The 132,088-nt window shown below is 52.4% G+C and overlaps 11 protein-coding genes and 5 non-coding genes across 35 annotated transcripts in view; 4 read left to right on the plus strand and 12 right to left on the minus strand.

The window, feature by feature from the left end:
- Positions 1-4,040: 4,040 nt before the first annotated feature.
- On the minus strand, positions 4,041-6,528 carry RPS11 (ribosomal protein S11). The gene is made up of 5 exons (XM_041736587.1): positions 6,377-6,528; positions 5,549-5,680; positions 5,270-5,345; positions 4,832-4,961; positions 4,041-4,217 (listed from the first exon to the last, which is right to left on the minus strand). Exons 1-5 carry the CDS (start codon positions 6,389-6,391, stop codon positions 4,094-4,096), a joined length of 477 nt encoding a protein of 158 aa, XP_041592521.1. The 5' UTR covers positions 6,392-6,528; the 3' UTR covers positions 4,041-4,093.
- On the minus strand, positions 5,067-5,152 carry LOC121486004. Its single transcript, XR_005986489.1, has one exon. It is a non-coding gene; the product is annotated as a small nucleolar RNA SNORD35 (small nucleolar RNA).
- An 8,537-nt stretch (positions 6,529-15,065) lies between the features above and the next one.
- Positions 15,066-18,640, minus strand: RPL13A (ribosomal protein L13a). 2 transcript variants are annotated; one of them, XM_041746501.1, is made up of 8 exons: positions 18,560-18,640; positions 17,039-17,111; positions 16,596-16,661; positions 16,298-16,399; positions 16,009-16,094; positions 15,773-15,832; positions 15,378-15,500; positions 15,066-15,178 (listed from the first exon to the last, which is right to left on the minus strand). In XM_041746501.1, exons 1-8 carry the CDS (start codon positions 18,572-18,574, stop codon positions 15,092-15,094), a joined length of 612 nt encoding a protein of 203 aa, XP_041602435.1. In that variant the 5' UTR covers positions 18,575-18,640; the 3' UTR covers positions 15,066-15,091. The 2 variants fall into 2 exon arrangements, with proteins under 2 accessions (XP_041602435.1, XP_041602436.1); XM_041746502.1 differs by lacking the exon at positions 18,560-18,640 and adding an exon at positions 17,575-17,599.
- On the minus strand, positions 15,626-15,712 carry LOC121486003. Its single transcript, XR_005986488.1, has one exon. It is a non-coding gene; the product is annotated as a small nucleolar RNA SNORD35 (small nucleolar RNA).
- Positions 15,901-15,973, minus strand: LOC121486001. Its single transcript, XR_005986486.1, has one exon. It is a non-coding gene; the product is annotated as a small nucleolar RNA SNORD34 (small nucleolar RNA).
- On the minus strand, positions 16,174-16,258 carry LOC121485996. Its single transcript, XR_005986482.1, has one exon. It is a non-coding gene; the product is annotated as a small nucleolar RNA Z195/SNORD33/SNORD32 family (small nucleolar RNA).
- Positions 16,909-16,992, minus strand: LOC121485997. Its single transcript, XR_005986483.1, has one exon. It is a non-coding gene; the product is annotated as a small nucleolar RNA Z195/SNORD33/SNORD32 family (small nucleolar RNA).
- Positions 18,641-19,645: 1,005 nt separating the features above from the next.
- FLT3LG (fms related receptor tyrosine kinase 3 ligand) lies at positions 19,646-29,770 on the minus strand. Of its 6 annotated transcripts, none has more exons than XM_041744636.1 (8): positions 29,645-29,770; positions 29,265-29,331; positions 28,338-28,448; positions 27,969-28,022; positions 27,609-27,752; positions 27,120-27,258; positions 23,371-23,555; positions 19,646-19,880 (listed from the first exon to the last, which is right to left on the minus strand). In XM_041744636.1, exons 2-8 carry the CDS (start codon positions 29,295-29,297, stop codon positions 19,662-19,664), a joined length of 885 nt encoding a protein of 294 aa, XP_041600570.1. In that variant the 5' UTR covers positions 29,298-29,331; positions 29,645-29,770; the 3' UTR covers positions 19,646-19,661. The 6 variants fall into 6 exon arrangements, with proteins under 6 accessions (XP_041600570.1, XP_041600572.1, XP_041600571.1 ...); XM_041744638.1 differs by lacking the exon at positions 29,645-29,770 and adding an exon at positions 29,565-29,583; XM_041744637.1 differs by lacking the exon at positions 29,645-29,770 and adding an exon at positions 29,451-29,501.
- A 6,924-nt stretch (positions 29,771-36,694) lies between these two features.
- Positions 36,695-51,149, minus strand: ALDH16A1 (aldehyde dehydrogenase 16 family member A1). The gene is made up of 17 exons (XM_041744632.1): positions 50,848-51,149; positions 45,734-45,836; positions 45,281-45,407; positions 44,556-44,734; positions 44,392-44,469; positions 44,055-44,236; positions 43,816-43,968; positions 43,164-43,349; positions 42,849-42,944; positions 42,512-42,648; positions 42,219-42,324; positions 42,000-42,130; positions 41,537-41,704; positions 41,060-41,261; positions 37,978-38,163; positions 37,541-37,663; positions 36,695-36,977 (listed from the first exon to the last, which is right to left on the minus strand). Exons 1-17 carry the CDS (start codon positions 50,935-50,937, stop codon positions 36,816-36,818), a joined length of 2,409 nt encoding a protein of 802 aa, XP_041600566.1. The 5' UTR covers positions 50,938-51,149; the 3' UTR covers positions 36,695-36,815.
- On the plus strand, positions 50,543-56,016 carry PIH1D1 (PIH1 domain containing 1). 3 transcript variants are annotated; one of them, XM_041744642.1, is made up of 10 exons: positions 50,543-50,700; positions 51,868-51,961; positions 52,360-52,426; positions 52,795-52,974; positions 54,037-54,098; positions 54,186-54,267; positions 54,673-54,802; positions 55,013-55,088; positions 55,651-55,794; positions 55,894-56,016. In XM_041744642.1, the coding sequence occupies exons 2-10, from the start codon at positions 51,872-51,874 to the stop codon at positions 55,933-55,935; spliced, it is 873 nt and encodes a 290-aa protein (XP_041600576.1). In that variant the 5' UTR covers positions 50,543-50,700; positions 51,868-51,871; the 3' UTR covers positions 55,936-56,016. The 3 variants fall into 3 exon arrangements, with proteins under 3 accessions (XP_041600576.1, XP_041600574.1, XP_041600573.1); XM_041744640.1 differs by lacking the exon at positions 50,543-50,700 and adding an exon at positions 50,763-50,876; XM_041744639.1 differs by lacking the exon at positions 50,543-50,700 and adding an exon at positions 51,054-51,221.
- Positions 56,017-59,018: 3,002 nt separating this feature from the next.
- Positions 59,019-69,160, plus strand: SLC17A7 (solute carrier family 17 member 7). Its single transcript, XM_041737765.1, has 12 exons — positions 59,019-59,195; positions 62,946-63,198; positions 64,251-64,369; positions 64,665-64,779; positions 64,858-64,945; positions 65,101-65,187; positions 65,280-65,422; positions 65,986-66,135; positions 66,305-66,437; positions 67,122-67,232; positions 67,428-67,555; positions 67,746-69,160. Exons 1-12 carry the CDS (start codon positions 59,134-59,136, stop codon positions 68,037-68,039), a joined length of 1,683 nt encoding a protein of 560 aa, XP_041593699.1. The 5' UTR covers positions 59,019-59,133; the 3' UTR covers positions 68,040-69,160.
- A 309-nt stretch (positions 69,161-69,469) lies between these two features.
- On the minus strand, positions 69,470-71,744 carry GFY (golgi associated olfactory signaling regulator). Its single transcript, XM_041741362.1, has 3 exons — positions 70,565-71,744; positions 70,121-70,294; positions 69,470-69,669 (listed from the first exon to the last, which is right to left on the minus strand). Exons 1-3 carry the CDS (start codon positions 71,742-71,744, stop codon positions 69,470-69,472), a joined length of 1,554 nt encoding a protein of 517 aa, XP_041597296.1.
- Positions 71,745-74,577: 2,833 nt separating this feature from the next.
- PTH2 (parathyroid hormone 2) lies at positions 74,578-75,402 on the plus strand. The gene is made up of 2 exons (XM_041740396.1): positions 74,578-74,702; positions 75,228-75,402. Exons 1-2 carry the CDS (start codon positions 74,578-74,580, stop codon positions 75,400-75,402), a joined length of 300 nt encoding a protein of 99 aa, XP_041596330.1.
- Positions 75,403-79,002: 3,600 nt separating this feature from the next.
- On the minus strand, positions 79,003-102,895 carry KASH5 (KASH domain containing 5). 3 transcript variants are annotated; one of them, XM_041738067.1, is made up of 21 exons: positions 102,675-102,895; positions 100,694-100,831; positions 96,737-96,841; positions 96,055-96,241; positions 95,493-95,557; positions 94,233-94,299; positions 93,824-93,985; positions 93,385-93,502; positions 93,002-93,052; positions 88,212-88,289; positions 87,901-87,957; positions 87,537-87,596; positions 86,655-86,719; positions 86,405-86,492; positions 85,972-86,094; positions 83,756-83,814; positions 81,864-81,909; positions 80,606-80,656; positions 80,332-80,396; positions 80,117-80,245; positions 79,003-80,011 (listed from the first exon to the last, which is right to left on the minus strand). In XM_041738067.1, exons 2-21 carry the CDS (start codon positions 100,734-100,736, stop codon positions 79,870-79,872), a joined length of 1,761 nt encoding a protein of 586 aa, XP_041594001.1. In that variant the 5' UTR covers positions 100,737-100,831; positions 102,675-102,895; the 3' UTR covers positions 79,003-79,869. The 3 variants fall into 3 exon arrangements, with proteins under 3 accessions (XP_041594001.1, XP_041593991.1, XP_041594010.1); XM_041738057.1 differs by having other exon boundaries at positions 80,117-80,248; XM_041738076.1 differs by lacking the exon at positions 93,002-93,052 and having other exon boundaries at positions 80,117-80,248.
- Positions 102,896-114,305: 11,410 nt separating this feature from the next.
- On the minus strand, positions 114,306-119,413 carry DKKL1 (dickkopf like acrosomal protein 1). Of its 7 annotated transcripts, none has more exons than XM_041744703.1 (5): positions 119,338-119,393; positions 117,732-117,906; positions 117,047-117,187; positions 116,832-116,924; positions 114,306-114,699 (listed from the first exon to the last, which is right to left on the minus strand). In XM_041744703.1, exons 2-5 carry the CDS (start codon positions 117,885-117,887, stop codon positions 114,388-114,390), a joined length of 702 nt encoding a protein of 233 aa, XP_041600637.1. In that variant the 5' UTR covers positions 117,888-117,906; positions 119,338-119,393; the 3' UTR covers positions 114,306-114,387. The 7 variants fall into 7 exon arrangements, with proteins under 7 accessions (XP_041600637.1, XP_041600640.1, XP_041600639.1 ...); XM_041744706.1 differs by lacking the exon at positions 119,338-119,393 and adding an exon at positions 118,381-118,402; XM_041744705.1 differs by lacking the exon at positions 119,338-119,393 and adding an exon at positions 118,310-118,350.
- A 54-nt stretch (positions 119,414-119,467) lies between these two features.
- TEAD2 (TEA domain transcription factor 2) overlaps positions 119,468-132,088 on the plus strand; it is a 15,376-nt gene continuing 2,755 nt past the window's right edge. For 2 of the 4 annotated variants that reach the window (XM_041745210.1, XM_041745214.1), the window contains exons 1-10: positions 119,468-119,521; positions 121,083-121,320; positions 121,627-121,691; positions 122,150-122,212; positions 123,443-123,454; positions 123,681-123,788; positions 123,889-123,947; positions 127,165-127,226; positions 128,215-128,363; positions 130,982-131,155. In XM_041745210.1, coding sequence (XP_041601144.1) covers positions 121,089-121,320; positions 121,627-121,691; positions 122,150-122,212; positions 123,443-123,454; positions 123,681-123,788; positions 123,889-123,947; positions 127,165-127,226; positions 128,215-128,363; positions 130,982-131,155 — 924 coding nt within the window. In that variant the 5' untranslated portion in view covers positions 119,468-119,521; positions 121,083-121,088. Of the gene's footprint in view, positions 119,562-121,082; positions 121,321-121,626; positions 121,692-122,149; positions 122,213-123,442; positions 123,455-123,680; positions 123,789-123,888; positions 123,948-127,164; positions 127,227-128,214; positions 128,364-130,981; positions 131,156-132,088 lie in introns of all 4 variants that reach the window. The other 2 variants (XM_041745211.1, XM_041745213.1) reach the window with 2 other exon arrangements.

A 132,088-nucleotide genomic window follows, 5' to 3' on the forward strand; every position in this document is an offset into this window, starting at 1 on the left:
ATGAACAACAGCAACAATGTATGATCCTGGGCTGGTTTGATGTGCTCCTAAAACTCTTCTAGAACGGCTCTGATGTCCTGTTAGAACGTTCTAGCAGAATCTATACTGTAGGCTTCTGTAATAATATGTAATAGAACTGGGACCTACTAGAATGTTAGATCCCAGGAATTTCCCATAATCGGCTCAGGGCTATGCCAAAATATGGCAGCAGGGCTGTTCAAACACACATGGAAGCTACTACAATGCAAGTTCCCTAGAATCAACTCACAGACCTCCAGACTGGACCAGTTAAATGAATTTAGGTGCTTGCTACTGGAGGTCCTGCTATAATAGAATACCTTGGGGGCTGCAACAATGACTGCCAGTGTAGCTATAGAATATTCCAGTGGCCTGCTATAATCGGTGCAGGGCCATGATACCTTGTGATACCACCAAGAGTTGCCCTCTTTTCATGTAATAGGCCTGACCCCTGCTGTTATCATAAATCAAGGACTCTGCTATGAAACTGTGCCTGCAGCTAATTTCCCTGAGAAAAATGCAATGCCACTGGGACCTCCTATTAGAGGCATGCAACAGAATATTCTAGAAGTATGCTAAAATAGATTCAAAGTCCCATGCCAGCCCACCAGGGCTTGCTGTAATAGATGCAAGTTCCACAACCATATATTGAATACCTCTAGGGGCCCTTGGCAAGACTCTTGTCCTTGGGACTTCCTGATGGGACCCAGGGCCTCCTACACTAAACTACCTCAAGGCTTCTCTAATAGGCTCAGGGCTCTGGAAAAATTAACTTCCATCAGGAATATTATTTACTAGAATTAGTAATTGAGTTACTACTCCATTAACACATGTAACCAGTGTTCATCCTCCCATGGGGAAATGAGGCAAAAACCCATTTTACAGATTATAAGGCTCTGTGGTTGGGGTGGGGCAGGTGGAGGGGTGGTCACCTGCCAATAAGCAGCAGAGCTAGAAATCAGAAGAGCCTGCGGTCATAATGCTTCCATTTGGGAGGTATCTGCTCATGGTCGCTGCTTCTGGTTATTCCAGAACTTGAGACCTGGGAGTCATTCCTGCCCTCTGAGAATGTGGGGATTTAGCTTAGATTCATTTACTGTGATAAACATATATGGAGAACTTACACCATATCCGCATGCTAGGGATGCAGAGCTCACATTCCAGTGGCCCCCAGGTTAGCAAACATGCAATGTCACACAGGTTTCTACAATAAACTTACAAATATGCAAGAAATGGGCTTCGTCTGTCTCTGTAGGGCAATAAAGCTGGGAAGGGCAGTTGGGAGGACAGGTTTTGCCAGATGGAAAGAGGCTGGTGGGGACGCCTGGGCGGCCTGGCAGTTGAGTGTCTGCCTTTGGCTCAAGGTGTGATCCTGGGGTCCTGGGATCAAGTCCCGCATCGGGCTCCCCAAAGGGAGCCTGCTTCTCCCTGTGCCTATGTCTCTGTCTCTGCCTTCTCTCTGTATGTCTCTAATGAATAAATAAAATATTTAAAAAATAAAAACAACAAGGCCGCCCCGGTTTCCCAGCAGTTTGGCGTCTGCCTTCAGCCCAGGGCATGACCCTGGAGACCCGGATCGAGTCCCATGTCGGGCTCCCTGCATGGAGCTTGCTTCTCCCTTTGCTTGTGTCTCTGCCTCTCTCTCTCTGTGCCTCTCATGAATAAATAAATAAAATCTTAAAAAAAAAAAAAACAAAAACAGAAAAACAGGAACAAGAGGCTGGTGAGCATTATAACCTAAGGAAAAGAAGGAGGGAGCCAGGTGGACACCTGAGCTGAGAGCTGCCAGGCAGTGGGCAGGGCTAGTGCGAAGGCTCAGAGGAGGAAGCAGGTCTGGTGGGCGCTGGCAGGTTGCGGAAGGGGGAGTGGTGGGCAGAGGGCAGAAGACAAGCACTGAGCTTGTGATGGACGTAGGAATGGTCTCTGGCTGTCACCGGACTATAAAAGGTGACAGTGGTCACCTCCCTCCAGGCACAAGTGGTGTGGACCCAGGGTATTTCTCCTTGATCTTTGCCACTTGACCCACCAGGTCCAGCAGAGGTGTACCCCAACACACACCAGGCAGGTGCCCCACCCATGACTAGGTAACTTAACAGTGGGGTGCCAAGGAGACACCCCAACAACTGCTGGGAGCGAACAGGGGAGCTGGGCTGCTGTTGTCAACATGGCAGCCCCACCCCAAACGGAAACACCTGTGGTGGGGGGCCTCCGGGATCAGCTTCAGAACCCTTTCTGGGTCCCAGTCCCCTCCCTCAGGCTCTCTGCCCTCCAGCACCGGGTGGGGCGGGCTCACAGGTTGAAACTCCGGGGCGGTGCCCCTTCAGACCCGTCCCTGCCCCTTCCTGGCCTCTTTGATGCGGCCCCACTTCCTCCGACAGGAACCCCCGCCCTCCCCAGGTCTGGGTCAAAAGGAGTCGCTGAGTCGGTCCAGAGTCGGCACGTCCCCTGGAGGCAGCAGCTCCTCTCTCTCCTCTCGGCCCTGTCTCCCAACCCTTGTACCAGTGCTGTGCCTCAGTCCCTGGTACAGGCATGGGGGGCAGGGACCTGGGGACCCCCAGCAGCACCGACCCCGAAGGGTGAGGTGAAGCCAGCAAGTACCTCCGTCTCTGCCTGCTCTGACTCGGGTGAGGGTCTCTCTCCAGATTCTAAAAGCCATTGCCCTCCCCCCACCCCACCCCACCCCCGCTGGCCCGTCTATCATCTCGGAACTTGATTTCATTCTCAAGGTCCATTGTTCTCAGAAATCTGCCAGTCTGTCACTAACTGTGGTCTGGACCTTTTCCAGAGTCCAGCTGAGCCCTCTGTTCTTATCTCTGAAAGGGATGCTCAAGGTCCTGCCCCCCTCCTTCCCAGGTTTTCTCCAACAGAAAGCCTTCCACTTTTAGGGTCAATCTCTTGCCCTTCCTCACATTTTCCTCTGACATTCAGGGTCACTGGCCCGGTCACTAAGCTTTTCCCCAGAATTTCTTTGCCCGACCATGTCGCCACTCCTCTTCTCTTCCAAGGCTGGTAAGTCTCACTTCCAGGGTCTTCCTCAACTACTTCTGAGCAGCCTGCAATCAGGTGCTAGAGGTGGGTCCCAGGCTGGCTCCAGCTTGGCTTCACTATGTGACGTGCCTTCAAGGCCAATTTCCTTGGCAAAGGAAATTTTTCCTTTCAGGCAAAGGAAACCTCTAGAGCTCAGCTCCTCATAGACGGGAGAACCTGTCCCCTCAGATGGGTTTGCCAAGGAGCCTGGTGCTTGCTCAGGAAGGGGAAGGGGTGGGGGTGTGTGCTGGGGCTGCAGAGGCTGGCTGTCTGGCTTCCCTGGTGCACTCCTCCACTGTCAGGGGAGACAGGAAAGCCCAGGTTGAAGATTAAGACCCCACCAGACAGCACAGAACTCCGCAAGCCCATTCAGTGCCCCTAGCTGGGCTGAGATGGCTGCTTCTCCTTCACCCTCCCAAGGAGGCAAGAAGGCTTACACCAGAGTTGAGAGAGAACGCAGGAGCCTACGCCCTCACTCACTTCCTCCCCAGAGACTGGGGGAGTTGGGGGCATGCCCCAACACCAGGTAGAAGGGCTTACTTATTCTGACACCAAGATGTGACGTGGATCAAAAGGAGACCCAAAGAAGGAACAGTGTCTTAATACAGGTTCCTATCTTCAGAGATGAAAAGACAGAAAGGAGGCAGCACCCAGCCAGCCCCACCCTTACATGGGGGTCCAGAGGATGAAAGAGAACCACATCTTTTGCATCAACCCCATTCAACTCCCAGAAATAATCCCTCTAGCAAAGGGATGCCTGGGTGGCTCAGCGATTGAACATCTGCCTTCAGCTCAAGGAGTGATCCCTGGTTCAGGGTGGAGTCCTGATCCCACATCAGGCTTCCCCTGAGGAGCCTGCTTCTCCTTCGGCCTCTGTCTCTCATGAATAAATAAACGAGATCTTAAAAAAAAAAAAAAAAAAAATCCCTCTCGCAAAAGTACAGATACACTGGGCCAAGCCCATAACTGGGAAAATAGTTTTTGAGACCTGGGAGTCAGGGGTGTAGACAGTTTTATTTTCTTCAGGGGTGTAGACAGAAGTCTTGCCTCAAAACTTCTGGAACTGCTTCTTCGTGCCAGCAGCTTTTGTGACTTTGAGCACGTTGAAACGCACAGTCTTGCTCAAGGGGCGGCACTCACCCACTGTGACAATGTCGCCGATCTGGACATCCCTGTGGAGGTGGGCAGAGGCTGTCACAGGCTGGACTGTCCCACGCAGGCCACTAAGGGCTGAGGCCTCTGCTTTGGCTCCTCTAAACGCTACCCACGCTCCACTTTCCACTTCCACCTGCCCTCCCCTCCCTGGGTCGTTATTTATTGGACACAAACTCTGTGCAAGATATCAAACTCAAAGCTCTACAGAGGATACTCCAGCCCCTTTGGCGACTTCTCAGGGTAGAAGCCCTCCCTCAGGGATCCCTGGTGGCTTAGAGGTTTAGCATCTGCCTTTGGCCCAGGGTGTGATCCTGGAGTCTCGGGATTGAGTCCTGCATCGGGCTCCCTGCATGGAGCCAGCTTCTCCCTCTGCTTCTCTCATGTATAAATAAATAAAAAATCTTAATAAAAGAAACCCTCTCTCAATCCCCTCCACTTTACACGGACTGGAGGCTCCTGAGAATTATCTGCTTGGTCACACCGGTCTCCTCACACTGTCTCCCAATAGTTTACTACCCACACAGCAGCCAGAGAGCCCTGTCAACCCAAGCCAGGTTCCATGTCCCTCAGACCCCGGGACAGACCACGTCTTTCCCCTCGGCCTGGGAACCTGAGGGCCCACCATATTTACCTGAAGCAAGGAGACAAGTGCACCGACATGTTCTTGTGGCGTTTCTCAAAGCGGTTGTACTTTCGGATATAGTGGAGGTAGTCTCGGCGGATGACAATAGTCCTCTGCATCTTCATTTTGGTCACCACACCTGGGGAGAGGGCATGGATTGCAGGTCAGCCCCTGGGGAAGGGGAGCTTTGGGCACTGCCAGAGCATGCTGGGAATTGGGAGCTGCCAAGGAGGGATCCCAAGCCCCGCTGACATCAGCTGTGCCAAGTGGTTTTTTCAGCAGTGCCCGCGGTGGGCATCTGAAGACCATCGTGAAAAGACATCATCTGCCAGTGCCCTCTAGACCCAGAAAGCTGCCAACCCCCCTCACCCAGGAATCTGAGCATCCCCAGTCCATCCTCCCTCAGACCCAAAAATCTGAACCCAAGCTCCCAGAGCCCTCACTCACCAGACAAAATCCGTCCTCGGATGGAGACATTGCCAGTAAAGGGGCATTTCTTGTCAATATAGGTGCCCTCAATGGCCTGAGTAAGGGAGAAAAAGGAGTGAGCCCTGAATAAGCTGTTCCTGAAACCACCGCAGGGGTGGTGGCGCTCAGGGACAGGAACTACAACTCCCATCAGCCCCAGGATCAGTCACTCAGATGCCAGCAGGGTAACCCGGTCTGGGCACACGTGTGCTGGGGCACAGGGGTCTCCTTCCTTCCCAGAATACCGTCCCCCCATACCTCCTTGGGCGTCTTGAAGCCCAGACCGATGTTTTTGTAGTACCGCGGGAGCTTCTCCTTGCCAGTTTCTCCAAGTAGGACCCTCTTCTTATTTTGAAAGATGGTTGGCTGCTTTTGGTAGGCACGCTCGGTCTAGGTGGACGAGGAGGAAGCTGGTGAGCTTGGGGCGGGCAACCTGGCCTGGAAACCTTCCCAGAAACCCCGACCCCATCTTCTCTAACATTTGGTCCCCAAACGGCAGCCTCCCGAGCCTGGATAATTACCATCTAAAACACTCCCTGAAATTGAGCGGAGTCCGAATTATGAGCCAGAATTACTTCAGCATTTGTGCACCCAAATACGTCCCATCACCTGCAGAAGTCATTCCTTAAAACCCAGGCACAATCCCTCCTCTAACCTGGACACCTTACAGCAATGCTTCTTCTCCAAGCCATAAGGACCCCCCCCGCCCCAGAATTCTCTCCTTATGTAACGTAGGCGACTTCAGAAATAAATACTAAAGCCGGGGCTCCCTGGATTAGCCCTTAGGGCTCCGTTCTAACAGGATTAACTCGAAGGCCCAAAGCCTCCAGAAAAACCACCCCGTAAACCTTGAGTTTTAAGAAAATAACTCCTAAGAGGTTTGAGCCTCCACTAAGGGGAGCCCCCGGGATTTAGGAGGCGCTAACCTAGTTTAATTCAAACACACGCGCTCCCGCATTAAGGCCTGGGGTGTCTAGGCTGCCTGGGATTAACCCCACACTGGGGCTCGGGCGTCCTTCTCTCCCGGACGCGCCCCTGAGGCCGGGGGTGGGTCCTGAAGCATCCGCGCCAGCCCCGAGCACGAACCTGAATGTCTGCCATCTTCCCGGCCGCCTGGAAAAAGGAAAGCCGGAAGGGCGTCCGGGTTTCCTTATCGACTGCACAGGGGCAAGGGAGGAAGTGACGAAAGGGGGCGGGAGCACGGTTTGGAGCCTCGGGCGCGACTGTGATTAACGGGCGGCCCAAACTCCGCACTAGATTCGGAGGCTAAGCGGACGCCGCACAGGATGAAGGGTCGCGGGCTCGCGACCCGCCGACGCCCCCTGGAGAAAGTCAAGCCGTGAACGCGCTGGGTCCGTTAGTTCACGTTGGGAAGGCGAGGCCAGCGTTATCGCGAGAGTTATAGGAAGGCGGGCATCTTTGGGTGAAGATCACGTGGGGGTAGGGGGACCGCGTGGCTGTGTTTCTGCAGAATCCAAAAGGGTTGCGGTGGCGGCCATCTTTTTGCGGGGCGGCCTTTCGGAAGGTCTTAGGAGCATGAGCAATGGCGCCGCCATATTTGTGAGGGGCCGGCATTGACCATGAGTTTTTTTCAAGTTTAATGAAGTTTGTTGTCCTTTATGCCCTATTTCAGCCCCAATGGTTGAGTCAAAAAACAAAAACATAACCCTTTTGCTGGTTTTCTGTCTGTAACAGCACCGTCCAGTAGAACTTCCCGCAATGATGGAATGTTCTATATCTGAGCCATCAGACACGGATGCAGCTGGCACTGGAAATGCGCATGAGACAGGACCTGAATTTTTTTTTTTTTTTTTTTTTTTAATGATAGTCACAGAGAGAGAGAGAGGCAGAGACACAGGCAGAGGGAGAAGCAGGCTCCATGCACCAGAAGCCCGACGTGGGACTCGATCCCGGGTCTCCAGGATCGCGCCCTGGGCCAAAGGCAGGCGCCAAACCGCTGCGCCACCCAGGGATCCCAGGACCTGAATTTTTAACTTTGTTTAGTGTTTTTTTGTTTGTTTGTTTTAAGATTTTATTTATTCATGAGACACGGAGAGAAAGAGGCAGACACACAGGCAGAGGGAGAAGCAGGCTCCAGGCAGGGAGCCTGACGTGGGACTCGATCCTGGGTCTCCAGGATCAGGCCCTGAACTGAAGGCGGCGCTAAACCGCTGAGGCCCCCGGGCTGCCCTCTGTTTAACGTTATTAGATTTAACTGGGACGCCTGGGTGGAGGTTGAGCGTCAGCCTTGACCTTAGGTCATGATCCCAGGGTCTTGGGATGGAGTCCCACATAGAGCTCCCCGCAGGGAGCCTGCTTCTCCCTCTACTCGTGTCTTTGTCTCTCTGTGTCTCTCATGAATAAATAAATAAAATCTCTACCCTCCCCCCAAAAAAGTTTGTTTGTTTGTTTGTTTGTTTGTTTATAGATTCAACTGACAAATAATTGCTATCAAAGTGTCCAAATGCTCTCTCTCAATTTGTGTACTTATCCTGTAGCATGGGGCCCTAGTGCACAGACCACATTTAAAGGGCCTCCCTCAGGGGCACCTGGGTAGCTCAGTGGTTGAGCGTCCACCTTGGGCTCAGGGCATCATCTCGGGGTCCTGGGATCGAGTTCCGCAGCCTACTTCTTCCCCTGCTTATGTGTCTGCCTCTCTCTGTGTGTCTCTCATGAATAAGTAAATAAAAAAAAATTTTTTAAAAGGGGCCTTACTTGGGATCCCTGGGTGGCGCAGCGGTTTGGCGCCTGCCTTTGGCCCAGGGCGCGATCCTGGAGACCCGGGATCGAATCCCACATCAGGCTCCCGGTGCATGGAGCCTGCTTCTCCCTCCGCCTGTGTCTCTGCCTCTCTCTCCCTCTCTCTGTGACTATCATAAATAAATAAAAAATTTAAAAAAAAAAAAAAAAAAAAAAGGGGCCTTACTTGCTCCCAGCATGGAGCCTGCTTCTCCCTCTGCCTGTGTCTCTGCCTCTCTCTTTCTCTCTCCTTTTGTCTCAATAAATAAAATCTTAAAAAAAAAAAGATTAAAAAGGGGCCTTACTCTCTTGTGATGCAGCTCTTGTCTCTGTGTTACATTTTTTAAAAGATTTTATTTAAAGATTAAAATTAAAGATTTAAAGAGAGAGTTCACAGAAGGAGTGAGAGGGAGACTGACACACTGCTAAGCAGGGAGCCTGATGTGGGGCTGGATCCAAGGACCCTGAGGTCATGACCCCAGCAGGAAGGCAGATGCTTAACTCACTGAGCCTCCCTTGTGCCCCTATTTTACATTCTTACATCTGAATCATCTCCTCTCCTCCTTCTTTGCGGCTTCTAAAACATGTAGATTTTTCTGGCCTTGGGACCTTTCAACTTGTGGTTCCCTCAATTATTTATTCAGAGCCTACTCTCAGGCTCCCATGGAAACTGCCCCCCAGGATCCACACTGTGACCCACTATTAAGAGCCTGAGGTTTCCTTCATAGCTCTGCTAGCTGGCTGGATTTAACATGCCGGTGTATTCTTACTTACCCTGTTTCCGTTTCTCCACTAGAGTGAAGGCAGGATTTTTTTTTTAAGATTTAATTAATTAATTAATTATTCATTCATTTATGAGAGACACAGAGAATAGAGGCAGAGACACAGGCAGAGGGAGAAGTAGGCTCCACACAGGGAGCACGATGTGGGACTCGATCTGGGACTCCAGGACCATGCCCCGAGCCAAAGGCAGGCGCTCAACCACTGAGCCACCCAGGCATCCCTTATAAGGCAGGAATTTGTATCTGCTTTCTCTCCAGGGCTTCTGGCAGCTGTCATGTAAGTGCCCAATTTCTTCTAACTGACTAAATAACCAAATAAATGAACAGAGGATTAGGATATACCAAAATGTCTATCCTTACAGGCAGCTCTATAAATCAAGCCATAGCCCCACCATGGAATACTATGCAAGTGGTTAATGGACGTTAGGTAGATCCTTTTTTTTTTTTTTTTTAGGTAGATCAATTGATCAATGAAAAGATTGCAGGCCATATTTCATTTTTAAATTTGCAATTGGTGGGGCGCCTGGGTGACTCAGTCGGTGAAACACCTGTCTTCATCTCTGGTCATGATCCCGGGATCCTAGGATCCAGCCCCACATTGGGATCCCTGCTTGGGGCGGGAACCTGCTTCTCCCTCTCCCTCTGCCTGCCTCTCCCCTGCTTGTGTTCTCTCTCTGTCAAATAAATAAATTCTTTAAAAATATATGTTTTTTTGTAGTTAGTTCTGAATAGGTATTTCATGCCCAAGGTGCAAAATTCAAAAAGTACTAAAGTGAATAGACCTCCCTCCTGCTCTTCTCTCCAGACACCCACACCCAATATTCCCTCTCCAGAAGCCACTGCTGTCATCCTGTTAGTTTCCAATGTGTCCTTCACACTATATTACCTTTGGTAGAATTTGTACGTGGACAAAGCAAATTGTGGAACAGAAGGCATAATACGACCCATTTATTAAAAAAATATTGATTGATTGGTACGCCTGGGTGGCTCAGCCGTTGAGCACCTGCCTTGGGCTCAGGGCGTGATCCCAGAGTCCTGGGATTGAGTCCCGCATTGGGCTCCCTGCATGAAACTGCTTCTCCCTCTCTGTATCTCTGCCTCTCTATCTCTCTGTGTCTCTCATGAATGAGTGAATGAATGAATGAATAAATAAATAAATAAATAAAATCTTTAAATATATTTATTGACAATCTGTAGGATGACTGCCTTTTTAAAAATTTTCCTTACATGATGTAATTATGGACTGTATCCTTGTAGGTATCACAGACTTTATTATTCAGTAATGTTGCCAATAGTTACACGTGGTTATTTAAATTCAAATTGTGTGACAGAGTATATAGTTCAGTGAGACAGTCCATGTTTGGCTTTTAGGAATCCCTGAGTTTAAGCCCTGGCGTTTCCAACCACTGGCTCTTTCTTTTCTTAAGATCTTTTATTTATTCATTCATAAGAGACACAGAGAGGCAGAGACCTAGGTAGAGGGAGAAGCAGGCTCCCTGCGGGGAGCCCTATGCAGGACTCTATCCCAAGACTTTGGGATCATGACCTGAGGCAAAGGCAGCCGCTCAACCACGGAGACACCCAGGTGCCCCCTTAAATGCCTTTTACATTTAATAGCTTTGTGAATTCTGAATGAAACATTTTATTGTTGTGTGGGGCTGGAACTCACAAGCCTGAGATCAAGAGTCTCTTGCTCTGCTGAGCCAGCTGGGTGCCCCGGAATGAAACTTTTTTTTTAAACAATTGATTTTCTTTTCTTTTCTTTTCTTTTCTTTTCTTTTCTTTTCTTTTCTTTTCTTTTCTTTTCTTTTCTTTTTTTTTTTTAAGATTTTACTTATTTATTCATGAGAGAAACACACACACACACACACACGCACACACACAGAGAGAGAGAGAGAGAGAGGCAGAGACACAGGCAGAGGGAGAAGCAGGCTCCATGCAGGGAGCCCGATGTGGGACTCTATACCGGGACTCCAGGATCGCGCCCTGGGCCAAAGTCAGGCGGGAAACCGCTGAGCCACCCAGGGATCCCCGGAATGAAACATTTTTAATTGTAGTTGCATCAGTCCCTTTGGGGGTAGTGTTAAGAGGGAAGGAGTTTTCATTTTTCTGTTTTAAAACCTATGTCTCCCCCGACCCCACTGATCTTATAGTAGCTTTATTTTGAAGAAAAAAGTAATTTCTGGAGTTTTTGAACGACTTGATAAGGATTTATGGTATTTAGTTTAAAAAAAAAAAAAGAAAAAGAAAACAACAGCAGGCCCCACATTTGTTATTTGGAATGTGTGTTATGTACAAAGATGACTTAGAAAAAACCCTGGAAGGAAATGTATGACACTCCCCTAGTGGTTTGCATCTCCAGGTGGTGAGATTAGGTGTTATTTCCTCTCTGGTTTTTAAAATGCTCAGTATTTTGCAAATTGCTCAGAATAGCTGGTGAGATTTTGATGATAAGGGAAAAGCAAAACAAAACAAAACAAAATACATGCTGCTTCACCGTGAAGGGTGGGGGCAGTTTGGAGATACTTAGGTCCACAGCTTTTTTTTTTTTTATTTATTCGTTCATTCACTCATAAGAGACACAGCAGAGATATAGGCAGAGAGAGAAGTGGGGCTTGATCCCAGGACCCCAGGATCACGACCTGAGCTGAAGGCAGACACTCAACCACTGAGCCACCCAGGTGTCGCTAGATCCACAACTTTTAATGACCACAACCCACAGTCCAGATCAAGAGCCATATGCTCTTCTGACTGAATCCAGACACCCTCTTCCTCTTGCTTTCTAATTCAACTTTCTCCTTTCTTTCCTGCAATACACTGATTTTTTTCTTTTCATTTCTACTCAATTTCGTTATAATTTTAAGGCTGGGGGCAGCCCCGGTGGCACAGCGGTTTGGCACCGCCTGCAGCCTGGGGTGTGATCTGGGGACCGGGGATCGAGTCCCACATCGGGCTCCCTGCATGGAGCCTACTTCTCCCTCTGCCTGTGTCTCTGCCTCTTTCTCTCTGTGTCTATGAATAAATAAATAAAATCTTTAAAATAATAATAATAATAATAAAATCTTAAAAAAAAATTTTTAAGGCTGGTTACAACCCACCACATTGATTTTCTGCAGTGTCAGAAAACGCAAGCCCTGGTTGACCTGGAGAAGCTCATGCTCCCATATGCACTCTGATGCCTAGCAAAGAAAGACCCTCCCTTGTGCCCCGCCCATGGACCAGGGTGGGAAGAGGTGCTAAAATCCCTGGAGGATGAGGCAGAGATGGGCCAGGCATACCGGGTCACTGGGAGGGTGCTTCGGTTGGTCGGCAGTTGGGTAAGGCGCAAGGTGGAGCTTTGAAAATGTTCCTGCTAATGATCCAGAGGCTCTATGAGTCTCCATATTTGTCCTCCAGGAAGGGTTAAGGGGGTGCCCAGAGATTTTATTTGCATCGTCTAATTAATGGTGAACAATGTTGAACACCTTCTCACGTGCTGATTGGCCATTTGTGGATCTTCTTTGGTGAACTATTTCTTCAAATTCTTTTTTTTTTTTTTTTAATTTATTCATGATAGACACAGAGAGAGAGAGAAAGGTAGAGACACAGGAGGAGGGAGAAGCAGGCTCCATGCACCGGGAGCCCGACGTGGGATTCGATCCCGGGTCTCCAGGATCGCGCCCTGGGCCAAAGGCAGGCGCTAAACCGCTGCGCCACCCAGGGATCCCTATTTCTTCAAATTCTTACCCAGTCTTTACTTGGTTTTCCTTATTGTGGAGTTTTTTTTTTTTTTTAAGATTTTATTTATTTATTCATGAAAGACAGAAAGAGGCAGACATAAGGCAGAGGGAGAAGCAGGCTCCATGCAGGGAGCCCGATGTGGGACTCAATCCCCGTACTACAGGATCACGCCCTAGCTGAAGGTAGATGCGCCCAACCACTAAGCCACCCAGGCATCCATCCCTATTGTGGAGTTTTGAGAATATTTTGTTTTTTGTTTTTAATATACCCAGGATACAAATTCTTCAAAAGAGGTAGTCCTTGCAAATATTTCCTCAGTCTGTGGTTTGTTTTTGAAGTGGGAAGTTTTTACGTGTTTGTAAAGCTGAATTTATCTTTTTGAGGGATTGTGCTTTGTGTGGGACTATATTGTGCTGCTTTAACAGGCAGTTTTGTTAGATTTTAAGTGTTTAATTTTAGCTGCTTCTGGAGGCAGCTCCTGTGGTAGAGGGGGAGCCCCAGGAGGGGTTAAGATAGCACCCATTTATGAATGGATTCTCAGAGAAAACATGTCACCATGGTATCTTGGACACTTTGGGGAGATGAATGACAGAACATGTGAATTGTAATTTGCCCCCAGATGAAAGTGGAGGGTATACCCTGGGTGGCTCAGTGGTTTAGTGCCTGCCTTTGGCCCCGGGCGTGACCCTGGAGTCCCGGGATCAAGTCCCACGTCGGCATGGAGCCTGCTTCTCCCTCTGCCTGTGTCTCTGCCTCTCTATGTCTATCATAAGTAAATAAATCTTAAAAAAAAAAAAAAAAGGTGGAATGCCCTGTGAATTAGTCAAATATGTATCACATTCAACTAGGGTTTTTTTTTTTGCATCGTTAGACATTTGAATACTTAACTCCTAAATTAGAAATTTCCAAGTATTGAGACCCCTGTGTTGCTCAGTGGTTGAGTGCCTTCAGCTCAGGGTCCTGGGTTGGGAGTCCCACATCAGGCCCCCTGCATGGAGCCTGCTTCTCCATGTCTCTCATGAAGAAGTAAAATCTTAAAATTTCCAAGTATTATTACCCACTAATCCCAAGGGCAGCACAGAACAGGTGACTAGGAAAGCTTGGTATCTGCTCAAAGCTCTTCAGCCTTCTAGATCTAATTAGTGTAATTTTAGGGGCACCTGGGTGGCCCAGTAGGTAAGCATGACTTGGATTTGGCTCAGGCCATGTCAGGTTGTGAGATGGAGCCCCACCTTGTATTCCATGCTGGGTGTGGAGGCAGCTTAAGACTCTCCATCTCCCGGGATCCCTGGGTGGCGCAGCGGTTTGGCGCCTGCCTTTGGCCCCGGGTGTGATCCTGGAGATCCGGGATCGAATCCCATGTCAGGCTCCCGGTGCATGGAGCCTGCTTCTCCCTCTCTGCCTGTGTCTCTGCCTCTCTCTCACTGTGTTCCTATCATAAATAAATAAAAAATAAAAAAAACCAAGACTCTCCATCTCCCTCCACCCCCTCCCAAATCTAGCTTTATAAAAGCTTTAGATCTCATATTCCTAGTTCCGTGGCTAATGCTAATTTCAATGTTTCCTGTCTCATGAACCTCCCTCCTGCTGTGGCCCAAGACCAACCGCCAGTGATGAGACTGTTTTTTTTTGTTTTTTGTTTTTTTTTTGAGACTGGTTTTAAGAGGACTATTTAGGGACGCCTGGGTAGCTCGGGGCGGGGGCAGGGGGTGGAATTCCAATCCCAGGGAAGAGTCCCACATTGGCCCCTTGTAGAGAAACCCGCCTCTCAGGAATAAAATATTTTTTAAAAAGTGACAATTTCATACTTTGCAGCTGAATTAGACAATCTGCTGGGCAACCATGATGGTTTTGAGAAATTCAACTACATAGGACTCAAAATCCCTTGGTAGGCAGAAGCTCTTCCATGAAGAATAATAGGTCATTATGCAACTGTTGTGGGAAGGACTCCAGCATGGCCAGTCTTATCCTCCCAGCCCCTTTTCTTGCTGAGGGCCTCACTCCCCTGGGCCTGCCGCCACAGCAGACACACACTGCAAGACGCCAAGTTTCTTTAAAAATAATTTATTAGGTTTGGATCACAGAATTACAGGGATAGCACAAGGGTAGAGCCTGTGACCCCTTGGCTGTTCCCCGTCTATGCATCTGGAACTACCTCTGTACACCAGGCTTGGCCCCCAGCATCCTCACACCCTAACAGCTGCAGAGTATAGGGCCTGACTGCATGGCAAGTTTAAATACACCCCATTCTCAACGAAGGGCTCCCCTCCATTTTCCAGATCTTTCTTGCGAACAGTGAAATGGCACTAATAACTCTCAGAAATGAGTCACAGGCACTTATGCCTCAGAACTCTTATTAGAGTTTTTTTGTTGTTGTTTTAAACTTTTTAGAAGACCTTTCTTAACAGTAGTGACTAAAGCCTTGTGTTCCCAGTACTGTAAGCCCCAGGCTGCCTGAGGGATGAGGGCAGCAGCCCCTGGGAGTCCCCCATATCCTACGGCGGCGATGGAGGAAGGGCAGGCCAGGCCAAGCATGATGAATATGTCAATTTTATTGGGCTCAGACCAGGAGTCCATGGGTCTTGAGGACCTCTGTGTATTTGTCAATTTTCTTCTCCACATTCTTTTCGGCCTGTTTCCGTAGCCTCTGTGGGGTAAGAGAACAGACAATGGTCAATGGGTGTTGCCCAAGACCTTCCTCATCCTAGGTGCCCAATTCCACTCCCTGCCAAGTCGGGCCTCAAGCAGAGGCTTCTGGGGCTGAACAAAGACCACTCTGCCCAGAGAGATCATCCTCAAGGCCCTGCCCAAGAACACGGTACCCTTTGGTTCCAGCCCATCCTCACCATGAGCTGTTTCTTCTTCCGATAATGGATCTTGGCCTTCTCCTTCCTCTTCTCCTCCAGGGTGGCTGTTACTGCCTGGTACTTCCAGCCAACCTCGTGAGCCAGGCGCCCCAGGTAAGCAAACTGTGGGAGGGGGAGAATAAAGTTCTAAGCCAAGTGGAGCCAGGGTGGCAAGCTGTCCTGGAGGACCCAAATTTTCTCAGCAGGTCTAAGCTAAAGATACAGCCACCCCAAGGGGCTCCCTGCTCCTGCTGGCATCAGCTGAGCCATTGGCATTATCGGCACTGCCCACTGTGGCATCCGCAGACCATCGTGAGAAAGAGCCATCATCTGCCAGTTTCAGGGACCTCAGATTTGTCCCCTAGTCAGAGCACGCAACCTAACCTGGAACTCACCTTTCGTGTAGGCTTCAGGCGTACCACCTTGAGGGCAGCTGGAACCACCATTCGCTTTTTCTGTTAGAGAAGGAGAGGAGCTTAAGAGCCCTGGAATAAGGGACAGACAGGGAAGAAGGCTGCTGGGACAGCGTCTCAGTCAATGCTGTTCTCATGAGGATCAAACAATGTAGGTACAACTGTGCAACATCATGGACGCCAGACATGAATGCTGTACAGGAGGCTGTGGAGCTCACCTTGTCATAGGGTGGTGGGATCCCATCAAACACCTTGAGGCGGTCCAGGGCAGCCTGGCCTCGCTTGGTCTTGTGGGGCAGCATGCCTGTGGGTGGAGGACCAACAGACTTGCTCAGGGGGGCTCGTGAGGACCCCGCCCCCAACCCCACCCCACCGTCATAGTGGTGGCCTCAGATGGTAGTGCATGTGGAGTCATCTCATAGTCGGGGAACTCGAATACAAGTGGGAGAAGTCCTCATCACTGGCCACCCATCCCCTCGCCACCTGCAGTCCCCAGGCCCCGCTCACCTCGAACTGTCCGCCAAAAGATACGGCTGGGTGCTCGGAAGTGGTAGGGGCCACGGGACGGGTTGGTGTTCATCCGCTTGCGGAGGAAGGCCAGGTACTTCACTGGGGAAAGAGAGGGTGTGAAACCTCAGCCCCCAGCCAAAGGCTAACTTCTTCCAACACACATCCATGCTCCCAAGGGCCTGTTCGGGAACGCAAATGAGCACTTCCCACCACCAGTGGGCTCGCTCCTGGAGCCAATGAAGACAGCGAATCTCCCGGGTCCACCCTCCAGCCCTCCTCCCAGGTCCTAACTTACACTTGTTTCTGTAGAAATTGCCAGAAATGTTGATGCCTTCACAGCGCACGACTACAACCTTTCGGCCTAGAGGAAAAGGAAAGTGCGAACAAAGGCTACAAATGACTCTACATATAAACTGGTTACCACCCACCTACTGAAGACCCTGGAACATGGATCCTTCTGTGTGCAGCTGACCACAACGTTCAAGAAAGCCAAGGCCTCTTGCAGGGGAACCTCTTGCCCCAAGCAGAGCTTGATTTATGCTTGTATTTACAGCCTGACTGAAAATTTTCCATCTCAAACTCCTAGACCCCAGGAGAGGGGTAGCTGGTAGGTCTCAGAGCGGTGCATGGGGTTGATCTCATGGTCGTGAGACTCAAACGAAAGATGGTGATTGTTGCTCATCACTGACCGCTGGATGGGACCCATGCCCAGAGGAACTGTGGGCAGAGCAGACTTACCCAGAAGCACCTGTTTGGCCACAATGGCCGCCAGGCGACCCAGGAGATGGCCTCGGCCATCGAGCACCAGGACCTGGTGGAGATAGGATAAAAAAGCTTAGATGCATCTTCAGCTTTGACTCCCCACCCAAAGCAACTAGTGCTGCTGGTTTGTCACCTTATCCCCCAGAGTGCCCTATCCACTAGCAGGTCTGAAAACCAGGACCCAAGGCCCACCGAACAGATGTGGCCAAGAAACCAACGGTTGACTCACGATTTCCATTAATGCAATTAAAACAAAGGCCTTTCCTCACATCTCAGCTGCCTAAAGGGCAGAAGTCTTAAGCCCCAATTACATTCAAGGGTGAGAGGATGAGCTGGGATTTGAACAAAGGCTGGCAACAGTCTGTCCATTGATCCAGTTAGTGGGAGAGGCTCTGCAGAATAGTTAGGAGCCGGTGCCAGATCTTATGTCGAATTTACCTCAGCATTCCTGGGCGAACTTCTCAAAGTCAAATCCCTAGCTTCTTCACCACGAGTCAAGTCCCCACTCTTACCCAGTGCTTGTTATATACTTGTGATTGTTGGAAGGCAGAAGGATACAGAATCTAAAGCCAGACTTCCTGACAATGTGACTTTGGCTAATAATCTCCAGCTTCCTCACCTGGAAGATGGGGATAACAATATCTGCCTCAGGAACATTATGGTATGTTAACCGAATTACACTAAATATAAACCCAATGGTGCCAGGCACAGTTGACTGCACGAACACGTGTTCAGAGAACCTTACCACCTCTCCTGACTCCACAAACGCGCCTTTTCCTCCCCTTACCGCTCGGACTCATTACATAAATTCACATGGACACCCTTTCCGGAACCATCCTCGCTTTCAAATTTAAAAAATCAAGACAAGGAGTCCACCGCTTCTGCGGTGTCCCTCAAGTGGCCATGGGCAGCGGAGCCTTTCATCAGTTCTCTGCTCTCAAGGAGCAACGAAAAGAGCAATTCGTTCCTGGACGTCCAGTAGGCAGAAACGCTCTGGACCCACCGCCTAAGACCTCCTACGAAAGCGTCCAGAGCTGCAGGCGGCGGGTGCGAACTCCCACGAGGGCGAGGGGACGCGCGCCTCGAGCAGGCTGGTAGCGCCCTCCATTTTGGCCAATCCTTGGCTTCTCACAGCCCAGGCGCTTTCCGCGTGCTTCCCGTCGCTAAGGACACACGGGCCCAACTCGGCCAAAGCCTGGCCGAGAGGAAGACAAACGAGCCCTACTTTTAAAGTAGCTTTCTATCTTGGGAGCCTCCATTATGCCCCTAAAGAGAAAAGGGGTAATGCCGCATTTTAGGCAGCCCCGGACAAAAAGAAGCCATCCTAGTTATCTCCTGCTTCCCCGTTGCAGATTCCTTAGGCCGAAAGCTTCTCCTTTCGTTCAATTATCGAGTTTAGGTTTCACAACACACTTATGAGGGCAAAGAGGGCCCTACCCCATTCCGGCCTGGAACCCACCCGGCCCCACGCCTCCCCGGCCCGCGAAGAGCCCGCACCTGCCCCTCCGCCATCTTCGGCCGCCGCCTGGGAAAGGAGGAAGCCTCGGCGCAGGGTTTCTTATCCCTTGAAACAGGGGCGGAGGAAGTGACGCCGCATGGGCTGTACGGGCAGCTTTCCGTCTTTTCATTGGCTAGAGTGTTTTGCGCATGCGCAAAGGGAGACGCTAGAAGGCGGGTCGTCTTCTAACTGTCCAATCCGCGTCCAGTCCTTCTCGTCGGCTCTTAAGCAGCCATTGCTGTGCGGGGCGAGAGATCACGTGGGGTATGATGCGGCTCCGCTGGGACGGGACTGTCCAGCCTCGGCCGCCATATTTTTGAGGGGCTGCTAATCTCTGCGTTGGGGGCTTGGCCGGGTGTCTGCGGGGAGCGGAGGGAAGCGCCGTCACTCGCTGAAGCGACAGCAGGTTGCAGGGCACGCGGTGGCCCGCAGGGGGCCAGTGGGCTCTCTCTTCACCACGCAGTCTAAGCTTAAAGGTCTGGATTCCAGTGGCTGGTCCGCCTCCCTGTGACTTGGCCGAACCCCACCCCCCGGCCCCCACCTGACCCTGTCTGGGCCTCAGTGTCCCCGTCTGTAAAACAGATGGAAATAGTTTGCCCTCTGAGCTCTAAGAGCGTACGAGGGAATGACTACCAGGCGGCTTCGAGGTTTTCGCTTCGGGTGCGTCCCTGGCCTCGGATGTCCTCCCCTCCAGCCCCACCTTCTTAAGTCTCAGACTGTCACAGTCCCAGTGCTTTCCTGCGGAGGAGTCCTCTCCTCCAGGGCGGCCCCCCCCCCCCCCGCCCGGGGACCTCAGGCTGCCGGGGCGCGTACTCGCCGCGGGCTCCGAGGGCCTGTACTGCAGCCGCTGCACCGAGGCGCCCAGGGTCTTGTTCCCCTCAGATCTGGAGCCCCGGGCCGGCAGGTCCTGACTACCCCCCCCTCCCCGACTGGGTCTCGGCGCTGCCGCGCACGGGTTCTGCACCCCAGGCGGCCTCAGAGAGCAGGGACTGAATGAAGCATTGCATTAACCGAAAAACCAGGATCCGCACCCAAACTGCCCCGTCCACATCCTGTCCCATCTACAGACAGGCCTGGCGAGAGCTGGTAGAAAAGGATGATTTATATACAATTTCTTGGGGGCAAGGACTTTGTACAGAGGGGGAGAGGTGGGGATGGGGCTGGCTTTGGGGGCGTTGGGGGCGGGCGTTGCCTTGATCCTGGGGAGGGAGCGAGCGGGGCTGCGTGGTCGAGGAAGGGACCAGTCTCTAGCTGACTCCCTCCAGGTCCCAGCTCTGCGTCCTCGGGCAGATGGCTCCGCTCGCTGGGCCTCAGTGTCCTCTGTAAAACGGAATGAGAGATGTGTCTGTCTCAGTGGACTGTCTGGGGATCCGTGGACAGAAGAGAGGAAGGAGAGCACCAAGCTCAGTGCTCGGCACAGACTCAGTATTGAGAACAATTCCCTTTCCAGTGAGTGCCCACTGTGTGTTAGGGCGTCACTGTCCAAGAGAACTAACTCTGCAAAGATGGAGACCCTGAGATCCCTGCGCTCCCACACAGCCTCAGAGCAGCCACGGGTGAATACTGAGTACTCCAAATGTGCCCAGTGCAACTGAGGAGCTGAGTTTTACATCTTACCTACTTTAAACTTAACTGGTAGTGTGTTTATTAGGAGAGCAGGAAAACCGAGTGGACAGAAGCAAGAATAGGAGGAAAACTTCTCAATGGATTACCTTTTCAAAAAAAATTGTAATAAAAATGATTGTACAAGGGAAGCCTGGGTGGCTCAGCGGTTGAGGGTCTGCCTTCGGCTCAGGGTGTGATCCTGGGGTCCTGTAGGGAGCCTGCTTCTCGCTTTGCCTGCATCTCTGCCTCTCTTTTGTGTCTCTCATGAATAAATAAATAAAATCTTTAAAAATTGTTTTGAAAAATTATTGTACAGAAACAAGTGCTAGGGGATCCCTGGGTGGCGCAGTGGTTTGGCGCCTGCCTTTGGCCCAGGGCGCGATCCTGGAGACCCGGGATCGAATCCCACATCGGGCTCCCGGTGCATGGAGCCTGCTTCTCCCTCCGCCTGTGTCTCTGCCTCTCTCTCTCTCTCTGTGACTATCATAAATAAATAAAAAAAAATTAAAAAAAAAAAAAAAGAAACAAGTGCTAAAGTGAAAAATTATTTAAACTTAGAAACTGGGATCCCGGGCAGCCCCGGTGGCACAGTGGTTTAGTGCTGCCTGCAGCCTGGGGTGTGATCCTGGAGACCCGGGATCGAGTCCTGCATAGGGCTCTCTGAATGAATAAATAAATAAATCTTTAAAAAAAAAAAAGAAAGAAAGAAGCTGGGATCGCTGGGTGGCCCAGGGGTTTGGCGCCTGCCTTTGGCCCGGGGCGCAAACCTGGAGACCGGTAATCGAATCCCACGGTCGGGCTCCCTGCATGGAGCCTGCTTCTCCCTCTGCCTGTGTCTCTGCCTCTCTGTCTCTCTCTGTGTGACTATCATGAATAAGTAAATAAAATCCTTAAAAATAAAATAAAATAAAATAAAATAAAATAAAATAAAATAAAATAAAATAAAATAAAATAACTTAGAAACTGATCCTGGGGCTGGGGGGCGCTGTCAGTTACCCAATCTGACTCTTAATTTTGGCTCAGGTCCTGATCTCAGGGTGAGGGGATCAAGTCCCCAGTCAATTTGATGGTAGAAGTGGAGACTGGTTAAGATTCTCTCTCACCATCTCCCTCTGTTCCCCCCCTCCCTGCTCTTTATCAAAAAGAAAAAAGAAAAAAAGGAGGGGTGCCTGGGTGGTTCAGTTGGTTAAATGTCTGCCTTCAGGTCAGGTCATGATCCCATGGGCTCCCTGCTCAGTGGGGAGTCTGCTTCTCCCTTTCCCTCTGCTCCTACCCCCACTTGTGGGTGCTCTGTCTTCTCTCAAATAATAAAATCTTTAAAAAATAGCAAAAACAACTTGTTTCTTTTTGGAAACTTGTTTGGAACAATTTGAGCAGGTGAATCTACTTTTTTGCAAACGTAAATTTCAAGAACTTTAAATATGTGGAGAAGTTTTTTGTTTGTTTAAGTAGGCTTCATATCCACTGTAGGGCCCAGCGCAGATCAAACCCATGACCCTGAGATCAAGACCTGAGCTGAGAGCAAGAGTTGGACCCAACTGAGCTATCTGGGTGCCCCTAGAAAGTTTTTTATTTTTTAAATTTTTTTAAGTAATCTCTGTGCCCAATGTGGGGCGTGAACTCACAGCCCTGAGATCAAGAGTCACATGCTTTACTAACTGAGAGAACCAGGTGCCCCAATATTAGAAAGTTTTAAATGACATGTGTGGCTTGTGTTCTATTTCTGTTGGACAGCCTCACTTTAAGGCCTTTGCCTGCATCACTTAACCTCCAGACAACTCTATGGTAGGAAGACTATTATTAGAGTCTTTTATAAAGATAAGGAAACTGAGGCAGAAGAATGAAAAGCTTGGATGTCCCGAAGGCCCAGAATCAAATCTTGGTTCTGTCACTCATGTGGTGTATGACTTTTGGCAAATTATTTACCTCTTTGTGCTTTGGTTTCAGCCTCTATGAAATTTGATAATAATGGTACCAGCTTCTCAATTAAGTTAATTTATAGAAAGCCCTAGTATAAGGCCTGTATCACTGAGGCCTTATATGTGTGAGCAATTACTGCAAAATATTTCTTGTAAGAACACTGGGCCCATCAAGAACCCAATAGGGCCTCCCCAACTTCCTCCCTCCTGGCCACCTGCCTTCTGCCTCCACACCTGTTCCCCTGACCTCCCCCCCAGTTCTTTCTTCCATCACTCACCTCCCCTGGCTCCCTGCTGCCCTGGGCAGGAAGTCCCAGCTCCCCTGCTTGGTGTTTGAGGCCTAGATCTTTCGCACCCACATTCACACCCACCCCAGGCTCAATGAAGTTACTGGAACACCCAGAGCTTTTTCACACCTGGAGGGCTTTGCAAAGGTGGTCCTCTCCCCCTGCTTCAGGAGACTACTGTCTCCTGGCTTGCAGACTCCTATAGCCAAATGCCTCCCCTTGGCCCCCCTCATGCCCCCAGGTCCCCACTGAGCTCACCTTTTCCTAATCTCTATCCTCCCCCAGATTTCCCACTGGGCCAGACCCGGGGTCATCTGTGTCACTGGCCCAAGCCTGTCAGTCTCCAGCCCTGTCCTTCTTTTTTTTAATTAATTAATTAATTAATTAATTTATGATAGTCACAGAGAGAGAGAGAGAGAGAGAGAGAGGCAGAGACACAGGCAGAGGGAGAAGCAGGCTCCATACACCAGGAGCCCGATGTGGGATTCGATCCCGGATCTCCAGGATCGCGCCCTGGGCCAAAGGCAGGCGCCAAACCGCTGCACCACCCAGGGATCCCAAGATTTTGTTTTTAAGTAATCTCAACACCTAATGTGGAGCTCAAACTCACAACCAAGAGATCAAGAGTAATTTGCTCTATTGACTGAGCCAGCCAGGTGCCCTTCCAGCCCTGTCCTTGATCCCTGACCCCTGACTTTGCCTGTCGCCTCCTCGGCCTCCCCATGGTGCTCATCCTGGCTCTGACTCAGGCCTTGTCCTCTCTCCCTGGACCACCACCCAGCCTCCAGTCTGTCCCCTGTCATGGCCCCAGAGGGGTCTTCCTCATCCAGGGCAGACTTAGGTCCTCCCACCAAAGGATTCACCAGGATGAGTCAGTGCTGCACAAGCCACAGGGGCAGCCTGTCCTGGAGACTCGGGGGCGGAGGTCACCTGTGGCCACCACAGGGTCAGACCCACTCCCTCAGACTGCCCATCCCCTCTGTCTACCTGCTGACTCACCTGCTCCCCAGGGTAGGGTGACCTCCGCCGCCGCCTCCTTCGCCAATGCAGGCACCAGGCAGTGGACATCAGCAGGAGAGCCATGGGCAGCAGCAGCAGGAGGAGCAGCCAAGGTGCCTGAGGGGCCGGCAAGGCAGTGGCCTCCAGGGCCCCGGGGCTCCCTGGGGGCACCCATGTAGAGGAGTCTGAGGGGAGAAGAGAGGGTGGCCGGGTTACTGAGGAGATTGGTGAGGCCAGCGGAGAGGAGGAAACCCAAGCAGGCCTGGTGGAACCTGTGTGACCTCAGGTGGGCTGCTGGCCTCTCTGTGCCTCAGTCTTCTCATCTGTGAAATGGGGATAACCATTATTTCTACTGCATAAGGTGGTCACAAAAATTAAATACGTGACCACACAGTCCTTAGAACAGTGTGGCATCTGGTAAGTTTGCCTTTTCTTTTTTCTTTTAAAAATTTTTTGTAAAGATTTTTTTTTAAATTTCTATTTATTTATTTATTTATTTATTTATGATAGTCGCACAGAGAGAGAGAGAGAGAGAAAGGCAGAAACACAGGCAGAGGGAGAAGCAGGCTCCATGCAGGGAGCCCGACGTGGGACTCGATCCCAGGTCTCCAGAATCATGCCCTGGGCCGAAAATGGCACTAAACCGCTGGGCCACTGGGGCTGCCCTTTTTTAAGATTTATTTCAGAAAGAAAGCATGTGCAACCATGAGCAGGGGGAGGGGGAGAGGGAGAAAGAGGCACCCCACTGAGCAGGGAACCTGATGTGGAACTTGATCCAAGGACCCTGGAATCATGACCTGAGTTGAAGGCAGATGCCCAATCAACCAATCAACTGAGCTGCTTGGATGCCCTTGCCTTTTTTTTTTTTTTTTTTTACAGTTGGACAAAGTTATTTCTAGTGCTTCTGTATCAATTTGTTTATTCCTCTTTTTCCTCCAGTGGGTTGTAGGCTTCATGTGGGCAACAGGAACTTTATCTGTCTTATTTATTGCCAGAACCCACCACTTGATGCTTGTTACATAATTTTATAATAGCTTAATTTCATAAACTAAATATTTGACCAAATGAAAAATTGACAAGTCGACAGATAATAAAACAAAGATCCCTCCCAATCTCTGTTCCCTCTATACCCTCACCCAGCTCTCTCTTACCCTCACTTGCTGGATTCCAGCCACATGAGCCTTTTCACTGTTCCTTAAACATGTAGGGACATGTTTCTGCCTCAGGGCCTTTGCACTGGCTGTTCTCATATTCCCAACCTTCAGTGACTTAAGCCATTCACCTCGCACCATGACTCCATCACCTGGTTGTAATTTGCCTGCATAGGACTCATTACACTCAGATATTTTCCGTTAATTATTTGCTAATATGTTTGTTCCTCAATCAGCTCCACATGTGCAAGCACTTGGTCTTGTTCTGAGCTATGTCACCAAAGCCAGGCACCAAGGAGATGGCTAATAAAATGTGGTCAAATGAATCGTCATAAATGTAAGTACAAATGACAAGTGAAGCTTAAAATAGATGGCAAAATGATGGAAGTATGGGGAGAAAGTGAGAAAATCAGAGCGGGAGGTTTTAAGTATCCCTTTCAGGGGCACCTGGCTCAGTCAGTGGCACATGCAACTCTTCATCTCAGGGTTGTGAATTCAAGCCCTACATTGGGGATAGGATTACATTAAAAAAAATAGAATCTGGGGATCCCTGGGTGGCTCAGCGGTTTGGCGCCTGCCTTTGGCCCAGGGCCTGATTCTGGAGACCCAGGATCAAGTCCCGTATCGGACTCCCGGCATGGAGACTGCTTCTCCCTCTGCCTGTGTCTCTGCCTCTCTTTTTTTCTCTATCATGAATTTAAAAAAGAAGAAAATTGGGATCCCTGGGTGGCGCAGCGGTTTGGCGCCTGCCTTTGGCCCAGGGCGCAATCCTGGAGACCCGGGATCGAATCCCACGTTGGGCTTCCTGCTTGGAACCTGCTTCTCCCTCTGCCTGTGTCTCTGTCTCTCTCTCTCTCTCTCTCTCTCTCTCTCTCTCTCTCTCTCTGTGTGTGTGACTATCATGAATAAATAAATAAAATCTTTAAAAAATAAAAAATAAAATGAAAAATAGAATCAAATATAAGATACAATATTAGCTATGTGTTCAAACAGTGCTATTTAAGAGACGTTTGGCTAAACAAAAATGTATGATTTCAATGATTAACTATGAAGAGTGATTATAAAATGATTAAGTCCAATAACATCATCATAAAGAACAGATTCGTGGTTGCCAGGGGCTAGGGATGGGAATTATTACAAAGGGATCCAGTAAAGTATTTTGATTGTGGTGGTGATTGCAAGAAGCCACACATGTGATAACATTGCAAAACACACATACACTTTTAGGAAGGGAACTGTGAAACTGTGGGGCAGCCCTGGTGGCTCAGCAGTTTAGCGCTGCCTTCAGCCCAGGGTATGATCCTGGAGATCTGGGATCAAGTCCCACATGGGGCTTCTTGCATGGAGCCTGCTTCTCCCTCTGCCTCTCTCATGAATAAATAAAATCTTAAAAAAAAAAAAAGGGAACTGTGTTCCTCAAAATTCCTATGTTGGAATCCTAACCCCCAGTACCTTGGAATGAGACCTTATTGGGAGATAGGGTATATATACAGATAATCAAGTTAAAATGAGGTCATCAGGGCAGGTCCTTTGTCCCATAGGACCGGTGTCCTTATAAAAAGGGGAAATCCAGATGTGAAGGTGTGCTCAGAGGGAGAACACCCTGTGAACGTGAGAATGGCCATCGACAAGCCAATGAGAGAAGCCTGGAACAGAACCTTCCCTCAGAGGCCTCAGAAGGAGCCAATCCTACCCACACATTGATTTCAGACTCCTGGCCTCCAGAATTGTGAAACAGACACTTCTGTTGTTCAGATCATTCAGTTTGTGGTACTTTGTTAGGGGAGCCCTAACAAACTAACACACACACAAGTGCATGCGAGTGTGCCCACATAACTTGTAAAATGTGAATAAACCCTGTGGATTATATGCATGGCCTGCGACCCATGTCATATTTCTGGTTTTGCTATCATGCTGTAAGCAACATTAAGCAAAATGTAACCCTGGGGCTGGGGAGGGCTGGGGAAAGGGTGTCCGGGACCTCCTCATACGTTTCTTTGTACCCTCCTTTGTTTTGTTTTGTTTATTTTTAAAGATTTTATTTATTTATTTGTGAGAGACCCAGAGAGAGAGAGAGGCAGAGACACAGGCAGAGAGAGAAGCAGGCTCCATGCAGGGAGCCAGATTTGGGACTTGATCCCAGGACTCCAGGATCATGCCCTGGGCTGAAGGTGGTGCTAAACCGCTGAGCCATCCTGGCTGCCCCACATAAATAAAATCTTTAAAAATAAATACAACTAAAACAACCAATCATTTGCTACCAAAAATAATGAACGTTAAAATTCCAGGGGGAAAAAAAGTGAATTTACCTTAAAAAAAAAAAAAAAAAGTTGGCTACTAGAATATTTCCACTCAAGCACGTGGCTGTCATTATGTTTCTATCTGACAGGGCTGCCTCGGAGAAGCAGGCAGCAATTACCCTTGCCCAAGATGGGTAAACTGAGGCCTAAACTTAAGAGGAACCTGCCCAAAGCCACACAGCCAGAGGGAGCAGGGCGGGTCTGGGATGGCCTGAGCAGAGGGGGTGAGGGGCTGTGAGCTAGGGAAGGTAGGGGTGTGCGGGGTGGGGGTTGGGGGCCCAGGGAGTGGGGCTTTTACCGGGCTGACACTGCAGCTCCAGGCACCCGGAGAAATTCCTGCGGGTGATCCAGGGCTTCAGGGCGGCCAGCTGCTGGGAGGTGTCCTGCAGGAGGTGGGAGATGTTGGTCTGGACGAAGCGAAGACAGCTGGGGAGGGGCTGGGGGCAGGGGAGGGAGATGTCACCAGGGCATCACCCTCGCTGTCTGCTCAGGCCAGGACCTTCCCTGCCTGGCCACGCCTACAGGGCCCCGCGGAAGTGGGGGGCGGCTGGGTCTCAGAAGGGAGGACCTCTTTGTGGTGTCCAGCTAGGAAATATACTCAGAATCGGTGCACTGGGCCCAGGATCCCAACGCCACCCCCACCCCACCCCCACCACCTGTGGGACCGGGTTAGAGCACCTCCCTCCGGTTGCTAATCAAAAGAAATCTCCAGTAATGCCCAGCAGAGCTTCAGGCCCTAAGGAAAGCGACCCGCTCCCCTAGCCTGTCCCCCAAGTCCAGGGCTGACCTGGAAGGCACAGAAGGTGACAAAGTGTATCTCCGTGTTGACAGTCTCCAGCAGGATTTGCATTTGGGATCCAGCCACAGCCTGGAGCCGCACCATCCAGCGCTGGGCCAGGACCAGGCGCCAGAACGCACCGCAGAGCTCGTCCTGGGAGAGAGACCACCCAGCTCAGTAGTGGTGGGGAGAAGGGGGCAAGGGGGGTGCCAGCAGAGGGGACTGTGAGCTTGGACTGGTGGGGCTGGGAGGGTGAGGGGCTGGGGCTAGGAGTCCCACAGCCCCGGGGGAGGCCTGGCCCCCTGAGGGGTGGTGCGCTAGAGTCTCTCCTTTCCACCTCTGCCCCAGCCTTTCCCATCTGTGACTCACGTCCTGCAGGTTGGAGGCGACAGTGACTGGATAGTCCTGAAGCAGGTAATCAGACTGCGGGAGAAAACAGGGTCAGGCCTGGCCGAAGACAGGAGAAAACACAACTATGGAGACCCAGGGAGTGAGGGACCGGGACCCAGGGGGAAGGGGACAGGGAGCCAGAGGCGGGGACAGAGGTCCAGAGGGGGGGGACAGGAACCCAGAGAGGAGGGACAGGGAGCGGATGGGGGTGGTGGTGGTGGTGGGGACAGGCACCCAGAAGGGGGCCCAGGGAGCCGCACAGACGGACACGGAGCCAGGGGAGCTCAGTCTCCGCGCCAGGACCCGTGCCTCGGGGAGGCTGTCGGGGAGGCTGGGACGGGGCCTCACCAGCTTGCGGATGGTGGTCGCGAAGGTGGAGGAGATGGGGCTGTGGCTGAAAGAGCAGTCGGGGGTCCCGCGGAGGCCGGGGCTGAGCAGCAGCAGCAGCAACAGGGAGGCCTGCGGGGTGGGGGCGCCCCCTGTTGGCTCCGCACGCGGTCCTCACCTGCCCCCTCCGCCCTCTCCAGGTCTCATTCCCTCCCGTCCCGGGCTCGGCCCCCGCCGCTTCCTCCCCGGTTCCTCCCCGGGTCCTTCTCTGCCTTCGTGCCGCCCCTCCCCGCCTGCTCTCAGCACCGGCCGGCGGCGCCCGGGCTCCCGGGTCGGCTCCCGGTTCTGCTCACCTCGGCGCGCCCGGCTCCCTCCGCCGCCCACCTGGCCCTCTCGGTCCGTGTCCGCTTTGGCCCCCGCCCTCCGCCGGGGCCTGCCTTCCCCACGTGTACCCACCCGCCTCCGTTCCTTTCCCCCACTCCTGCCCATGACCCCACCCCTGCCCATGTCCTCCACTCCTGCCCATGTCCCTCACTCCTGTGCATGTCCCCATCCCTGCCCATGTCCCCACCCCTGCCCATGTCTCCACTCCTGCCCATGTCCCTCACTCCTGCCCTTGTCCTTCACCCCTGTGCATGTCCCAACCCTGCCCGTGTCCCCCGCTCCTGCCCGTGTCCTTCATCCCTGTGCACGTCCTCCACTCCTGTCCATCTCTCCCTCACTTCTGTCCATGACCCCCCCCCGCCCCTGCCCATGTCCCTCACCCCTGCCCCCTGCGCATGTCCTCCACTCCTGTCCATGTCCCGGTCCTCTGCCCATGTCCCCACCCCTGCCCATCTCTCCCTCACCCCTGCGCACGTCCCCCACCTCTGTCCGTCTGCTCTCTCAGCTCTGCCCAGCTCGGTAGCGCTCTGCCTGTCCCCCGCCTTGTCCCCCGGGTATACGCACAGTTGGGCTCCAGGCTGGCGCCAGCACTATCATCTCGGCCGGAGGCCCCTCATGCCTATGGTCAGATCTTGGAAGGGACAGAAGAGGGAGTCTCAGACCCCCACACCCCAGCCCCTTCCTCACCCGCCCCTTCACCTCCCCACCCCTCCCTTGACTCCTTGATGTGGCTAAGTTTCCGCCTCCTACTCCCTCGGGCTTCCTGCGTGAGCCCCAGTTACGGTGAAAACGCATCTCCCCTTCTAAGAACCCCGACGTCCGGTCCCCGGAACCCTCCCCAGGCCAGGGACCCAGCGACCTGACCCCCATCCCTCCTCCCTCGGCCAGGAGGGGGACCCCAGCCCCGCCCCTCGGGGACCCGTAGTCCGTTTCTCCGCACGCACCAGGCTTGCCCCAGCTGGGCGTGGAAGGGGCCAGGCCGGGTGACAGCCAGAGATCGAAAGCGAAAGGAAATTTTGGGGGGCGATAGCGAGCTGGGGTGGATCTGGCTGAGGCACGGGGCGCCACCTGGTGGTGACAGGTGGCGGCTCACGCGGCTGAGGGCGCCTCCGAGGGACTCGCTCCCCAGAGCAATGATGCGGGTCGAGGCTGGGACACAGGCGAGTGGGGGGCTGCCTTCAGCTGGAAGGGGACCGGCCTGGGGCCCTTCCTCCTCGCCTCCAACAGGGAAGGCCGGTCCGAGATGCACACGGGAGCCAGGAGGAGGAGGGCTGTGCTTTGGCCGGGGCGGAATGGGATCTGGAAAAGGAGAGACAGACTGGCGCTGGGATGGGGGGCAGGTGACAGGTACAAAGAGGGCCAACCGAGGACACCCCCACCCCTAGCTGGGTTCATTGACCCCCCCTGCTGCTGCCTTTGTTGCTGCGGCTCTGCCCTGGCCTCCGGGACTGCTCCTTCCGGCACAGCCCCACCTCCGCCTTGGATGTGTGGGCAAAGCTAGCTTCTGTGGGGCTCCGGGGTTCCTTGGTGTATCTGCATAACTCCATCCCTGCTTCTGTCTTCACTTGGCTTTCTTCTCTAGAAGCGTCTCTCCTCTTGATGTCACTTGTCATTAGATGTGGGGCCAACTTGGATAACCCAGGACAACCTTACTCAAGATCCTTAATTATATCTGCAAGGACTGTTCTTCCAAATAAGGTCACATTCATAGGTTCCAGGGGTAAGATATGGGTATATCTCTCGGGGGACCACCATTCAAACCAGTACAGTTCCTGCCAGGCTGTTTCCCACCTCTGGGCCTTTGCACATGCTGTCCCTTCTGCTGCGGATGCTCTCCAGCCACATAAGAGCCTCATGGTCCTTTCAAGATTTAGTGCAGGGGTGCTTGGGTGGCTCAGTCGGTTAAGTGTCTGCCTTTGGTTTAGGTCATGACTTCAGAGTCCTGGGATCGAGCCCTGCATTGGGCTCGCTGCTTATTGGGGAGCCTGCTTCCTCTGTGCCTCCACTCTGCTTGTGCTCTCTCTCTCTTTCAAATACATAAATAAGATCTTAAAAAAAAAAAAAAAAGATTCAGGGCAGGCTGGGTGGCTTGGCGGTTTAGCACTGCCTTCAGCCCAGGGCCTGATTCTGGAGACCCAGGATCGAGTCCCACATTGGGCTCCCTGCATGGAGCCTGCTTCTCCCTCCGCCTGTGTCTCTGCCTCTCTCTCTCTATGTGTCTCTCTTTAATAAATCTTTTTTAAAAATTAAAAAAAAAATAAAGCTTCAGTCCAATCATCACTCATCATCAGGGAAATGCAGATCAAAACCACAATGGGGGGAAAAAAAACCACAATGGGGGGACAGCCCAGGTGGCTCAGCATTTTAGCACCACCTTCAGCCCAGTGCCTGATCCTGGGGTCCAGTCCCACGTCAGGCTCCCAGCATGGAGCCTGCTTCTCCCTCTGCCTCTGTCTGCTTCTCTCTCTCTCTCTGTCTGTTTCTCATGAATAAATAAATAAAACCTTTAAAAAAAACCCAATGAGATATTACCTCACACACAAGTTAGGATGGCCGTCATCAAAATGACAGAAGTGGGGATGCCTGGGTGGCTCAGCAGTTGAGCATCTCCCCTTTTTTTTTTTTAAGATTTTATTTATTTATGCATGAGAGGCATATAGGCAGAGACACAGGCAGAGGGAGAAGCAGACTCTATGCAGGGAGCCCAACATGGGACTCGATCCTGGGTCTCCAGGATCACGCCCTGGGCCGAAGGCGGCGCCAAACCGCCGAGCCACCCGGGCTGCCAGAGCATCTCCCTTTGGCTCAGGACGTGATCCCAGAGTTCTGGTATCGAGTCCTACATCGGGCTCCTGCAGGGAGCCTGCTTCTCCTTCTGCCTGTGTCTCTGTCTCTCTCTGTGTCTCTCATGAATAAATAAATAAAATGTTAAAAAATGATAGAAAAAAATAAAAAAATATGATAGAAGTGTTGGTGAGGATGTGGGGAGAAGGGAACCCTGGGTACTGCTGCTGGGAAGGTAAGTTGGTGCAGCTAATGTGAAAAACAGTATGAAGTTTCCTCCAAAAAATACAAAAATCAGAGACCTACCCTATGATGCAGAAATCTCACTCTTGGGTATCTATCCCAAGGTAAGGAAATCAGTCTCAAAGAGTTTTCTGCACTCATGTGTTCACTGCAGCAAAATAAGACCTAACTGTCTGCTAATAGATGAACAGAAAAAGAAAATGTGATATTTACACACAATAGAATATCATTCAGCCATAACAAGGAAATCCTGTTGTTTGTAACAACGTAGCAACATGTGGAGGACACGATGCTAAGTGAAATAAGCCAGACAGAGAAAGACACATACTGTAGGGTATCACTTATACATGGAATCTAAAAAAAGTAGACTCATAGAGCCAGAGTAGAGTAGTAGTTGCTAGAGGTTGTGTGTGTGTGTGTGTGTGTGTGTGTGTGTGTGTGAAATGGGGAGATTTTGGTAAAAAAACACAAAGTTGGGGCACCTGGGTGGCTCAGTGGTTGAGTGTCTGCCTTTGGCTCAGGCCATGATCCCGGGGTCCTGGGATGGAGTCCTGCAGGCTCCCTGCAGGGAGCCTGCTTCTCTCTCTTCCTGTGTCTCTGCCTCTCTGCTTCTCTCATGAATAAATAAATAAAGTCTTTTAAAAAAGCACAAAGTTTCAGTTATGAGTACATTCTGAGGACTTAATGTATAGCATGGTGACTATAATTAATGATACTGTATTGGGGTGCCTGGGTGGCTCAGTTGGTTAAGCATCCAACTCTTCATTTTGGCTCAGGTCATGATTTCAGAGTTGTGGGATCGAGCCCAGTATTGGGCTCTGCACTGGGCGTGGAGCCTGCTTGGGATTCCCTCTCAACCTCTCCCTCTGCCTCCTGCTCCCACTCTCTCTCTCTCTCAAAAAATAAAGAAGATTCTCTAAACAAAATAATCAATACTGTATTGTATATTTGAAATTCCCTAGGAGAGAAGCTTATCTTTGTTTTGCTTTTGGATATATGTGAATTTTGTTTCCAGTTTGATTGAACTAAGAGAGTGGATATTAAGTGTTCTCATCAGGCACAAAAAGGTAACTTTGTGAAGGGATGGATGTGTTCACTAACTTAATTGTGGTAACTATTTTACAATGTACAGGTATATTAAGTCATCACGTTGTATACACTTAAAAAGCATGTTGTACAACTGCAATATGTATACTCTTTGTCAATCATACCTCATTAAAGCTGGAAAAAACCCTCAACACACATGGCATCTTCCTTGGGAAGGTGGCTGTCACCCCTCTTACCCTCCCTCACACACACTTGTGGGTAGAGTGCCATCTCTGGGTGCTCCAAGTGCCCTGAGCTTCCTCTATTATAGTACATGTCACCTTAGGTTATGTCTGTGTCTTCCACCCAGAGCTAAACCTACCTCTCCTCTGCTCACACACGTTCTGTGGCTCCCTATTGCCCTTAGGACAGATTTCCAGCCTTTCTGCCACCCTGTCCACTTTATCTGATCTCCATCCCCTACCCGCCCCCCCACCCAACCCTTAATAAGATCTTCAATCCTCAGCTCCAAATCCAGCCTGGTACAAGGCCTCCTCTGGGTCCCCCAAGTGTCCCCTCCATAGTTGCACAGATTATGGGTCTCCCCAGTACAGGCTGGGGGCTTGCTGCATTGCTGAGTCTGACCATTCTCTGGGCCTCCAGCTTTGCCCTTCTAGGGCCAGGCACGCAAGAGGATTCAGGGGATATGTCTCATTGCATCAGGCCTGGCAAGTGTTACTTCTAGCTCTGGCTGGGTCACTGTGGGAGCTTGGCCAGCTCCTTATCCTCACTAAGCCTCAATCTCTTCAACCCCAAAATGGGGGCTGAGGTGGCAAATGAGAAACTATAAGGTCCTTCTACATCTGCGCTTTTTTGCATCCCTTGCTTGGTCCACACCATCCGCTGGCCCTCCTTTCCTGCAAGAGTCTGAGATCCCACGCTGTGGAGTTCAGGCATTGGTCGCATGACTCGCTTTGGCCAATGAAAGAAGAGTGGAAGTGACAAAAGTCACTTCTGGGTGAGGATTACAGGGTCAGGGAGCAGAACTCTAATGGCCTCTGAGTGAGGATTACCGGGTCAGGGAGCAGAATTCTAATGGCCGAAGCCACATGGAGATGGGGTTCCCGTCAGCCCAGGTCCCTGTGTGGCCCTGATGAACAGATGGCCCCTGCCACCCCTTGATGGGCAGGTAGTGGGAGCAAGAAATGAACTTTGTGATTGTCGACCACAAGAGGTGTGGTCTTTGTTACTGCAGCAAAGAATGACCCATCCTGTTATACCGTCCATCTCTGCCCCTTGCCCTCCGCACCTCACCTCCTGTTCAGCCTGCCTTACCTTCCTCACCACACTGAAGAGACGTTTCCCTATTATTCACTTGTTTTCAATCTGTCTCCTCTCATGGTGGGGGGCCAGAATAATGGCCCCCTGAAGATGTCCACTGGAACCTGTGAATGTTCGCTCACATGGCCAAAGGGCTTTTGCAGATATGGCCTACTTCTCTTGAGATGGGGAGATGATTGTGGATTGAGTGGGTCTAACGTCATCACAGAGGTGTTTGTAAGTGAAGGAAGGAGACAAGAGGATCAGAGTCAGAGTGATGCCTTGGGAGCGGCCATGGCTGGCAATGAGTGATGGGGGGGGGGCACCTGGGTAGCTCAGCTGCTGAAGTGTCTACCTTACGCTAAGGTTATGATCCCAAGGTCCCAGGATCGAGTCCCACATTGGGCTCCCTGCTCAGTGGGAAGCCTGCTTCACCCTCTGCCCTGCCCTCCCTACTCTTGCTCACTCTTTCTCAAATAAATAAAATCTTTTAAAAAGTGATGCAAGGTCACATGTCAGCGAAAGCAGGTGCCTCTCCAAGTTGGAAAAGGTAGGGAAATATATTTTCCCCTTGTGCTCCAGATAGGAACGCAGCCCTGCTGACACCTTGATTTTAGCTCACCGAGCCGCATTTCAGATGGCTGATGTCCAGGACTGCAAGATAAACATTTGTATTGTTTTACTTAAGTCACTTTGTTTTAGCAGCGACAGGAGCCTGATACACCTCTGGCCCACTGGGACATCACCAGCTCCTGAGGCCAGGTGGTCTTGCTCCTGGGGGTCCCCTCAGCACCTAGAACAGCGCCTCACTCATAGTGGACGCTCAGTGGGTATTTGCTGTCCAATTGGAGGGCTGCACAGACTAGGAGCACCTGCCTTGGCCAGAGATGATTGGCTCAGAGGTGGACGCCTGACTCACGCTGCCCAATCAGATTCCCCGCGCTACTTCCACAGACACCTGTCAGTAGTGGTGGAGGAGGAGGAGGAAGGAGAAGGATGTTGTGTATGGCCCCTGGTGGTTGCCTTGTTAAAGCAATGGGATCCCTAGGAAGGACACCGAGACAGCACATTAGATCCTAGCGGGAACTGTCAAAACATAGGAACTAGAACCTTCCAGGGATTTTCCTCCAGCGTTGCCATCCCGGTGTCTTTTCTTTCCAAACAAGTGTCCAGATCCTGGGAAGGGTAATTATTCGGTCCAGCCTCATATGCTGACAGGAGGCTGCCTATTCTCACTTGCTTCGTGACCAAATCAACCTCTAGTTAACAGTGAACACTACGGGGATCCCTGTGTGGCGCAGCGGTTTGGCGCCTGCCTTTGGCCCAGGGCGCGATCCTGGAGACCCGGGATCGAGTCCCACATCGGGCTCCCGGTGCATGGAGCCTGCTTCTCCCTCTGCCTATGTCTCTGCCTCTCTCTCTCTGTGACTATCATAAATAAATAAAAATAAATAAAAATTAAAAAAAAAAAAAAAACAGTGAACACTACGCAAGTCCCGTATACCCGTGGAGTCAACCAGTCCAGTTGGAGCTATTAGCTCCATTTTACAGATGAGGAAACAGGCTCAGAGCAGTGAAGCAGTTTTCCTATAAAGTCACATCGCTGAAAGGAGTGACTGAAGCAGATAGGTAAGGCTAGGAAACACCAGAGGTGGGCGCCCAGCTGGCTCGGTCCATGAAGCATCCTACTCTCCTGACCTCGGGGTCAGGAGTTCAAGCTTCAGGTTGGGTATAAAGATTACTTAAGAAAGTAAAAAAGACAGGAGCGCCTGGGTGACTCAGTGGTTGAGAGTCCGCCTTTGGCTCAGGTCATGATCCTGGGGTCCTAGGATCGAGTCTCGCATCAGGCTCCCCACAGGGAGCCTGCTTCCTGCTTCTCCCTCTGCCTATGTCTGTGCTTCTCTCTGGGTCTCTCATGAATAAATAAAATCTTTAAAAAAAAAAAAAGAAGAAAGAAAGAAAGGAGAGGAAAAAGAAAGAAAAAAGACCCCAAAGATCATGTGCCCACAAAAGACTGGTTCTGGTTCCTGCCTACATTTGGGTTCTCAGGAACCTGGGGCACCTCAGATGTGCGTCTTGCTCTATTTTCTGTAAGATGTCTCTTACAGAAAATTCCCTCTTATCCTAAGCTAGCAGGAGTGGGTGCCTTGCATCCAAAAGAATTCTACGACTGATGTGCCAGAGCCACTCAGATTGGCTCATGGAGTGACTGCTAAAAATTCAGGAATTCCTTCAGCTTGTTCGTTGTTCAATCATCTAGAGCTTGCAATCGGACATGATGGGAGCATTTACACTGCAGGAATTGGCAGATGTTACTTACCAGGGCTTTTATTTTATCCCAGAGAGCCACTGTGTTTTATTTTATACCAGCACACCATGGGTCCTGAAATAACGCATAGGCAGAGAAAATCAAAGAGCAAGAGTGGCAGGATGGAGAGGACCAGGGGAAAACAAGAGGCCCTGGGGCCCTGCCCGGGGCTTCTCAGAGTTCCCTTTATCTGTTGTACAAACACTGTGTTGTACTGGAGCCAGCCCACCCGGCTGCTGAGATTCAGAACTCAAATGTCCTCAAACAGACCAGAAGTTGCTACTCCCCCACTTCCTCCCCTCAGAAGCACAGCCAAGGTTGGTCAGAGTTTATTGGAGGGCATGAGAGTCATAAAAAAAGAAAGTTCCAGGCTTCTGGTGTCTGTCAGGGTCCATCTCTCCCGTGTCCAAGATGGAGCAGGTGGCACTCGGGCATCAGTCCCCCATGGGCAGCCACAGGGCCTTGGTCCGTGCTGCCCGCAGCCCCAACTCTGGGCCTGCTCCCTTGGCCTCCTGATCCCAGGCCCGAGGGCAGCCTCTGTTCACCCACACCGGCTTCAGGTTTCCTGCTGAGGCCCACTCCACAAACTGGGAGCCCTGGTATGAGAAGGGGGGGGGCAATCGGCACTTCCATAAGCTTCTTGCCAAGCAACTTTTTCCTTGACAATAAGGACTATCACTGAGGGGCCTGACCCCTTGACCTAGGTTCTGTTGCTTACAATGCTCAACTGTCCCCGGCAGACCTTCCAGATGCTGAGGGAAACAAGGCTGACCTTTGTGGCTAGGGGATTTCCTCCCCATTAACAGCCCACATTCAAAGGAATGGGGCCTGCCTGATGTTCTTGGTGACAAGGAGTTCCCCTGTTACCATCAGAGGGTGGACTGTGGGCCTCTGGTTCTGCTATTGGGGTGTGGTCCTCAGCAATGGGTTGAGATGAGGTCTTTAGGCTAGACAGGATCCCAGGCCCTTGTTGCTATGCTAAGGAGATCCCCTTCCTTAGCAATGGGGCTCTAAAGGGGTGGGATCTCAGAACCTGGTTGCCAAGGAGTCTCTCCTCCTTAGCAATGGGAGCTTGGAGGGGGCATTGCTCTGCTTCCAGAAAAGGAAGAGACTGTAGGTGAGGTTTAAGATGCTGAAGAGACAGCACAACAAAGCGTACCTGTGCAGATCCGAAGTACCACAGGGCCTGGATGTCCTGGTGCAAGGCCAGGCAGCGGGTCAGGTGGTCCCGGTCTCCGGTCACCACGTTTACCAGGCCTGCTGGCAATAAGGTGGCCATATCCTAGGGGATGGGAGAGAGAGCTGTAGGGGGAAGGGTGTCAGAGACCCTGGAGGCAACAGTCTGGGTGAGGAATGAGCATCCAGGGAGGGCCCTTGAGGCTCCTGGAAGGAATGGGATCAGGATCATGACTGGCGAACGCTTGAGGCCTGGACAGAACAGTCACAGGGTCTATGAACAATGCGGGCTTGGACCACAGGGGTTGGGGTTACCGCGGTTACCAAGGGGGTGGGGCGAGTGCAGGCCTTAGGGCACCTTCCACCCATCTGCTGCCCCATGGACTGCTGGGAGCAGCACCAGGAAGGCAGCAATTGTACCTGGCAGACCTCCAGGGCGGGGATGGGACAGGCCCCGCTGGGTACCAAGACTACAGAGTTGCCGTGGGCCAGGGCGGCGGCCAGGAGAGACACGAAGGCAAGCAGGGGCCACTCGTCAGGGCACACAATGGCCAGCACGCCCAGCGGCTCCCGCAGCCGGAGCACGGGGCCCTTCAGCTCTGCCACCTGCAGGGACAAGCAGACGAGGTCACAGGCTAGGCACAGGAGCCTCATCATCTGCCCCTTTCTTCCTCTCCCCATCTTTGCTTCTCTGTAACAACTCTAATGATGATTCACCAGGTAACAAGGCAGAGCAGACTGGAGACAGATGGTTGGCTCTGCCATTCACCAGCTGTGTGACCTTGGGTGAGTTACTTAACCTCTCTGGGCCTCAGTTTTCCATCTTCCAAATGAGGCTAATGGTGTTTAACTCAGAGATTTATTGTTAAAATGAAATAAGTTAATGTGTGTAGAGGGCTTAGTACATGACCCGGTTGGTTTCTGTGTGTGTGTGTGTGTGTGATTTTTTTTCTTTAAACTTTATTGAGGGGCATCTGGGTGGCTCAGTGGTTGAGCACCTGCCTTTGGCTCAGGGCGTGATCCCAGAGTCCCCAGATCGAGTCCCACATCAGTCTCCTTGCATAGAACCTACTCCTCCCTCAGCCTATGTCTCTGCCTCTCTCTCTCTGTGCTTCTCATCAATAAATAAAATCTTTATTAAAAAAAACTTTATTGAATATAATTTTTAATTTATTTTTAATTTATTTTGAATATAATTTTTTAAAAGATTTTTATTTATTTATTCATGAGAAGCACACACACACAGGTAGAGACACAGGCAGATGGAGAAGCAGGCTCCCTGCAGGGAGCCTGAAGTGGGGATGGATCCCCAGACTGAGGATCATGCCCTAGGCCAAAGGCAGAAAGACACTCAACTGCTGAGCCACCCATGCACCCCTTTATTGAATATAATTGACATTCACTAAACCACACACATTTTAAAGAGTACAATTTGATAGTTTTTTTAAAGCAACTCTACACCTTGACCTCATGACCCTGAGATCAAGAATTGTATGCTCTACCGACTAAGCCAGTCAGATGCCCTCAATTTAATAAGTTTGGACATCTATCTGTATCTGTGAAACCATCACCACAATCAAGGTAATGAACTTTACCCCCCAAGATCTTCATCTGCACCTTTGTGATGCTTCCCTCCTGACTATTTGAACCCTCTCAGTCCTCAACCACTGATCTGCTTCCACTCACTATAGGTTAATTTCGATGTTCTAGAATTTTTTATTTTTTATTTTTTTATTTTTATTTTTTTTATTTTTTATTTTTTTTATTTATGATAGTCACAGAGAGAGAGAGAGAGAGGCAGAGACACAGGCGGAGGGAGAAGCAGGCTCCATGCACTGGGAGCCTGACGTGGGATTCGATCCCGGGTCTCCAGGATCGCGCCCTGGGCCAAAGGCAGGCGCCAAACCGCTGCGCCACCCAGGGATCCCTTTTCTAGAATTTTTTAGATACAAAATCATATATTCTGCACTATTTTTTTTTAATTTGGCTTTTTTTTTTTTAAGTTTTTATTTATTCATTCATGAGAGACACAGAGAGAGAGAGAGAGAGAGACGGAGACACAGGCAGAGGGAGAAGCAGGCTCCATTCAGGGAGCCCGATGTGGGACTCGATCCTGGGTCCCCAGGATCAGGCCCTGGGCTAAAGGCAGCGCTAAACCGCTGAGCCACCCAGGCTGCCCATTATTTGGCTTCTTTCACTCAGCACAGTGACTTGGAGATTCATCCACAGTGTAGGACTACTGAGTAAGAGGCTACTGTTATGAATGTAGCACACTCTATTTATTTAATTTTTTTTTTTAAGATTTATTTATTTACTCATGAGAGTCAGAGAGAGAGAGAGGCAGAGACACAGGCAGAGGGAGAAGCAGGCTCCCTGCAGGAAGCCCAGTGCAGGACTCGATCCCACAAGCTTGGGATCATGACCTGACCCAAAGGCAGACACTCAACCACTGAGCCACCCAGGCGCCCCACATTGTTTATCTATTAATCTATCAAACGACATTTGGATTACTTCAGCTTTTTATTTTACTTATTGTATTTATTTGTTTTAAAAATAAACTCTATGTCCAGCATGGGCCTCAGACTCACTACCCCCAAGATCAAGTCACATGGTCTACTGACTCAGCCAGCCAGAAGCTGCTAGATTGCTTACAGTTTTTAGCTACTGTGAATAATGCTGCTATAAAATTTGAGTGTAAATCCTTATATGGATTATATGCTTTCATTGTTCTTGGATTAAAACCTAGGAATTAGGGACGCCCAGGTGGCTCAGAGGTTAAGCACCTGCCTTCATAAAAAAAAAAAATAATAAATAAAATAAAATAAAATAAAATAAAATAAAATAAAATAAAAAGGGGGATCCCTGGGTGGCGCAGCGGTTCGGCGCCTGCCTTTGGCCCAGGGCGCAATCCTGGAGACCCGGGATCGAATCCCACATCGGGCTCCCGGAGCATGGAGCCTGCTTCTCCCTCTGCCTATGTCTCTGCCTCTCTCTCTCTCTCTCTCTGTGACTATCATAAAAAAAAAAAAAAAAAAAAAGCACCTGCCTTCAGCTCAGGGCATGATACTGGTGTCTTGGGATCAAGTCCCACATTGGGCTCCCTAAATGAAGCCTGCTTCTCCCTCTGCCTGTGTCTCTGCCTCTCTCTCTCTCACTCTGTCTCTCATGAATAATTAAATCTTTAAAAAAAAATCCTTGTATGGATTATATGCTTTCATTGTTCTTGGATTAAAACCTAGGAATAAGGGGTGCCTGGGTGGCTGAGGTGGTTGAGCATCCAACTCTCGGTTTCAGCTCAGGTCATGATCTCAGGGTTGTGAGATTGAGCCCCATGTCAGGCTCTGCACTCAGTACAGACTCTGCTTGAGATTCTCTCTCCCTCTGCCCTCCCGCTCGTATTCTCTCTCATTCTCTCCACCTAAGTCAGCCTCACTCCAAAGTCCTTGCTCTAACCCCTACCCTAGACTGCCACCCTGTCTGCTCATTCACAGAACACTCTCACCTGCAACACATGGCCTTGGGCCTGGGCGCGGGCCCCCCAGGCCCGAAGCTGCCTCACACTCAGCTCCACCTCCACCTTGGCGGCCTTGAACTCCACTCCATGCCTCTCCAGCCTCGAGGCTAGGGCAGACTCCCGGCGCTCCAGTGCAGTTGCCAAGGCCCACAACAGGGACGCCCGGGCCCCTGGGGACTGACTCACCCAGCTCGGGGTGGAGGGGAGACAGTGCAAGTTAGGGGTTAGCTTATTGGTCCTGGCTCTTTCCAGTTACCCTCCTCTGTCTGCTACCTCTGCCATGGGGCTCTGGCCCCATGGCCCAACTGCCTGGGGAAGGGAGCAAGGGTGTCAGCCTTGGCAGCTTGTATTTCATAGCCCACCAGTCCTCAGGACCCAGACCCCATATACCATCAGCCCTTGGGGGTCTCAGACCACCCTCTCTAATGCCCCATGACCTCTGGGTTTTCCCATGTGATTCCTTACCCAGGGGTAGCCTGGTGAGCGGCCTCCACAGCTCCTCGGATATCCTTGGCTCCACCCTCAGCCACATAGCTGTGGAGTTTGCCTTGTGAATCCTGGATGGGTCTGGAGCTTCGGGCCCCAGGAGCTTGGAATCGGCCCCCGATGAAGAGCCCATAAGGGGCTGTTGGGCTGGAGTGGGATGAGGTGTGGAGGTGGGTCCTGGGGCCTGGTCCACTCATACCCCATGCTCTACCCCAGTGACCCTCTGGGAGAGCACGGTCCATCATTTAGCAGAACTGAGGCTCTCATAGGCACAGGTGGTGGAGCCAAGAGATCCAGAATGCAATTCTGGGCAGCAGCCAGGGAGCCCTCAAGACAGTGTTACCAAACCCCCCTCCAGGCCACAGGGAGCCTGCCATAACTTCCCTTCTCCCCTTCCACATCTCCAGGGATTCTGGGAGTTGCAGCCCCTGGAACAGCTCACCTGGGTCCTATTTCAGGCCCAGCTGGCAGGGTTGAGGGGACAGCGAGACCAAAGGTGTCATAGTTCATACTCTCGGAAAAGTAAGCTAGCCGGCCAGGGGTTCCTGAGGGCCGCAGATACTCATATAGACCCTGTGAGAGGGGTAGTGTCAAAAGCACACAAGGTGGGCACAAGGTAGATAAAGGGGATGATGATGGGGCGGAGGAGGGGTTCACTCACGTCGAGGCCCCCGTGCCAGGAAGACCCGCTCTCCTTGCAGCCACCTGTGGGCACTTCAGAGTTTCTAAGGCCATGGGCGTTGATCCAGACTGTGCCCACCTGGAGCCTGGGCAAGGGGGAGGGGGTATGGATACCACATGAGCAGGAACAAAGGTATAGGGGCCTGGGAGTCAGAGCGGGGGTGGGCAGAGACTCGGAGAGAATGTGATGGAGACCTCAAGGGTGGAGAGAAGGAGCAGAAGCTTGGGCCCCCCCACAGGCTGCCTCTCATGCCTCAGTGGGTGCTGACTGACCCATAGCCCAGCTCCAGGGCCTGCCCCAGTCTCTCACTCCACACACTGGCACTGCCTCCTCGGGGCGTCCTATTGGCCATGGCCAGGGCCTCCTTTGCTGTGCGGAATCGGGAGGCTGCCACCACAGGCCAGGGCACCTGGAAGAGGTGATGATGGAGCTCAGGTGGCCTGGCCAGCTCCTCCTTCCAACACCCTACCCATTAGGGAACCGGCTAACAATCATCAGCAGCCCCCAGAACCAGCCCCCACTGGGGCCTCTGCAGGTGTGGTGTTGCTGCCCAGGTCTGGCTGCACATGGGTGGATAGAACAGGATCTCTAGGGCCCTAGAGGGCTTACCTCTGCCTGGCTACATGGGGAAGCCGGGAGCAGGTCAGAGACCAAAGTTGGGGGGAAGAATGGGCTGTCTGAAGGCACGTCACCAGCCTGAAACACCTAAAGAGAAAGAAACAGATCTACAACTTCACTTCCAATCTCTCCTCCCTCAGACCCAGGAATCAAGATCCCTAGCCTCTCCTCCCTCAAACCCAGAAGTCCGGCCCCCAGCCTCCTCTGTCAGACCTAGGAGTCCAGGTCACCAATCTCTTTACCCTCAGACCCAGGAGTCAGATTTCCCCCTTCCCTGGCACCTTGGAGTCTGTGACCTTTGCCCACCTGTGCGCCCTCACTCCGGGCCTCACGCACATAGCGCTGGGCCAGGTCATGTGCGGCAGCCCCTCGAGCCCCCATGTCCACAGCCCCATCCAGTCCTCGACCGGCCCGAAGCCGTGCCATCCGCTCCCGGAGCCGCCTCATTGTCTCATCCCACACAGACTCCTGGATCAGGAGCCTGAGACCCCCCTGTCAGGAGAAGGGATGTCAAGGCAGGTAAGGTCAGGGCCAACACTGAGGGGACATGCCCCCCACAGAGGGTTGAGACTTGGGGATGTCCACTGATCAGAGGAGGGTCAAGGAGGGATGGCTGGGGACCCCAGAGACTCACCAAGGCCCCACATCCAGGCAGGAGGCAGAGTTAGTGATTCAGAATGCAGACAGGTTGGAAAACTAGGGACATGCACACTCGAGAAAAATGGAGGGAATCTTTAGGAACAAGAGACATGGGCCTCCTGCAGAAACAGTAGAGCCAGGACATGGAGATTCAGAAATCCAAAGTGATGAGGAGTTCCACACATGTATTGGTGCAGAGAGAGAATATGAGACACAGAACCAAAAACTACAATCAATGGAGAGACATGATGCTTTGAGGTCTGGAGATGGACACGCATGGGTCCCAGGACTTGGGGGCCCACGATTGCACGGGCCTCACCGCGCTGCGGTCGGACCAGGCTGCATCCACAACACCCTCCACTGCAGAGTCCACATCCGCTGCCTCTGTCAGCACCAGCAGTGACTCGGTCCCCAGGGCCAGGCCCAGCTCGGCACCCTTACCTGCCAGGGTCCGCCGGAGGGCACGTCCTTCCTGTAGGACCCCCACCAGATTCAGTAGAAGGAGGGGCCTCCGGGCCTCCCAGCCACATCCTGTACCCCTCCTAACCCCGAAAATACCTCGACAGCTCCACAGAAGGCCACCTTCTGGACTCTAGGCTGGGAGGCTAGGACAGGGCCCAGGGATGCAGGGCCACTGATCACATTGAGGATTCCTGGGAACGAACCTAGCTCCCCTGCCAGCTGGGCCAGCAGAAGGGGTGTCGGGGAGGCTGGGGGCACGAGGACCACCACAGTACAGCCTGGAAAAAGTGGGCAGCTCAAAGACCCTGAAGTTTGGGCCCCCAGGCCCCTCCTCCCTCAGACACGGAAGTCCTCACCCCAAGTCCCCTCATCCCTCAGACCCAGGAGTCCAGTCCCCCACTCCCTCCTCCCTCAGACCCAGCCCATCAATTACCCACAGCCAGGGCAGGGCAAATCCTCCACATCATCTCAAGAAAGGAGAATGTGGATGACAAGATGAGACCGACCACTCCTGTAAGAAAAAATAAGAGGACTGGGACAGGTACTGCTAGGTCGTGAGGGAGGAAGGGGCTGGGAGCCAGGACTCCTGCTTCTCACCCATGGGCTCCCAGCCTGCCAGCTCCTCCTCCTGGGTGCATGCTTGGACTGCATGGTACTGGAGCAGCTGCTGGGCCAGTGGGACATCCTTGTCTCGAATCTCTCGAACGGCTCGCCCAGTAACCAGGGATTCCAGGGTCCAGAGCAGCCGCTGGTGCTTCTGGATCATCTTGGCCAGCCTGCAGAGAAAGCCAGGGGGATAGTCATTTCCCACTGCCCTTCCATCACACAGTCCCGGAACACTTCCTCTGTCCTTGGACTACAATCCTTATGATCTCCCGGGGCATCCCTGTCATTTACCAGGGGGGGAGAGCAACAAAGATTCATGGGAAATGTAGTCCAAAAAACACAAAGCCTGAGGGTGCCCTGTGATGATATGGGCCACCCGCCACCCCCAATGGTGCTGGGAAATTGAAGTTTAACCTCTAATCTCAGTCGTATTCTAGAAAATGGAATGTTTGTCTCTAGGTGGCCCAAGAGGGTGCTGGAAGATGGAGCCTCGATAAACCCCAGAGATATTCTGGGAACTAGAACTTCTTCATTACTAGTCCTGGTGTATGGATGTTTTCACTGCTAAAGGCACCAAGGCATGCTGGGCATAGGAGCCTGAGCTACCCAGTAACTCAGTGAGATATCGGGAAATAGAGCGTCCTCACAGTTTCAAGTGGGTGCTGGAGGATGAAGTCCTTTCCCACCTCCCATGGTCCACACCTCAATTCCATCACCTGATCAGATGCTGGGCCCGGGAAGCTCCAGGGAGTCCGCTCCAGTTCTCGAAAGCCTTCCCTGCCGCTTCGACTGCAGCCACCACATCCTCAGCCTGTGCCTGGAGGCAACTGGCCAAGCTCTCTCCTGGGGGGATGAATGGAGGCACCCCAGATGAGAGGAGTGGGGGGATCCCATGTCAGAACTGGAGGGGGCTCAGATTTCCAGAGCCCAGGTGTGCCCCAAGGCAGAAAAGCTTGTCCCCCATAATCAAGGAAAGGATCTTAGTAGAGAGTGATCTCAAAAAGCATTGACAGGCATGTAGAACGTAATTAGGATGACTGCTAACAGGAAGAGCCTTTTTTTCCCACTGGCTCCACCCTGCCTTCAGAGCAAAGGGAATGGGGGGTTGCTGGGAGGTAAGGCTGGCCGGGGATACAGATGCCTCTCTCCCCCTGGGGGTCACCTCATACCTGTGATGGGATCCTGGCAAGGCACTGAATTCCTGTGTTCTGGCTTTAACCACTTTCCACTCACATAGTGACCCAAGTGTCGGTCCTGGGTATCCAGCCAGGCCTGGGGGAGGTGAAGACGGTTTGGAAAGGGCTCTAGGAGGCTTATGGGGGAGCTCAATCCCCACCTAGAATCCTCTGGGAGGGGGATACCTGCACCCCTTTGCCCCCCTAATTCTTTTCCTGTGTAGAAGAAAAAGTATAAGATACATTATAATTTAAAATTCATCACATTAATCATTTTAAGTTTTTAAAAAGTTTAAAAAAATGTTTTAAAAAGGTTTTATTTATTTGAGACAGAGAGAGAGAGAGAGTGAGAGAGAGTGCAAGCATGAGTAGGTGGAAGGGGCAGAGAGGAAGAAGCAGATTCTTCACTGTGTGGGGAGTCAGATGTGAGGCTTGATCCCAGGACCCCAAGATCACAACCAAAGCCAAAGGCAGATGCCCAATCGACTGAGCCATCCAGGCACCCCTCATTTTAAAGCGTATAATTTATTAGCATTTAGTATGTTAACAACATTGTGCCACCATCACCATGATCTAGTTCCAGAACATTTTCATCCCCTCCAAAGGAAACTCGGTCTCCCTTCCCCCTGACACTAGTCCCTGGCAACCACTAATCTGCTTCCTGTTTCTCCAGATTTGCCTACTCTGGATTATTTCTCAGAAATGAAACCTTACAATCTGTGACTTTTTGACTAGTTTCTTTCATCCAACACAGTGTTTCTGAGGTTCATCCATGATTTGCTTGCATCAAAACTCCATTCCTGGGGTGCCTGCCTAAGTGGCTTAGTCAACTAAGCACCTGACTCTCAATTTCAGGTCAGATCATGATCTCAGAGTCTGAGATCAAGCTAGGCTGGAAGCCTGCTTGATTCTCTCTCCCTCTCCCTCTGCCCCTCCCGGCTCTCTCTCTTAAAAAAAAAAAAAAAAGGCTTCATTCCTTTTTTATGACTATATGATATTCCATTGTCTAGATAGGTCACATTTTGTTTATCCATTTATCACCAGTTAATGCATATTCAGTTTGTTTCTGCCTCTGGTTACTGTGAATAGTACTGCTTGGAACACGCATGTACAGGTTTTTGTTTGAACACCTTTCTTCACTTTTCTTTTAAAGATTTATTTATTTATTTATTTATTCATGTGAGACAGACACAGAAAGAGAGAGTCAGGGACACAGGCAGAGGGAGAAGCAGGTTCCCCGCAGAAAGTCGGATGCAGGACTCAATCCAGGGATCTGGAATCACGCCCTGAGCCCAAGGCAGACACTCAACAGTAAGCCACCCAAGCGTCCCAATTTCTTTTGGGCTTATGTACCCAGGAAGGGACTTGCTGGGTCATGTATAACTTACGGAGGGACCACCAAACTGGGTTCCATGGTGGCTGCACAGTTTTACCCTCTCACCAGCAACATGTAATGGCTGTCCTACTGACTTTGAAATGTGGCTTAATAAAACCCTTTCTCCTCCATGGAGAAATGACCTCAGGTCAGGTTTCTATTTCTCAGGAAACCTGAGACAATTCAGCTGCATTACCAGTCATCAGTGACCCCTGTTGGTCCACCACACCTGACTAGGACAATTGAGAACACGCCATAGGTATCAGTGGGAAGCCAAGGCATTGGGGCTTTCTGGAGTGCTCTGCATTCCTGGGATTGGGCACATACCTTGTCACAACCCTGGAAGCATTGCCCGTAACACTGTATCAGGCAGTTATCAGGTCCTTTTTTTGGGAGGTGGGGTTTTTAAGCCAGGTGGCTTATGCATCCAATGGTGTGATGCCATTCCCTCCCCCCTTAGCAGTCATCACTTTGAGGAGTGATATGGACAGAAGAAACAGGCCTGCCAGGCACAGCTTATTTGGCTGTTATGTGTCTACCTGAGCCCAAGGCATAGCACAAAGGCATGGTAAGCCGGCTATGAAGTCCCTAGAGCTACAAATTTGAATCCTGGCTCTGGTACTATTGTGCAACCCTAGCCAGGGTGTTATAATACCCTGGCCTTGGCTAAGCCATCTGGAAGATGGGGATAATCACAGCCCCTCCCTACTTCACAGGGCTCTGGCAAGGATTAAGTGCATCAGTGCACACAGTAAACTCAGAGCAGCACCATGTAGGACTTCCTCTTAATCTTACTGCACCTAGCCTTCCATGTCTGCTCCATGTTTCTCCCCTTGATCCTGTCTTCCCTAAATCCTGGAAAAATCCAAGGCACACTTTCCACTTTTTCCTTCTACAATTGCTCTCTTCTTAGCATCCCAAAGCCACATTCTCCCAATTTTCCTCTTACCCTGCCAATTGGTTCTCTCATTTTTCTTTGAAGGAAAATGGTGAGTCAGAAGTTTCAAATCCAAATACCCCCAGAGAGGGTGCCTGGGTGGCTCAGTCAGTTAAGTGTGCCTTCAGCTCAGGTCATGATCTCAGGGTTCTGGGATGGAGCCTGGAGTCAGGCTCCCCGCTCAGCAGGCGGGGGGTCTGCTTCTGCCTCTTCCACTGCCCCTCCCTGTGGCTTGTGTTCTCTCACTCTCTCTCAAATAAATAAAGTCTAAAAAAAAAAAAAAAATCCCCAGAGAAAGACACATTTTTGAAACAGTTGGGGATGTGTGAATCTGAGTTGGGCATTGGAGGATATTAAAGAATGACCACTAATGTGAACAGTGAGAAATAGCTAGGAAGGGGTGCTCTGGGTGGCTTAGTCAGTTAAGCATCCAAATCTTGATTTCAGCTTAAAGCTGCGAGATTGAGCCCCTCATTAGGCTCTATGCTGGGGGTGGAGCCTGCTTAAGACTCTGTTACTCCCCCTGCTTGCATGCTTGCTCTCTGGTGCGTGTTCTCTCTCTCTCAAAAGAAAAAAAAAAAAAAGGCTAGATAGTTATGTCATGAAATGAGCCCTCATGTGTTACAAATGGGGATTCAAATATTTCTGGGAAACTAACATGACATCTGGGATTTAAATCATTCCAGAAAAAACAAAAGACAACACTGGATCAAATGTTGGTGATTCCTGAAGCTGAGTGACAGGTAAGAAGTAGTTCATAGTATTAAGTACCCTGCGGAAGTTTGTAAACTTTACCTGCCCCCTGCCAAAGAAAAACAAAACCCTAAAACAATGTCCACAGAGTCCTGGCACGACATGTTAGTGTGAGAAGAGGGGCTGGTGGAAACTGGGAACACACGATTTGTCTAAAAAGATAGTCACTATTGAATCCAGATGATTTTTGTCAGGGAATGTGAGCCAAACATTGCCAAATTTTGGGATTTTATTTTCAAAAGAAGCTGGAATCTGGATGTTTGCAGGGGCTTGACCACTAATTCACATTTAAAAAAATAAAGTGCAGGCCAAAGAAAACAGTTTGTTGGTTGGCTCTGGCCCACACACTCTAAGTCTGAGACCTTTTCTTGGGAGGTGGTGTGGGAACTGTGGGCTGTGGAATCCCAGGGTTCAGGTTCCAATCTCAGCTTCATCCCTTTTAAACTGTGTTGAGTGTGGGCACATTACTTATCCTTCTAGGCCTCTGTGTGCTATCACTAAAATAATAACAATAATCCCCTCTCACAGCTGTTCTGGGTATTAAATGAGATCACACTGTGCACAGAAGCTGGCACAGAGAGGGCACCCAGGAAATATAAACTACGATCACATTATCCCTATTTCAGTATATTCCATCTCTAGCCAACCTCCAAGTGTGAGAATTGTCTGTTCTCTATCCCAGATCCTTACTCTCACTGTTCAGCTATCTTTCTACACTGGGGACTCCCAGGTCCCTGTCTCCAGAGGTGAAGACACAAGCCCAAGTAGCATGTGACTCCTGCCTGAGGCTGTCCCCGGGTCCCTCACACTCTCACCTTGCGCTAATAAAGCTCAAGGCCCTTCCTTGGAACCGTTGCCCTCCTGGGTTCATTACTGGTGGTAATTGCGGTGGGGAAGGGGGGACAGAGACAGCCAGACCCCAAACATTGCTTTGCCCTCTCCACCCCCCACACGGCTTCTCCTCTATCTCTGCCTGAGGTGCTCCTATCCATCACAGTCCGCTCCAGGCTCTGGCCTCATCTTCCACTTGGACCCTTGTTCCAGCCTCCTCTTCTCTCCTTGAAGAAAATCCTAAGGGGGGCACCTAGGTTGCTCAGTGGTTGAGCGTCTGCCTTCGGCTCAGATCGTGATCCCAGAGTGCTGGAATCAAGTCCAGGCTCCTGATGGGTGGGTGGGGGCCCTATTTCTCCCTCTGCCTGTGTCTCTCATGAATAAATAAATAAAAATCTTAAAAAAAAAAGAGAGAGAGAGAAGCCTAAGCTGCTCATTCCGGAGTGCTAGGAGACCCCGGGGGGGGGGGGAGGTTTCAGGAGAGCCCCTTGGGGGTTGGGGTGGATTCTGAAGGGCCTCGATAATTACAGAATGCGAAGCACCCTACTCATCCACAGGAACTACAGAGGTTCTGGGGGACCCCAGGCATCACAGGAGCCTCACGAGGACTTGAAGAGGCCCTGGAGGATCATGGGAGCCCCTGAACCCCACGGGGATATTCGGAGGGGCTGCGGGTGATAACGGTAAGTTGTGAGGTATCCTGGGGCTCCTAAGATCCTAAGAGCCCCGCAAGTATTGATGAGGGCCCCGATGAATCACGGGGGCCCCCACGGGAGTTCGGCGGGGTGGGGCGCAGGAGCCACAGGAAGTTCCGAGGGATCACAGGAAGACTATGGCGATTCCCAAGGTCCCTGGAAAGAGCGGGGGTGCCCCACAGGAATTCCGAGTCCTGGAGGATCACGGGAGGTTTTGCGGGGGCCCTGAAGAATCACAGGAGCCCCTCCCGGGGCTCCGAGAAATGGGGGAAACACCGCCCTGAGGTCGGCGCAGGGGGTTCGAGGGTTACCCCGAAACAAGGGTGAAGAGGAGGGCAGCCGCAAGGGATCAAGGGAACGCCCTTCAAGGGTGGGTCCTAAGCGGTGGCCGGAGTCACAGGAGCCGAGAGGGGCGGAGCTGCTGGGCTGCCGCGGTGGGTCACGGGAGTCCGCGCGCAAAACGAGACCCAGAGGCCTGCGGAGGGGGGGTGGGCAGCGCCGAACGTCAGGCCCTCACCAGTGCGCATGCGTGGCTCTCAGGCACGGGTCCGTACTCCAGCGTGGCGAAGATCTCTCGGGCGCTGGGCCGTGCACGCGTCGCAGCCATCACCCGGGCGGGCCGCTTTCCACCAAGGAGTGCGGGGCGCTCTGCCCAGAGGAACTTTGAGGTCGAAGGGCGGCACCGCCCCCTCCAGCCCAGAGGGCGGGGCTACAGGAGATAGTATAATCCCGCCTTGGGTCCGGTGACCCCGCCCATGCGCCCGAGCTGGGAAATGTGGTTTGGAGCATGCGCAGTCCTCAAACCGAGGCGGGGCGGGCAGCGGGGACGGGACGGAAATGTGGGTCCCTTGCAAGTAGGAAGGCGCCAGATTTAGAAGGGCGGCCGTACTGGTGTGTCTTCTTTCCACTCTGTTCATATTGAGAGCAGGAATTTAAGCTTTTCGTCCGAAGTACCTTTGCTAGAGAATCTAGTCGAGCTCTGGGACGAAGCGATAGTTCAGAAATCAGAAGGGAGTCTTTAGGATGGACACTGATATTGAGGTTTTAAAAGTGTGCCAACCTGAACTGCTCAGTAGCTTGGCAAGATGTGTGGAAAAGAGAAGTATGGCTTTAATCGACACAGGAAGTGTGGCATTCAGATTTCTTTTTGATTGGTTGAAGTGAGGGGCGTGCCTTCAGCCTTAGACTATGATTGGTCGGGACGTAATGAAGTTGTAGGATTGACGTCTGAGCCTTCGCCGTAGACGGAAGCGTGGTTTGCCCAAGCCCTTGGTTACAGACTGCAAGTTTGGCTGTCACTTACAAGTTTAGCACATAGGACTTAGAGAGCATCTGAAACTATTGACTCCCAACAGATTGACAACCGTATCTGGGCTGAGTGGAATCATAGTCTCAGGCCGGATTCTTAGATTTTCATACAGAATAGTGGGTGTCACGGGAGACGGTTGTGCGTCTGGCCGCAGGCCACAGTTTGATCCCGGCGAGGCTTTCCGCGCCACGTCGGGGTTGCTGAGGACGCCTAGGTCTCTTCCTGTAGGGCCATGGCGGACTCGAAGCTGCTGGTGCCGGAGCTGAGCGAGGCAGAGAAGATGGGTGTTGAGACCGCGCGTTTCGAGGAGCTGCTCCTGCAGGTGCGGAGTGATGGGCTCCTGGGTCTCTGAGTGTTCAGGGGAGGTGTGTGTGTGTGTGTGTGTGTGTGTGTATGCACGCACATATGCACATGCATGCCCGCGGGTGCTCAGAGATGGAACTTAATGCCCAGAACGCACTTACTTGGGATTGTGGGTTTGCTCAATTTGGGATTGTGGATGCGTAACTTACTTGGGATTGTGGGTTTGCTAGGCTCTGGAAGAAATGCAAGTGGGCCTAGGGTTGTTCTCAGGGGTCCCCAAAGGAGGAGAGGGACATGGTATGTTTTATTCTTCACACATCTTATATGCATAAACTTTTCTGTTAAAACTTTGAAGAACAAATGAGGGTCTGATAGCACAGACGCCATGCCTGAAGGTTGTTGTTTACCTTTACACAGGCCTCCAAGGAGCTCCAGCAAGCCCAGACAAGCAGACCAGAATCTACACAGATCCAACCTCAACCTGGTGAGAAAGGCAGAAACCCAGAGAGAGAGAGGGATGGAGTCTCAGAGAGAGGTGGACAAAGACTGGGGGCAGGGGACACAGAGGAGGCAAGAGAGAGGCACAGTAATGGGGTACAGAGGCCTTGGCAAGGGCTTGGGACAGAAATCCAGAGAGAGCAGGGAAGGGACCAAGATCTGAAAGAGAGGAAGAGGAGCAGGACAGGCATAACTAGGAGGACAGAAACACAAAGAGAGAGAGAGATCCCAGGGGTGGGGTAGGGAGCTGACCCAGAAAGCAGAGAACAGATCAAGAGAAAAATGGAGACTGAGGAGGGAAAGGCTGGAAATCGAGATGCATACAGACACTCAGGACAAACCCATTTCTACCAGGTTTCTGCATAAAGACCAACTCTTCCGAAGGGAAGGTTTTCATCAACATCTGTCACTCTCCTTCCATCCCTCCTCCGGCTGACATGACTGAGGATGAGCTGCTTCAAATGCTGGAAGAAGACCAAGCTGGGTTTCGCATCCCCATGAGCCTGGGAGAGCCTCATGCCGAACTGGATGCAAGTCAGTGCCCTTGGAGGACCTAGGGATCTAGTTCCCTAGATCCTTTCTTCCCGAGGATCCAAGATCCAGGACTCTCCTTCCTCAGGACTCAGAAATCTGGCCCTCCTGTCCTTATCCTTTTCCCTTGACATATACTTAGACTCCTGGGCTTCCAGTACCTTCTGTGTGGGGCAGTCCTGATTCTGCCCACCTGCCCAAGCTGGCACTTCTCCCCTGCCCTACCCCATGGTAAGGGAGAGCTGGGCAGGTGTCGGACCAGCTCTCAATCTTGCTCCTTCACCTTTCTTCCCATCTCTATTTCTATGCCTTGACTCACCTGTCTCGCTTGAGTTTGTCTCAATATGCTCGTTTTTTCAACTCACATATGTCCTCCGAAGCCTCATGGGACCAAGCTTTGGGTAGTGCCCTTGAGACACTCCTAGTCTTAGTTGAGGGTGGAGGAAACAGATGTGATTGCAAGATGGTGTGATTTGTGCTGGTCTGGAGGGGGTGCTTCACCCCATACCTTGGGGGGTCAGGGAAGGCTTCCTGGAGGAGGAGGCATCAGATAGAAGATTTGAAGGCACAGGAGGAGTTCATCAGGCCAAGACAAAGAAGAGGTTTCTAGGCAGAGGGGATAGAGAAGTCCAGGGGTTGGAGAGTGATTGAATTAGGTTGGTCAGTAATGGAGAGATAGTAGAAGAAATTTAAAGGGACCAGGTACCTAAGAGAGGAGTGAGCATCTCTCCAGGTGGGGAGAGCAGACCACATGGGCCCTCCAACACTGCACCACGCAGAAGGACACTGACCTTTATCTGTAGCACTGGAGAGCCATGGGAGGGCTGTGAGCAGGGAAGGGGCGAGGTCAGCGCTGGGACGTGGTGGGAAAGGACCCGAGAGGAAGAGACAAGAGTGGTATGAGTCAGACTTGACAAGTGCGAGTCTTGAGGCCTTACTTTGTAATTGTCTCCGGGTCTCCCTGGTTCTTGCGGCTGCTGGCCTTTACTAGTTTAGCCTTGTCTGTATCCGGCGGTGGGGTTCCCTTGGAGGGCTGGGGGTCTCACCCCCTTTCTCTCCCTACAGAAGGCCAGGGTTGTACCGCCTACGACGTAGCCGTCAACAGCGACTTCTACCGGAGGATGCAGGTTGGGGGCGGGGCTGCGGGTGAGGCCTGGGCCGGGGCCTCTCCCTCCACCCGGAGCCCTCCCGCAGCCTCCCTGTCTCACTCCTAGAACAGTGATTTCTTGCGCGAGCTCGTGGTCACCATCGCCAGGGAGGGCCTTGAGGACAAATACAGTCTGCAGCTGAATCCAGGTGAGGGGCGGGGCCTGGGCCGGCGGGAGCTAGGGGGGCGGGAGCAGCTGGGGGGCGGGGCTTGGGAAAGGTGGGGCTAGGGTAGGCGGGGATTTTCTTGGTCCCTAGGCTCTGGACGACTGGGAGAAGGGGAAACTTTCCAAGGTTGGGGATGGGGCCGAGGGTGGGGCTGGCCCAAGAACCAGATAAGGGGCAGGGTCTGGGTAGCCAGGGGGCGGAGCCAGGAGCATCTCCAGGGGACAGATTTTTTTTTGAGAATACCCTGGGGGTGTGGCAAGGTCCCTGGCTGCCTCGGAGGGGCGGAGCCTTTCCCTGGAAGCTCTTGCTATGTCAGACCCCCTATGGAAGCGAACGAAGGGAACCCTTAACCAGTGCCACCTTTGACTTTGAGCTTCCTACCCGCAGAGTGGCGCATGTTGAAGAACCGGTCTTTCTTGGGCTCCATCTCCCAGCAAAATATCCGGTCCCAGCAGCGTCCTCGGATCCAGGAGCTGGGAAACCTGTATACTCCTGACTCCCTGAGACCTGAGGAAGGGTGGGCCTTCCGTGGGTTCTCTCTCTCCTGTCTCTCTCTCTCCCCGTAGGAAGCAGTATCCTGGGGCTCTGGGGACCGGGAGAAGCAGGACTCCCACTGAGAAAGTCCGGCAAGGCAGCGGGGCTCATAGGAGGGAGAAATTTCGGGAAGGATTAGCCCCGGCAAGGACCTGGTCTGCTCTCCTCAACTTTGGGTCTTGTTTCTCCTCAGCCCCGAAAAGCCTCACCTGAACCTTTGGCTGGAAGCCCCTGACCTCCTCTTGGCTGAAATTGACCTCCCCAAACTGGTGAGTGTATGCTTGGCCAGTGCTGGGGAATGAGATCTAGAAGGGTCTGGTGGTCTCTGAGGGGGAATGAGCGGGGCCCCCTGTCACACCTGTGTGAGACTGGTTTAGCCTTGCCCCCTGAGCACAGCTGTCTGCCCCATGAGTCTTTCAGGCTGACTTCTGGAGCTGCCCTGAGGGTGCCTGGGACACTCTAAGTCCTCAGCCATGGGGACTTGTAATTCCTATCTCTCACCACCCTTCTCCTGGGAGATTGGATCCTTTATTTTTATTTTTTTATTTTTTAAAGATTTTTAAAATTCATGTATTAATGAGAGAGAGAGAGAGAGAGAGGCAGAGGGAGAAACAGGCTCCATGCAGGGAGCCCGATGTGGGACTCGATCCTAGGTCTCCAGGATCATGCCTTGGGCCGAAGGCAGGCGCTAAACCGTTGAGCCACCCAGGGATCCCAGATTGGATCCTTTAAATATGGCATCCCAACACAGGAGTCTTTGGTCCCTGGTCTGTATTATTTTTGTCCTTTTGCTGGGCAGGGAAGGGTGGGCTTATTTCACTATATTCCCAGGATGGAGCTCTGGGGCTGTCTCTGGAGATTGGGGAGAACCGCCTGGTGATGGGGGGCCCCCAGCAGCTTTACCATCTCGATGCCTATATTCCCCTGCGGATCAATTCTGAGGAGAGCAAGGCAGCCTTCCATAGGAAGAGGAAGGTACCTGGGGAGATAGGGGGAGGTGTGCAGGGAAGTGGGGGCACTGGGGAGGCCCAGACTCCTGAATCCTCCTTCTCTGTTTCTCCTGCCTCTCCTCAGCAATTGATGGTGGCCATGCCTCTTCTGTCGGTGCCTTCTTGACTGTGTTTCTTTCCGTGCTTCCACGTCGAGAAGAGGCTGGCAGTGGCTTCTCTAAAGTTGAAATAAAAGATTTTTGCCTTTGTTCTGTGTCTGGCTAGGAATATGTGGGGAGTGGGAGGGAAGAGGGACATGGGACTGTGTCCTGGAGTCATAGAGAAATCACTGCCCTGGCTATGGCCTCAGCCTCTCCCCTCTAGATCCTCTCTCTGGCCTCCTGGCCTCCAGTCTCTCCCCTTGTATCCCACACAATCCCAGAGCTAACATCCCCTCTCCTCTTCAGGTCACCTCAGCCTAGCACCCAGGGCATGTTTGGTGTGGCCCTCTTTATGCCCTTTTTTTTTTAAGATTTTTTTTTTTTTTTTAATTTGAGAAACAGAGCACAAGCAAGAGGAGGGGCAGAGGGAGAAGGAGAAGCCGACTCCCGGCTGAGCAGCGAATCCAATGCAGAGCTCTATCCCAGGACTCTGAAATCATGACCTGAGCTGAAGTCAGACACCCCTATGCCGTATTTATTCCCACTCTTCCTCTCACTCACTCCCATCACACTGAAGGGTATCCCATTTGTGTTTTACATCTTCTCTTAGTTTCTGCTGTTCCCTCTACTCGGTGTTGTCTCTTCCAGTAAAACCCAGGAAACGTCGAATTGTCTTGCCCTTTCCTGAGTCTGTATGGTGATCTGATGCATGGCATCATCATCTCTACCCTCTCCTACCTCTCGTCCTGACAAGCTTCCCATTCCTGGGATGGTGCTTTCACATCACCATCACACAAACTGTGTCCCACTTCCTGACTCTGCAAGTACTGTGGACGCCCCCTCCCCTGCCTCCCAAGTCATCCCTTTCAGTGAGCTTTCTCTGATCTCCCCGGGCTGAGTTAGCATCCTACTCCATCAGTGTCTGGTATCCACTGTTACTTCATTGTATGTATGCCCCTGTGGTGTGATGACGCTTTAGAGTTAGTAGGAACTCAGTGAATGTTGCATTAATCAATGATTGACAACTCTCTCCTTCCATAATGAGTACTGGGAGGATAGGTAAATGGAGGAGCCTCTGTAGTAAATATTGCAAGAACAGCGAGATCAGTGTGGTTAGAACAGACTGAACTGGGTAGGGAGGTAGGGGTAGATGGTGAGGAGGTGAAAAGGTAGGGCTCAGATGGACCTGTGAAGGAGCGAAGTGGCGCCGTGTCCACCAGAGGGCGCCTTGCAGCCTCAGCCTGGTGTCTCAGAGAACTACAACTCCTAGCAGCCCTCGTGAGCGTGGCTCTTCCGAAGCAAACGGTGAGGTCCAGTGGCCGCTGGGACTTGTAGTTCACACAGGGACCCTCCGTGGGAGGCCGAGGAACTCATTCTCAGGTCCCCAAAAAAGTATGAAGCTGGGTCCTTTCCGCCTTCTTCAGTCTCCATGGTGATGATTCCGACGAAGGCCCGGGATTTGGCAGCGGCCGGGGCTCCCCTCCTACTCCCTCCTCTTCACCATCTGCTCCACCTTCACACCTGGCCCGGAGCCGCGGCCGCCGCCTCCGCACCCGTGCCGGGAACTCTGCCGCCACAGGGTGGCGCTCGTGGACGGCTCCGCGGGCTACTCCTCCCTCAGACCCAAGAGTCCGGGTCTCCAGCCCCTCCTGCCTCAGACCCTGGGGTCGCAGCCCCCAGCCACACCCTCCCTGAGAATCCGGGGATTTCGCAAACAGGCAAAATTGCGAGACCCAGAGACCCAAGCGGGGACAAGGCGTGAAACGGGAGGCCGTGGTGGGCAGTGCCTGCCGAGCCACTGGGTCCGTGGCGCCCGCCTGCCGCGCCGGCTGCTCCCTCCCAACCCCCTTGAGGGCTTATGCCACATCATGAAAATTTAATCCCAAATGCATTTGCGGACCGACTCAGGGAGGTGGTGAGGAAAGCAGCGCACCCTCCTGGGGCTTGGATCTGGAGGGGAACTCAGCGCTGGGGAGCATGGCTGGCTGGGGTGGCGAAAGGAGCAGAGGCAGGACCTGCCTGTCCGCCAGAACCCGAGAAATAGTCTGGGGTCAATCCCCAAGGGGCAGGGCTGGCAGAGACGGAGTAAGAGGGCGGGGCCAGCCCCCAGCAGGAGGGGATACAACGGGGGGGGGGCAGAGAAAGAACCTGGGGTGTGGTGGAGACTGAACTCGGACAGATTCCAGGGGAAGTGGGCAAAAATTAGGGCAGGGACAGATCCCAAGGGAGGGGTGAGACCTCAAGGGGCAGGAAGAGTACTCGGGAGAGAGGGACAAACCCCAAAGGGCCATACAGATTCCAGGGTGGTTGTTGGGAATTATGGGGCTCGCTACTGGGGTCGGGTGTGGAACTATCAGGGCTGGAACTTAGAGGGGAAAGAAATCCAGGACGAAGGAACCGGGGAGGGGGGGCATGCACCCCGAGGAGAAATAGAACTGGAAGGGGATAGAATTTTAAAAAGATGGAAACAGGTGAATGAAGTCAAGAGGGAAGAAACCGGATGAGGGAAGAACTAGAGGGGACGATGGGTGGATCGAAATGCGGGTCGGATTTCGGGGGGAGAGGGAAAGAATCCCCTGAATGAGAAAAGCACCCTCTGGATGAGGAAGTTGGAACTGAGGATGGTGCGGGATGGATGGGGATGGAAATCGGGGGGGCGGGATGTGGAACTGGAGGGCACAGAAACTCGCAGGGGTAGGGCTGGGAGGATGAAAACGCAGGAGATGGAACCGTAGGGGACGAGAACGCAAGAACGAAATTAGGGCGAACTAAAAAGGAGAGGGAAACCTCAGGTGGACAAGAGAGCTCGGGAGGAGAGAAAAGGGATAGAAGGAGCTGGGGGTGGGGTTGGAGGACGGGGGTAGTAACTCCGGGAAGGGAGAGAATTGGGGCGATGCAACTCACGGGAGCGAGTTCAGAGCCCAGAGGCGTGGCCTTGGAATGGAAGGGCGGGGACAGAGCGGAGCTGGAGGGCTGCGAGGGGCGGGGCCAGAACCATATGGGCGTGGTCTGTCGCGAGTGGGCGGAGCCTCGCAGCCGCCCGCCCCGCCCCCGACGCTGAGTCCCGCTACAGCCCCTAGGCAGCCAGCACACGCAGCCTCCTTCCCCCCCGAGCGGAGCTGCGGGGCCGGCCGGGCCGGGGCGGACCCCGGGAACCCGGACGCGGCCGCCCGGGCCCGCGGGCGGGGGGATTGGCAGGGGGACCGGCGGCAGGGGCAGCCACCATGGAGTTCCGTCAGGAGGAGTTTCGGAAGCTAGCGGGTCGTGCCCTCGGGAGGCTGCACCGGTGAGCGTGGTGAGGGTCCTGGGCGGGGAAGAGCCCGAGTGTCCGAGGAGGGCACACATTCCCACCTGAGCCTAGACAGACAGATGGACAGGCTATACTCATGGATGGGGGTTCCACCCATCTGTCCGGTTTTCTCCCTTCTTTTCCTCCCGTACCCTCTCCCTGGTCCGGTCTCATCCATCATCTCGTTCATTTTTCTGCCCCACCCCATCCCAGACTCTTCCCTTTTTTCCCTTGGACTGCTCATCTCCTTCTCTTTGGGTCTCTAACCCCCTTCCCCACTTTTGGGTCTCTTCTCTTCACTTCTCTTCACTCTGCCTCTTTTTGTCGGACCTCTGCCCCCTCCGTGGGTCTCTGACCCTCCCCCCCCCTTTCGGATGTCTGTCGCCCTCGCTCTGGGTTTTTATCCCCCACCCTGGGTGTCTCCATCTTCCTGTGTCTTCTCAGTTTCCACCTCTCAGAGAGTTTAATCTGAAGCTAAAGCGGATTGGGGCCCATTGGTCCTTGTCCTTGAGGAGAGCTAAGCTGGGAGGGGAAGCAGGGTATCCTGGGTCTCTGGAGGAGAAAGAAGTTGCAGGCCAGAAATTAGGCTCCTGGGGTATGGCAGACTTTCCAGAGGATATAGGTTAGAGGGAAGAAGAACTTCCTTTCATCCAGGGAGATGACCCCAGTGACCTGGGTGTCCCCAGGGCAGTCTGAACACCTCCCCACCCCAGCCTCTCACCCCCAACCCCATCCCTGGCTCCAAGTCAGAGAAATTACTCAGCTGCGGAGAAGCCTAAAAATATCTGGCCACAGTGCGGGGAGGAGATGGCCCCATCAGCACCATGCCCCTGCTGCCATTCCCTTGGACCCTGTCCCCTTGGCCCTGACCTCATCTTTAGTTGACCCTTTGTCCATCTCCCTGGACCATGCAAGTCCTCTGAGACAAACACTAGTCCTGCTCACTGCAGGTCACCTGCTCCATAGGTCCCCCACCCTCTAGGAACTGGAGGGATGGGAATAAGCTGGACAGAAGGGAGGGGGCAGGAGGATGATGCAGTGGGGAGGGGGGAGTGGAGATAACCTCACCCCTTCTCTTCCTAATCTTCCAGCCCCTCCCCACCCTTTTTCTCGCCTCCTTTCACGAGTTTCTCAAAATACATCAGTGCGAAGTCAGGAGAGGGAGAGAGACGTGCTGATGGAGGGGGCTGGAAGGAGGGTGGTGGCAGGAGGGATGTGTGCCTCAGGCCCCCTCCCTCAGTCCCTGCTTCTCAGTTTCTCATCTGTGTCTGGGTTTCTCTCCTATGTGCCTTCACCTCTCGAGCTGCCTCCTGAGCCCCTGGAGACCCCAGAGCTCAGAGCTCCCACCAGGCCACGCACCAAAGAGCTGGAGTTTGAGAAGAACACTGCGTCTGAACCTTGCGGTTCACTCTGATAGTTGGACAGAGACAGGAATGCCCCGTGTTGGACATAGCGCCCTGATTCCATTAAATCCTTTAGACAAAGCTGGGGAAACTGAGGCTCAGTTTGAGAAGAGGGAGAAATCCATGGATAAATACAAGTGCCATCATCTTTCGAGGCTGATTTCCTCAAGATGCAGGATCCCAGAGTGGGTGGTGAACTCTCTCAGCCCAGGAAGCAGATGTTAACCCGGAGTGACCTGGGATCAGGAAGGGAGATGCAGGAGAGACAGGAGCCAATGTGCCTCCTTTCAGAGAGCCAGGCCTTGGATGGGGCAATACTGGGGGCCAGGAAACCATCAGGATCCACTACGACTCTGGAGTGTGACCTTGGACATGCTACTCCTGCTTTCTGAACCTCAGTTTTTCCTTAGGTGTATAATGGGAAGAATACCCAGGGACATAAAGGCAGGCCTGGGGGGAAGGGGGAGCGGACAGAGAACCCCAGAGGAGCAAACACAGAGGCCCAGAGAGATTGCAACACCTCCATTTTGGTGCACTGCTTCCTAAGCGTGGCTTCTCCTCCTCCAGTCCTCAGACCTGAGTTCCAGGCACCCAGGAAGGGCAGGAGGACCTCCCTCCAGGCTCTCCTGTCTCTGTTCCTGTCTTCTGGGAAGCCCTTGGGCCACATCCTCCCTGGTTCTCTTATCCCAAGATGATCAGTATCACCTGGAAGTTCCCTCCTTGATTGTAACCTCACATTCTACCCCTGCCCCCATTTTATAGATGGGGGATCCCGCAGCCCCTGCCACATCCCGTTTACAAAGCCTTGGTCAGAGATCTGACACACTGGAGTATGAACCACGGAGTATCAAATTTCAGGGGCTGCCATCACCTCCTGAGTTTCAGGGTCAAATAGCACCTGATAGCGGCCTGGGTCAAAGTCTAATTGCACTGACCAAGTCTAATCACACTGGCGGCCCATTCTGATGCGGGGTGGGGGGCAGTCCCTACCACCTTGCACTTTCATTCTGGGTCATCTATTCCCACCTCCCCCTGGCTTTCATTCCTCCTCCCTCCTAGGTTCTGTCCACTCCCCCAGTCTCTTTCTCCAACCCCTGTTTCTTAGCCCCCCCCCCGCCCCCCCCCAACCTCCTTAAGTTCTAGGATGGGAAGGGTGGCTGTATTCTCTCATCTCTTCCACCCGCCTCCCCCCCAGACCGTCTGGCTGTTCTTTCCTCCCCCGTCCCAGTCTCCCTCGCCTCCATCTGTTCTAGCCCCTTCCTGGGATCCAGCCCGATACCCTGGCTGCGTACCCGCCTCAGAGAGGGGCCGCATCTCACAAATCACGTCCCCAGCTTGTCTCTCCTCTGTCCTCCGGTCTCTCCATCTTTCAGTGTTCTGGGTCTCTGCATCTATGTCTTCTCTTTCAGGTTACTGTCTCCACCCATGTTAAAGCCTCTGCTCCCCTCTCATCTCTCATCTCTGTCGCCCTCTTCCTTTTGGGTCTTTCCACACCTGTTTCAGGGCACCTCTTTTTCCCAGCAGCCTCTCTCTGGGTATGAGGTGGCTCTCCAAATACCCTCCGTCATCACAGACTCAATCCTGGTTCCAGAACGGGCGGGGGCGAGAGCCTCACTGGGGACTGAGCCAATCCCCCTACCAGGGCCATCTGTCCCTTGCCAGGACACCACTTGCCACTCCCCCTCCCTACCCTCTAGCTGACAGCCTGAACTCAAGGTTCCCCAGGGCTGTCTGGCTGGGCTGCTGGACTCCAGGGAGCCTGACTTCTCTCCACCCTCAGGGAGTGGGCTTCCTGTGTTCAAAGGGAGTCGACTGCATGTCTGCCCCACACCGGGGTCCTGGAAGCAGGGAAGGGAATGCCACAGGGGGCAGGGGAGGAGGGCGGTCTGTGTATATATAGCAGACGTGGCTGAGAAGCATCTGTTCTTTTGACACCTTTGCTGAAGCATTTCCTTAGCGCCTTTTGCTTCCTCAAATAGACTCATATATGGGAGAAGGAGCCCGAGAGAGTCTCTGGGCCTCGGGGTGGGGGCTGGGGGCAGAGGCCCTTGAATCACAAAGTGTCTAAAACTCCTGAGTTGAGAGATAACGCGGCTGGGGGAAAAGGGGATTGAGGGCTTCCACACCTGAGTCCGCAGCAGCGTGATTTCCTGGCCTGAAGGGGATGGAGAGAGGGGGTCCAGGTTCCTGGATCCTGGGGGGAGATGGGAACTAGGGGCTGGACTCCTGGGGAAGGAGGGAGTGCGGGATTAGGAGTCTTGAAAAGCCCTGGACTCCTGTGTCATGGGGAGGAGGGGGCCAGGGGCCTGGACTTAGGGAGTCTTTGACTCTTGCGGCCCTGCAGCCTTCTGGAGAAGCGGCAGGAAGGTGCTGAGACGCTCGAGCTGAGTGCTGACGGGCGCCCCGTGACGACGCAGACCCGGGACCCGCCGGTAGTGGACTGCACCTGCTTCGGTCTCCCTCGCCGCTACATTATCGCCATCATGAGCGGTCTGGGCTTCTGCATTAGCTTCGGGATCCGCTGCAACCTAGGCGTGGCCATCGTCTCCATGGTCAACAACAGCACGACCCACCGCGGGGGCCACGTGGTGGTGCAGGTAGTTGGGGGCGTGGCCCGGCGCGCGGGGCCCACCTGCCCACTCCCGCTGATGACGTCACGTTCCGCCGGGCGAGGCCCCCGGCCGAGCCCCTTCCAACTCCAGCTTGAGCATCCTCGCGCAACTGTGCGCCCACTCTGGCTCTCCTCCGCCTCACGGCTCTCCCCTTCCTAAGCCCAGCCCTGATCTAAATGAAGCTCCGCCCCTGTTTATTTCAGGTCCCTGATTTCCAAATGCAGACTCTGCCCTGGCATTAGAGTTCCTACGTGCTGCCCCTGTTCCATTGTAGGCCTCCTAGCAACTTTGCTCCATCTGCCACCCACGCCTGTCCGGGTGTTACATCCTAATCCCAGTCCCCTCGCAGGCTCCACCCTGAATTTTGATCCGGGCTTTTCTGAAGTTTAGTCGCTGCTAAATCCTGCTTCATCTGCTCTGGCCTTTACCTAAAGCCCACCTTATCTCAGACTTTCTCCCTATTTTTAATTATTATTTTTTAAAGATATAAAAATTTTAAGTAACCTTTACACCCAAGGTGGGGCTCGAACTTACAACCCCGAGATCAAGAGTTGCATGCTCTACCGACTGAGCCACCTTGGCTTCCCACTTTCTTCTTATTTTAATTCCGTGTAGGCAATGCCCTTGCCTCAGGAAAAATGTCTGATTTAGGCACTGGCCTACCTTGCCCCTTTGGCTACTTCCTATCCCTGACTAGACCCCATCCAGTCACTCCACAAACAGGTGATAAGTTGGTTCAGAGAAGTAAGTGGAGACAGAGTCCCCACCCTATTGATGGGCCCCTCCACATTCAAAGAAGGGGCACCGATGCAAGGAAGCAGGCAGAGCTAGGCTTTTAGGCAGCGCAGGCCCCGTTGCCAGGGTAGGGCAGCCCTGGCAGCCTGGGTGAGCAGAGTAGGGAGGACGACTTGGCAGGGGTTTGGGCGCGAGGGGTCCTTGTTGTTGATTGGCTGAGGGCTGAAATATCTTTGCGCTGATTGGTGGAGGGGTAAAGCCTGGGGTCCGGCCGATGGATTGATGTGCCTTTTGGCCCGCAGAAAGCTCAATTTAACTGGGATCCAGAGACTGTTGGCCTCATACACGGCTCCTTTTTCTGGGGCTACATTGTCACCCAGATTCCTGGAGGATTTATCTGCCAAAAATTCGCAGCCAACAGGTACAGGGCTGGGGGCCCGAGGTGGGCGGGAGCTACAAGTGTGTGGGTAGACTACAGGTGTGGCCTGGCATTTCGCGGCCGACTGGGAGGGAGAAGTGGGAGGAGCCTGAGTTCGGGGGCGGGGTCTTAGAGAGAGGCGGGACTTGTGGTTGTGGAAGGTGAGAGATACAAAGGAGGTGGGGGCAGGGGTCCCGGGGAAACACAAGGCCTGGTCCAGTGTGGGCAGAAAGAACAGAATCCTAGCTCTGGCGGGATAGCTGGACCCTGTTATCGTACTATGGACTCTTCCCACCAGGGTTTTCGGCTTTGCTATTGTGGCCACATCCACTCTAAACATGCTGATCCCCTCGGCTGCCCGAGTCCATTATGGCTGTGTCATCTTCGTGAGGATCCTGCAGGGGTTGGTAGAGGTAAAGCCCTGCTCCATATGATCCTGTGCCTATTCTGACTCAGCCTCTTCTCGTTGACTTTGGTATTCTCCTTCCTAGGGGGTCACGTACCCTGCCTGCCACGGCATCTGGAGCAAATGGGCCCCGCCCTTAGAGCGGAGTCGCTTGGCAACAACAGCCTTTTGCGGTGAGAGGAAGGGGCTGGGATCCAGACTTGCGGGTCTAAGGGAGGAGGGACCCTGACCTGTACTTCTATGTCCCAGAATGGCAGGGGCTGGGAGGCCGCGTTCCCGGATCTGAGAATAGATGAGCCTGTTCTGCATCTTGCGTCCTCCCTCGCAGGTTCCTATGCTGGGGCGGTGGTCGCAATGCCCCTCGCCGGGGTCCTGGTGCAGTACTCAGGATGGAGCTCTGTGTTCTACGTCTACGGTGAGGGGCCCTGACGCCTGGGTCCGGGTGACGCTGGGGCGGAGCGAGGCCGGTCGTCACCTCGCTTTCATCTCCCTCCTGACCCCCCCCAGGCAGCTTCGGGATCTTTTGGTACCTGTTTTGGCTGCTCGTCTCCTATGAGTCCCCGGCTCTGCACCCCAGCATCTCCGAAGAGGAGCGCAAGTATATCGAGGACGCCATCGGCGAGAGCGCCAAACTCATGAACCCAGTCACGGTCAGGGCCCAAGCCCGCCGGGGGTGGGTGGTGGGGTAAGGAAAGATATCCAGGCAGGGAGGCAGGAGAAAAGGGGGCTCCGAACCTCCACAGTGTGTAGATGGTGGTGGGTTCCTGTGGACTCTCAGAGGAGACAGGATGGGGAAGCGCAGTGGGCGGGGCTAGAATCCAGGAGGCGGAGCTAAAGCCCGGGGAGGGGTGGGGGGGACGGATTAGCAGGTGCTGAGGGCAGGGATAGGTCGCGAAGTGCCCAGAACCACTATGGGGCGTGGTTAAACCAGCAGAATCGGGATTAGAATGTGGGGAGTTAGTTTAGACCTTTGGGTGAGTGAGGCTGAAATTAGGGGGCATAATAGAACGGAAAGAGATTTCTGGGCTCACATTGATGGGTCTCTGAGGGTCATCGCGGGGTCCGGACCCTTGCAGCCCTAAAGTGTCACCGTGAGGTTGGAAATCCTGGATATCTGTGGGACTATAATTGAGTCCCTAAAGGGACGAGGAGAGCGCCCCCCAACCCCCGTCTGTATTTTAGCGGCCTCTCCTCTCCATTCCCCGCCCTGCAGAAGTTTAACACACCCTGGCGGCGCTTCTTCACGTCCATGCCAGTCTACGCCATCATCGTGGCTAACTTCTGCCGCAGTTGGACGTTCTACCTACTCCTTATCTCCCAGCCCGCCTACTTCGAAGAGGTGTTCGGCTTCGAGATCAGCAAGGTGGGGCCCGGGAAGGGAAGGCAGGGGGCGCTGCAGGGGGAGATGGAGCAGCCGGGCCTGGATCCCAAGAGGTTGGAACGGGGGACAGGGAGGAGCCAGAGGTGCACGAACAGTGTGGAGAGGCCCGGCCGGCAGCCTCCGAGCCTCGCTCTATACGCTCCTGGTGCAGGTGGGCCTGGTGTCAGCGTTGCCCCACTTGGTCATGACCATCATCGTGCCCATCGGCGGCCAGATCGCGGACTTCCTGAGGAGCCGCCGAATCATGTCCACCACTAACGTGCGCAAGTTGATGAACTGCGGAGGTGAGTGGGGCGGGGCCGCGAGCCGGTTACGGGACAGCCGGGCTGTGCGCTGTGCGGCAGGACCCTGGGAGGACTGAGATGAGGTCAGGGGCATGTCCAAAAAGGCGGAGCCGGGTTGAGGCCGTAGTGGATGGAATGGTCTCCCGCTGCCCTCTCGAGGCCCACCTGGTGGAAGGGCAAGGTGGGTGTGACGATCCGAGTGGGGCACCAGCGAGACCAACTTGGGCCTGGCAGGGCGGGGCCTACACACGACTGGGAGCAGCGGGACCGGAACTAGGTAATCTAGAGGGGCTGTGCGAGGGGTGCACCCGGAGAGAAGAGGTCTGGGTGGCGCGGTGACTAATCAATGAGAACCGAGGGACGGTGCGTAAGGTGCAAGGGTGGGGCTCGGACCCTGCGTCTTCAGGGCGCGGCTTCATCAGGGAGTGGGGCCAAGGAGAGCCCAGCCGGGGCGGTGGGGACTCTTGTGTGCACGTGAGGGGACGTCAAGGACATTAGGGAGGATTAGGGAGGTGAGGGTCGGGGTTAGGGCGGGCGCGGGCAGAATGAGGGATTAGGCAGGCTGAACCCGCACCAAGCCAGGGACAGGTGTGGTGGGGGGCGGCCTGGGGCGGATGGAGGCGGGCTGGAGAGGCGATGTGGGGCGGCCGACGCTGCGATGACACGGTCTCCGGCCCTCGGCAGGCTTCGGCATGGAAGCCACGCTGCTGCTGGTGGTCGGCTACTCGCACTCCAAGGGCGTGGCCATCTCCTTCCTGGTCCTCGCGGTGGGCTTCAGCGGCTTCGCCATCTCTGGTGAGAACCGCCTCCGCGCTTGGCGGACTCTGGACAGCTCTGTGGGGAACTTCCTGGCTCAGGAAGGTGGCCTGGAAAGAGCGGGAGGGACGGGGGTGGGGGTGGGGTTTGCGATGGGGGGAGGAGGAGCGGCTCTGCAGGAGTCACTCGAGCGAGGTTCAGTCGGGAGTGCCGCCTTCTGACTTGCCTCGCCAGGGTTCAACGTGAACCACCTGGACATCGCGCCGCGCTACGCCAGCATCCTCATGGGCATCTCCAACGGCGTGGGCACGTTGTCCGGCATGGTGTGCCCCATCATCGTGGGTGCCATGACCAAACACAAGGTCCGTGGGCTGGCCCCGACCTGCTCGCCCTCCCAGTTTAGGCTTCACCCTCGCTGGCCTCCATCCCTGCCCTCTCCTGGTCTCTTTCTGCTTCTCTCTGGACCTGTCTCCCTTGCTCTGCACTCAGTTTCTCGCTCCACCTTCTGTTTCTCTGTCCTCTGACCTCACTTCCCCCCTGTCCCCTTCGCAGACTCGGGAGGAGTGGCAGTACGTCTTCCTAATCGCTTCTCTGGTGCACTATGGGGGTGTCATCTTCTATGGGGTCTTCGCTTCTGGAGAGAAGCAGCCGTGGGCCGAGCCTGAGGAGATGAGTGAGGAGAAGTGTGGCTTCGTTGGCCACGACCAGCTGGCTGGCAGCGATGAAAGCGATATGGAGGATGAGGCTGAGCCTCCTGGGGCTCCCCCTGCTCCCCCTCCTTCCTATGGGGCCACACACAGCACAGTCCAGCCCCCAAGACCCCCACCCCCTGTCCGGGACTACTGACCATGTGCCTCCCACTGAATGGCAGTTTCCAGGACCTCCATTCCACACATCACTGGCCTGAGTGGCTGTCAAGGAATCCCAGTTCTCTCTGTCCTGCTGCAGGCCTAAGAAGCACTCGCCCTCTTCCCCAGTGCTGTCAAATCCTCTTTCCTTCCCGATCACCTCTCAGGGGTAGTGAAGCTGCAGACTGGCAGTTTCGAGAATACCCAAATTCTCCTAAAGGTTTTCCTTCTCCACTTGTTCTGCCTCAGTGGTTTCAAACCCTCCTTTCAGGGCTTTATTTGAATGGACAGTTCAATCTTTTACTCTCTTGTGGTTTTGAGGCACCCTTCCGTCACCCTCTCCTTGAACCCCTGGAACTCTCGGGCTAACCCCTGAGACCACTCAGCCTTCCTCGCCTTTCAGAAGAAACATTCAAGGTCTTCCTCTAGAAATGACAAACCTCTCCTGATTCCATTTTGCATTTCCCAGGTTGGTTTAACCAACTGTCCATCCCCGCCATTCTAGGGATCGATTTTCACCAGCGTTTCTGAGGGAGAATGGCAGTTTCAAGACACCCCCCCCACCGCCCCACCTCCCCCGCCCCTTCCCTCCACCAGCAGATGCTGCTGAAGCACCAAATTTCCCAAGACCTTCTCCCTAGCTTAGCACAATGTCTAGGGAAACCAGACGGTGGTTTTAACATTATGCCTCTTTCCACCCCCATGCACTTTTTCTGACACGTTTTCAGGTCTGAATAGTGGCTGCTCAAGTCCATTAACTCAATGGTGTGAAGCCACCATTATTGAACTTCCCCGTGGTGGTTTCAAGATGCCCCTCTTCCCCCTAATTCCTTGCACTTTATTCTCCTGGGTGGTTCCGAACTACTCTTGTTTTCTCAGTGGCCATTTGTTGTGTCCCTCAGGGGCTAAATGACTCAAAATCTGGGATCCCCCTCTCAGACTCCCTTGTTTAGACTAAGAATTTGGGGAGCATATGCAGGAGGAGTCACAGAATCCCAGGAAAGGGAATGGGGCTGGGGGAGAGGGATGTTTTTCCCTGGAGCAGGGTTGTGTCTCTGTGTCTCTGTGACTGTAAATCCTGCCCTGCCCCACTCCCAATAAAATGCTTTGGTGTACACACTCAGTCGTCATTGGCGGTGGCCGTCACAGGAGCCTGGGCCCCCAGCTCCCTCCTCCCTGGGCCCCAAAGTCCTAAGACCCCCGACCCCTCCTCTCCCAGGACGCAAGCCAGAGTAGGGGCCCAGCCGTGGGAACACTTGATTTATTCGGCCTCAAACGGTGTTCTCCGGTCACAGCGAAAGCGTCTTGGTGTGTTGGACCTCCTATCCAAGAGGACTAACTATGTAGCAAAGCATGCCAGGAGGACAGGACCTCTGGGTCCTTCCTCCGTCTGGGGATGGCGCAGGTCTGGCAGGACGCGAGTGGGGCTTACACGAAGTTGTTGGGTAGCGTGGCGGGGGAGAGGGGCTCCAGGCTCTGGGGGCGGTTTCCGCGGGGCGGCGGGGGCAGCTTGGGTGGCAGCGGGGGAGTGGGTGGCGGCTGTTTGGTGGCGATGTGTGAAGGGACCCAGGCATCCGGGGCATAAAAATAGAGGTCGTAGGGGTCCTTCGGGGCTTCCAAGTGCATAACTGTGGGAGCAAAGGGGCGAGGTCATCCCCAGGCCGACCCGGGCCTGTTCCCTGTGCTGCGTCGCTGGCCAATGAGGAGGCGGGAAGGAGGGTTCCAACCGCTCATTGGAAAGGGGTTTTCAAATCAAAGGGCGAGGCACCCAGAACCGAAGGGGCGTGGCCTGCCACGGAGGGGCGTGGCGTACGGACTCCACGAGGAGGGGAAGGGGCGGGGCTTTGGAGGACCCTCCGCTCTCCAGCTGTTGCAATTCCCAGCAGGGCTGGAGGCGGCGCTGGACCGCTTCGAGGGATTTCGGAGAACTGGGGGAAGGATCTTGGAGGGATCCCGGTTACTATTGACCTTGGATGGAGGACCTGTACTTTTTGGCAGGGCGCCCTCAGGTGCCAGGCGAAACAGCGTTAAGGAAACACGCAGTCATTCAAGGGGAGGGACGTTGTGAGGGTCGCTCACCCGGTTCATCTCCGTCGTTTGGAAGGCGGTGGTGTGCGAAGGGCCGGTGTCGAGCCGCCCGGCGGTAGAGACACCACAGCAGCAGGAAGATGCCGATCAGCAGTCCAGTCCCGGCGAGGAATAGGCAGAGGGCCCCGCCCGCCGCGCCCCGGGGGCGCCCCACCAGGGTCACGCCTGAAGGACGAGGGCCCAGGAATTGAGCAACCTAAAGTCCCAGCCCCGTCTTCCCGAGACCCAAGAACTCGGCCCCCACTCCTTCCACTCTCAGACCCCACATGACAACCGTCAGCACCCTCCTGCCTCGGACTAAGGAGCGGGGTTTGCAGTCCGCCCTCCCGGAGACCCAGGAGTCCCGACCCCCAGCCCCCTCCACTCTCAGACCCAGGAGTCCAGGACCCCCAGCCTCCTCCCTCAGACCCAGGAGTCCAGGTCCTGGCCCCTCACCGGTCTCCTCCACTCGTTCCACCACGATGATAGTGCTGACTCTGTCACCTCGGCTGCGCCGCTGGGGGGCCCGTGGAGTGGCAGGGGCCGGCCAACTGGGGGACCCCAGTGGAGCAGGGGGGCCCACAATCCGGGCTGAGGGAAAAAAGGCGTCAGGCCCTTTAGAGCTAGAATTTGGGGAGGCCTTTGGCTCAACTGCCTCAGGAGAATCTGAGGTGGGCAATTTAAGGGAGTCAGGCTGGGTGACTGCAGAGGTTTCTGATTTGGGACTCAAGGATAGCTCATCTAGGGCAGATGTTTTGTCCTTGAAAGATGTAGTCATTTCTGGTTGAGGACTGGCAGAGATCTCAGGGTCAGAGGTCATGGGGTTGTCTGTTGCATCTTGGTAGTGGGTTGTGGGGAATTCTGTTTGGGGAATTTTAGTGGGGCTGGGGTTATGGGTTACATGGGATTCTGGGTGGGGGATTTCAGTAGAGTCCAGGTGGAGAGTCTGGAGAAATTCAGAGTTTGGGATTTCAGTGATGTTAGGATTATGGGTTTCTGGAGATTTAGGGTGAAGAATCTTGGTGGGGTCAAGATGTGGGGTCTCAGGGACTTCTGCATGTGGGATTTTGGTGGAATTAAGTTTGGGAATCTCTGAGGATTCTTGGTGTGAAGTTTGGGTAGGGTCAGGGCTTGGGGTCTCAGGAAATTCTGGGCGTGAGGTTTTGGAGGGATTAGGTTTGAGGGTCTCAGGGGATTCTGAGTGTGGAATATCAGTCGGGTCAAGTTTGGGGATCTCAGAAGGTTCTAGAAGGGTCATTTTGGAGGGGCTAATTTTGGGGGTCTCCAGAGAGTCTGCTATTGAGGTGTTGAGTGAGTTAGATTTAGGGCTCTCAGAAGACTCTGGGTGTGGGATTTCTCCGAGGTCATGGTTGGTAGTCTCTGTGAAGTCCAGGCGGGAAGGCTCAGGGGAAACGGCATGAGGTGATTTGGAGGGCTCAGGATAAGCAGTCGCAAGAGAATCAGGGTTAGGCCCCTCTTGAGTGGAATTCTCAGAAGCAGGAGCGGAGGTCTGAGAAGGGTGGCCCATCTCTGGGAAGTCGGGGACTGTAAGCGGCGAGGCCGAAGGGTCAGCCTTGGAACCCATCCAGGCGAGGAGGAAGACGAGGAGGAGGAAGATCAGGCCGAGGGATTTCATAGCTCTGGGAGACGTTTATAGCTGCGGGGGAGCGGGAAGGAAGGGGTTAAGATTGGAAGCCTCCCGGGAATCCTCCCCGAGCCCCGAGGCCACGCCCACGCCCGGAGGCCACGCCCACTGGTCCCCAGGTGGGCCACAATCCTGCCCAGAATGGCGCCCGGGAAAGGAGGGGAACCCAGCTGCAATACCCTGAAGGCTGTGAGGCGGTAGCCGCCGTAGCTAAAGGGGACTGAGGCGCGGGGCTTCTTGGGAGCCGTAGTTAATTTCTTTATCTGTTTCCCCGAGGGGGGGTCCCAGAAAAATTGGGAAAGACCGACCTCTTCAAGCTCTCAGACCTCCCCCACTTCTATTGCAGAGGGTGTAGACCTCCAAGAGGACACAGGATCCCTTCCTCTCTGAGGGCTCTGGGGACCCCTTCCCTACACAGTTGTTTACACCAGAGGAGGTTCAGAAGGAATGACTGGGGGCTGGGGCCCTGAAATGCCTGAATCTGAGGGAGAAGGGAGACTCCTGGGACCTGGGCGAGAAGGCTGCTGGGGGTTCACCCCAGTTTCCAGAGGGTGGAGGGTACTGTGGGTCTAAATTCCTGGTTCCTGGCATCCCCGGTGGCGCAGCGGTTTAGCGCCGCCTGCAGCCTGGGGTGTGATCCTGGAGACCCAGGATCGATTCCCACATCGGGCTTCCTGCGTGGAGCCTGCTTCTCCCTCTGCCTGTGTCTCTGCCTCTCTCTTCGCTCTCTCTGAATGAATAAATAAATCTTTAAATAAATAAATAAATTCCTGGTTCCTTTGAGAGGAGAGGTCTGATGGCTCAGATGCCTCGAATTTCGAGGGAGCAAGCTTAGGGGGGCTGGATTACAGGGGAGGAAGGAGACCGGAGGCTTGAACTCTAGAGAACTGGGCATTCTGACTCTTGGGTCCTCAGCAGATAGCAGAGTGGGGTTCTGGATTCCTCTGCCTGGAGAGCAACTGTGGGGCAGGACTCTGGTCCCTCTGTTTATTAAGGATGGAGCTGAGATCCTAGGCTCTTATGACTGGTCTGGGGCAGAGACACCTCCATCTGTGCTGAGGTGGAGGTGAGGGTGGCAGATATCTGGATAGGACAAGGTCACTTGGGGCCTGGGGTCTCTTACCTGCTCAGTGAGGTCCAAGATAACAGCAGGTGAACAGAGCTGGACGCAGAGATCGATGAACGCTGCAGAATGGTTCCAGGCGGGGCGGCAGGAGGTAGGGTCCCAGGGGTGCAGGTGACCAGGTGACGCACCTGACCCTCTCCCTGGGGATCCTGGGAGCCTGGCTACAGGCTTGTGCTCTTAAAGGGACAGAGATAAAGAATATCATCTCTGGAATGAGGGAGGGAGTTAGGGATTGGATCATATCTATTTGGTGGAGGGATGTGGCCCAACCAAGCTCTCTTTTCTTTGAAACCAGGGGTCTAGGGGTACCTGGGTGGCTCAGCTGGTTAAGAGGCTGTGTTAGGCTCGTGTCATGATCCTGGGGTCCTAGGATTGAGCCCTGAGTCTGGTTCCCTGCTCAGCGGGAGCCTGCTTCTCCCTCTCCCTCTGCTGCTCCTCTTGCTTGAACTCTCTGTCAAATAAATAAATAAAATCTTAAAAAAAGAAAAGAAGAGAAAAGAAAAGAAACCAGGAGTCCAAAGCTATCTGCCATCTCCTCCATGCAAACCCAAGGGTCTAGATCTCTGATGCCCTCTTACTTCCAGATCCAGGAATCTGGGCCTCCAGGTCTCTTCCTCGGATCCAGGAACCCAGGTTCCCAGACCCCTCCTCTCTGGGGAACTAGGAGTCCAGGGGCCATGTCTTGCCAGTCACACTCAGATTGCTACTGGCCCTTGGTACTTCCTAACCTTGGCCTACCTCCCTCGCAGTGTGGAGAACACCCTCCTCAGAGCCAGTGTCAGGTGGACGGGCCTCACAACACCACCAAACTCCTCCCCTGGAAGCCTTAGACCCTCCACAAGGTAGCTTGGGGGCCCAGGTCTGTCTCTCCCCTCTTTGCAGTCTTGTTCGCCACTTTATTTGCCTTCACCCCCCCACCCCTGTGCCCCATATCCTTTGCCTTCTCCTGCTTTCCCCCCTTCCATCTCTCACTCTTATCTTTCTGGTTCCCTGCTGCCTGGATTAATCTCTGGGCATCGCTGTGCTGGCTGTTCTTCTATCTCAGGTCTTTCTCAGAGCCTCCTCCCTCCATCTCTAGCTGGTTCTTTCTCTTCTTCCCCACTCCTCTCTTCCTTCCTCTTCTTTCCTTCTTCCTCTCTTGCTCCCATTCTTCCGCTGGGCCCTTTCCTCTGTCACTCTGTCTTTGTCCTTCCCTCTCGTGGTTACTTCATCTGTGTGTCTCTGCTTCTCCCCGACAGTCCCTCTTCTGTTGCTTTCTCTCTTTCTCTGTGTCTCTGGCTTCTGCTCTGCCGGTCCCTCTGCCGGTCTCTATTTTTATCCCTCTGACACACCTCCTGTCCACTTTGTCTGTCTGTCTCTCCCCCTCTGCTTCCCCTCGGGTCCCTGCTCCTGGTCCCAATTAGTTGGTGGCTGCGAAGGCAGAGGCAGGGCCCCCACTCCTGGCTCCTCATTACCGCTGGCGGCTCCTAATGAGCCTGGTTGGGGGGGGCTGACCCGGCGCCCCCAGCCCCCTGGTCTGCGTCACTGCCCGCTGCGGGGGCTGTGGAGACGATATAAGGGGGCTGCAGCCTGGCGGGCTGAGCCCACTGCGCGATAGCCGGCCCTGCACGCGGGCGCAGGAGGTGGGTGGGGGTGGGGTCCCGGGTCCGGGGCCAGGTCCTGGGCCTCACTGAGCTCTTCTCTGTCTTTCCACAGATGATGGAGACCCGCCAGGTGCCCAGGAGCCCCCGGATGCGGCTGCTGCTGCTGCTGCTGCTACTGCTGGTGCCCTGGGGCCACCGCTCAGCCTCAGGAGTCGCCCTGCCCCCCGCTGGGGTCCTTAGGTACGTGCGGCGCCCCGGGACACCCAGGGAGGGGCGGGGATCCGGAAAGAGACCCAAAGAGAGACGGGGCCCAGAGACGACAGAGAGAGAGAGAGAGAGAGAGAGAAAGAGAGAGAGAGGGAGAGAGGGAGAGAGAGAGAACCAGGGGTAGAGAGCGGTGGAGTGTGGGCAGGGGATCCGCACGGGAAAAAGGTGCAAAAAGATCCCGAGAAAGGCGTTGAGAGATTTGAAAGGAGCCGAAGCAGCCGTGGACTCGTTCCTTGAGCAAAGTTTATTGGGTCCTTCGTGGGTGTCGGACCGCGCGCTTAGCGTTGGGGGGGACGCCTGCCTCGGGGAGCTTCGAGCCGGGTGAACAGAGACTCGTGCAGAGGGAGACGGGGTGGGGTGGTGATGGTGGGGACAGTCACTGAGCCACTCTGCAGCCGGCGCAGGGACAGGGCTTCGAGTTAGACCGTGGGGGGTGGGGTACAGGTGGCGGCCGGCGGGCGGGACCCGCGGTGACCGCATCTCTCCGTCTCCTCGCAGCCTCCGCGGCCCCGGCCGGGCCTGGGCGGGACCCGCCACTCCGCTGTCGCGGCGGAGCCTGGCGCTGGCGGACGACGCGGCCTTCCGGGAGCGCGCGCGGCTGCTGGCCGCCCTCGAGCGCCGCCACTGGCTGAACTCGTACATGCACAAGCTGCTGGTGCTGGACGCGCGCTGAGCGCCGCGCTCGCCTCCCCTCAATAAAGATCCTACCCCAGCGCTCGGGTCTCCGCCTCCTTCCTGCGCCCCGGGGCGGGGTGTGTGTGCGTGCGTGTGTATGCGGGATCCAGGGGCGGGGCTTGCGTCGCCACTACCGCGTCTCTCGTTCCCTCAGTTCCCTCTCTGGAGATATTCTCTCCTCATCCCATTTTTCCCCAATTATCTTTCCCTACCTACACTCGTATTCTGCGTTTCTGCTCTGCACCCCCTCCATGCCCCAGCACTGTCCCCTCCGCTCACTCCATGCCTCTGTCCCTCCCCACCCGCACCTCTGCTCCAACCCCACCTGCGGTCTCTGTCCTCCTCTCTGGGTTTCTCTGCAACCAAGTCTCAGTTTCCCCGAGTCTCTGTCCCCTTCTCTGTGTCTCTGTCCCTCTCTGGGTGTCTGTTTGCCTTCTCTCTGAGTCTCTGAAACTTCTCTTTCCACCCTCCTGGGTTCCTAACCCTCTGCCTCCTCTCTCTAGTCTTCTTTCTGCCTCTGAAACTCTTCCTTCCATTCTTTTTTTTTTTTTTAAAGATTTTATTTATTCATGAGAGACAGAGAGAGAGAGAGAGAGGCAGAGACACAGGCAGAGGGAGAAGTAGGCTCCATGCACCGGGAGCCCGACGTGGGATTCGATCCCCGGTCTCCAGGATCGCGCCCTGAGCCAAAGGCAGGCGCCAAACCGCTGAGCCACCCAGGGATTCCCCCTTCCTTCCATTCTTAATCACTTTTTTTTCTCTGATTCCCTCACGTCTTTTCTTTTGTTGTTTCCCTCTCCCTCTTCCAGCTCTCATTTTCTCCGAATTTCGCCGTTTGCACTGTCCTCACTTCCCAACTTCTGCGTGGAAAGATGAGTGTGTGTGTGTTTGTGTGCGCGCGCGCGCGGGTGACTCTAGGGTGAGATGTACCTGCCATTCAAGACCGTGTTACCCCGAACCTAGCTGTGTGGTATTGGGAAGGGCTGCTTAACCTCTGAGCCTTTTTTTACCCCCGCATCTGAGGATTTTACCCCCAGATGCACCAAGAGAAAACTTCATCACAGCGCTCACGAAGCAAAAGGCTTTTGTTAGAAAAGGGTTTCTGCCTCTCAGCGCAGCAGCAGCAGCAGCAGCAGCAGCAGCAGCAGCAGCAACTTCCAGAAGTTTGTTCAGGGTTTTTTGAATGCGCCCTTCCCGGGAGACCATCGGCGCGCCACGTTGGGGCGGGAGGAGACGACCAGAAGACGAGGCGTCAAGCTCCCGGGGGCACAGGGCTGGGGCGCAGGTGAAGCGAAGCAGCAGCCAACGGAATCTGTCTGTTTCTATCTCCGTCTCTTTCTCACTGGCGGCTCCGCCAGCCCTTGGGTCCCAACGCTCAATGGTGACCATGGCAACGTACCTGGAGGGGCACGCAGAGGGCTCTGCGGGGCGCGGCCTGTGCGGATCGAGCGCTGATTGGTCTAGCGAGGAGGGCGGGGATGGGGGCGTGGTTCGAGGGGGAAGGGGCGAGGCCGTCGCTGGGCTACTGGCAGGCTCCCCCATCAGTGGTATTTCTGGGAGGCGGACGGCGTCCTAGTTGGCCTTAGGCTGTAGGGGTGGACCTCCTTCTCTGAAGGAATTATATTCCTCAACTCCATCTGGAGTTAGCCAAATTTCGCAAGTAAGACTCTGAAAGTCTAGAGCAATTTCCCCAAGTTGTCAGTTCCAGTAAAGGACAAAAGTGTAACTGGAACCAGATCTGTGACTTCTAGTCTACATCTTGCCATTACACTCGTGGAGAAATGATATAAAAGAGTTATGAACAGTTATTATATGCCAGGCACTCCTCTAAATATTGCACTCCTATGGGCTCTTTGAACCTCACAACATCCCCGTGAAGAGCCTTGTTGGCTTTTGGCTGGAGGGCCTGGTAGTCTTGGCCTGAGCTCCTTCCATACTTCCTCCCTAGATGTCTCCCCTAGCGTTTGAAGCTTTTCATAAAATGGTGTCTGGAAGCCCTTCCGTCCCCACTCTCCTCTCCTCTTCCTAGGAAATGTCGGCAATTCCCAAAACGTCAATGACCATCCACAGGTAATAACATTCAGGACCCCATCTCTGGAATTCGGGCTCAAGGCTCAGGGCTCCAACCACTCTTTGGAACCCTGACACTTAACTTATCCCACATGAGCTCAGTGTTTCCCCAAACCCACTTCTTCTCATGGGTTTCCGTTTTGGAAATGCTCTGTCTACGAGTCACTGGGTCAGACCCACGTGCTCTCCTTGCCCCATCCTTCTTCATCCTCCTTCACGGCAGTCAGTCTCTGGCTCCATCCTTCTTGCTCTGCCTCTTTCTGCCCTTCCCCTTCTTTCCATCCACATGATCAGCTCAGCTCAGGCCTCATCCTCTCCCATGTGGATCATGACCCCAGCCTTCTCCCCACCTCCTGCGTCACTTCACATTCATCCTGCATGGAGGATCAGAGGCTCTCTTCCCCATCTAGAGTTGATTTCCTTTTTTTTTCTTTTAAAGATTATTTATTTATTCATGAGAGACAGAGAGAGACAGACAGACACAGGCAGAGGGAGAAGCAGGCTCCATACAGGGAGCTCAGGATCCCGAGTTGATTTTCTTTTTAAGATTTTACTTATTCATGAGAGACATAGGCGGAGGGAGAAGCAGGCTCCCTGCAGGGAGCCTGATGCAGGACTTGATCTCAGGACACCAGGATCATGACCTGACCTGAAGGCATCTAGATGCTCAACCACTGAGCACCCAGGTGCCCCCGTAGAGCTGATACTGTCCTTTCCCTGCTCACAGCCCTTTCTTGGGCACTTGGGATTAAACTTCAGGCCGGCGTTTAAAAACCTTTGTGGGCTCTTGCCTGCCTCTCTTCTCACCAGTCTGTAGCCTCAAATCTTTCCTTGGCCCCCAAACACTCCCCCCCTTTTAAATCTCAGTAACATGGTGCTTTCTATGGCTCTCTGCACACACAGGCTCTTTCCCACCACCTGGTCTTCACACACACTATTCCCTTTGCCCATGACACCCTCCTCAGTCCCTGCTCACTGTAACAAACTTCACTCATCTTTCAAGACCACGCAGATGTCACCTAACTGGGACAAAATTCCTATCCTCCTAGGACGGGTTTAATGCATTTTCTGGGCTCCCCTGGAGCCTGAAGCTACCTCTATCACTATCTGCTTTTAAATAGGGTGACTCTGACCCTCCCCTGCCAAAACTCTCTGAATGAAGTCTCTGTGGTGCTGCAACTATTCTATATCTTGACCTCAGTTTTGGTTTTGTGGGTATTTGCATTATGCAAAAACTAATGCACCTGATACTAAGATGTGTCCACTTAACTGTATGGTTCTAATCTTAGTACATGTGCTGATGAAGCGAACATGTCCATTTATATTTAAGTTACATCTCAATTAAAACTCAACCAAAAAAAAAAAAAAAAAAACAAGCAATAAAATCTCCCAAAGCTCCCATCATCCTGAGGAGAAAACCAGTGCTCCTCAGGCTGGCATTGGAGGGGCCTATTTTTCTACAGTTTTATTTTCCTTAAAATAATTTAATGAATTTTTAAAATATTTTATTTGAAAGAGCACACAAACATGAGTGGGGGGAGGGGCAGAGGGACAGACTTCCTGCTGATTGGGGAGACTGAGGTGAGGTTCCATCCGAGGACCTCAAGATCATGACCTGAGCAGAGGTCAGATGCAGCCACCCAGATGCCCATACAGCTTTATCTTCTAAGGTCTAATTGTGGCACATGGATGAGCAGTTAGTGATGAGTGAACAAATGGCACACTGGTCCATCTCCTGCCAGCTGTTTGCACTGCAGTGGACATCTGTGATGTGTGCAGGACCCACATGTCTCTCTCCCTCTTTCTGCCAGGAGAGGGAAGAGGTGCTCTGTCTCCCAGCCTCTCTTGCAGCTAAGAGTGGTCACAATAAACACTTCCAGCAAATGAGACAGAAACACGGCTCTGCGGTTGGCTCTGGGAAGGCTACTGGTTTTCTTTATAAACAAAGGGAAAAAAAACAAAAAAACCCACAAAGGGACATGTCCCCTTATTCCTGCAGATGTGACACATGAAGCTATGTCTGCCACCTCCTGAGCAAGAGGAAGGGCCAGGAGGATGATAAAGAATCCCAGCTCCCTTGACCCCTAGGCTGTGGAGACCCAGAGCTGTGGACCCACAGTTCTTCTCCTCCAGGCTGGTTTCAGGAGGAAAATAAGCCCCTAGCATTTAATCCATTATTGGGTGTGTTTTGGTATTGTTAAGAATTGTGGTCACTGATGTTAAAAAAAAAAACCAAAAGACTTCACATAAAAACCCAATACAGGGGTGTGTGTCCTGGAGCACTGTATCTGGGGTTCCGGGACCCAGGTCCTCCCAGGTCACGGTGGCACAACAATGGTAATAACAGTAGGAAGAGCCCCGAGGAATTCTCTGCCTAGGTCTTGCTCTGAGCACCTCACACTGGAGGGGGCTGGAGGTAGCAGAGCTGGAGGTGGGGCCAGGTGGGGGGCGGAGACTGGCCCAGCAGCAGGATGGAGAGCAGGAGCAGCAGCAGCAGGCCCAGGACGGGTACCGGAATCAGCGGGTGCCGAGGGACCCTGGTGGGAGGCAGTCCAGTGCTTAGCAAGGTGCAGGGGGTGCTGGTGGTGTAGAGCCCCACCGTGTGACTGCCACTCTCCTTCTGGAGACGTTCTGGGGCGCACCTGAGCGGCTGGTGGTACATGGTGGGCAGGCAGAGTTGGCCGTGGACCTGGCCCCAGACAGGCCTCCTGACTGGGACCAGCTCTTTTACCACAGGCACCAGGGCTTGCTGCAGCTCTGGTTCAGCAGGGCTGCTGGACAGAAAGGAGAGCAGAGCAGTCATGCTGGACCCTTCCTGTGCCTCCAAGTCCCTTCTAGTCCCCACGGGTCCCGTTACCTCTCAGGAGGGCTTCCTGGGATGTCTCCAGGATGAGGTTCCCCCAGAGGGATGGGCAGACTGTCCTGGAGGGACAAAGGAGACAAACTTGGAACTCCCAGGTCTTGGATTGGGAGAGGCTCTTGGTTCAGGCCACTGAACCAGGACAGAAGTGACCACATGGAAGGGGGTGGAACACAGTGAGACAGCCTGCCGGGTTGGGTTCTCAGTTCTGCCAGCTTCTAGCTGTATGCCCCGTAGGTCACCCCACATCTCCATGGCCCACTTGCCTTACCTGCTGGACAGGGTCCATGACAGTACCCTCCTCACAGGGCTGAAGCAGAGTCTGCAGAAGGGAATGCAGGTAAAAAGCCAAAAAGCCAAAGGGCTCTCAGAGCAGAGCCCTGTGCCTGGCACACAGTGGGCACTCCATAATTATGTGAGCTGTTCAATACTACTATTTCCATTTGCATCTGATTCTGGAAGTATCCAAGCTCCATGGGGGCAGAGACCCCATCTTCTCCAGTGCTGGGCCTAGTCCAGTGTGGGCACGCTCTCTGCCTGCATCAGAACCTGCAGGTGCTTTAAGATGAAAGCCCCAAATATTCCCTCCAGGGGCCACCTCATACCCCAGGTCTCTCTGAAAGGGCACCCCCTCTGTTGGTCTCAGGCTTTCCCACCCACATCTTCGTCCCATGGATGCTGATGATGGCAGTAAAAGCGATAATAAGGAATCATAGGACCACCGGACTCAGCCCCTACCTTCACCACTGCCACCTACCTATTGTGTGTCTGCTCTGTGTGTGTGGGGGGGCACGGGGGCTTTCACATGGTCCTTAGCCCTCCCCGCCCCCACTCTGACACCAGGGAGAAATCATGGTCAAGTCAGCTTGGAGGAAACTGAGGTGGGGCCCAGTATCCGTAGAGGGGAGTGGGAGGTGGGCTTTGCAGTCAGGCTGCTCAGAGAGACCATCTTGGATGCTTTGGACTCCAAGCGGTCTGGATGCCCAGCAAATACCTGGGCTCCCACATTCCCACCCTGAGGAGTATGGGCTCCCTGCCTCTCCTCTCTGAGCTTTACTCCCTTTCCCAGCCTGAGAATGAGGACTGGTACCTGCACCTCACCCTGCTGCTTGGAGGCGCAAAGCTGCTGGTGTGTGTGTGCCAGGAGGGAGAGCCATGACAGGTGCTGTGCCCCAGGGAGTTCTGGGGTTGGCTGGGGAGGGCCCAGCCCCTTCCTTTGTGTGGGTGCATGTGCGTGTGCATTTTCGCATTCCGGGGGTGTAGCCACGTCTGTGAGGCCTGTGGCTTAGCGGCTGCCGCCCCATGTATACGCTTGGGGGGTCCCCTGGGAACATTCTGGCCGCCCACTGGCCTGCAGGCCTTCCCCCACGACGCTGTCCGCTCTCATTAGCTATAGCAAGGGCCTTGTTATCTCTTGGCCAAATGATTTTTCTGTCTGCTCAAGAGAAGTGGGAGTGTGGGTGAGGGCTGGGAGGAGCTGTCACTGCATCACCCTCCTCAAGGGCCTGGAGTGGGTGGGGACTGCTTACCGTGGTCTGGGGCTCTACTTCCTCCTCATTCTCGCTTCTGGGCAACCTGAGGGGACAACAGAGTCATAGTGCTTGGCTTGGCTCCCCTTTGCCCACCGTGGAGCTGGATGAACCTTTAAAGCAGGGGGTCTTAAATGGATGGGTCTGGGGGTGTCCTCCCATAAGGAAACTGCTGTGTGTAGGTCAGTGTGCATATTTCACAGGGGAATTTTCAGCAAAAGAGTGTGTGACCCCCCCAAAGGGTAAGAGGGTCTCTTGATCAAACCGGCTTTCTCTTCCGCTGTTTTCCAGCTGACGCCCTAGTTAGGAGAGGCTTCTGCTCAATTACTCTCCCAAACAAGACTCAGAGTTCTCCAGGACTCTAGGGCAGGTGTGGACTCCACCCCCCACTTTATGCCTGCGGGGCGGGGGTGGGGGTAAGGTTTGTGTCTTTTTCAGTGAGTCTCAGGTATATTGGGTCTTCTTTTAGGACCAAGATTCCAGAAGCCAACTGTGAACATCTCTCCTCACAAATCATTTCTCTTTGGTGTGCAAGCCGCCAACTTCTGCCCCTCTGAGGGTTGCAGCTGCCTGAGCCCCTGGAATACCTTTCTGGGGACTCAGACCTCAAGCGGCCCACCTCGAGTGCCCCTGAGAGACCCAGAGGTCCATACCATTGGCTACCAACTTTGTAGGGGATCCAGCAAGGGATTCAGGGATCCAGCCCTCCAGCTGCCAGTACCTTGACACCCTCAGAACACAGCTGTGTCTTCACTAACACCCAGAAAGGTGTCCAGGTTGGTAAGCCCCCAGCCTCTGCTGCCCAGTCAGACACACAGCTGTCTCATCCCTTGGGACTTCAACTTGCGCTCCAGGGGGCTCCTCTCTCGGCCCCTCTCCAGATCACAGCTCTCACCCCTAGCTGCCACCTTTAGGGGGCACAGGATTCGCCTCCCTGGCTTCCAGCTTCCCGATGTCACACTGCCCTGATCCTGGGAAACTCAGGATCCAGCCCCCACCCTCACTGCTACTCAGCCCCCCTCCCTTCCCTTCCCTGGTGACGTAGGGGGAGGTCATAGCTCTAGAGCCCCCTTCCTGCCCAATCTCAGCTTTCTCAGACAAGTCCAATTAGAGGCCAGTGGCAGGCAGCCTCATTAGTTGTCACAGCCGAGAGCCTGAAGGGGGGACAGCAGCAGGCGGGAGGCACCACAGGAAACCACAGGCCCCAAGGCCAGGCCCCAGGGGAGGGTGGGCCCAGACATCCAGTGCTTTAAGTCCCCTTAGAGGCCTGCACGTGCTTCATCACAATCCCAGGGCTGGGGCTACATGGCACTAATGCTCACACCACCCCCATCATGAAGTAAGCAAGCTGGGGCTTGCTTTGAACCCAGGCTGTCCAAGTCCAGAATCCTCGACTGTCTCCTGGCTCCCTGGGTTCTCCATGGGTCAGTCTGGGTTTCAGTCATCCATCCCAGGGGTCCCTGGCCTTGGGAGAGGTGTGTTCAGTGACAGTGACAAAGTGATTGAGCTGGCCCATTAGCTAGCTAACTGTCTTCTTGTCTAGGAGTTTCCTATCTGAGTACTGCTCCTACGGGACCCCATTCAAGCATCATCTCCCCGGGAAGCCCCCCTGCTCTGCAGGTGGCCTGAAATGCCAGATGTCTTCCCAGAACCGGCTGGGTCAGGGTCTGTCTCCCTCTCGGCTAGGAGACACTGAGGGCAGGGCTGGGGGTGGCTCATCCAGGTTCACAGGATGAGGGTCACTTCAGTGTGAGGGAATGAATGAATGAAGGAGTGAATGACCTGCCACTCCCCTGGGGCTCTTCCAACCCTTGTAGGCTATTTGAATTTGTCAAAGAATGTAGTGTCACCCTAAGGCAGGGGGATGGCTTTGGAAGGGACAAACTTCTTACCACATTGATTGTTCCTGTGTTCCTCCATGAGGGTGTGCTGGCTCTCCTTGGAAGTTTCTCTGTGGGAAAAGGAAAGGTTAGGTCTCTAGGGCTGTGACACCTGCAAGAATTCACCACCTACTTCTAGAACCTGTTGGACTCCCTCCCTGGGGCTGGTTCTCCCTCGCCCCAGGAGCAGAACCGAGAACGAGGCTTGTGCAGCTACTGGATGTCCCTCAGGGTCCCATCTTATTGGGCTGCAAGATAAGATCGGTGTCTCTGGGGGCACCCTGCGCCTCCAGCCCGCTTGTCCAGAGCCCCATCTCCCCTGTCCACTTCCCTCTGCATATTCCTCTCACTCCATCTCAAGGCCCTGGCCTGGCTCAGGTTTCATCTTCTGGACTCTTGCTCCAGCCTCTCCCTGGCCTCCTTGCCTCTAGCCGGTCCCCCTGGGGTTACCCAGGGATCTTTCTACATTCAAAGCTGACCATACCCCCAGCCGCCTGCCCTCAGGGGTCTTGTAGTTCTCAAAGGAGAAAAGTACAATCTCTTTGCTTGATAAGGAATTGCTGTCACAATCCGGTCTCATCGCTCCCTAGCCATTCACCACTCCATTTCCCAAGCATGTTCTGTGCTTTCACACCCCACATCCTTGTGCCTGTGCTTTCTGCTGCCAGCAAGGCCTCTCTTTCCTCACACCACTTAACTTCTCCCTCTTCTCCAAAATAAACTCACAGTTTTCCTGTGACCCCCTCTCCAGTCTCCCACACAACACAGGTCCCCTTTTTGCTGGGCTCCCTCCGGGCCTGCCCCCACCTCTGCACACCCATGGCCCTGCATGGGGATGGCCCCTTTGCATGATGTCCCCACTGGGCCCTGAGTGGCTCCACAAGGTAGCTCCAGGACTCAGAGCAGGTGACCCCCAGAGGCCTAGGTCAGCAGTCCCCTAGATGGCACGTCTGAGAGCTCACAGCAGAATTGACTCTGATTTATACCTCCTCTGAGGAATGTGACTGCCACCCACAGGCTGTGTGGCTGGGGACAGGTAACCTCTCTGAGCCTCAGCTTCCCATAGGTAACAGGATGAGGGATGAGGATGCCTACCTCGCAGAGATATCAGGGGAGGTAAATGACAAATCAGGGGCACCTGGGTGGCTCAATCAGCGAAGCGTCCCACTCTCAGTTTTGGCTCAGGTCATGATCTCAGAGTCCTGGGATAAAGCCCCCTGTTGGTTCCGTTCTCAGTGTGGAGTCTGCTTGAGACTCTCTCTCTCTCTCTCCCTCTTGCTCTGCCCCTCCGCACACTCACACTCCCTCCCTTTCTCTCTCTCAAATAAATAAATAACTTAAAAAAAATCAGACAGCACTAGTGTTGAAGGGAAGCACAGAAGCTTCTCTCAACCCAGGGAGAAAGTAGCAAAGGAATGAGTTTCTCCTTCAAGAACAGTAAATAGTATAATTCTGAAGCATTGTTATTTTCAAGACAATGCAGTTACAGAGCTGTTAGCAATATTTTCTTTTAAAAAAAAAAGGGAGACAGAGACTTTTGGTGCTGATAGATTAAAATCTCACTTTTCTCTTGTGGACAATGAAGATGAATTGTCTCAGTTGTTTCAAAGGATGTTGAAATATTGCTCAGGTAATTACAGAAGTCCTAAAACAACCACTATGGTTGAGTTCCAGATTTCACAGTGGGCTGGCTAAGCTGTTCTTAAAAGTGCCTCGGATCGGGCAGCCCAGATGGCTCAGCAGTTTAGCCGTCTTCGGCCCAGGGTGTGATCCTGGAGTCCAGGGATCGAGTCCCACATCAGGCTCCCTGCATGGAACCTGTTTCTCTCTCTCTCTCTCTCTCTCATGAATAAATAAATTAAAAAAATCTTTGAAAAAAAAAGTGCCTTGGATCCAAAAAGTAAAAGCTTACTGTATTTTTACGGCATTTGTCAGAAGGATGCACTTTTTACCTTCCTGCTGCAGAACCATTGTAAATGCAGTGCTTCCTGATACCATTTTCTCAACTACAAAATTACCACCATGCAGTCTGGGTTTGCTTTGTTTGCTCCTGTCTCCTACCCTCATGGGCCAGTCCCTAGAGGGCAAGGATGGTGTCCTGGCTGGCCTGGGCTCTGTGTCCAACAGATGTGCCCATGGGATGGGCAACGAGCTCCTAGCACATGGAGTCCCAGGCCCCCTTCCCAGCTCCTGGGCTCCGGTGGTCTCTGAGCCCTTCCCATGCTCACCTGTGCTCCAGTTGGGGCTTTAGAGGGAAACTCAGCTTCCTCATCCATCTCAATGGCAACCTCCTCCCACTGCCACACTCCACACAGAGGGCTTGAGAGAGCAGTGGCTGCCACTTCTTGTTTCTGGGAGAGGAGAAGTCATTTCTAAGGCCAGGAAGGGCCAGGTGAAGACAAAAGTCGGGTGAGAGATGGGGATGGAGATGGGCTGAGGCATGAAGGAGACAAGGGGCTGGTGTGAGGGCAGGGCTGGGAAGCGGGTAGAGGCAGGGCCTGGGAAGGGTTTGGCAGCAGGACCAAGGATGGGGGTGGGGATGATGTAGGTGAAGGATTGAGATGGTCCTGGTTGGGGGGGGATGGGGTGTGGTGAGAATCAGGGCTGGGTTAGAGCCGAGGCTGGCAATGGGTTGGGATGCTCCCCAGGAGCCAGGCCCACCTGCTGAATGGCCTCAATCTCTACACCCAGCGATGGGGGCAGCAGCCTGGTCCAGCCCACTCTTCTCACTTGGGCCCCTTCTGATAGCCTGGCCACATGGTCAAGAGGGGAAGGCTCTCTTTGTGCCTGCCCACTACCCATCAGTACACCCCCTCTGGGGTGGCTACTTCGCCCACCTTGTGGCTGGAGGTCAGGGTTCCCGGCCTTGGGGCTCCCCTCCTGCCTCCTCCACCCCTTATGTTCCACTCACTCGTCTTGCCCCTCCTGGGTCTGACTCAGCTTCTCCTCCAGGTGTGAGATTTCCAGCCTCAGTTCCTGCAAAGGAGGGAGTGGGGGACCCCTGCCCCTCTGTTCTTTTCCATCTCCCAGCCTTCGGCTCCTCTGACAGTCAATTCTACTCCCCTGATTTCCCTGGGCTCCTCCAGAAGCGTCTTGCCCAGGGACAAGGGGAAGAGAGCAGTGACAGAAACTCAGGAAGCCAAAGAGAGCTAGAGAGCAGCAGGAACCCAGAGGGTAGCCCACCAGCCAGGAAGATTAAAAACAGGATACATGGCCACAGATTCACAGAGAGGTAAAAGACTCATGAGGAGTAAGAGACTCAGAACCCTGATCAGGGACCCACAGAGGGGAGAGTTATCCCTGGAGACAGATTAGATCAAAGAAAGGCAGGCACACAGAAAGATAAGCAGGGGAGATGCACTGGTGACAAGACCCTCCCAGAGAATGAAACTGGACCCGAGGGATCCCTGGGTGGCACAGCGGTTTGGCGCCTGCCTTTGGCCCAGGGCGTGATCCTGGAGACCAGGGATCGAATCCCACATCGGGCTCCCGGTACATGGAGCCTGCTTCTTCCTCCGCCTGTGTCTCTGCCTCTCTCTCTCTCTCTGTGACTATCATAAATAAATAAAAATTAAAAAAAAAAAAAAGAAAGAAACTGGACCTGAGATGGAGTTACACAGGGTGGGAGAGAGAGGAAGGAAACAAAGGGCAAGTGAAAAGGTAGAGAGAGAGACACACACACACAACTCCAGAAAAAGAGAGACAGGGGTAGGAGGAGGCAGCAAATCACAGAGATGGCAGAAGAGTGGGGCCAGGCAGGGGGCCACGGGTGGGCAGGAGGGCAGTCGGGTACCTGGGTGGTGGTTCTGTACTCCTCCAATGTCTTGGCCAGACCCTCGGCGTGGTGAGTGTGCTGGAGAAGCCCAAAGCCCCCTGAGACTGGGCCCAGCCCCGCAAAGATGCTGAGGCAGGGCTAGGGGTAGGGGAGACTGGCAGGGTGAGTCTGAGGGAAGAGCTTGGGCCTGGGGGAAGAGCGCCAGGTTTCTAAATCCTGCAGGGACATACTTGCCACCCTGGGTGCAGGGAACCCTCTGACTGCTTATCCAGGGGATGAGACCCAGGCAGAACTTCCCTTTCCAGACCTTGGGGCAGGGGCAGGGGACAGCTGGGAGCACATGGGAGGTAAATGTCCTTCACCACCCCCTGGGGCCTCTCACCTCGGAGAGGACAGCATCTCGTTGGCAAATGAGGCGTTCACACTCACAGAGCTGCCACTGCCAAGGAAGGAGCCCGTCCATCTGTCCAGCCTCCTGGGACTGGCCTCAGCTAGTGCTGCCCTTCCCAGCCCACCCAACTCTCCCGACCCCCTCTCAACCTCCCACGATGTCTCTGGACATGAGCTACCCCAAGAGGGATTGCAGCTGAGTTGCCCAGAGCCCTGGGAGCCTGATGGCTGGATGAAGGCCCTGGCTTTCACGAGGCCAGAGGGGCTGAAACTGATAAAAATGGTAACAGGGAGGGGTGGCACCTTCAAAGCCTCCTTCTCTGTGGCCAGCTCCTCGCTCCTCCTTTTGACTCCATCCCGTTCAGCCAGCAGCTTCCCGTTCTGGAAGAAGGGAAAGACCGGTCAAGTCCACTTCAGTCAATGGCAATGTTAGTACCCACAGCTGGCATTTTCTCAACCACTGACATGCCATGACAGGCCTCAGGCACTTTATAGGTTTGGGTTCATTTAACCCCTCCACCCATCCTATGAGATCCCAGTTTGATTTCTCTGTGCATCATTGGGTACACAAATGTACTTCACAGGGCTGGTAACAGTATCTGCTAGCCTGTCCTGAACACCTTGCAAGTGTTACCTCATTTCTTCTGCAGTATTGTGAAGGTAAAGACAGGATGAGCAACCTCCACCCCTAGCCCACCGCCTGCTTCCCCACCCCCCAAGTCATACAGGTGGTAATTTATGCAAACACATGCTACTAAGCACAAAGCATTCAGAATAGCACCCTGCACATATGGAAGGATGTTCAGGAAATGTAAAATACATGTTTTTAAGATATTTTCAAAGCTTCATGTTTTTCACACACACATGAGTAAAAATACCAGTATAATGGACTCCCACTACTCATCAGCCAACTTCAGTAATTATTTACATTTCCCTGGTTTCTTCCCTATCCTCCAAGGTTTTTTTTTTTTTTAATATTTATTTATTCATGAGAGACACAGAGAAAGAGAGAGAGAGAGAGAGGCAGAGACATAGGCAGAAGGAGAAGCAGGCTCCATGCAGGGAGCCCGACGTGGGACTAGATCCTGGGTCTCCAGGATCACACCTTGGGCCAAAGGCAGCGCTAAACTGCTGAGCCACCTGGGCTGCCCTCATCCAAGGTTTTTTTGTCTTGTTTCGTTTCACAGACGATTCTAAAGCAAATGCCAGGTATCCTATTATTTCTATCTGGAACGACTCTCAGCATTTTAATTTCCTGCTTAAGGAATTTTTTACTTTACCAAACTCGCAATACCAACTATCACTCTTAACAAAAGTAATAATTCCTTACTATTGCATATGGAATTTGTGTTTTTTTTTTTTTTTTCATTTTGGTTGTCTCACAAAGATCTTTTCACATTGAGTCTTTTACATGAGGATCCAAACAAGGTCTGCTGTGTTTTTTGGCTGAAATGTCTCAGTTCTTTTCCTCTGACAGTGGTTGCGCACCTCCCCGACATTTTGGGGGCCCTTCTTTTGTTTAGGAAATCAGATTATTTGTCCTGTGGAGTTGGTGCATTAGGATTTGGCTTCCTGAGTTCTCATTCTCTGTGCTGGATGCTCACCACATTCCTCCCACCTCTTTACTTCCTCTGCAGAAGTGGGTAGCTCCAGGGCCCTGACCAGGCTCCCGTTCAATTTTTTGGCAGGAAGATTTCACGGGTGCTGTACACGTCATATTGCACCATTCGGGAAGAATGTAATGTCTGGTTGTCCCAACTGTTAATGTTTTTATTGGCATCACCCCTCCCCCCACCTCTTAATTTTACAAAGGAAATTGAGGATTGGAGAGGCTGAGAAACTTGGCCAAAGTCACATGGTGAATGGATTCAAACCCAGATCTGACTCTAAAGGTTGCATTTCTAACAACCAGACTCTGAGCCAGATGCACCCTGGGTGAGAGTAGGGAACCAGTTTCATCTCTGGCCTCAGGGAGCTCATTGCTAGAGGTGGAGACAGGTACAGAAGCAGATATAACAATGCCAGAGGTAGACTCTGATGGGGCCTAGGGCCTGGGCCCTGTGGAAGCCTGGATGAGGGACTTCCTCAAGAGGCAGGTCGGGGGCACCTTGAGTCCTCCAGGGTGAGGATTATCCCAGAAAAGAAGGGGGCCAGGAAATGGGATCTAACAATAAAATGGCCCCAAATCCAGTCTATTAGAGTTTCTAGGGACCAGAAACTTAGCAACTTGCCCTGATTTGGATGTGAAGTAGCCACGGGCAAAAGCATTTCAGGGCAGAGAGGCTCTGGACTTTCCTCCCACCACACCCCTCCTCCCAGTCCCCCTGGGGACACCAAGGCCAGTTCCTCCCTTTTCTCAGCTGGCTGGGCTCCAAGTCCTCCATCAGCCGTCCCTCCCTCTTGGTCTCAGCGGGCCTGCGCTGCCAGGTGAAGGGCAGAGGAAGGACAGGCCAGGAATGCTGTGTCAACATCTGTCCACCTGGCAGGGATTTGGAGGCTGGATCCTGGGCCACCCTGCAGGGAACCTGGTTACTCAGCCTCTCCTGCCTTCTTCTGCAGTAATCCGAGCCCTACTCTGTAGATTCTCTGTAGGAAAGCCGAGTGTCTGAGTGCCCCTTATTCCAGCATTATTCAACTGTAACTTGAGAACTCAATCTATAGATGCTCTGTAGGCTGCTGTGGGGAGGAGGCAACCAAGAATAGCTCTGGTTTATCGAGCGCCTAGGATGTCCCAGGCGCTGCTCAAGGCACTTGACCTGGCAGCTGGCCTTCTGGGTGGGGAAGCGGCAGAGACTGCTGGCTGCCATACACCCTGCTTATTCCTTCTTCTGCTTTTGTTGGGGGTCTACCCTCCACGTGGGCAGGCAGGTCCTAGCCCCACCCTGGGGGGGTGAATAAGAGGGAACTCGCAGCAGATGCAGGAGAACTGGCTGGGTAGCTAACCCAGTGGCCATTCATGTCCCTTCTTCCTTGCTCATCTCCCACTCCAGAGGCTGAGGAAGGTCAGATATTCTCCCAGCCTCCCTTGCAGCTTGGGGTGTCCTGTCATCCAGTTCCTGCCAGTGCGATGGAAGAGAGGTATGCTGGGGTGATGGGTATAGTGGGGGTGTTCCTGGAAAACCTTTTCCTTCTGACAAAAAAAAGAGGTGTTGGGAGGAGCATTAGCTGGACCCCCTTTCCCCTCTTTGTCCTGCTTTGAATGAGACCACGAAGGTGGAGGTGCTGCAGCCATCTGCGATCACGAGGCCACAGGCGGAGGAAGAAGCCTGAGTCACCAAATCAACCCAGAGACCTTTAAAGCCTCTTGTTAAGGAAATGAGTGTCCTTCGGATTGAAGCCACCAATTCTTTGGTCCTCTCCTTGGAGCTGAAAGGATTCTGGCCCATTGGAGGTTCGATTACTACCCATGCCAGAGAGCGGTTTGGCTATAATCATATGATGTCACTTTGGCAATAACATATAAGGGGGGAGGTTCTGCCTTGGGGCTTTAGGGAAAAATTTCTCTTTGTTCTTAAAAAGAGATGTTCTTGAAGAATATAGTCACATCCTGTCTGCACTCCATGCCTCACACTATAACAGCCATCCCATGGTGAGATTCCTATCGTCCAGAGGTCAGAATTTTCACATAAGAGTCAGAGAACAACAGTGGAAAACTTTGGGATTTAAATGTAAAAGCTATAATACAGATGTAGGACAAAGAGATTTGGGGACATCAGACAGAATCAGTATCACTGCCTGGACTGGGCAGAGATCCTTAGTGCAGTGGAGGCTGTGGGAGAGTCAAAGAAGAGAGCAGTTGAGGGAAAGCAGGCTCTGAATCAGTCCCAAGCCCCAGGTTAGCTGCTAGGGGTGGAGAGGAAGGGTGTAGTTGAACCACGCAACCCCTGGGATGTCTGGGAATCCAAGGGGGGGCAATTCTCAGCTCAGCCCTCAGAACCAGCAAGGCCCGGGAGTAACAGACTGGAGGTGGCTGAGTGAGGAGTGGAGGCAGAGGCCACTTGTGGCCACAAAGAGTCTCAGGAAAGCAGCCAAGCCTCCTCTGTGGCCCTGGAAGGGTGTGGAAGTGGCTGAGGGAGAGCCCGAGGGGCCCTCGTGTGTTGGGGAGTCAAGGGCTACCACCAGCAGATGCAGTGAGGACTGTATGTCCAGAGACCAGAGGCAATGTCAGCCTCCCAGTGGATGCCAACGTGTGGTGGTGACTAAGGCTGAAGACCAGATGGGATGATCAACATCAATCTTGTGACCAGCAGAGAGAACAGACATTGAGCGAGGACCGCCATCCCTGGAACACTTAGATGCCACCTTGCAGGGGGCCAGTGATGAGTTTCATCAATTGAGGAGTTTCAGTTCCACTTAAAAAGGCCTAGGTGGACCCAGATTTACTGAGATGATATTTCTTTCTTGGATGGGGTGGGGCTTGAATCAGACATGTGGCTGAACTGAGCCATTTCAGACAACACGTGCTAGGCCCTGGGGCTGAACGCAGGCATTTATTTCTATAACAACCCCACCAAACAGCCTCCTAGCATTCTTAGAGGATAAAACAAAGGCTCCAGAGGGAGGGAGGACCCATGCCTGATATTAAGCTGTCTTATAAGTGGCAGAGATGGGATGTGAACTCAGGGTTGATTTCAAAGCCTGTGTAAATTTCCACCATTAAAAAAATGCTAATATATGAACAACACTGGTTAACTTTCAGTAAGCACTTCCCATTCATCCTGCCTCATGCTTCCTCTTGTTTAAATCTCAGGCAGCCCAATGGGGGAGGTTCTGTTATTTTGCCCACTGCTATAGGTGAGGACACTGAGGTACAGGGAGTGGATGGACTGGCCCATGCTTATGTAGGGAGCCTCAGTGTGAACTCAGGCAGTCTGCCCCATGGTCCTCACTCTTTTGAACCGGGGCCATACTTACACGCAGTGATAAGACCCTCAGAGACATTTGTATGTTATTGGGATTCTGGGATCTCCCTTTACAGACCATCAGGGTGTTTGGGTGCAGGCTCCCTGGGGTGTTTGAGGGTAGCAGGGGTAGAGTGGGAAGGTGCTGAGGCTTGGGGAATGGTTGGGGATGGGCACTAGGCCTCAGCTCACCTCCTCCTGCAGGGTCTCCATTTCGGCCACCAGATGCTGCTGCTCTTTTTCCTGAACAACAACCCCAGAGAGAGGACAAAGGCTTCTTTTGGGGCCTCCTTGCCTCCATATTGGCCTTCTCCCACACCTGGGAATACATCTTGGATCTGGGTTATTGAGGAGCAAGGCTGGGAGGATGAGTCTGGGAGCCCTGATGGCTCCTGCTGTCCCCCCTGTCATGAGAGGAGTGGCAAATAGATCTGGACCCTAAGTCTTGGGCAAACAGGATCTGGAGTCAGAGAGGAAGCCAGGGTAACTTCTATTCCATGGTCAGGCTCTGTTGCTCAGACTCCAAGAAAGGGGGAAGGAAGAGAGCAGCTTTGTGCCCCTTGCCCAGAACCCACCGTCTGCCGGGCCTGGGCCAGGAGCCTGCGATTCTGTTCCTCCAGGTTCTTGGCCAGAGTCTTCAGGTCCTCCAGCTCCTCATTCACAGCCTTGGCACACTGCAGAGCCTGCTGGGTACTGAGTGGGGGTTGGGCAGGTAGGCCACATGAGAGGGAAACCGTAGAGATAGCTCCACTCAAGAAAGCGGGAAGTAGCAGAGAAAATCCTAGACAGAGACTTAGGGGTTGGGTACAGAGATCCAGAGGGAAAGGAGGGGAGGAATTTGGTGCAGGGGACAGAGACCCAGTTTCTACCTAAAAGACTAAGGGGGTGGGACAGAAAGAGGAAGTGCAGAAAGGGACAGTGTGGCGTCACAGACAGGGCAGGAAGTGCAGGGAGAACACATGGAAAGCAAGCTGAGTAGGGCTGCGGTAAGAGGGACACAGGCCCCTGGCCCACCTGCGAAGTTGCTTGCGCAGGGCTGTGATCTCCTCACCCAGGCGTGTGGCCCCCTCTTCAGCTGTCTCCACGCTGCGCTGGAGCTTGGCATTCTCCCCGGCCAGCCTGCGGTTGCTGAGCTCCAGGTCCTCCAGGCTGCTCAGCAGGTCAGCTGTGGCGGGCCTGAGGTCAGGGAAGGGCTGGTCACAGGCCACAACCCTTCACCTTCCCAGGCGGGGTAGGGGGTGGCTGCAGTGGGGAGATGAGGCTCTTCTGGAGAAAGAGAAACAATAGAGAGACTGCCCCGCTCTCTGGGAGCTAGCAGCATGGCCCATCCCATCCCTCACCCACTCAGCAAGGACCCCAAGCTCTAAGGGTGGAGGCTGGAGGGCATGGGCAGTGGGGAAGGGAGGTGGGGGGGCATTGGTACATCTCAGGTCTGGGGTCTTCGCCTCCGAAGCTCTCCAAGTTGGCTGGTTCCTCGGCTTCTGGGCATCCTGGAGGGAGACAGACAGAGGGTGGTAGGCTCCTCGTGACCTTAGGAGGTGGGGCCCCCCCAGGTTGCGGCCTTGGCCTCCACTAGCCTCACCCTTACATTTGCCCTGGGTCATCTCATCTGCTCCTGGGGCTATGGTTACATCCACTATCTGAAAGGCCTCTTGTTCATTAGTACCCTGAGCTCAAGCTGGATCTCTCTCATAGCCCTGGATTCACCACACCTGACATGGGCGGTGGCAGCCCCTCAACTGCCCCGAAACCTGTTCCTCTTCCTGGTTTCCCTCCCACCCAGCCACCCAGCCACTGGGCTGTCCTCCCTCCCTCGCTCCTCCTCATCCCCACAGTCCATTGGAGTCCAGGCCCTGACCCCTCCTCCCTGACTCTGCTCCACTCTCTTGGCTCAGGTTTCTCCTTCTCCTCCTGGACCCACAACCTCCTCCCCAGCCTTCCCATCCTGACCTTCCCCCTACTTGGGAGGGGTGTTATCTCAACCGGAGTTTACCTGCCCCTCCCATGGCCCCCCAAGCCTAATAGGAAGAGGTTCAAGGGAATGTCAAGGAAACTGTACATGTAGATTTGCTTTTGTTTTGTTTTTGTAAGGTATAAGGGGAGAGCTTTTTCTATGGAGCACCTGCTACATGTGAGGCCCTAGGGATAAAATGGGGAACAACTCAACTAACCAAATAGCAGGGCAAGTGACTCAATCAGATGGTCAGATTTCTCCAGGAAAGACAGGCAGGCCTGTGAGTGAGCCTGGACAGCCAGGGACCTTAGCCTGGGGCATCCCAGGGTTTCCCTAGGTGGGGCTTCCCCAGCTGTGGGAAGTTTTAGGGAGAATCGCCCAAGCGGAAGACCCTGGAGGGCAGGTAGGCCTGAGGGATCAAAGACTAGAGAGTAGACAGGAGCCCATTATGCTGACAAGGACAGGTGGGCTGGGGCTCCCTGGCCTCTATGACAGGGGTGCAGTTAGGAGGAGGACTTGGAACCAGCCCTGAAGAAAAAAAAGCCCAAAGCTCAGGGACAGTGGGGGAGGCAGCCATAGAGATGCCTGGAAGGCCAAACTCACAGCTCCAGACTAGAGCAAATGTTCCAGGGGTCCCACCCCATGCCCCTGGCTCTGTCCCCTGGTGGGAAGTCCCCCCACTGTCTGACCCTGGGCCTGCCTGCTTTATTCTATATATGGTAGTCTCACCAGATGGCGGTTGCTGGGAGGTCAGGGCCCCCTCAAAGGCTGTCTCCTCTTCCAGCTCTAATCCCCTGTATCAAAGGGATGAGGCTTAGAGCCCCCTGCAGCCACCCCCAATCCTGCTTGGCCTCGGCCTCGGCCTCGCAGGGAGGGTTGCTGGTGGCAGGAGGGGCCGAGTCAGGTGAGAGCAAGAGCATTGAGAGCCCCACCATGGGGAGGAAGGTAAGGCCAGATGGCAGGAACCCCGAGCCAGATGGAAGAACAGGAGAGGGCAAGGACTGGGTTTGGAGAAGGGGTGGGGAGGGGCCTCTGCCAGCCCCCCAGCACCCTCATTCTTCCCACTTCCAGTCCCTTTTATTTCTGCCTCCCCCCATCGCAGGAACTTTGTCTTCAGACCCTCCACCCCATCCTCCCAACCCCATCTCTTCACTTTTCTCTCCTCCTCAGTCTCCTTCAAACTACAGTAGGCCCCTTTGCCCAAAGGGTGCTGGCTGCAGTAAGCAGGTATGAGGTTAGATCTTAGGAAGGACTTCCGGGGGTGGGGAGGGCTAGAGGTGCAGAGACCTACCCATCCAACTGACAGGCAGCAATCCAGTCTCGCATGACGGCAAGGAAGGTGTTCAAGTCCACAGTGGCCTGAGGACCCTCCCCATTGGGGTCCAGGTTACAGGCCAGTGTTCGGAGGCGTGTATCCTGGGGGCCACGGCCTGTCACAGCCTCCAGGTAGGCTAGCACGTGGGTCACAGCCACAATGCCTGGGGGCAGACCATGATGTGAGGGAGTCTGGGGCAGGTGGGGGGTAGGGACAGGCGATAGCTTGAAAGTAGGACACCAGTGGCTGGGCTGGAGCCCCCCCCCTCGCCCATCCCCCCAGCACCATGGCTTAACAGAGACATTTTGGGCAAGTCTTTCCTCTCCTCTGAGTCAACCTTTTCACCTGGAAATGGAGCCCAGCCATCCTCACTCACAAGGTAGACCAGAGAGGAACTGCTGTGCCCTATCAGGCTTACGGGGCCGCCCTCTCTTCCTCTTCCATTAATGTCCTTGCCCTGAATGGCCTCCATCCCTTTACCCTACTTCCTTCCCAAAGCTTTGCACAATCACCCAGCTCATCCTGCAGGCCCCCCAAGAAAGGGTCCTAGCCCATCCCTCTCTCTAAGGCTCCCCAGTTTCCAGCTGCCCCCAAACCCTTATTATTCTGTGTGTCTACAGGCCTAGGGCTGCCTGGCACCCCCTTGCACCCTCCCAACCTGTCCTTTGGGTGTCACAAGCTTCGAACATAGAGTTGAGTATTTGCTCCTCCAAGCTCAGCAGCGTCCCCAGGCTCCCCTCCTCCAGCTGGTCCCAGAGGTACACTGGGGAGACAAGAGGAATTGCCCACCCATGAGAAGGCAGGAGAGAAGTGGGTCTAGGTCTTGTGCTCCTGCAGCAGGGAAGGAACTCCAACTACCTGGAGTTGGGGCTAGTGGGGACAGCAATGTAAGGGTCTTTGAGTGGCCTCCTAGCTCCCCACCCTGAGGATGCGGGTCCCATCTTTCAGGCCAGGAGGTGCCCCCTGCTGTCTAATCCTTTGTGTCCAAGCCACTTGGGAACCGAGATGACAAAAGCTCTGGGATTGCCCTTTCTTCCTCTCTTCTCCAGCCGCCAGGCTCTGCTCAGAGGGGGCTAGGGGCGGAGGAGGGCAAAGAGAGGATTCTGGGAGGAACTGAGGGTGAAGGGGAGCCCAGGAGCCAGGAACAATCCAATAAGGCGCGGGCAGCCTGGATCAATTCTGCCGGCTGCTGCATCTCCTGTCTAGGGGGCCGGGTCTCTCTCCTACCTGAATCCCCAGGCCAGGCTGGCGTCATTGGTGCCCACAGCCCAGGCCTGAGATGAGAGGGGTGAATGATCTAGGCAGGGTAGGCAGTAAGGGAGTGGTTAGGAACTCAGAGCCCAGCTATGCAACTGTGTGCAAGTCAATTCTCCCTTTGGAGCCTCAGTTTCCCCACCAGTAAAATGAGTGGGTATTGATCCCCCTCCCTCCCTTACCAGGGCTGGGAGCAGTAGGTTTGTGTATGGGAACAGCCCTCCCAACAGAGATACACAATGTGCATGTCCCCAGGTCTGTTTGTTCATCCCTGTATCTATAGTACCGGCATATAGTAAGCACTCAATAAATGCTCCAAGATACAGGAGGAGATGCTCCACCCCAGGAGTTACTGGACTCTGCGTCTTTGGAACTAGAGGTGACTTTCAAGGTTCCCTGTCCTGTCCTTGAACAACTGGGTATGGCAGCAGGTCTCGCATGGGCAGCAGTCTGACAGACCCAAGAGGCAACCCTAGTAAGGAGCATAGACTCTCTGAGCCTCAGTTTCTTCCTCTGGAAAATGGGGGTGTTTCCTCCCTCCCAGAGAGGAAGTGAGGTAAAATCTAGAAAGGCTGGGGAGCCTGGGTGGCTCCATCAGTGAAGTGTCTGTCTTCAGCTCAGGTCATGATTCCCTGGATCCTGGAATCCAGACCTCATCAAGCTCTCTGCTTAGAGGGGAATCTGCTTCTCCCTCTCCCTCTGCCTGCCACTCTCCGTTTGTGCTCACTCCCTGTCAAATAAATAAATAATATTCTTAAAAAAAAAAAATCTAGAAAGGCCCTGGGCTGAAGGCCTGGCATGTGGTAGAGGCTCAATAACAGAACTGAACATTTATTTAGCAGTTAGTAGATGCCTTTCCTCTTCTGGGGGTTTTGTATGGACCCTGGTGACTGCTATCATTAGCCCCATTTTACAGAGGAGGAGAGTCGCACAGAGAAGTTAGGAATTCGCCCCAGGTCACCTGTTCAACATACAAATGCTTTTTCTTTTTTTTTTTTTTTAAAGTATGCTTCCCCCCCCCCCCATGTGGAACTTGAACTCACAGCCCTGAGATCAAGAGTCGCATGCTCTACCGGCTGAGCCAACCAGGCGTCCATGATTGCTCTAATTCTTTTTACTCTCAGGGGATTCTTTGTAGAGAGCTAAAATTCAGCCCCTTCAGGTTTGAACCCATGCTCTTAGGAAAAGGGGGAAGGAACCCACAGTTGGGGGACACCAGGGCCCCTGCTGGAGCTTTATCTGAACTCTCCTGTTTGTTCCTCTCATTGTGCTCCCCAAGGAGCACCCTGAGGCCCAGCGAGAATCATAGCCTGAGAGGTCACTCCCTGGGACTGCCCAGCCAGGGAGAGCGGAGCCAGAGTCAACTGGAGACTGTCTGGCTCAGGGGATCCATACGGGTCTTCAGTCCCTCCCTGGGGTCCCCCAGGAACATGTCACTGCTTCTCCTGTTCTCTTTTCTTTGTTTCTGTCCTCAGTGTCTCTATCTCTCTCTGTGTCTCTGCCTTTCTCTAGTTTTCTCTCTGGCTCCTTCTCTCCATCTTCCTCCCCATCTCTCTCTTTCCGGAGCCCTGCCTCTCTGTTTTCTCTGTCTCTGGGCTTCTTTTCCCATTATCTCGGTGACTCTCTGTTCCCCGAGCCTTCTCTCTCCTTGCCTGACAGTCTCAGCATCTCTGCCCCCTCCCTCCCTGGGTCTGTCTCCATTTCTCCCGGGTGTGTCCTTCCCTTTCCTTCAGAAGCCTCCCCAGCTGGCTTGGCCCTGGCCCACGGGATCCTTGGTGGCTGCACGCCCTCTGCTGGTGTCCATGAAACTGCTGTGGCAAGTCTCTTGGTCCACCTGCCCTTGGTCCCTGCACTCAGGTGTCTGCCTCCTACCTTCCCCTCTGGAAAGCCTACTGAGGCCAGAGTCCAGGCCCGTAGCCTGGAGAAAAGATGCAAGCCCTGCTGCTGGACCCTGGGAGCCTCAAAGAAAGCAGTCCTGCCTCTCCCCTAGGGTGGGAGCCTCTTCCCCCATCACAATAAGCTCTCCCACTTAGCAGGTGAATTTTAGAGAGGACCACCCAGTGTCTCCCTTCCCCTTACTTCTGAAGCTGGCTTTCACACCATTTGGGTGTACATCCATCCAATCAAGGACCATAACTGAGCTCCTTGGAGTCAGACATGGTTCTAGGGCAGCACTAACCAAACAGGGCAGGCACGTGCCACACACTGTTCTTGAGTGCTTGAACTGTGGTGAGACTTAAGTCACCCTGTTAGTATAAACTACACACCATATCTTGAAGCCCTAGTATGAAAAAACAAAGGAATATCTCCAATACATTTTTATATTAATTACATGCTGAAAGGATACCACTTTGGATATATTAGGTTGAATAAAATTATTCTTGTTCATTTTGCCTGTTTCTTTTTCTTTTAAATGTGGCTACAAGGGGCTTCTGGGTGGCTCAGTCAGTTAGGCGTCTGCCTTTGGCTCAGGTCATGATCTCAGGGTCCTGGGATTGAGCCCCACACCTGGCTCCCCACTCAACAGAGAGCCTGCTTCTCCCTCTCCCTTTCCCTTTGCCTGCTGCTCTGCCTACTGCGCACTCTCTCTCTCTCTGTCAAATAAATAAATATTTTTTAAAAATGTGGCTACTAGGGGCTCCTGGGTGGCTCAGTCAGTGGGGCGACCAGTTCTTGGATTTCAGCTCGGGTCATGATCTCAGAGTCATGGAATAGAGACCCACATTGGGCTCCATGCTCAGCAGGGAATCCGCTTGAGATTCTTCCTCTCCCTCTGCCCCTCCCCTCCACTTTCTCTTTCAAATAAGGCTATAAATCTTTTTTAAAAATTTAGAAATGTGGCTACTAACAAAATTTAAAATTACAATTATGGCTCACAAGTTGGACAGCACTGCTCTACAGACCAGGAACCAGAGTGAATACAACAGACTCTCACCTCACAGAAAGTATGTTCTAGTGGGAGAGAGAGAAAAAAACAGACGAACAGATGTCTGTCCGTGCTCTGAGGAGAAGCAGGAGAGGGGAGTGAATGTGAAAGAAAACTTTTCAAAGGAAGGAGAGATCAGAATGAAGTGAGGGGAAAGCCTTAGGGAAGGGTGCCCTGCGCAGAGGGTACATATAGTGAGTGCAAAGGTTTCTGCTCCAGCTTCCGCAGAGCAGACAAGATGTGGTGTCCACAGAGGTGGGCACACAGCGGGCCCTTCAATGACAGCTCACTCTCCCACTCCCACCCTGCACCAAGGTGGAGGCTCAGACACCCCAAGCCACCTCTCTCAAGTCCCTGAGGCACAACCTGGCACCCACTCCCCCACTGCTTCCCTCCTCATCCTCCCATGGGGGCAAAAAGGGGATAGCCACCTACTTTTTGCAGCAGGGCCACCTGCCTGGCCTTCTGGAACGTCCATGGGCCACCCCGGTCGCTCTGCAGGTGGTGGAGAAACTAAAAGCCTGCCTCCATCCCTGGGAGGGGCTGACAAAGGCCTGAAGGCTCTGAGAGCTCCTGGAAGGACAAATGGGCATAGCCTCCTCAGACCAGCCACCCTGCCCCACCTGTGCCCCAGGCCGCTCTGGGTTCTCAGAACCTGTTTGCCCACCCCTGCTTCCACCAGAGCAGCTCCCGCTCAGACCTGTTTTATGGATTGGAGGTGTGGGCTGGGGAAAGGGCGGGGGGGGGGGGCGCGAGGAGTGGGCAGCAGAGATCAAAGAGCGGCTGGGGGTGGGGGTCACTCCCTCCTTGCTTCCCTTCCACTCTTCCTGTCAAGTCCCTAACCTGGTTTCTCCTTGCCCTACGACTTTACCCTGTCCTGTCCACTCCTCTCCTTCCCTACATCTCTGGGCCAGGCCCCATCCTTTCCTCCTGGACCCCCATCCCATACTCCCCAGCCTCCCGGTCTCCAGACTTTCCTCTCCTATGCATCCCCACAGGGCCCCAGAGCTGACCTGCCCCTCTCCTGCTCAGTGTTCTCCCATGGCTCCCCAGTACCCCAGGGACAGAACCTAGACCCCGGACCCAGCATCGAAGGCCCTTGCACGGCCTGGCCCTGCCCACCTCCGCAAACCCAAATCACACTTGCAGTTCCAGCAGCTCTGAACTGCATGCTCTCCCCCACACCGGCCTGGCTGTTTCCACCCCCCACCCCTGCCCCTGGTTTCTGCCTGGGACAATCTCCTTTCCAGCCCTTCCTGTCTTGGCTCACATCCCCCTACTCTGGGAAAATGTTTCTGAATGAGCTGCTGGGTCTGGATTCTCACACTGCCCTGGGTGACTGACATTCTGCTATATCAGCCTGTTTTAGGAACTGTTTGGCTCCCATGTGAATGTGACCCCATCTTTTTCCTACTCTGATCCCTGCCATGGATCCCTAGTGCCCTCAGGACTAAGTCCTAGCCCTTCTGGCTCCTGTGGAACAGAGTGCTCTCTGCAATTCCTTGTCTCTTTTTGTCATTTTTCTCTCCACTGGCCAACCTCCAGAGCCCTCACCCTCATCACAACTATGGCACTTGTGGCCCCTGCTCTGGCTCACAGCCTCCCTGGGGAGCCTTCCCTGACTCCCCGGACCAGTTAGGGACTCCCTCCTCTGTGCCCTGACAATGACTTGTCCTGCCTCCATTATAACCAGCTTGACTATATGACTTACTGTCCCAATGCCAGGACATTTTCAAGAGCAAGAAGTGTGCTATTAATAATTACACTGGACAACACTGCCCATCCGGGCTGAACTGGGCACACTAGGGCAGATGGTCAACATCAGGTCACCTACGGCCTGTCTGTCCTCACCCCACCTGCTCCTCACCCCTTTCCTCACCAAGTGCTCCCTAAACCCTGCTCTCCCTGGCCTCAGCCGGCTCCACAGCCATGGAGTGCACACTTCTTGGAAACTTTTAGAATGTCCTAGAAAAAGCGGTCTTTGAAGGGAGACCTCCGGGTTTGGACAACGCTGGAGGGGTGTCGGGGTGGGGGTGGGGGTGATGGCTATGGGGCCTGAGTAGTGAAAGGTCTGGCACTGGTAGCCCCGGATAGGGACTTGAGGGGAGGAGGGAGAGTGAGGGAGGGTCTTTGACAGGCAGGCTAGAGCAGGAGGCGGACACAGGCAGGATTTAAGGGGGTCGGGTCTTAAAGGGGTCTTTGAGCAAGTTTCTGGGGCGTCTCTGGATTTCTGGGGGTGTCTGACTGGATTCAGATCTGGGAGGGGACTCTGACAAGAATTTTGGCGGGTTTGACGAGACTTCTGGGGATCTGACAGGACTTCGGGTGTGGGGGGATGTCCCTGATAGTATTTGGGAAAGGAATAGTAGTATGGGGGGGGGGGGTAGCCCGGCAGGCTCTGAGGGAGAAGTCTGACCGAATTTCGAGAAGATTCTGAGGAGATTTCAGGCGTCGTCTATCGGATTTCCTGGAGAGTACTTTTCAGTATTTCTGAGGGTATTTGGTCAGGATTTCAGGAAAACCTTTTGGAAGGCCTTGATATCGGGGATGCTCCCCCACGATTCGGGAGCTCCAACAGGGCTTCTCTCGGGAACCTCGCTACCGCCGGGGCGCACTGGGCCCACGTACTGCCGGACACAGCAGGAAACCACGACTGACCAACCGCAATTGGGTAGCACGGAGGTGCGCGTGCGCCGTGCCACCAGGAAAAGACAGGGGGCGGGGCGAGACCGAGAGCGCGCGTGGCGTCTAAACCCCGCCCCACCTGGGCTCCTCCTCGCGACGCAGGCGCGCACCGCACTCGCTCCTGTTACCTGCAATCGCGAGGCCGCGCATGCGTAGGGCTACCGGGGCGCGCACCCGGCCTGGTGGAGCGGGCGCATGCGTATTGGCCGAGCGGGTCAAGGCTGCGGGGATTACCGCGGGTAGGGCACCCGAGGTGTCCCTGCGTCCTCTGCGGCGGGGTTTCTCGTCTCAAGCTTGAGTGTAATGGGCCCAAGTAAGGGAGAGTTGGATTGAGGCACCCCTTGTCCATCCCCTACTTTTTATCAGCTACTAAGTCATGCCCCTTTGCCGTCTGTTCTGTGCCAGGCTGCCCATCACCATCACAATGATGCCCTGCCCTGTCTTGCTCTAGCATTCCCGCGCCCTCTGGGGCTCCAGTCACCATATATTAATAAATCCCTGAAGGAGTCTTTCTCAAACCGTTTCATTCATCCCTTATAGGAGAGAGTGGGGAGGAAAATACCCTGTTTTCCCCATCAGACAAGAGAGAATTAGACCCAAAATTGACTCCCAAGAAGGGGGATTTGGGACATAAGATGTGCCAGCCATCCGTCCGCCTTTCTGCTAGCAGAGACACAGAAAAGGTTGCATCCCACCATCATTCATTCAGCTGTCACGTCCTCAGACCTTCCCCGGTCACACTGCTGCATTGGGCTCCCTTCTCACTAAACACTTACTATTTCTTAGTGGTCCTCATGGCATGTCTCACAACGTGACATGTATATCTGTGTACTGTCACCCCACTGGAATGTGAGCTATATGCAGTAGGAGGCTGTTTTGGGGCTACAACATGCTTGGCCCAGTGTGAGGGCTCAAAAAAAAAAAAAAAGTGTTGAATGAATAAGTGAAGGAATGGATGGAATCCAAACCTCTTAACTACTGGGCAGTATAGAATTTATGACAAGGCTGTGAGCCCAGAGGCAGACATTCTTGGGTTTGAATTTTGGCTCTATTACTTTGTTGGCACAATGGCTTACCCTCTCTGAGACTCAGGTTTCCTCTCAGAAATGGAGATAGTAATCGCTTCTTAGGTTTCCTTGAGCACTTAAGGTGATAATCGCTGTTAATTGTTATTATCACTGCTATTAGATGGTGACTTATCATAAGGTCTGGGAAAGAACCTGTTTGACAGGTGATGTGATGAGTGGTTAAAAGGGTGAGATAGGGAATCAGAAAACCAATGCCACTGCTATGTGACTTTGGCAAGTGACCTCACCTCTCTGAACTTCAATTTTTTCTTTATTTTATTTTATTTTTCTCTTTTAAGGTTATCATATTTGCAATATTGCCCCAGCTCCAGCCAACCCCCCCCGCCCCCCCGTAATTTTTTCTTTAAAATGGGAACAAATAGTATCCACCTCATGGGGTCTTGAGAGTTCAATAAGAATTTTTGCCAAGTATTTTCTTTTTTTTTTAAGATTTTATTTATTTATTCATGAGAGACAGAGAGGCAGAGACATAGGCAGAGGGAGAAGCAGGTTCCATGCAGGGAACCCGATGTGGGACTTGATCCTGGGACCCCAGGACCACGCCCTGTGCCGAAGGCAGTGCCAAACCACAGAGGCACCCAGGTGTCCCTGCCAAGCGTTTTATTAACACAGGCTGTCAAGTGGTGGACTCCTTAGCTTTATTAGTGTTAAGTTCATTCTTTCTGTTATTTCTTCAGTATTCTTGTTCCTCTCTCCCTTTCTCTCTTCCTTTGTTGAGTTGTGGGTAATTTTATAAGACTTAAATTTTTTTAAAAAATTATATATAGGGAAAAAAATTATATATAGGGGATCCCTGGGTGGCTCAGCGGTTTGGCGCCTGCCTCTGGCCCAGGGCGTGATCCTGGAGTCCCGGGATCGAGTCCTGCATCGGGGCTCCCTGCATGGAGCCTGCTTCTCCCTCTGCTGTGTCTCTGCTTCTCTCTCTGTGTGTGTCTCTCATGAATAAATAAATAAAATCTTAAAAAAATTATATAGTAGTTGGGATGCCTGGGTGGCTCAGTGGTTGAATGCGTCTGCCATTGACTCATGGAGCCTGCTTCTCCCTCTGCTTATGTCTCTGCCTCTCTGTGTCTGTCATGTATAAATAAATAAAAATCTTTTAAAAATTATATATAGTTGTAACATACATAAAGTGTTAAATCTTAAGCTATAGCTCAATCAAATTTGTATAGAGTAGGAGTGCCTGGGTGGCTCAGTCGGTAAAGCATCTGATTTGGCTCAGTTCATGATCTCCAGGTCCTGGGATTGAGCCCCAAATTAAGCTCCTTGTTCAGCAGGGAGTCTGTTATCCCCTTTTCTTTGCCCCCCGCCCACCACATGCACTTTCTCTCTCTCTTAAGTATGTAAATAAATCTTAAAAAAATTTTGTATAGAGGGTTGTCTGGGTGGCTCAGCGGTTGAGCATCTGCCTTCCGCTCAGGGCGTGATCCCGGATCTGGGGATGGAGTCCCACATCAGGCTCCCTGTGAGGAACCTGCTTTTCCCTCTGCCTGTGTCTCTGCCTCTCTCTGTGTATCTCTCATGAATAAATAAAATCTTTTAAAAATTTTGTATAGAGTAATACATTAATGAAACCACCTATATATAGAAAGAGAGTATTGTCCACAACTCAGAAGCCTTATTCACACCTCCTAATCATTACCTTCCAAAGTAACTACTTTTGATTATGGCTTATTTTGCTGAACATTATGTTTATGAGATTCATCGCATAGCAATGGGTCATTCTTTTTGCTGCTGTATAATTTCCCACTGATGGATATACCACAATTTAAAACATTTCAGACTTTTTTAAAAAAAGATTTTATTTATTTATTCATGAGAGACAGAGACACAGGCAGAGGGAGAAGCAGGCTCCATGCAGGGAGCCCGATGTGGGTGAGAGTCCATCCTGGGTCTCCAGGCTCACACCCTGTGCTGAAGGTGGTGCTAAACCGCTGAGCCACCCAGGCTGCCCTAAACATTTCACTCTTGATGGGCATTGGGTTGTTCCTGCTTTTTGGCAATTATGAATACTGTTGCCATTAATTATTTATTTCAATTTTCTTTAATCAGTTTCAATAATGTTTTACAGTTTTTGTTTCGAGACCTAGCAAACCTTTTGTTAAGTTTATTTTTAGGTATTTTATTTTTATGCTAATGCGAATCATATTTTTTAAAATTTCATTTGAATTTTTTTGTTTTAAATGTGTAGGAATATAATTTTTTATTTTTATACATAGTGAAGGGTAGCAGAATGTGCCACCCGAAAACATGCCACTATGGTGTAAGAATCAATGTGAACCGCAGCCCCGGAGGCGCAGCGGTTTGACGCCGCCTGCAGCCTGGGGTGTGATCCTGGAGACCCAGATTGAGTCCCACATCGGGCTCCCTGCATGAAGCCAAGCTTCTCCCTCTGCCTGTGTCTCTGCCTCTCTCTGTGTCCATGAATAAATAAATAAAATCTTAAAAAAAAAAAGAATCAATGTGAGCTGAAGACAATTGAGAAGAAGCAGATACAAGAAAAGCTCTCTGTTTTCCTCCTATTTGCCTGAAAGCTGGACATAAATCTGTAAAGATGTTCCCCCTCCCTTTTCTACCAGGAAGGACAAAAGTTAATAACTGAAGACAACTCTAGATTCTTACCAACCTAGGACAGCACTGAAAGAATCTAATACAATAAACTTTACTATCTCCACTGGTTCATCCATATACTTTCTTTCTTACAATTTGCAGTTCTAGAAACTTAAACCTATTTGCCTTTGTCTTGTCATTTCTCTGAAAATGTACTGTACTTTTAAAAAGCTGCTGTATAAACCCCCAATTCCTTTTTTTTAAAAAAATATTTTATTTACTTATTCAGGAGAGACACACAGAGAGAGGCAGAGACTTAGGCAGGGGGAGAAGCCTGATCCCCGCAGGGAGCCTGATGCAGTACTTGATTCCAGGAGATTCCAGGACCCTGGGATCATGACCCAAACCAAAGGCAGATGCTTGTCACTGGGCCACCCAGGTGCCCCTTTAAACCCCAATTCTAATCACTCCTTTCAGTTTCTTCTCTCTGTGTATAAATCGGAATATATCTTCCCGGTGAATTGACTCCCCTATCACTATAAAATGTCCCTGTTTACTTTTAGCAATGTTTTTTGCCTTAATGATGACTTTGATGTACAAAGTAGCTACTCCAGCATTATTTTTATTGTATACAGGGTATATATTTTTCCACCCCGGAACTTTCCATCTTTCTGTGTCCTTATAGTTGAGGTGTGGCTCTTGTAACAACACAAGTTTCTTGTGTGTGTGTGTGTGTGAACTGCTAATATTTGACCTTATAATTTTTGTTATTTTTAAAAAATATTTATTCATAAGAGACACAGAGAGAGACAGAGAAATAGACAGAGGGAGAAGCAGGCTCCCCACAAGGAGCCCGATGCAGGACTTGATCCCGCATTCCGGGATCAGGACCTGAGCCAAAGGCAGAGGCTCAACCGCTGAACCACCCAGGCATCCCCACTTTTGTTATTTTTAAAAAATATTCTATTTCAGAGAGAGAGAGAAATAGAGAAAGAGAGAGAGAGAGAGAGCACAAATGAGTGGAGGGATACAGGGAGAGGGAGAAGAGGGAGCAGAGAGCCTGATCTGGTACTCGATTCCAGGATTCTGAGATCATGACCTGAGCTGAAACCAAGAACTGGGTGCTCAACCCACTGAGCCACCCAGGCACCCTTTTTGCTCAATATTTTGTAAGTTTCAGTCACACTGTTACATGAAGTTGTAGATCAGAAAGTTTTTGCCCTTTATTTGGAGTATTTAGATCTGGTTACTTAAAATAAATCTTGATATTTTGAAAAATCTCAAACATATACAAACTGAGAAGTTCCATCTATCCAACACCTTGCTTTAACACTGGTTAATATCCAGCCATTCTCATGACATTTATACCTCCACTCTCACCCCCACTTTATATTGTTATGATTTTTTAATATTTCCAAATTTCAGGTAAATTTACATGTATAGAAAGGCATAGGTCTTGGGGCAATTCTAACAAAGTTTCATTTAGTTTTATTTTTTTTAAATTTATTTTTTATTTATTTATTTTTTTATTTTATTTATTTATTTTTTTATTTAGTTTTAATGTAGTACTAATATATTTGTTTTAATATATCATTTTACCATTTGTTTTCCATTTCCCCCCACCTATTCTGTGTATTCTCTTCTGGATTTCTTTTATACTAATGAAGTATTTATTATTATTACTGTTATTATTTTATTGTCTTCTGTTATATTTTAGTTATAGTCTTTTGTTATTCTTTTGGTGGATTTCCTAGATACTACAATATGCAGCCTTGGCTTATCAGGGTTCTATCTTAAATTAGTACTTTTTACCATTTTTTGGACAATGTGAGAAACTTACAACACCTTAATTCTATTTAGCTCTTCTTACCTTGTGTTACTGTTGTCTTGCATTTTAATTCTACAGATATTTTAAATGCCAGTAGCATTATGGTTACTGTTTTAAGCAGTCAATGTTCATTTAAGTTGGCACATACTTACCTTTCCCAATGTTCTTTATTCCTCCCTGCCTCACCCAATTTTCATTTGGAATAATTTCCTGCTATCTGATAGACTTACTTAGCATGGCCTTTTGTGTTGGGCTGCTGAAACTGAATGCTTTGTTTCAGTTTGTCTGAAAAATCTATTTTATTTTGTCACTACTTTTGAAGGATGCTTTCACTGGGTAGAATATTCTAGATTGACAATTGCTTTCTTTCAGTAACTTAAATATGTCATTGCATTTTTTGTTTTGTTTTTATTTATTTATTCACAAGAGACATAGACAGAGAGGCAGAGACATAGGCAGAGGGAGAAGCAGGCTCCCTGTGGGAAGACTGATGTGGGACTTGATCTTAGGAGCTTGGGATCAAGACGTGGGCCAAAAACAGGTGCTTAACCGACTGAGCCACCCAAACACCCCACTCTCCATCTTTTCATGCATTTTTGAGAACATATCAATTAGAGGTAGTTGAAGGTATGTGTCTGAGAATGCTGGTATCAATAGACACATACATCTATTGTCTTTTTTTTTCTCTTGGTTTCCAGTCATTTGTCCCGTCTCCCAGCAAAACTAGTAATTCTTACATTAAAATGTGAATATTGGGGCACCTGGGTGGCTCAGTTGTCGAAGTGTCTGCCTTGGGCTCAGGTCATGATCTCAGGGTCCTAGGATGGAGCCCTGGGTTGGGCTCCCTGCTTGGCGGGGAGTCTGCTTCTCCCTCTTCTTCTGCCCCCCTCACTCAAATAAATAAATAAAAAATTAAAACATTTGAATATTGTATATAAAAACTGTACTCTTTGGGTCATATTGTCTTCCTTTAGAAAGGATTTAATTTTCTTCTGTCATGCAGATAGAGTACGTATGGATAGATCACCATGATCCACATGAGGCTGGTATGTTTTGGTTTGTCATTCCTGATGGTGTGAAGACTTTCCTGACTGTCTTAGGAAAGCTGGAAGTGTTTACTAGGTCTCTCCTCCTTGGCAGGCCCTCAATTCCCATTGTTATGTACCTAATACTACAAGATTGCAAATTTCTCTTCTATCTTTATTTTTTCAGAAGCAACTTTCTTCTTGATTTCTTGGTTTCTGCTTAATTTCTATTTCTTCATCTTCATCATCTTCCTCTTTTAGTTAGTTTATTTTTAATAATCTCTACACCCAATGTGGGGCTTGAACTCATGACCCTGAGATCAAGAGTTACATGCTCCATTGACTGAACCAGCCAAGTGTCCCTTGCTATCTTCTTTTTAATCTGCAGGACTAGTTTCAGTAGTCTAGTTTCTCAAACTCAGTCAAGTTCAGATATTAACAATCTTTGCCCAGTCTGTTGTTTCTCATTACCTTGGCCCATGGTAATGAACAGAATCCTTCATTTTTATGGAATGAAATCAATTTCTTTATTTTTTTAAGATTTTTATTTATTTATTCTTGAGAGACAGAGAGAGAGAGAGAGAGAAAGAGAGAGAGAGAGAGAGGCAGAGACACAGGCAGAGGGAGGAGCAGGCTCCATGCAGGGACCCCGACGCGGGACTCAATCCCAGGACTCCAGGACCACACCCTGGGCTGAAGGCAGGCGCCAAACCACTGAGCCACCTGGGCTGCCCTATTTTTTATTTTTTTTAAAGATTTTATTTATTTATTCATGAGAGACACACAGAGAGAGGTAGAGACATAGGCAGAGGGAGAAACAGGCTCCTCACAAGGAGCCCAATGTAAGACTTGATCCCATGATCTAAGCCAAAGGCAGATGCTCAACCACTGAGCCATCCAGAGGTCCTAAAATCAATTTCTTTAATTTATGATTCATCCTTTTGAGATTTTTGAAAAGATATTCCTAATACTCTCCTAAATTTTATTAACTTGATGTCTTTAACTTCTGCATTTGAGGGGTGCCTGGGTGGCTCAGTGGTTGAAAGTCTGCCTTCAGCTCAGGGCATGATCGTGGGGTCTGGGATTGAGTCTCGCAGGGAGCCTACTTCTCCCTTTGTCTGTGTCTCTGCTTCTCCCTCTGTGTCTCTCATGAATAAATAAAATCTTAAAAAAATAAAGACTTCCGCATCTGAGACTTTATTAGCAGGTGGTACTCACCTTGCACAATGTTGTAGGTGGGGTTAGGGAGCTCATAACTATACTCTTTAAAGACTTATCTGGGGGCAGCCTGGGTGGCTCAGCGGTTTAGCGCCACCTTCAGCTTAGGGCGTGATCCTGGAGACCCCGGATCCAGTCCCATGTCAGGCTCCCTGCATGGAGCCCTCCCCCCAATCTCTCTCTGTGCCTCTCATGAATAAATAAATAAAATCTTAAAAAAAAAAAAAAAAAAACTTACCTGGGCCTTAGGCCAGTTAGACAGGAATAAAGTAGTAAAGGATGAGAGACAGTCTGCACTTTCTTGGACCTCACATTCTCCAAAATCATCCCAGACGGCCCCCTCCCCTCATTATCACATCCCTGACTGACCCCAGCATCTATCTCCCAGCAGTTTCACAAAACTGGGTGAGAGCTCCAATATCTATCTACTTGGTTACCCAGGCCTCTTGTCCCTGATGTTATCCTGACTTGGGGATTGTTGGGGGGCAGGTATTCATTCATAACAGAGAATTTATTAGCTCAATAAATATTTACTGAATTCCAAGCACTGGGGATTAAGCCATGAGCAAGACAAAACCCATCCTCATGGGTCTTAGTGGAAAGAAGGTGTTGAAAGGCCAATCAAGTTCTGTTATTCCTTTTTTTAAAAATATTTTATTTATTTATTCATGAGAGAGAGAGAGAGAGAGAGAGGCAGAGATACAGGCAGAGGGATAAGCAGGCTCCATGCAGGGAGCCCGACGTGGGACTCGATCCGGGGTCTCCAGGATCACGGCCTGGTCCAAAGGCAGTGCTAAACCGCTGAGCCACCCAGGCTGCCCAAGTTCTGTTATTCCTTATGAGGAATCCATATTGATGCTTTTTTTTTTTTTTTTTTAAGATTTTACTTATTTATTCATGAGAGGCACATAGAGAGAAGCAAGACATAGGCAGAGGGAGAAATAGGCTCCTTGCAGGGAGCCCGATGTGGGACTTGATCCCCAGACCCTGGGATCATGCCCTGAGCTGAAGGCAGACGCTCAACTACTGAGCCACCCAGGCATTCCCATATTGATGCCTTTTGGTAGTAATCAAAAAGCTAAATTTTCAGGGGTGTTCAGCTGGCTCAGATGGTAGAGTATGCAACTCTTGATCTCAGGGTTATGAGCTCAAGTCCCGTTTTTGTTGTAGAGATTAAAATCTTTTTTTTTTTTTTAATTTTTTTTTTATTTTATTTATGATAGTCACAGAGAGAGAGAGAGAGAGAGAGAGAGAGAGAGAGAGAGGCAGAGACACAGGCAGAGGGAGAAGCAGGCTCCATGCACCGGGAGCCCGACGTGGGATTCGATCCCGGGTCTCCAGGATCGCGCCCTGGGCCAAAGACAGGCGCCAAACCGCTGCGCCACCCAGGGATCCCTAGAGATTAAAATCTTAAGAAAAAAACCCAAAAACCTAAATTTTCTATAGAAAATTCACTTTTATTTATGCCCATGCATTTCTAGGTTCTTGAGTGTGCTGGGGTGATCCAACTGTTAGCCTGGGCTTCAAGGGAGAAAGCTTATGTCATGTCTGCATCCCCCGCAGGACTCAGCACCAAGATGACCCTGATGTGCCTTCTTGATGAGGGAGAGGTCTTTTTTTTTTTTTTAGATTTTATTTATTTATTTATTTATTTATTTATTTATTTATTTATTTATTTATGATAGACAGAGAGAGAGAGAGAGAGAGACAGACAGACACAGGAGGAGGGAGAAGCAGGCTCCATGTCGGGAGCCTGACGTGGGACTCGATCCCGGGACTCCAGGATCGCGCCCTGGGCCAAAGGCAGGTGCTAAACCGCTGAGCCACCCAGGGATCCCCTAGGCAGAGGTCTTGAGGGCAGGTTCTCAAGGACATAGGAGACATACTGGGTGTGGGGGCATAATGGATAGGGCACCCAAGACAGGGTCTGTGAATGCCCAGATTTGGCAGAGGCATCAGGCCTGGTGGGCCTAGAGGGACAAAGGGAGAGACAAACAGATTAAGTCAAAGGTGGAATCAACAGGTTAAGAGTCAGAGAATGAGAAGAAAAACGAGAGCGCACAAATGGGCGGGTGTGAATGTAAGAGAAACAGGGCTGGAGTGTCAGGATCTGGATCTGTGGCAGGCAGAAAACTTGCCCCCCAAAGATGGCCATCCTTTCCAGTTTCTGGAACCTGGGATGCTGTCTGGGTGGGCCCAATCTGATCCTGTGAGCCTTTAAAGCCCAGAACTGTCTCACACTGGAAGAGGAGGAGGCCTGGGGGGATGGTGCAGAAGGGAAAGTCCATGATAGTCTGGCATCTGAGGTGTAGTAAGGTCCACACTTGAGGACTGGAGCAAGGCCTCTAGAAGCTAAGGGTGGGTGGTCACAGCCAGGGCCCTGAGTCCAATTGCAAGGGACTTGATTGTGCCAACACCCTGAATGATCTTTTTAAAATTTTATTTATTTATTTATTTATTTATTTATTTATTTATTTATTTTTATTTATTTATTTATGATAGTCACAGAGAGAGAGAGACAGAGACACAGGCAGAGGGAGAAGCAGGCTCCATGCACCGGGAGACCGACGTGGGATTCGATCCCGGGTCTCCAGGATCGCGCCCTGGGCCAAAGGCAGGCGCTAAACCGCTGCACCACCCAGGGATCCCCAGTTACCCAATTTAAAAAAAATTTTTTTTTAGATTTTTGTTCATGAGAGACACAGAGAGGCAGAGACATAGGCAGAGGGAGAAGCAGGCTCCATGCAGGGAGACCGACGTGGGACTGAATTCCAGGACTCCAGGATCATGCCCTGTGCTGAAGGTAGGCGCTAAACCGCCGAGCCACCTAGGGATCCCCCCAATCATTTATTTTTATTTTTATTTTTTCAATCATTTAAAAAAAAGATTTATTATTTGTTCATGACACACACACACATGGAGAGGCAGAGACATAGGCAGAGGGAGAAGCAGGCTCCCCGCAGGGAGTCCGATGCAGGACTCAATCCCGGATCCTGGGATCACACCCTGAGCCGAAGGCAGATGCTCAACGGCTGAGTCACCCAGGGGTCCCTTTTTTGAGATTTTAAAAAATTTGTGAGAGAGCATGAGACAGAGAGAGCACCAGCAGCGGGGGAGGAGTAGAGGGAGAGGGAGAAGCAGACTCTCTGCTGAGCAGGGAGTCCCATGCGGGGCTCCATCCCAGGACCCCATGATCATGACCTGAGTGGAAGGCAGACGCTTAACCCACTGAGCCACCCAGGTGCCCCTAACCTGAATGATTTTATAAGCAGATTCCTCCTACAGCCTCCAGATAAGAGTTCAGCAGGCCAACACCTTGATTTTGATCTTGTGAGACCCTGTGCAGAGGACCAGCTGAGGCATCCTGGTTTTCTGATCTATAGATCTGTGGGAGAATACATATGCATTCTCAGTTTGTGGTCACTTGTTGGGGCAGTAATAAGAAACAGGAGGACAGCTAGGGCTGGAGGTGATGAGAATTGCTCAGTGGGCAAACAGACAACATCTGAGGGAGGAAAGTGAGCCTGAAGATCTTGGCAAGAGCCGGTGGTGGCATGGCCAGATGTCACTCTCAGGGCTAGGGGGTTGAGGGGACTTGCCATGATCCTGTTGGCTGAGGCCTGGGGACAGATCCTGAAAGGAGAAAGTGCTGCTAGATGTAAGAACTTTATTTCCATATGGTGCTTGGGGTGGGGTCTGGCTGGGGGTACATGCAGGTGTTCCCTAGCCCCCACCCTATAGCTGCTGAGAGGGCCTGAGGATGTACAGGAAGTGGGTCTTGCGGGCTGGCAGCCTGGAGTGGGAGGACCCCTGGGTCCCCTCTTCAAGGCTGTCCTCGTGACTCCCCTCCCGGAGCCCATCCCGGATGGCCTGCAGGCGGTGTCGCTTTTCACTGAGCCAGCGGCCACCCTCTTGAATGTCCTGGTGGGACCTCCGCCGTGGCAGCTTCATTATCCAGAAGGCCACTCGGGGATGGGGTTCTGGGTGGAAGCTGTCAATGGCTTTCGGGACAGGCACCAGGGCTTCCTTCTCCTCTATCTTGGGTACCTGGGGGAAGAAGGACAAGGAAACCTCTCAAATTCCAAATGACAATCCCAGGATGCCAAGTCTTCCCTGGCATGTGTAGTCAACCCATTTTGCCACCTACGGGGCTTTGGGTGTTTAAAGCTCATTTTGTCATTTACAAAGCACTGGGTTTACAAGTACTTTAGAATTAAAAAAAAAAAAAAAAACAAAAAAACCCTGAGATTTATAGAACGCTCTGGGACCGAAAGCACATTTCGGAGATTTCAAAAGCATTTTAGGATTAAACATACTCTAAGGTTTAGAAAGCAGTTGGAAATGTACAAATCACCTTGGGATTAAAAGCTCTTGGCTTTAGTAAAGCAGGACCATGACTGCATGTGTGATCCTCGATTGAATCCTGGATCAAAGACCAAATCAGCTCTTTAGGGACAGCTTTTGGTCCCTCTTCAGGATATTTGAGTATGCCCTGAATGTCTATTTGGTCCTTGCTACTCAAAGCATGGGCTATGGACCAGCAGCATCAGCAACATTTGGGAGTTTGTTAGACATACAAATTAGCAAATCAGACACCCAGACCTACTGAATCAGAGTCTGTATTTTTCTGAGAAGTCCTGTAGGAGATTGTTATGGGCTGGATTGTGTCTCCGCTCCCCCACCCTCCCTCCTATGTTGAAGTCCTAATTCCTAGCACCTCATAATGTGATCTTATTTGGAAACAGGGTCACTACAGATTTTATTAGTTAAGACGAGATCATTAGGGTGGGCCCTAATCTAATACAACTGGCGTCCTTATGCAAAGGGGAAATCTGGACACAGAAGTGTACACAGAGAGGCCATGAAAGATAAAGGCAGAGATGGGGGTGGGGAGGATGCTTCTACATTTCAAGGAATGCTAAAGATTTTTCAGCAGACCACCAGAAGCTAGGGGAGAGGCATGGAATGGATTCTTCCTCGCAGCCCCAGAAAGAACTAGAGGAGGCTAGGTGTTCCAAGACCAAGGTGTCATCAAGCCTCCAGAACTGGGAAACAATACATTTCTGTTTCAGCCACCCAATTTATGGTAGCCCTAGCAAACTAACACAGAGATAAAAGTGTGCGTATCGATGTGAAATTTCTGGGGTGTAAAAATGATACTGTGGTCGTGCAGGCAAATGCATTATTCTTTTTGGAGATACCCACTGGAGGATTTAAGGGTGGAGTGTCATGATATCAATCATTTACTGTCACACAGTTCAAAAGTAAAAACAAATGTGGGACAATGTTAACAAGTGGTGCATCTAGGCCAGTGGTTCTCAACGGAAGTCGAGAGACATTTTGGGTTGTCACAATTGGTGGGGGAGGGGAGATGCTACTTCCATCTAGTGGGTGGAGGTAGTGACTGCTGATAAATGTCCTAAGTGCACAGGATGCCCCCCCCCCCCCCCCGCAGCAAAAGATTACCCAGCCCCAATTGCTAATGGTGCTAACGTTGAGAAACTCTGCTCTGTGGAAAAAGGAATACAGGCTTATTGTATTATATATTTTTCAACTCTTCTGTGGATCTGAAAATTTAAAAATAAAAACCTGGGTGTGTGTGGAAGACCCACATGGGGGTTCTTAAAATGTTTTAGGATAAAAAAAATGTTTTAGGATAAAAAAAGTTTTAGGATAAAAAAATGTTTTAGGATAAAAAAAATGTTTTAGGATTAAAAAAAAGCATTTTGTGGTTAGCGTCACCCTTAGAGGTTTACAAAGATGAGATATACAAACCATTTGGGATTCAAAAAGTATTTTGGAACAAAAAAAAATCACATTTTGAAGTCTGGAGAGAGAGAGAGAGAGAGAGAGAGAGAGAGGGAGATCTGCTTAGCCCTTTGGGATAGATTAAAAAAATACTTGGAGGTTTGCAGAGTACTTTGAGATCAAAACACATTTTTGGGTTTACAAGGGTGAAGATTACCCAGGACTTGGAATTAAAAGCACTTCTTGGTTTACAAAACTGTCTGGGGTTTACTAAACGAGTGGGAATATATACAAATGAGGTTGTAAATCTCATTTCTGAGAGCTGGTTGGTCCCTTTGACAGATGACAAAACTGAGGCCCTGTGAGAAGCAGCACCGAACAGTTGAGAGTGTCAACCCATCTTCCCATGTTTGTCAGGGGCATGTCCTAACCTTCCAGTCACCCTCCAAACTCCCCTCTCCTGGCTCAATGGATGCCACCACCTGCTTGGAGATCAGCACCTCTCCTGTTTTGTTGTCTGTCACCTGCGAGGACAGGAGGAGAGAGTGAGAGCAAAACCGCTTTCTTCCTCTGCCCTCCTCCCCACAGATACTGCAGCACAAGGGATCATGGGAAGACTCCAGGAAGGACTTCCCAGCATGGGCACCTTGTCGATCTGTAGGTGGCTAGAGAGAGTGTTGTTCCCCAGCCGGTGCTCCTGGTTCTCTTCTTGGTGGTAGTTTCTGGGGAGGCCTCGGAAGTCCATGGGGGCTGAGAAGAAGCTGTCCATGCCCCGCAGCAAGTCATCCTGGGGCCAAAGGAGGGACCATTGATCTGTTGGACCTCAAGACTTCCCAGTAAATCGTAAATCTGAAGCCCTACCACGGTATCCTGGAGGCCTTGCCCCATGTACCTCCCAGCTCCTTCTCTGTCCTCTGAGCCTTAGGGCCTAACCAGGTGACTTTCTGCCCCATATCCCATGTGTCCTGGCTCTATCCTGTCCCATTATTTTCCTATTCTTGTTCCCGCTCCCTGCCCACGTCCTGTTGTCTCTATGGCCCCATCATTCCCTTCTCCTTCCAAGTCTCTCTTTCCATTCAGTCTTTTGTCGCTGTCCCCTCTCTGCTTGATTTCCTTCCACTCTTCCTATCTCACGGTCTGCCTGTGCCTCTCTATTCATCTCTCTCTCGGTCCCCTTGACTCCCCCTCTTCCCGTCTGTCCTGTCTGGCCGCAACCCATCTTCCATTCTGTCTCTCTGAATCCCTGCCATCCCTCACTCCCCATTTGCCGCTGTCCCTCTTTTTACCTCTTCTTACCCCCCCCCCCTACTCCGACGCTTGCCATTGCTCACTTTCAGGAAAAGCCGGGTGAAGCCTTGGATTAGGCTCTGTAGGCCTAGAAAACCCGAGGAGCTCTCCTGGGCGTCAGCATCGCGGATGGGGGCTGCAGTGGAGGGGGGCACCAGGGCAGAGGGGAGCAGCAGCAGCAGGACCAGAGGTTGCCACATTGCGGGGCGGGCCGGGAGGCTGTGGCAGCGGTAGGGGTCAGAGTCCCCACACCCTAAATAATCACGCCCCCACCCGAGACCTGCACCCCTTTTCTATCCTTGGCCGGGGCAATTCCTCACACCCCGCCCACTACCCCCGCCCCGTCCTTCTGCCCGCAACCCCCCTCCATCGCTTCAGGCCCCGCCTCTTCTCCCAGGCCCCCAGCTCCCTCGGGCGCTGCCTCTCCTGCAAATCTCATTCCTCTGCTTCGCCCACATTCATACCCAGATCTCATTCTTCACCTTCTCCCACGCCCCGCCCCTTCTCCTGGGCCGTGCCTTTACGCTAGACCACAGCCCGGGCACCGGACTCTCAGACTCTGGCGGTCCGTCCACGGACTGTTAAATCTAAACAGTTCTGGTCTCGAGCCCAGACGGGATACCTGGAGCGTTGGATCAGCAACGCGAGCCTTAGCCTCGCCCCTATTGTCTGACCACGCCCCCATCTGCTGACCTCACCCGCGAGCGGGGCCCGCTATTGGGTGGTCACGCCCTTAAGGGCAAAGCCACGCCTCTACTCGTTAACCACGCCTCCGTCGTCAGGCCACGCCCCCGCCGGTTGCCCTCGGCCCCGAAGACCGAGTGTGGCCTGTATTCTCGGATCTTCGCACTCGCGTCCGGCCTCCAATCGCAGATGGCCACGCCCCCTGCTTTAGCGCCGTGCCCCCACACCTGGGCCACTCCTCTTCGCCCCAGATCTCGCCGCCAGGCCCCTCGGTTCCATTCTTAGGCTCCCAGTGCTCAAGAAGAGCCCGGGTCCGAACATTCTGGTTCATCCACTCCTGAGTTTGGGATTTATCTCTGAGAGTTTCTCCGTGTCCTTTCTCGTCTTCTTCGGGTTTTGAAACTATTACTGCATTCAACAGAATGCAATGGAGGGACGCTGAGCTGGAACCCTCTTCGGTTCCTCTAAGAAGCTCCACTCTCTCTGGAAACCTAAATCCAGTCCTATGTTCTATCTTCCTAGGAATCCAAAATCCAGGCTCCCTTCTGAAGCCCCAGAGTCCGGAGCACAGGCCCCTCTGATTCCCTGAATTTGAATATCCAACTCCAAATCTTTAAGGATCCAGGAGTCCGCTGAGATACCGAGGCTGTCTCCCCACAGGAAACCCTGTTGTCTTAGAAGCCAATCAAAAACCCATCCTCACCTCAATCTTCAAAAATATATTTGAGGCCGAACAGAAGAGATCTTTTTGTGGTCTTATCACTTCCACATCCGCAACATACAAAGACACTAGAGGGTAGTCAAAAGTCCAGACTCCCAGCCCCCTCCCCTTTCAGACCCAGTTTTCTTGGCCCCCATCAAACTTCTCCCTGGGACCTAGGAGTCAGGATCCCCCATCCCTTTCCTCTCCCAGGGATGCAAGCATCTGAGTCCTGAAGTTCCTACCAGGCCCAAGCTAGACTTTACCTTTCCTTTTGCCAAAGCAAAAATCCTCCTCCAAACTGTCACCGTCGGATCCCCCTTCCTTGTGTCCGGCTCGCGGGCCCGCCCCCCCTCCGGTCCCTCCCACTTTTCCCAAACAAAGCTCCCGGGCAACTTTCTCCCTCGCAGCGCCCCGCCCGCCCGCGGCTCCCCAGCCCCAGGCCGGGAGGTAGGAAGGCGCCGGCGGGAGTCGGGGATCCAGCTTTGGGGTGTGTGAGTTGGGGTGGGAAGCTACGCGTTCTGAGTTGCGGTGTTGGTGGGACCGTCTCTGAATTGCTTGCCGCCCTCTTTTTGCCCGGGGGCCCGAGTTTGCGCTTGCGACCGAGTCTTAGCGAGGTGTTTGGAACTTTCGCCGGAGTTGGGTGTCTGGTGATGGGTCTGAGTTTGGGATTGTGCACTCGCGAGTGGGTGAGGGCTGGGGACTTTGGCGGGTGTGTCTGGGGTGTGTGAGTGTGTGCGGCGGTGTGGGTTTGAGGTGAGAAAGGACCCTGTGCGTGTTTCTGACCGAGTTGGTTTCTCTGTGTCATTTGTGGACGCCTGGTCCTCCTAATGGAGAAAGGAGGCCACCGGGGTGGCCTAGGGCTCGCTACAGTGCTTTCTGGATCTTCAATCTTGCTTCTTCGGAAGTTTGGGGCCTGGGGCGGGAAATTTGTGGGGACCTTTCTTACCCGGCTCCTCCGTCCCTTTGTCTGGCCACATGGGGGAGAGCTGGGCTGGGATTTTGGCCTACGAGGGTCCTGAACGCCTCGGCGCCACTGGGCTCGGCCTGGGGTCTTTGTCTGGACCTGGGCTCCAGGGTCTGAGGGAGGAGGGGGATGGGAGCCTGGACTCTGGGGTCCTGGGAAAGCTGTGGGAGACGTGGAGCCGCCTGGGAGGCGGGATCTGACTGTATTGGAAAAAGTTTTCCCCTGTTCCTGGCCTCCGGAAAGTCACTGGGAACTTGAGTTGGATCCGAGCCCACGGCGCAGGGGGAGGGGAGGGAAGGGGCGGGGCCGACGGCCAGAGGGGGAGGCGCCCTCGCCAGCCAGCCCCTCCCCTGATGGGGGTTGTGGGAAACTGGGGGAGGGGACGCCTGGGCCCTTTGTTCTGGCTCTCCTGATGTCAGGGCGCCCCTGCCCCTCAGTTTGTGGTTCTGTGGGTCTTTCCTGGTCTGGGCTTGAGTTTCTGCTCTGAGTCTCTGTCCCTCCTTTTTCTGGATCTCTGTCCCTTTCTCTCTGGGTCTCTGTCCCCCTCTCTCTGGACACCCCCCCCCCCACCGCAGTCCTCCTAGGGTCTGGGCCCCTCCTCCTTCTTTTCTAGCAGCTGCTGTTCACATCCTAGCACCTGTTCTTGGGGTGGGACTGAGAAGATCTCATCCACACCCCCCCTTCCCTGCAACTAGGCCCTGACTCCTGTCTTCTTTAAACCAGTAATTCATACCCAAAGAAAGGTTTGGGCCTCATGGGCCCTAGGCATGATTCTGGGGTCTTCAAGATTTCACCACAACCCAGGCTCACCTGGAAACACAGAGGACACTCTCACCCTAAGCCGCCCCCAGAAATCCAGCCCCCTCCTGCAGGACCTAGGAGCCTTGGCCCCCAGCATCCTGCTTTCCTCTGATCCAGAAATCCAGCACCCCCACTCCTCCCTCAGACCCAGCAATCTGAACTCCCAGCCCCCACGCCCTGAAGTCTCTCCGGGGGCAGAGGTGGAGGGGTTGGGGAATCTTGCTGAGCTCTGTGTTCCTCCAGGCCCAAATGGGGGAACCCCGGGCTGGGGCCCCCCTGGAAGATGGCAGTGGCTGGACGGGAAGTGAGGAAGGAAGTGAGGAGGGCACCGGCGGCAGCGAGGGGGCTGGGGGAGATGGGGGTCCAGACGCAGAAGGTGTGTGGAGCCCAGACATCGAACAGAGCTTCCAGGAGGCCCTGGCCATCTACCCGCCATGTGGCCGGCGGAAAATCATCCTGTCTGATGAAGGCAAGATGTATGGTGAGTCTGCCCCTCTCTTTGGCCCTGTCGCCCACTGATTAGGACTCAGTAGGAGCCGGCATCGCTATTGGCATAGATGAGGAAACTGAGGCATGGAAGGGTTAAGAGGTTTGCCTAAGGTCACAGAACTGGTGGAGCTGGGATTTGAACCCAGGCGGTCGAGCTCCTCTCCCTTAGAGCTGAGAAGATCTGCAGCCCAGTGGCTTGCAGACCTCTGGCAAGTGTTGCTTCTCTCTTCCTCCCTGGTGTCCTGTGTGTTGGGGAGTCCCGCAAACCTCTGATTCTGTCCCATCTTTGATTCTTCAGGTCGGAATGAACTGATTGCCCGCTACATCAAGCTGAGAACAGGGAAGACCCGGACTCGCAAACAGGTCTCAGGACTGACTTGTGGGGCTCTCTGTGGGGCAGGCTTGTCTTCTCGGGGCCATCCTGTGGGCGTGCTCAGGTTCAAGGAGGATCTGGTTCTGTCTTGTTGGCACCTCTGAGAGTATGCTCTCCTGTGCCTGTTTTGGTCTGGATCTCTGACCAGTTGTATTAGAATCAGAGAGTAAGATAGAGAGACTGAAAGACCCAAAGAGAGAAGGCGATGAAGGGTAAGGAGACCCGGATTTGCTGGGTCTGGGGAAGATCGGTAGTGTTATTGAGAAGAGACTAGCCTCTGTGGACACATGTGTGTTGGCATGTGCCTGGGATAGCTAGCATGTTCTGTGTGTTTGTCATCTTTCACATTCCGGGAGTTCTGGGGGCCACCTGGAGGGTGGGATGGGAGAGGAGATTCAAGGGGTGAGTAGGTGTGGCCTGAATCTGCTTCTCTGTCACTTCCCCCCAGGTCTCTAGTCACATCCAGGTTCTGGCTCGAAGGAAATCAAGGGAGATCCAGTCCAAGCTCAAGGTAGGGACCAGGGCAGACACCCAGAGAGAGGGGGACAGAGACCCAGAGAGGGGGACTGAGATCCAGAGTGGGGGGAGGGGGGGACAGAGACCCAGAGAGAGGAGGACTGAGATCCAGAGAGAGGGGGACAGAGATCCAGAGAGAGGGGGACAGAGACCCAGAGAGAAGGGGCCAGAGACCCAGAGAGGGGGACAGAGATCCAGAGGAGAGGTCAACAGAAATCCAGAGTAAGGGGGACAGGAAGACCCAGAGTGGGTAACAGAGAACCAGAGATGGGGCCAGAGTCCCACGGAGAGGTAGGCAGAATGAGGAAGTAGAGATCCGAGGTGAGGGGTTACTGGCCTGACAAGCGGGTGAGGAAGAGATTCTTAGAGAGAGGGGGCCAGAGATGCAGCTCAGGACAGGCAAGAAGGTTTGGGTGTCGGGCCTCTCCTCTGGCTACTGCTGTCTTCCCTCCCTCCCTCTCCTCCTCCTCCTCTTCCTCCTCCTGGTGTCCTTCCTTCCCCCTCTTGTGCCAGGAGGCTCTCCTCTTCATCTCTTTCTGGTTCATTTCCCCATCTTTCAGCCTCCGCCTGCCCTGCCTGTCGTTTCCATGTCCAGAAATCCTCATTTTGTTTGGAAATGTTCACATCCTTTTTTCTTCATCCATTGGATTTCTGGTTCCCTCTTGGCCTGAGACCCTCATTTTCTTCTCATCTGGGTGTGGGGTCTTTTCTGCCTCTTCCTTTGGATTTTGGATTTGGGAACTATGACTTCCTGTTCCTTTTATTTTTTCTTTCTTTTTTGGTACCCAGAAGCCTCCCCCTGCTTTATCTCCAGGTCTAACAAACCTTCACTTCTGGTCTTTTCTGGACCTTATGGTCCTGTCTCTGTCCTGTCTGGGCTAGGACATGTTCACTGCCTGCCTATTCATCCCCTCTGGGCCTGAACTTCCCACTTCCTGTTACCTACATATCCGGAAATCTTCCCTTCCAGCTCTTTTTTGACCTAGAAACCCTGATATTGTATACTGTCTTTTATTCTGGGTATAGGAACCCCTTTTGCCCTCTTGGTCTGGGCCCCTGCACTAACTGTTCCTTATACATCCTTGCTCTCCTTACCTCCCCTTTTTTCAGCTCAGGGTGGTGGAATTGTAGGGGTTGGGAGGGCAGGAAGGTGAGAATCCAGGCCTCACTTCCTAAGTCATGTTTTTTTTCCTCCCTTGGCACCCTCCCCCACCCCCACGGGCAGGCCTTGAATGTGGTAAGTCCCCCTGCCCATCCTCCCACCCGCTTCTTTACCCCAGAAATTCCTGAGGGGACCAGGAGGGGCAGGGGGGCTGTAGAAAGAAGGATGTGTGTCCTCCCCCAAACCTTTGCTTGACTCCCTAGCTCTGCATCTCCCCATGCTTGCCCTCCCTGGCGTCGATGTACCCCTCCTGTGTCGACTGGGATTCCCCGTTAACACAGACCCCTGACTTCTTTTCCAGGACCAGGTCTCCAAGGACAAGGCTTTCCAGACCATGGCCACCATGTCGTCAGCCCAGCTCATCTCAGCACCTTCCCTGCAGGCCAAACTGGGTCCTGCTGGTCCCCAGGTGGCTGAGTGATTATGGGGCTTACACCTGGAGGGGTGGGGCTGTGTTTTGACAGGGCACTGACTGATGTCCCCCCCCCCCTTCTTTGTCTCTTTTCCAGGCTTCTGAGCTTTTCCAGTTTTGGTCAGGGGGCTCTGGCCCCCCCTGGAATGTTCCAGAGTGAGTACTTCCTGTTCTGGCTCAGCACCCCCACATCCCCTGTTCCCTCTGCACAGACCTTTCTTACCCCACTTTCTAGCTCCCAGCTTCCTCATGGACATGGATTCTGTAGCTCTCTGGATTTGAATCCCAGAGAGGAGGCTGGGGTGAGGGTCTGGAGAGAAAGATGAGGCCCGAGCTGGGATACTGGGGGGGCGGGTGTGGGAAGCAGGGATGAGAGAGTCAAGAGACGGTGCCTCCTTCTTTTTGAAGGAGTGAGGAGGTAAGGGCAGGGCCCAGGGTCTGTGGTGACTGGGGTTGGTGGAAGTCCAGAGACGGGTGACCTTGGGGAGGAGCAGGTTTAGGGGAAGAAAGGAGTTCAGTGTTGGACTGGATGAATGTGCGGGAGCTAGGAGGATGTCCATGGGGATGATGGCATCCCCGTGAGATTGGCTGGGCTGCAGAAGCTCACGGAAAGGCTTGTTCTCATCCCGTAGAGGTGTTCTTGGGCCTGCGGGGAGGGCAGGTATCTTCTTTCAGGGTCAAAAGGAAGAAAATGGGTCCCTGAGGTGCATGGGAATGTCCATTTCAGCTCTGAGAGAATCCTGAGGGTCATAGAATGTGTTTGCTGCCTAGAAAAATAGAAACAGGCTCCAGAGACTCATAGGAAGGGCAGTTTTCAGTCCAGAGAGGAGCTAGTGGATCCAGGCAGGGTGTTGGTAGGGCAGTGTGGCCACAGAACAGTGAGGAGTGGTGTTGAGGGTGTTGCCAGAGAGAGTGAAGTGATATGCTGTATCCAGGCTCCAGGGAGAGACGACATGTCCCCAGTGAGGTGCTGGGAGCCAGGAAAGGGTCAGAACAAATCCTCCCTGCAGGTTTGCAGGGAGAGGGTTGAGCTGGAAGGAGAGTAGTTCCACAGTGAGGTCCCACTTTTAGGGGAGCTGATAGTCAAATAGGGGAGACGGATGTTAAATCATCACCTGTCTAAAATTGACGGATTTTAAATCATCACCTGACAAAATTGAAGAGTATGTGATGTGGTGTGAAGAACTGCAACAGGTTCTGGGTTGAAGGAGAGAGTTCTGGGGGTTTCTGTGAGGAGGTAATGTTGAAAGCAGAATAGAACTTAGCCAGGTAAAGAATGGGGGTTGGGAATATTTTAGGCAGTGAAAACAGCATGTGCCAAGGCCCTGAGGTAGGAAAATTTGGTGAGTTCCAGGAAATGAGAGAAGGTATTCTGGCACCGGCCAGTCAGTTGAATGTTTAGTGAGCACTTATTAAGTGCCTGGTACTCTGCTTAGTCGGGACACGGCATTAAACAAGTAAGCCTGGATCCCTGCCTTCATGGAGCTTCCATATTTGGAGCAGGGAGGAGACCGACAATAAACATGTAAACAAACATTCACAAGAAAGGAATAAATGTGAAAAATAAAACAAAATGTATGTGCCCTATTTAGACAGAGGTTAAGGGGGATCCCTGGATGGCTCAGTGGTTGAGCACCTGCCTTTGGCCCAGGGCATGATCTTGGAGTCCCGGGGATTGAGTCCTGCATCAGGCTCCCCGCAGGGAGCCTGCTTCTCCCTCTGCCTGTGTCTCTGCCTCTCTCTCTCTCTCTGTGTCTCTCATGAATAAATAAATAAAATCTTAAAAAAAAAATAGAGGTTAAGAAAGGCCTGTCTGAGGAGGTGGTGTTTGGCCAGCAGCCCTGATAACAAGAAATCAACTCAGGATAGGGTCCTGGAGTTTAGATTTCAGAATTGGGATGCTGAGTATTAGGGCAAGGCCCCCGGGAGTGGAGGTCTGAAGGTTCCTAGAGTTTGTGTCTTTCTAATTCTGGTTTTTTGACTCCTTTTTTTTTTTTATTTTAAATTTTAATTTTTTAAAAGACTTTATTGATTTTTAAAGATTTGATTGTATTTTACCTTATTTTTATTTATGTATTTATTTGAGAGCGAGAGAGAGAGGAAGAATATCTTAGGCAGACTCGTCACTGAGCACTGTGTCTGATGTGGGGCTTTATCCCATGACCCATGAAATCACAACCTGAGCAGAAATCAAGAGTTGGACGTTTAGCTGACTGAGCCACCTAGGTACCCCTTAAGATTTTATTTTTAGGGTGCTTGGGTGGCTCAGTCGGTTAAGTGTCTGTTTTCAGCTCAGGTCATGATCCCAGGGTCCTGGGATGGAGTCCCACATTCGGGTCCCTGCTCAATAGGGAGTCTGCTTCTCCTTCCATCCCTCCCCTGTGCTCGTGCTTGCTCTCTTTCTCTCTTTCTCTCAAATAAATAAATTAAATTAAACTTAAAAAGTCTTTTAAAAAAAGATTTTATTTTTAAGTAATCTTTATCTACATCATTCATGGGGCTCGAGCCCAGAAACCTGAGATCAAGACTCTCATGCTCTAGGGACTGAGCCAGCCAGGTACCCCTGGTCTTTTGACTCTTGACCTCTTCCTGACCTCTGACCCCAAGTGTTATCTCCATGGCCTCTGACCTTTCAGTCTCAATCATCTCCTTAGCTACCCATAGGTGATTGGCCTCTTGAGCTGTGCTGTCCGATAGCGTGGTCACGGGCCACATGCCATTACTGAATTTTAAGTCAGTTAAAACTAAAATAAAAATTCGGTCCCTTTGGCACTCTAGCCACATTCGTGCTCAGTGTCACGTGTCATGTGCTGAGTAGCAACTTGTGGCCAGTGTCTACTGTACTGGGCAGGACAGATAATAAGACATGTCCATCATTGCAGGAAGCTGCATTGGACAGAATCTAAATTGGACATTTAGATTCTGCTGTGCTGCTTCCCCACCCTGAACTTGGGACTGATGTCCCATCTCTCCTGACCCTTGGTGACCATTCATCCTCCTCTTTCTCCACATTGCCTATTTGTGTTTTCCCCCCCACCTCTAAGATCCTGTTGCTTTTCTCTTTCCACCGTGTTGGTGAGAGGCACCAAAATACCATCAACATGACCACAGGCTTTGGAGTTGGGGAGTGGCTTGGATTTGAGCCCAGGCTCTGCTGTGCCCCAGCTCTGTGGCTGTGTGAGGCTCAGTTTCCTCCTCCACAAAATGGGAAGAGTGGTAATTGCACTGAACCTCTGAGGCTGTGAGGATTTGATGAACTCTTGCACATTACGTGCTTGCATAGGGTTTGGCTTGTGGTGGCCCTTAGTAAACATTAGCTGGTACAGTTATCTTTCTACCTCGCTGACCCCCAGCTTCCTTTCTCCTCCCTTAGTGTGAAGCCATTCTCACAGACACCGTTCTTGTCACTGACCCCCCCATCTACTGACCTCCCAGGTAAGAGTCTGCTCTGCACCTTCCTCATCTCCCCTCTCTCCTCAACCCCAACTGCCTTTCCTTCACCTTCCATGAATCAGGGCATGCATTTCTACAGAGGCCCAGATCTGAGGCAAGGCTTGTAGAGATATGGGAAGATGAATGATAGCATTTGGAGTGGTTAGGACCATAGCCTCTGAATTTAGACACACTGGGTTTGTGTTCTGCCATTTGCTATCCTAAAGGACACTGGGAAAGTATATCAATCAAGATTCTTTCAGCTGCAAGTGGCAGAATCTCAAAAGGAATTTATTGGTCTAGGTAACTGATGTTTCAAGAGTGGCTGGATGGCTTCAGGCATGGCTGGATCCAGGGGGCTCGATGGTAGTGTCAGATTTGCTTGGTTCTGCTTTCCCCTGTGGTGTGTGGTGGCTTCATTCTCAGCAGGCCATGCTGATGTGGTTCTAAGAACTCACATTGGTGAAAGAGTACCTTCAGATTCCACAGATTCATCAATTTGCAGTGCTTTTGGCTGCAAGTAACAGAATGCCCAAATTAATAGTGCCTTAAATAATAAAGGCTTTAGTGATTTCACATGACAAAAGGTCTGGAGGTGGGGTGCTCCTATACTGGCTCAGCAGCTTGGCATTATCGGGACTGGCATTTCTATAGGTCCCTTGGCCTCTTTCTTATTGTCCCAAGATGGCTGTTGTGATTCCAGGCATCATGTCTCAAGCAGGACTTGGCCAGGGCCAAAAGCTTTGTCCTCCCAAAGTTCTGTCTTTTTCATTCAGGAAGAAACTCCTTCTCAGAAGCCCCTCAGCAGATTTTCCCTAACGTCTCATTGGCCAGGACTGTGTCACATGGCCATCTCTAGTTGCAAGGGAGGCTGGGAAAGTGAGTATTTAGCTTTTTTAGCTTCTAAGCGGAGGCAGGCAAGAGAGAAGAGTACTTGATGTATTTTACACATGTTAGCAATTTTTATTGTTCCTTTTTTTTCTCTCTCTAGGGTACGAGCCTCCCCAAGCCCTGTCACCCCCTGCCCTTCCCCCACCTGCCCCATCACCCCCAGCCTGGCAGGCTCGGGCCCTGGGCACTGCCCGGTTGCAGCTGGTGGAGTTCTCAGCCTTTGTGGAACCGCCCGATGCAGTTGATTCTGTGAGTGCAATTTTAGAAGAGTCCCTGTTGGGGCAGGGGCGATGCGGGGAGGGGGGTTTGAAATATAAGGGTGATAGGAAGGGAAAGAATAAAGCAGTGGTTCTCAAACTTAAGCTTGTGTCAGAATAACATGGGGGGCTTGTTGAAACCTTCAAATTCTGATTCAGTAGATCTGGTGTGGGGCTTGAGAATTTGCATTTCTAACATTCTCCCAGGCGGTGTTGATGCTGCTGGTCTGGGGACCATGCTTTGAGAACTGCTAGCGTGGAGGAACTGGATGGTCCTGGGGTCACGGTTGGGAAGGTCAGAGAAACTCCCCAGGTCATTGCTTGTTAATTCAGCAGCCATTTTTGAGGGCCTACTGTGCCAGGCTTTGTGGTGGATACTGGGAACCTGGAAAAGCAGATCTTTTTTTTTTTTTTTTTTAAAGATTTTATTTATTCATGAGAGATAGAGAGAGAGAGAGGCAGAGACAGAGACATAGGCAGAGGGAGAAGCAGGGCCCCTGTGGGGAGCCTGATGTGGGACTCCTTCCCAGAACCTCAGGATCACGACCTGAGCCAAAGACAGATGCTCAACCACTGAGCCACCAGTGGCCCCTGGAAAAGCAGATCTTGTTTCTAGGCTTGAGCTTTTCCTGGTCTAGGATGAAGACAGATGTCATATTAGTCCCGGTGGGCTGATGACTGTTAGAAGAAATAATCCTAACCCTCAGGGAATGAACAAATGTTACTCATGTAACATTTCAGTGTAGGGGTTTAGTAGGACCCTTCCACACAGTGATTCCAGGAATTCAGGCTCCTTCCATTTTGTGGTTCTGACGTTTTTCTAGGGCTTCAGAATCTGCTGCTGGGTTCCCTGCATCTGGCCAGCAGATGGTGGAATGGAGAGACTCAAGAAGTGTGCAGGAGTTTTTATGGGTTTGGCTTGGAAGTGGCAACTATCAGGTTTTGCTCACATCCCATTGGCCAGAATTTAGTCATGTGGCCATACCTAACTGCAAAGGACTCTGGGAAGTGTAGTTTAGCTGTGTGAAAAGGAATTGGGGAGTTTGTGAACGCCTAGCAGTCTCTGCCACAGCTACATAAACACCAATTGCTATGTATGGTGGTCTTATAAAACCCAACTTGAAACCCTCCCATCTCACTTGGAGCAAAGGTAAAGTCCTCTCAGTTACCCACAAGGCTCTGCATTATCTGACCAGCATTCCTGCTCTATCCTCACCTCCTGCCCTTATACTCTTGCCCACTCTGCTCTGGTCACACTGGACTCCATGCACTTTCTCAAGCGCACCAGGCCAACTCCTGCCTCAGGGCTTTTGTATCTGCTATTCTTGCCACCTGAAATATGTTTCCTCAGATACCACCACTGTCTTTCCATTCATTTAGGCTTTTGCTTATCTTTTCAGATTGTCTTTCCCAGACCAATTTATGGAAAATACTGGCTGCCGTCACTCTCAACCCCTTTACTATTGTTCTTTGGGATTTTTTTTTATAGCATTCATCACTCTGAAATTTATATTGGCCATGGATTGGTTTTTAAAATTTTCTGTCTTTGCCAGTAGACTCTATGAGAACTCCATGAGGCCAGGGACTTTGCCTTGTAGCCTTAGGACCCAGAATAGTGCCCGCACACAGTAGGTCTCTTAATAGATGTCTATTGGACAATGAGTATGTGCTGGGATAGGGGAAGTTCAAGTTTTTGTGGGTGTACAGAAGAGTCATTTTGCCTGGAAAATTAGTGAAGGCTTCCCTGAGATGACAACGTTTGGGTTGGGCTTTGAGGGTCATATAGGAGTTTGCCATGCACAGAACTTTATGTTCCAGGTATAGAGATGAAAACAGCGTGAAGTTTTCAGGGAAACAAATAATTGAATAAGGTGGGAGCTGATGAGGCTACAGATAGGTGGGCAGGTGCTGGTTCTGGAGGAGCTGGCATTGCCAACCTGAGGGATCCAGATTTTCTCCTGAGGCTGATGGGGAACTCTAGAAAAGAGAGGTGATTGTGAATCATCTGATTGTGATCAAGTGAGGCTTCCAGGAAGAGTCAGATTTGCATAGACTTGGGCCTTGGAAGATGGAGGGAGGATATGTAATGAAAGAAAAGATGGGGAAGGTATGAGGATTTCAGAATATGGACAAGAAGTGATAAGAATGGGGACAGATAGGGAGTCTTGATGTGGGCTCTGTGGATTCCTTCCATCCATCCATCCATTGACTGAACATTTGGGAGGTCCTATACTGAATATAGGACCAGGCTGAGGGGGTGTGGGCTATGTCCTGGGTGCTCTGGGGAGCCACAGGAAGATTGTGAGCAGGAGAGGTCCACAGTTAGTGCTGAGGGTCTGTGAAGGATGACCTGGAGAGTAGAGATTGGAGGCTGGGAGGCCAGGGAGGAGGCTGGGGAGAGATGGAGAGGACAGGGCTGTGGGGATGGAGAGCAGGGGACAGGACTTGGGGACTGTGGTACTATGGGGCAGAAGGGAGTGGTGACAAGTGCTTGGGAGTCAGGCTCCATGTCTGGGTGGACAGTGTGAAACAGCTAGTGGGAATTGGGTGCAGTGAGTACCAGGGGTCCAGCCCATCTCCCACTCCTCACCCATGGCCCACCCTTCTCAGTACCAGAGGCACCTGTTTGTACACATCAGCCAGCACTGCCCCAGCCCTGGCGCGCCCCCCCTCGAGAGTGTGGACGTCCGGCAGATCTATGACAAGTTCCCAGAGAAAAAGGGTGGCCTTCGGGAGCTGTACGATCGCGGGCCCCCTCATGCCTTCTTCCTGGTCAAGTTCTGGGTGAGTTCGGCCACCAAAACAAAGTGCTCACAGATCACGTGACCTCCCATCTAAGGCCTGTGGCTCTAAGGGAGACCAGCTCCTCAGGGTCAGAGTGTCAGCTCCTCCATGCAATAAGGAACACCAAGGAGTTTTACCCCAAGGCAGGATGGATAGGAGCAGTACACATGTAGGGATAGGACTTGGACCTCCCCAGATCCCACTAGACTTTGCCACAACTAGTCATATATGGTGCAGATTGCCTTGCAACATTTCAGACTTCCCTGCGTCCCACCCAGCCACATGAAACCTTATTGCTAAGGAATAGCTCTCATCTCTTATCAAATAGAGGCATGGAATTTGGTCTCTGAAGAGAACATAGTGCCACCAGATCTTGATAGAGAAATGTCTGGCCTTGAGAAAGTGACTGAAGGACCTGGGAGGGGCTCTGTGAAAGCATTTATTTAACAATCATTTATTGAGCACCTACTGTATTACAGGCTCTATGCCAAGTGCCATGTGTATAATTGTGAATAAGAGGATCCATCTTGGGTTTTTCTTAGGCCCATTTGATTGAGTGTCAACTACAGTGGCTGATGCTGTAGGAGTCCAATAAATGTTATGAATGTTTAGGGGGTGTTAACTCTTGTTAACCAGAGCTGTGGCATGATCTAGAGTCTGAGAAGGAAGGCTGCCGAGGGCTTGAAATTTATTGGCTTTGCTGGGCCCGTCAACCATGGTTATAAAGTGTTCGTTTTTTCTTTTTCTTTTTTTTTTTTTTTTTTTTTAAGATTTTATTTATTAATGAGAGACACAGAGATAGGCAGAGAAATAGGCAGAGGGAGAAGCAGGCTCCCTACGGGGGACTTGATGCAGGACTTGATCCCAGGACCCCAGGATCACTACCTAAGCCAAAGGCAGACGCTTAACCCCTTCAGGCCCCTTTCCTTGGGA

This window comes from Vulpes lagopus, chromosome 2 (assembly GCF_018345385.1).
Source record: "Vulpes lagopus strain Blue_001 chromosome 2, ASM1834538v1, whole genome shotgun sequence".
Lineage (NCBI taxonomy): Eukaryota > Metazoa > Chordata > Mammalia > Carnivora > Canidae > Vulpes > Vulpes lagopus.

What these genes read in the sequence shown, in the direction of transcription:
- RPL13A (XM_041746501.1), bottom strand. An exon ending in CTTTTGGCGGACAGTTCGAG is followed by an intron (nt 16,095 to 16,297) that starts GTGAGCGGGGCC and finishes CTCCACCCACAG; the next exon opens with GCATGCTGCCCCACAAGACC. An exon ending in TCCCACCACCCTATGACAAG is followed by an intron (nt 15,833 to 16,008) that starts GTGAGCTCCACA and finishes CTTCTCTAACAG; the next exon opens with AAAAAGCGAATGGTGGTTCC.
- KASH5 (XM_041738057.1), bottom strand. Translation starts at nt 100,736, where the DNA reads ATGGACGTTCCAGAAGGCCAGGCAGGTGGCCCTGCTGCAAAAA. An exon ending in GCTGCCTGTCAGTTGGATGG is followed by an intron (nt 95,558 to 96,054) that starts GTAGGTCTCTGC and finishes CCTTTGATACAG; the next exon opens with GGGATTAGAGCTGGAAGAGG. An exon ending in AGTACAGAACCACCACCCAG is followed by an intron (nt 86,720 to 87,536) that starts GTACCCGACTGC and finishes CCTCCTTTGCAG; the next exon opens with GAACTGAGGCTGGAAATCTC.
- SLC17A7 (XM_041737765.1), top strand. Translation starts at nt 59,134, where the DNA reads ATGGAGTTCCGTCAGGAGGAGTTTCGGAAGCTAGCGGGTCGTGCCCTC. An exon ending in TCCTGCAGGGGTTGGTAGAG is followed by an intron (nt 64,780 to 64,857) that starts GTAAAGCCCTGC and finishes TCTCCTTCCTAG; the next exon opens with GGGGTCACGTACCCTGCCTG. An exon ending in TCGGCTTCGAGATCAGCAAG is followed by an intron (nt 66,136 to 66,304) that starts GTGGGGCCCGGG and finishes CTCCTGGTGCAG; the next exon opens with GTGGGCCTGGTGTCAGCGTT.
- FLT3LG (XM_041744633.1), bottom strand. Translation starts at nt 28,915, where the DNA reads ATGGGCAGGAGTGGAGACATGGGCAGGGGTGGGGACATGGGCAGGGAT. An exon ending in TCGCCTCCAACCTGCAGGAC is followed by an intron (nt 27,753 to 27,968) that starts GTGAGTCACAGA and finishes TCTCTCTCCCAG; the next exon opens with GACGAGCTCTGCGGTGCGTT. An exon ending in CACCCTACCCTGGGGAGCAG is followed by an intron (nt 19,881 to 23,370) that starts GTGAGTCAGCAG and finishes TCCGTTTTACAG; the next exon opens with AGGACACTGAGGCCCAGCGA.
- GFY (XM_041741362.1), bottom strand. Translation starts at nt 71,744, where the DNA reads ATGAAATCCCTCGGCCTGATCTTCCTCCTCCTCGTCTTCCTCCTCGCC. An exon ending in GGAACGAGTGGAGGAGACCG is followed by an intron (nt 70,295 to 70,564) that starts GTGAGGGGCCAG and finishes CTCGTCCTTCAG; the next exon opens with GCGTGACCCTGGTGGGGCGC. An exon ending in AAACGACGGAGATGAACCGG is followed by an intron (nt 69,670 to 70,120) that starts GTGAGCGACCCT and finishes TTGCTCCCACAG; the next exon opens with TTATGCACTTGGAAGCCCCG.
- DKKL1 (XM_041744702.1), bottom strand. An exon ending in GCCACCTACAGATCGACAAG is followed by an intron (nt 116,925 to 117,046) that starts GTGCCCATGCTG and finishes CTGTCCTCGCAG; the next exon opens with GTGACAGACAACAAAACAGG. An exon ending in GTTTGGAGGGTGACTGGAAG is followed by an intron (nt 114,700 to 116,831) that starts GTTAGGACATGC and finishes TTCTTCCCCCAG; the next exon opens with GTACCCAAGATAGAGGAGAA.
- PIH1D1 (XM_041744639.1), top strand. Translation starts at nt 51,118, where the DNA reads ATGCGCAGTCCTCAAACCGAGGCGGGGCGGGCAGCGGGGACGGGACGG. An exon ending in ACAGATCCAACCTCAACCTG is followed by an intron (nt 52,427 to 52,794) that starts GTGAGAAAGGCA and finishes CATTTCTACCAG; the next exon opens with GTTTCTGCATAAAGACCAAC. An exon ending in AAATTGACCTCCCCAAACTG is followed by an intron (nt 55,089 to 55,650) that starts GTGAGTGTATGC and finishes CTATATTCCCAG; the next exon opens with GATGGAGCTCTGGGGCTGTC.
- ALDH16A1 (XM_041744632.1), bottom strand. Translation starts at nt 50,937, where the DNA reads ATGGCTGCGACGCGTGCACGGCCCAGCGCCCGAGAGATCTTCGCCACG. An exon ending in TTGCCCTGCCCTGGCTGTGG is followed by an intron (nt 44,237 to 44,391) that starts GTAATTGATGGG and finishes CACTTTTTCCAG; the next exon opens with GCTGTACTGTGGTGGTCCTC. An exon ending in CCTGGTCCGACCGCAGCGCG is followed by an intron (nt 43,350 to 43,815) that starts GTGAGGCCCGTG and finishes TTCTCCTGACAG; the next exon opens with GGGGGTCTCAGGCTCCTGAT.
- PTH2 (XM_041740396.1), top strand. Translation starts at nt 74,578, where the DNA reads ATGGAGACCCGCCAGGTGCCCAGGAGCCCCCGGATGCGGCTGCTGCTG. An exon ending in CCCCCCGCTGGGGTCCTTAG is followed by an intron (nt 74,703 to 75,227) that starts GTACGTGCGGCG and finishes GTCTCCTCGCAG; the next exon opens with CCTCCGCGGCCCCGGCCGGG.
- RPS11 (XM_041736587.1), bottom strand. An exon ending in GCTTCAAGACGCCCAAGGAG is followed by an intron (nt 5,346 to 5,548) that starts GTATGGGGGGAC and finishes TCCCTTACTCAG; the next exon opens with GCCATTGAGGGCACCTATAT. An exon ending in CACTTGTCTCCTTGCTTCAG is followed by an intron (nt 4,218 to 4,831) that starts GTAAATATGGTG and finishes CCACCTCCACAG; the next exon opens with GGATGTCCAGATCGGCGACA.